Here is a 144,179-nt window from a genome sequence, read left to right on the forward strand (position 1 = left end):
TCGGCGCGGCGCCAGCGCGAGGAGAAAAAGGAAGCCTAATCACAGATCAATTTGCATGGAGGGGCGAGGAAATCAGGCTCAATAAAGACACACAGCTCTGAGAAATGAGTTTTTAATCTCGGGGAGGAGATGAGATTTTGACCTGTGCGTTTTCATTTCTGTTTTCTTTTCCTTTTTTCTTCTAAAATATTACCACCACCACCTCCCTCCCCCCCAACACACACACACACACACACACACACACACACACACACACACACACACACACACACACACACACAAACACACACAAACACACACACACACACACGCACACACACGCACACACACGCACACACACGCACGCACACCTCCCCCCCCCCGGTCCTGGTGTGGTGTGGACAGGAGTTTAAATTTGTCGGGCAGAGTAGTCATCGCTATCCCCAAGGACTGTCATCATACATTCATTAATTTCCCAATAACTGACATGGCAGGAGAGAGAGAGAGTGTGAGAAAAACACTCTCTCAAAGAAGAAATAAAAAAAATAGGTACTTGTCTCTACAAATAAGCCTCCATGAAACGCAATCAAAGGAGTGACAGATATTTCAGCGGGAGGGAATTAATCTGACGGGCATGTCTTTGGAGAGAACTGGGCACTTACTCTTCGCCCGCCGACCTTGCCTGAACTGTGTAATGAAGAACTGTGCAATTGGAAATGTTTAAGATGTGTAGTGGTCATGTAGGAGAGATAGGGCCTCACTGCACACTGGCCAATAGCCACGGTGAGCACACGCACACACGAGCACACACGCACACACACACACATGCACACGCCCCCCCCCCCCCCCACACACACACACACACACACACACACACACTGCTGTTTGGATAACCTGCTCCTCATCACATCACAGTGGAGTGTTGAGATCTTCGAATGCCTGTCTGCCTGGGCTAAGTGATGACTCCTGCAGACAGCGGCTTTGTCTTCTGTTGCGCCTCCTTTGTAGAGATCTGCCAATCCGGTCTCGAGCGCAACGCATTCTGCAGCTGATTAAAGGTGATTAAAGGTGCAACTGATTAAAGGTGATATTTCTGTTTGTTGTGTCTCAGACAAAATGACAGACATGAGCCACACACTCCGCTCGGCAAGGTCAGACAAAATGTTCTTTTGTTTCCTTCAAAGTACTTCTTTTGGGTTGAGCAAAAGGATATGACTCACAGGAATACAAACACAGTGTGGCCTTTGTGTCCTTTAGCACCTTAAAGGACCTCAATGTAGCAGTTGCTAGGTGACTGTTCTCTAAGGACCCGTCTGTGATGAGCAATCGCTTCAAGCCATAAGAGAGCTCTTTTTTTTTAAATCAAGTTTTCCTTTACCAACATTACAGCCAGTAAGTAAACCATTAAACCACAGCAATGAAGACCGTACTGTTGAACTTCACTATATGGATTATTTCTTGCTATAGTTTTTCAGTTTTCAGGTGGCATCAAAGAAGTAGAAAAAGTGAAACAAGGCTTCTCTGTCCATTCCTTAACCAAGTTTCTCACCTCCAGCAAGCATAAGAAAGATACATAGAACCGTTAACGCGCCACAGTTCACAGTCATACCAATGCACACACACACACACACACACACACACACACACACACACACACACACAGACACAGACACACACACACACACACACACACAGACACAGACACACACACACAAACACACAGACACACACACACGCATAGACATAGAGCTCATTAACATTCACTCTCACACATCAAAGCACGTGGCGGGGGGGGGGGTTGAGGTGCAGGTGGAGCGAGGCGAGGATGTCAAACTTCATCACCTTCAGACCTTCTGCATCGCTGTCTCGCCACATCTGCAGACTTCATCTTCTCATTACACCTCTGCTTTCCGCCCTACCTCTGGAAAAAGAAGAAAGAAAATAAACCACTGACAGGCCACTTTCCCCGCACACCTGAGAAAAACATGCACAGGACGCCGCAACGGCATGCTTAAACATGTTTGACGGCAATAACATTTGACGTGGCACGGTTCTTCATGTATTCACCTTAAGCGCAGGGGTGGGAGGAGAGAGAGAGATGTTACCGAATCCCCAGGTTACGCCGGTAAGGGGGAAAGAAAGTCACCTTCAGAGCCTAGCCGGCATTATTTTTAGGGAAGGGGTTAGGACACCTGCATCTGCTAAGCGATGCACCCTAAAGAGGAGATTAAAGATGATTAATATGGGGAAGAACAGAAATGAGCCCCATGGCCACACTTCTGCTGAACACAGTGCAGTATTTACCTGTAAACGCTTGAAAATATCATACCGTACCTCAGGCAAACACAAACAAGGAGACTTGGTGCACAGGAACAGGAAAGGATTCAGGCCGGCTGTTCAACTGCGAATTTAAAGAGAATGTGCTCTTAAAGCAGCATTTATAACAGATAAATTGCTAATCGCTACAGGATGCTAGCGGAGAAAACTAGCGAAACCTCTTGAAATGTGCTCACTCTGACACTATGACAAACTAGTTAGTCAACAACTTTCCTAACACAGTCAAACATCAAGCAAGTGCAACACAAGACAAAGCAAGACGGCAAATAAGCTACTTACTAGTTCGGCATACAGTAGAAACCGGGCGGCTTCAGGCAAACCTACAGACGGCAGTAATATGCCTACGGTCACTGGTATGGCAATGCCACGGAGGCGATTCTTCATATTAAAAGTCATTGTAGTGGCCCAATTTTTTTAAGCGGTTATTTTGAGGTAAAACTGCTTATCCTAACCCTAATCCTGAAGTACAATTACTTCAAAATGCCACTTTAACTTGTGTACTTTGCAGAGTGTGTCATATTTACTTAGGGCCCTCTGTCCCAGTCTCTCTCTCTCTCTCTCTCTCTCTTTGGCAATGCAGGAGTCACGCAAGTGCAGGCGCCGATGCCGGTGTGTCTGTGCATGTCACCGGCACACCTGCTGAGAACTCCACCAGGAAGTGGCAACATCTAATTATCAGGCAATTTTAAACAAAATTATGTTGCTTTTGCTTCTGTTTTAATTAGGGAGGCTTTCAGAGGTCACACAAAATGAGCTTTTAATTAGTGTCAGCCATCAGTTTATTCCCTCTTTATTGAAGCTATCTCTCTGGGTACCTCTTTGTAGTTAATTGGATCAGAGAGTGCTCACAAACACTGACACACACACGCACAAGCACACAGTCAAAAGTTTGCCGATGGAGAAAAAAAAAAAAGTTTATCAAACAAAAGGAACTCACAAATATTTGAAAAGGCTGCATGCTTGACTGGCGAAGTGTATTGAGCTTGTGGCTTTGTTTCCTCCCCTGTTGAATTAATAAAGGGGCCATTAAGCACTCGATGACAACGGACGTGAACGCAAACACACAGCTGGCTCTGAAAGGCTACAGCACTGGCAGAAAATGAGGAGTGCCTCTGCCAAGAGAGCATGCGAGCAGACGAGGAGGCGACCCATCACAGTCATCGCTCACCAATGTCACATTCAGCCCCCCAAAATCTGCCGCCGTTTAGGAAAAAGAAATGCGCACGTGGAATTCAACTGCGCTATTCCGATGCTAGATGCTTTTAAAAGCAATGCAATTTGGTGGTTGAGCGGCTGGTTGCCCTTCCCCCTGTGGAGCACACATGGAAAAGCTCAACAGGGTCTTAAAAGATGGTTCTACACCTGAAGCTCAGGATAAGTGGATTACTCAGCCAAATAATAACTTGATGAGGGCATTTAGAGAAGAAGAGAAGCTCAAATCCCACACCAGGGTGAAGTTTAGACCATCTCCCCGCAGTTTTCCATGAAGAGAGACTGCCTGTCAAATGAGGAAGTGGGGAAAAAATTAAAAAATAATTTTAACTTAACTTGGTACCACGACACAGGGTTTCTGGTTAAGAAGGCTCTGAAGGTAATTGGTATTGATTTTTAAGCCCCTCAATTACAACCATACTGCATCCTTTTCTGCTTATCCGCCATTGTCATTAAGTCATGCTAACACCCCCCATAACTCCTGACATAAAACCTGTCTGAGCTGTGTCCCCCATTTTAGCCTTGGTGCTGCAATGAAACATGTCAGTTCTTGAGAGCTCTGTTCCTATATGAAAAGAGACCTAAAATGGTGGCCAAGCAATCCCAGCCGCAATGTCCACTGACACTGAAGGACAATGTGGGGGTCGGAGCGGAGATGAGCTGCTTCTCTTTCAGAGAGCTCAATAAACCCCCCGGACTGCAATGGAGCAACAAAACCAGCAAGCCGAGGCGTGTAAATGTGGGGACGACCTGTGTCCATGAAAGACATTGAACAATCGCTGGATGCAATTTATAAGAGTATTGCTTTTTTATGAACTAATATATTAGCAGTTGTTACCTCTAAATTGCACAATAAATAACCAATATTTCCTGAAAGCCCAGGCTTGACCTTATTGTCTCAGTGATGTGCAAAACAAATAGTTTCTGCACAGCGTTGGCACCCGGGTTTCAGGATAAACATGAAAAGGCAGATTCATAAAATGGCAATTACCAGTTTTGACATCAATTCTGAAGGTTAAAACAAACCTCAACAAACCTTTCAGATTCCTGAATGGACAATTACAGGAATAAATAAAAACCACCTACAAAAGGTCTGAAAAGCCTCTCCTGGCATAGCAATTCTTTTTAATTAGTTGCCGGCAACGGCATTAGCCGCGCTGGTGAGGCTAGTCTATCACTTGCATATTCTCACGAGGTTTGAGCCAACTTAAAAGGCCGGGGTAAATGATTTAATCTACGGCGTCACCTCCCGAGCTGCAACCTCATCTGTATTTGTGCCACGCCGCTGCACTAATTTCAGCTAGTATATCTGCATGCACTTTTTCGATGACCTGCGCCGGGTGTGGAATTAAACAATGTCAGCGCAAGAGCACATTCTAACAACCCTTAAATTCCACAGTTAAATCGATCAGGGGACAGGTTTCTGACAGTGCAAGAGGACCATGAAATAAGCAATTATTGAACCATCTACTCCATTCTTAGAGAGCCACTGTGAAATGGGCAGGTTGTCCCTTCCTATAATAACATCTCACACTGTGGAAACTTTGCGATTGGCATGTTATGAGCCAGAGGTAGGTCGAAAAATAAAAAAGGGGTAAAATAAGGCAAGACGACACACCGCAAAGGCCCCAAATATGTTGATTACAGCGCTTGACAGCGAGTGCCTTCAGATCAATCCACTTGATTTTCTCTCAGGGACAGCAGACAATAAGAGTAGGGGGGAGAGAGGAGAGGGAGAGGGAGTGAGTGAGAGAGGAAGAGGAGAGTGAGTGAGTGCGTGAATGAATGTGAGTGGAGATTTGGCCTGGCCTTGCCGTGCTGGGCATCTGATCCGGCCTGGGTGTCCTCTCAGATCCCATGACAGATAATCCATCAAAAGCTCAGGCTGTCAGACAGGGATGGATTTCGGACCTGGGGTCTGGATATCTCACTTTGAGCCATGAAGGGCACACACACACACACACACACAGAGAGACTTACTCACTTTCTTACACAACCTCACACATACTAACACTCTTCCATAATCAGAAATACAGCAGTTGGTCACTCGAGGAAAGGTTTAAAAGTGGAAGCGGATTTTTTTTCATGGCACACAGCATTTGGATATCAAAACCCCAGTGTAGATTTGTTAAATATGTGCACCATGACAGAGCGAAGCTTCGAGGAAGTGATGACTCAGCATTTTCCCTCTGAGCTCATGCCAGTGAGCACACTTTATCAGGCAGCCAAAGCTGAAGGCTCACATGACTCAGTAACATTCATCTGATCCCAGCCCAACACACTCACACTCATCAAAAACACTCATGCAGACGAGGAAAGAGAAACCATAGGCCTGTCCTTCTTCTCCTTATATTCCTCTTTATTTGGACGTTTTAAGACAATTCATTTGTAGAGTATACATATATATATATTGCTTCTTAAAATACATTCATGATTTCAAAAAAAGATTACAATTATATATTGTTATTCAGATAAACAAGAATGGCCTTTAACAGGAATGTTCTTGAACTTGATTCACAAATTAGTGCACTTCCGTGTCAAAAAGTAACACTTGAAATTACATAAGGTATTACAAAAATATCTGCTTCTGCAACCACCAGAAATATTCTTCTAAAAATCGGAAGAATAAGCAGTTGACAAAATTAGCCTGTTGATGTTTTTCTCTTCAACTGATTGCTGGTTTGGCTTAAGCTTCTGTTGACTAGTTATCAAAGGCTTACACACAGCTGTGGGGCCCAATCAGAATCAGGCTCAGGGTTGTTACACATTGCATCCAGCTTCTTAACATTACCACCAGGAATTCAAAATATGGTTCTGAACCAAAGGCATATCTCAGGATTGGCAAAAAAAAGAGAAAAAAAGAACACAATGGAGTAGGCAGTCTTCACATGTCTCAGGTGTTTGTGCTTTGAACTTTATAGAAGAGCAGATAACAAAAACCTCTCTGTTAAATCTCCCATTACGGCTTAAATAAAAAAAACACATGTAAGAAACAAGGCAATGAGTTATTATTAAAGTCACTTGAGGAACAGCTTTCTTTTCAGATGGCGCGTTTCAAGTCTCAGCCACTCACAGAGGCCATGTCTGGGCCTACAGAGAGAATGAATCACAGTGATGATTAAAGGGTAACACAAAGCTGGCATCTGTGACCCCGATCCCGATAACAATCGCAGCAGATATTTATCACCTCCCAACACTCACAACAGCTTTCCAAGTCCTCCCATGCGAACAAGGGCACCCAATTACTTAAAACTGCATACCAATTTTCTCCCTTCATTTGTGTAATTTGGGGAGTTGCAGGGAAGAGGACCTTAATGCAACACTGCCCAAGACACCGTGAACAGCAAGAGTGAATGAGAATATTAAACAAAGTGTATTAAAGATAAAAAAAAAGACACAAGGTGAAGTGGTGTAGACCAACCTGAGCTAACATGATGAATCTGCAATACTAAAAAAGGTATGTTGTATGTGTGTGTGTGTGTGTGTGTGTGTGTGTTTGTGTGTGTGTGTGTGTGTGAGATGGTCCTGGATGCTGATGGTCAAGCCTCTACTTCTTGATGGCGGCCACGGCCTTTTTAGCGGCGTCGTCCAGGTCCACAGCAGATGTGATGGGCAACCCACTCTTTGAGAGGATACTCTTGGCTTCCTGAACGTTGGTCCCTGTGCACACACACAGAGAGAGAGAAAGAGAGAGAGAAGACATGATGACTTGGGTCACAGACATAGCCTCCTCAGCAGCTCTTTCTTTAAGCACACACACATATACTGTGGAGTACATCTGGAGAGACATATGCATGCCCATCCACTCACTGTTCCACTCCACACACATGCCAGTGCCTTCACCAGCGGAAACCGCCAGGGGCCAAATCTCCACCCAACCCAGGCCCCAGCTCTAGTGAAGGACCGGAAGGCGCCGGAGCGCTCCGCTTGCCGTGGCTGATCTGAGGCAGCTGCTGTGGGTCCCCGCTGGGCCGCTGCCCTGGGGCCCGGATGAACGCACAGTGGGTTTCTGTCAGGCCCTATCCCCCACTCCCACCCACCCATCCCCCGCAGCCAACAAATCTGCTCTGTTGCCTCCCACCCAACCCACTGCAAGGCCCCCCCCCCCCCCAAACTCCCTGACTCCCAGCCCTTCCTTCTCTGCATCACAGCACCCACCAAACAGCCAGGGCATCCAGCCAGACACACTGAACTAAAACAATCACGGAGGAATAGATAAGATAAAAACAAGGGAGGAAGAGAGAGATAGAGAGAAGGTGGGAGAATAATAGAGTGGGATGGTGTGTCTTCTCTACTTAATGGGAGAGTGAGTGAGTGATTGTGTGGGAGTGTGGGAGGGAGAAGAAAAGAAAGACTAAGAAGAGTGAACGTGCAATGGGCAAGGGAAGGAAGGTAGGGAGAGAGAGAGAGAGAGAGAGAAAGAGAGAGAAAGAAAGAGAGAGAAAGAAGACAACAGAGGGCCAGCTGTTGATGCTGTCACTGAGTGATTTCACAGGTGAGGGTACAGCTGCAGGGAGGGCCCTCATAAAGCACCTGTGCTCCAGAACTCTGGGGGCCCTAATTGGATAGATGAGCACCTTGGGCTCTTACGTGCAATAAAGAAATGCATCATCAAAAGCTATTTTGATTACTAGGGCGCATTCATTAGGTAATCACATAACACGTGCACAGACCTACGCGCCTCTGAGGGAGGACCGACGCCTCATTTGGGCGTCGCGGATCAAAATGGGGGGCATTGCATGGAAATTGTTTTGAGGAAGGCGTTCTGCCGTTTCCTTGATTGAAATGTCGCCTGCCATCTCTTGAAGGCACATATAATCTAATCTCTACAGTATGACAGCATAAGATTGACCACTGAGTTGTTTAATTGACCAGTCATTTAACTCAACACCTCCTCTCTGACCTGCTTGCTGGTCACCTGGTTTGCATTGAACTTGGAAGCGCAAAAAGGGAATTCATCAAGGTAGATGCCAAAAATCATCTGATAGTTTCCCATGTTTCCTAATATTATTTGAGTCTTCGCTTAGTTTATTCGCCATTTCTCCATACATATAAAGAGCAATTATTCGACGCGTCTCTTTTATGTTGCGCCGTTTGCGGCTTATTATTACGTCACACGTGTAGCTCACAGCTCATTGCTCTATTGAAATAACGGCACACACCTTCTCTTTCTGTCACTCTATCACAAACTCTCACACGGTCACACACTATTCGTGTCTTACTCACACTCTCATTCATTTTATATGCATTAGGACACTGAATCAGAAGGCCTTTCTAACCTTTCAGATTTCTCTTTCTTCCCTTAGACAGACACATTCTCTCACTTAAACACACTTCCTCTCCTCCCCTCTCTCCATCTCTTTCTCTCTCACACACACACACACACACACAAACTCTGCCTCTCTTCAAACGCATAAGTCTACTAAGTAGGGATGCCTTTCTCCGTTTCTCCCACTATTTCTGTGCTTTCACTTGCCGACTCCTGAGTAATACAGTAATAAATCTCTGTTCTGAGTGACTGTTTGTGTGTTTGCCTGTGTGTGTGTGTGTGTGTGTGTGTGTGACCCTGACTCTAGGGCACTGGTGTTGCACATCAGCCTGCTGGCCTGGAGTGTAATTACGGTGATATCTATCTCAGGAGAGTGGATGTTCTGATCAATAGCAGTTTCACAAGGAATTCAATTACCAGCCCCACTTAACTCCTAATATTTCAGCGCTTTTCCTTCGCTCACATAATCACTAATTTCTAACACGTCGCATACGCCTGGCAGAAAACAATCCATTGATTTAGAGAGGGCCAGCCAACGGGGGCATTATACAATACGGCACACGAGGTATCAATCATTATTGAACACGGAATATCACACCTTGATGTGGAGCTGTTGATCGAAACCCACATCTTCCTAGCTCATCCATAACTACGCTAAAAACTAATTTGCCTCAACGACTGTACACACAGGAAGAAATATTAGTAGAGCTGGGGAATTAATGGTGCGAGAGTGAAAGATTCGGCATCGATGCACACAAATATATATATTTTTCTATTTAAACAACGTAATTGAATAATATGCATGCCAGCATAATTAATTTACACAACTTATTAAAACCCATTTTAATGCATTATGCAGTTGTAATGATAAATTAAAAGTGAATTTACAGATAACACTGGCAAAAGCACAGCCACAATCCTTAGGGTCTAGTGAGTTTTTCCACCAGGACCCCAATAGATGTCAGTGAATGAAAGGTGACCTTACAGATACTGGAAATACACACTCCATGTCTGCTGATGCTAGCCAGGTACATAGATTATCCTGTCTTATTTATATTAATGTGAAACCAATTACATTTTTAGAAATTGTATTTACAAAGCAGTGGTCTACAAAATATTTAGTATTTAGACAGACCTACTGCTGGGGAATCTTTGAAAAAGGAGACAGTTTTTTCTGTAACGTGAATCCCTCATTTCTTTAAACAGCTGTTCAATAAAAAGCTTAAAGGGAAAACAGAGTTCAAATCTTGCTTGTTTTTATTAAGAAAATAACAAGGCCAAGATGCGACGTGATGCATCGCCAATCGTTTTATAATCAAATCGTTACCCCTGCATTTGAATTGTGAGGCCAGTCAAGATTCACACCTCTAAATGTTTCAGTGAAAACGTCTGGCTACTCTATGGCATTAAGTATAAAATCGTACATATTCTAGCGTGCTTGTGTGTGTGAGTATATGTGAGCATGTGTATTTGAGTGTGTGTGTGTGTGTGTGTGTGTGTGTGTGTGTGTGTGTGTGTGTGTGGAGAGAAATGGCTGAGTGATAGCAGGGTAAAGCTTAAAAGAGGGCTCCATCCTCTCTCTCTTCCTCTCCTCTGTACTCAGACTTGCTGGGGAAGTGCTCACCTGCCACCACTAGGTGCTGCCAAATACCTTCTCACCGCCCGGCCACAGAGCTCCACAAAGCAAGGGCACTGGCCCCTTTAAGCCAGGAGGAGAGGGAAGGGAAGAGAGGAGATAGGGAGGAGTGTTTGCACAAAAAGACCCTTTAAAGGGTAGAAAAAGAGGTGAGAAACAGAGAGAAGGGAGAGAGAGAGAGAGAGCAGAAATGACTGGAGAAGAGATGATGCCTGTGAAAGAACGCATGCTTAACTCAGCCCAGATCTGGGAGACCTGCAGACATTTAGCTTAAGGCAGGGGACCCAATGGCTACATTAAGCTCCATGTTCTGCTCCGAATCAGCACAAGTTCACCAGCAGGCTTCCCATTCCCAGCTTAATGTCAATGGCAGGCATTTAGAGGATGGATGGAGCTGTGGTCTTTCAATGGGACTGAGAGCTACAGGATAGTGTGTGTGTGTGTGTGTGTGTGTGTGTGTGTGTGTGTGTGTGTGTGTGTGTGTGTGTGTGTGTGTGTGTGTGTGTGTGTGTGTGTGTGTGTGTGCTGCTCCAATGGCACAAAGAGTGGAGTTGAGCAGGACTAGCAGAACCATCAGTCTGTTTTTGATGAGACACTTTCATGTGAGAAGAGGTCTGTGTGTGTTCACATTCAACTCTTCATGAGGTATGTTAAAAGATGGACAGCCTTTCTTATGTTAACACAGTCACAGGGAGTTTGTGAGCGTGTGTGAGTGAGCGATAGAGAGTCACTGTGTGTGTGTGTGTGTGTGTGTGTGTGTGTGTGTGTGTGTGTGCCTATGCGAAAGGTCAGAAGCAGAAAACAAAAATAATTCATTCCTTACTCAAGTGGATGGATTCTGAGCATGCATACTGTGTTTGTGTGTATGTGTGCATGTGTGTGTGTGTGTGTGTGTGTGTCAGTGCGTGAGTGTGTCAGTGTGTTTGTGCTGGCAGATCCCCCTAATACAGCTGTAATGACACTGTCAGGACTCGGGGAAGCAGTCATAGGCACCGCTGTGGGATCCACAGTCTCTTTTAATTGCATTCGGAGGGGTGGCCACATGGTCCATATTTCCCCCCTTAAACACTAAATTGCCTCCACTTTCATAGAGACAGCAGCCGGAGCGGGCCCTCTAAATCAATAGGAGTATCAGGGCTTAAAGGAATATAATCGCTTTCCGAGTAGGCCGAGGCAATCCCTGTGGGGTGTTTAGGGAAGGTTCTCAGAGAGGGGGCAGCAGTCAGTCACTGCACAGCACTTTCTCTGACACAACACACACATGCACACACACACACACACTCTTGATTTCCCTTCTATCCTCACTCTCACTCACACACACACACACAACTCTTTCTCTCTCTCGCTGTCTCTCACACACACACACACACACACACACACACGCACACACGCACACACGCACACACGCAGACACACAGACACACAGACACCAGGTTCACATGCAGACACAGTCACACATTCGCTCAAAAACACACACACCTTCTCATTGACATTCATAGTGACACCGCTAAATCTAAACTGTCAGGATTCCTGTTGTAACTTGGCACTAATCTCGGAGACAATGTTAAGAACTCTGCACTTGGTTTTCAAAATGCGTCTATAATGATGCAGTTACCACTGCAGGTGCTGATACAGTTTCCCTATGCTAGTCGAGTAGACCACGTCGCCACTTAAAAAAAAAAAAAACGACTTCAGAGAGAATGCAAGACATTTGGTAGATTTTATTCAGGAAGTGTATCACTCCAGCCCATTCCGCTGGAGCTCGCGCTGAAGCATGCAAATTGGAATATTAAACATTTGCAATTTTCTCTCTTCTATGGAGATGGAAATCCCCCTCACAGCAAACCCCCCCCCCCCCCCCAAGACGATGGGGCCCGCTGGATGCCGATAAATGTTCAGTGCATATTAACTCGCTCCAGGCCATTTCTGCGGTCAAATGAAAATGGCACCCTTCCTGGCGTCCCCAGTAATAGAGGCAAATCAGCCTTTTAGCACCATTTAAACATCATTAAATACATGTGGATGAGCACACCGCGGTGAATCAAAACAAACATAATTGGACGGGAGAGGCACTCGCGACTGGGAAACACGCGTGTGCTTCAGCCCAGCGTCGCACGCGATCTGCCCTCGTCAGCTTTCTGCTGGGTGATGGACGGACAGACAGTCAGACTGTTTCGCTGGGGGGGATTCGCCCCAAAGAGAAAATCAGCAAGAGAGAGTTACAGAGACAGATATAAGAGAGGGAGAGATGGATAGATAGAGAGAAAGAGAGAGAGAGGGAAGATTCCCAATTAATAGTGGCACACTTAATCCCTGCCTAATCCTCCTGAAGAACAGCTTGCCATTATTAGAATCAATGGAAAGGGGAGAGGAGCCATGGGGACTTGGCAGAAAAATAACCCCTTAAGATTGATTTGCAGTGATGCCTTATATTCTGATGTCACTCTCAGGGTGGATGACGTTTAACTTCAATGGACCGAGGCTGAGGCCTAAGACTGGTCAATGGCTATGACCTTCGGTGCACCACAAAGTATGTCAAACATCTTCATTTCCATAGACTTGGAAGATAAATAAAGATCTTGCTGTCTTTTGTCCTTTCAGAGATGGGATGCTGGTTTGCACTCACAGCCTTGCTTTGGCAGTACTTCAACCTCTATCCCTAACATAGTCTAACATAAGCACACAAATCCAAGCCTCACTTTGTAAGGGGAAAGACGTACAGTGCCGTTTTCTTGCTCCCTGGCAGGTCGTGACTGGATCGATGCTCAACTTAGCATGCTCTAACAGCGACCAAGGGGAACAATCTCACGGACGTGCTGTCAGTAATGATGAGCAGCAGACGAGAGAACAGAACTCTGTATTGATCTCTGACAGCGCATTACTGTACAACTCCGTTTCATTTGTCTCCAACTCCACGCACATGACCACCACGTGATCCGAGCAGCCTCCGCAACCAGAATGCCACCCTCGCAAGGGACTCGATTGACCCTCCCCACGTGCTCGCATCTGCAGTTGCTCGCTCGTCAAGTTGAATTTTGAGACTTCAGCGGGGACAGTGGCTGATGTCTCTGCTCCTTTGATTGGTCACTTTGAATACGGACCATGACATTCGATTGTTTGGTTTGATCACTTTCATGCATAATCTCTTGTTCCAGTCCAGTTACGTCACGTGGTTTTCATGTGCACGGATTTTGAGACTAATTAAATGCTATACTGTTCATTTTAATTTCGAGCACTTCCAAACAGTTTGCGGAGGCAAACTCCTGTGCATCCTGTCTGGTCGCAGCAACTGAATGGAGGTACCCAGGTGTTTGGTGTTTCTCTCACATCTGCATCCTTTTTGTAGTCCCTCCCTGAGATGTTCAAAAACTCCACATGCGTAGGGCATGAGTGTGTGTGTGTGTGTGTGTGTGAGGCTGCTCGGAGGGGACAAATGGAGCACGGTGAGCTAATGGAGTGGAGGATTCGTCACTTTTCGCAGGACACAGGAGTCAGCTGTTTTCAGCCAATTATCCTAATGACCAGATGGGCTGGGGCCGCGTGGCCTCCCGTCGCTCCGCCACCTCGCTATTAGCATACGCAGGTGAGAGGTCCACAATCAGCGCTGTCTGCTGCACTCCACTCCACTCCACTAACAGCCCACGCACCGCACAAGGTGATGGAAGTGTGTGTGTGTGTGTGTGTATGTGTGTGTGTGTGTGTGTATATGTGTGTATGTGTGGAGGTGTTTGTGTGTGTGTGTGTGTGTGTGTGTGTGTGTGTGAGGAAGGGGCAATGTGTGTGTGTGTGTGTGTGTGTGTGTGTGTGTGTGTGTGTGTTTGTGTGTGTGTGTGTGTGTGTGTGTGTGTGTGTGTGTGTGTGTGTGTGTGTGGAGGGGTGTCGGGGGGTGGTTGTAGAGAGAGGGAAGAAAAAAGAATGTCTGTATCAACACCTGATAGGGTATGGTGCCAGATGACCTGACTCATGCTGAAGGGCCAGAGACACCAAACAAATGAATATGGTCTCCAAAGTGAATCTCTCTACAAGAACTGCTCACCCCTTTCCCCCTGTCCAAACATGCCTCTGCAGACTAGTAGTGCTCACAGGTTGCTAAGAGCAGCACCATGTTTGATTTGTCTGTATAACACCCATCAAGAGAATCAGCTGGGAGACCACCAGGAGGACGTGGCATTACCATGGTGGTAATCTCCATATCCAATGGGTTTATTTCAAACAACCAAAACAAGTCAACATGTCAACATGCCTGCCCAAGTGAGTGTGTTGCAGGCTGCTAGGCAACACAAGGCATGGGTTAAATCAGACCAGACAACAAGACACAGAACTGTTTGTAAGCACCTGAATCTCAACAAACAAATCTGTGGCCAAAACGCTGCCAATGCTGAAGGAACAGAGCCATGGTGCTAACTGTGACACTGACACACAAGCTAAAAGCGGATGCTACTCCGCTGAAGAGAACTGGAATGTTGTCACACATGCGCGCTGCTGGGGATGGGGGTGTGTGTGTGTGTGTGTGTGTGTGTGTGTGTGTGTGTGTGTGTGTGTGTGTGGGGGGAGGGGACTTGGCTGTTACTGTTAGCAGATGCTGCAAACGTGGCATTTGTCAAGAGTTTCCTAATTAAGCACGTTTAGTCCTCTAGCTGCCTAGCTGTTTCTCACTCACAGAAAAATGATGAGAGCTCTTAGGCTCCTGTATTCATCAGGCTGGGTTTTTGATCCAATGTCAGCTAAACTTTGTACCAACTTTCCCCTTCAGCCTGGGAGTAGGTAAAGAGAACTGTAAGAATGCTGATGTGAAGATTCAAAGCAGACACATACCTTCCAGACGCACAACCAGGGGAACCTTCAGTTCCAGCTCCCTGCATGCCTTGGTGATGCCATTGGCGATGATGGCACAGTTCACGATGCCCCCAAAGATGTTCACCAATATGGCCTCCACCTGAAGAAAAGGCACATTGTGAAGGTGTGATATAAGGAGTGATACAATTTTCCATCTGGTCAAGTAGCCAATCTCAGCACAAACAGATCAACTCAAGGCTAATACTGTGTCTAAATGCAACCAGTCATAACATAACATGTGACCATCGTCTGAGGGTGTGTTGATAAAGCCGTTGAAGTCATAGTGAGATTTATATGTCAACAACCAATCACCGCACTATGAATTGCTGACCGCTGTGTAACTTCACTGGCTATTGGTCCACTTTGTAGGCAGTTAGCTTGTGGACATGCTAACATTAGATAGTTAGCTGGCAGATGCCTCGCAAATCACCTCAGAAGCATTTTTTGGTTTCAACAACGGGGCTATCACTTGTGCAGCGCCTATTTCATGTTAACAAAGAAAATCTTAGCAAAAGAAAGTCAAATATCTGACTGGTGATTCTCCATTAAAAACCTGTTATATGCCTGTGAAAATAACACTGTCTACGTGTTTTGTGTTTGTGAGAGACGGCGAAAGAGAGAGAAAGTATGAGTAAGTGAGTGAGACTGTGAGAGAGAGTGAGAGAGAGAGAGAGAGAGAGAGACAGAGAGAGAGTGTAGTGGCCTGAGATATGGAGACAGAAACTAGCACTGGACGAGAAGAGTTGTAACATGCTACTGTATCATCTTAACCTAAAAAGGAGGCACCTGCCACAAGCAAATCACTATTCAACATCAGTCAAGGGGTTGCAGTTGGGGACAAACCACAAAAAAAAAAAAGATAGGATAAACAGATAATAATAGAATAACACACACACACCCACACCCACACACACACACACACACACAGCCCCAGATGCTCCCAGTAAGGTTACTGGGGCTCCTCCTGATACCCAGGCAAGCTCCTGTGGCAATTCCAGTCATTTTGGGCACTGACTCAGAACTGTGGAAAGGCTTCTGACAGGCTTTTACAGCATGGAGACGGGGCCTTTCTCAGCAGCAGGCAGACTAAGGGATAAGTGTGTGTGCGTGTCTGTGTGTGTGTGTGCGAGTGTATGTGTGTGTGTGTATGTATGTGTGTGTGTGTGTATCTATGTGTGTGTGTGTGTGTGTGTGTGTGTGTGTGTGGTGTGTGTGTGTGTGTGTGCGGTATGTGTGTGTGCGTGTGTGGATTTGATCCCTCTGATCTTGGGGCCTCTCTGCATGCTCTAAATGAAGCGGAGGGATTTGGCCGCTCCTCGACTTGAGCCTTTTCTCGCCTGAAGACAGACTGCCGGCAGGGTGAAGATGTAAAGGCCTGACATCTCACTCTCAATTAGTCTGGAGCAGTCTGGAGCTAGAGGAAAGAGCCTCACAGAACAAAGGCCAGTTCCACACCTGAACATTATGTGAGAATGTAACAAATCCAACAACTCTCAAATGTGTATCTATCTATCTATCTATCTATCTATTCTATCTATCTTTGTGTTTGTGTGTGTGTGTGTGTGTATGCATGTATGTATCTATATCTGTGTGTGTGTGTGTGTGTTTAGGTGTGTAGAGTACATGAAATATGGGCCACTTGTGAATACCTTTGAGAGTCTACGTACATAATGAGTAGAAAGACAGGCCATTCTTCACGAGGTGACAGTTGTCATTGTTTGCCCTTAGAGCGCCAAACACGGCGCGTGTATGCATGTGGTGTGTGGTGTGTGGTGTGAGCAGGGCCCATATTAATCCATGCCAGCTGTCAGCAGCCAAAGAGAACACAGGGAACAGTCAACCAGCAGGGTCACCTGTTCATCACTGTCAGTGGCACAGCACAATTAACAGCAGAGGTGCTGGACAATGCCCTCTTGTTTCTGTGACAGCATCCCACAAAGCCATATGCACACATGCTCTCTCTCTCTCACACACACACACGCACACACACACACACACACACACACACACCTCTCCCACTCTTTTTAGCACAAATACATGTGTGTGCATAAGACAGAAAAAGCCAATACTCCACAGACAGGATCTGGCTACATTACACAGGCCTATCAAGCACCAGGTGAGTAGGCCAAGGTTATTGTAATATGGAGAAAGCCAAGGACTCCACACAGCAGTTGGGCATGCTCTTTCCCTGGATGTGCCAAGTTCAGGTGATATGACGGCGAGAGAGTTCGATGCAGTGGACAGCTCAAATCTGGTCGTGCCAGATGAGGTTTCTCTGAAACGTGTCAATACTGCAGCACCACTCAAGCCCAGGCCTGTCACTGATCTCCTTCAGTACCCCTCATATGTCCCATGTGTTTGTATGTGTTTGTGTGTGTGTGTGTGTGTGTTTGTGTGTGTGTATTTCGTCAATCAATACAACATCACACACACCACACACACACACAAGTGACAACTATAATCTCAGTCGATGCATGGTTTTTTGAGCTTGGTAATCACTCATTGAGTGAATTATTGCCTGACGCATGTAAAATATGATTCGTTCTACCTTACATTCTACATCTACAGTATCAAAATATTCTAATGTGAGGTTAGATGTAATCTGGGTCATTTAATACAGAAAAATAAACCATCATTCCAGAATATACACTGTCCACCATTAGCATCCAACCTTCTCTCCCCTCTGTAGGGTTCTGACAACATTCTAGGTCGGACGGACCAGGCACCCAATGGGATGTCCTTCATGGCAGCTACCTCATGAGGGGCTTGTAAAGGGTTTCTGCTAGTGTGTCCGACCACCACTAGAGGGCACTGTAGATCAAGGTGCAGTGGCTCAGGCACCGGGCACAGAAAGGACTTGGTTCTGTCACCGTCAGAAGCCCATTTTTCAATTCCGGCTTTATTGAGCACCATCATATTTCTTCCACTCATGCGTCTCCTATTGACATCTATGTATATTAATGATACATGGGACATGATTTATGCGTTGCCGTACACAAGTAAATGCAGTTGTGAAGCACCCAGTAGGCTGAATGTGACAGAAAGGTTTTATTAACACCTTTATGCTTAAATGCAAGACCACAGGAACTAGAAAGTCAGCCTGATAACCAGACAAAGTGCTGATTCACATCAACAGGATAGGCAATCTGTGTTTTGAATCAGTGCAGATTCCTACACAAGAACATGTTACGGCTTTACAGTTTTAGGTTTGGCATTAATAGTTAATTACTTATCAATATTACTTAACTGTTTTTGCTATGGCTTGCTGCACCCTTTAACCAACTGGAGAGAGAATTATTAAATGCAGGTCCTTCAAAAGCAGCGAGCCACGTGTTTGCATTCAGGCTGAGTTGAATGCTGTTTTGGATCTTTCTTCCCCAAATAACCAAGTGTGACTGAGTGCCCATCTCCAGGCCCCCGTATCCCTGACACGCTGGTGAACTCTGTGAGCGTGCCGCAGAGAACGGACAGACGCCTTCAGAGGCACACAGCTCAGAAACCAATGGCTTCCAGTGATTTCATGCCAAAGCATTAGGAATGCCCAAGTCTCAGTGCTCTAGTTTTTCCTCTGTGCGATGGTGGAGTACGTTTTGTGTTTCACATCGGTTCAAGGCAGGGGGAGAGAGGAAACGCGAAGCTTCAGTCGATCTCCTTTGGGTTGGAAGCCAAGCCTGATGAACAGTCCATCATAGATGTAATCGGCCAAGCTTCTGATCGAGTCCTGCCTGGAATGTAACATGTTTGATCCCGCCACCCACCAATGGTTATGGGAACTTGCCTTGAGTCTATACACGGGGAGAAAAAAACAAACAAAAACAAACAAATACCCTGCAAGTCACTATCCAACTATGTGGTGCAGAGAAGAAAGAAAAAAAAAACGATGTCAAGGCTCGACAAAGATGTGAACAAGACTCATCTGTGCTGATCACCAGATCATACACCGGACTAGCAGGCACCGCGTCGTCCTGACAGAGTCTAGGTGAGCCTGGGAGGGCCCTAGTTACGAGGGCCCACCTGAGAGTTGTGACCCATTCAGACTCCACATAATGGCATCACGCCACCCGGCAGCTCGGCGCGTTGTCAAGGCTCTGTGCCTTCAAACGTCGCAGCGGCTGAAACAGTCTTTTGAGGAGCATTAAGCATGCCGTAAACCATACTCAACTACAAAGGAAATCTATTTGCAATGCTGCCGCCGGTACAGAGACATCCAGGAACGTGGAGGAGTCAAAAACGGGTCGTTTTGTGCTGCACAGAAGGAAGCTTGAATGGAAGCTTGAATGCTCATCTCTCCTGGTGTGAGACCTCTTTAAAGATGGGAAACAGAATGGGAGCAACATGTCCAGGTACAGGGTGATCTTTTATGCTCGTTTGCGTAATTAGGTTTATTCCGAAGATTACAAGCCATACTGCTCTCTGAGACAGCACACACACACACACACACACACACACACACACACACACGCACGCAAACACACACACACACACACGCACGCACACACACACACACACACATGATTAGAGGGATCAAATACACACACACACACACACACACACACACACACACAAATACACAAATACACACACACAGACACACAAATCCTGTTGTGTTTAATGACTGCAATTTGATAATTGTGAGAAACAATAACATTTATATAAAGGCCTGTCTCTTCTTTCAAAACAAAACCTAAAAGGGGGAGCCTTACACATTCAGCACAGCATTAGTGCAATGGGCCTGGCAGAGCGTGGTGATGCTGTATGGGACTGAATTATCACCGCGGCCACATTCACATCTGTGCCCCACGCTAACAGCACTGTGCCCCCGCTGACCAGGGCTAATCTGGCCAGAGAAAGGCTTCCATCCTTTGTCGGAGGAGAGGCCATTGTACTGACCAAGCGCAAATACTAGCCTCTCGGTGGCCTATTAGCCGTATTGTTCTGCGTTATCGGTCCTACGCAGGCCGTTTCTGGATTCCAGTCTGGTCTCTGACATGTTTTTCTTTTTTTTGGTCACTCTGTCTTTGCCAGGGAGCGAGTCTGAGCTTTCACCATTGGGGGTCAAAGGCTAAAGAAAAAAAACTTGAATTAGGCAATGAGGAAGGAGTCAGGAGCAACAAGTCAGCCATCTCTTGGAAGGGAGTTTGTTGTTTTTTGTTTGTTGTCAGCTCTTACAGGGATTACGCAAGGGTGCTTATGTCTGGTAACTCAGTAATAGCCAGATGGATATCCTGAGCGTTGCTTTTCTGGCATTAAATATTTACATTGAAAGCATTGGTACAGGGTTCTTGCCTCATGTTAATGACACTACGGGATGACAACAGCTACATATCACTATTGGCAAACGCCCCCACCAGGAGACCAACACTTGCAACCATCATTATCTCCATTAGCGTTTGCCCAACCTTGAGCGCTAAGAGAAACAACAGCCTTCGGAGAAGTTGAAGAAGCCGAGGACACACGCCAAACTGCACGTTTCTCCAGCAACTCTCTCTCTCTCTCTCTCCCCCCCCCCCCCTTCCTTTGGCGTTATCTTACTGGATCTAGGGGCTGTTTACCTCTCCAAAAATCCATTCCTCTGGCACTTACACCTGGGAGAGAGAGAGAGAGAGAGAGAGAGAGAGAGAGAGAGAGAGAGAGAGAGAGAGAGAGAGAGAGAGGAGCCGGGCCTGCCTTGGCTTCTATTAAATGTTGGGATTGGGCCTGGCGAGGGGGATAAGAGGGAAATAATTATCCAGCCTGTTGAAGCATGACAGCTCCTCCTTGCCCAGAGTGAAAGAGATGAAGCATTATGTCAAAAATCAGCTCCCAAACACAGACACATCTTGACACCGCCATTAGAAGTTTCACTTCCTGTTAGGAATCACTTGAAAAGTGGCAGCTGACTCCTTGATCAATAGACTGTGTAAGATTCTTTTCCTCTCCCCCCTTTCCTCTCTCGCACTCGCTCTTTCTCTCCCAGGCAAAGAAATGGGCTAACTCTATGTTTACAAATGCAAAGAGTAAGAGTTAGTAAATAAACAAGAAACACAATTTATGAATTGTGAGTAATAATACAAAACCAAACCTGCAAAATGCTGAACAACCACCCCAAGATACCTCTTCTTAAGAAACGCCATTCTTGTGTTTTCCTTCTTTACAACACTGCATCATACATCACAGCAGTCCCACAAAACAGTTTGATCAAGTGAGAGCTGGTTGAATGCTGGTATGAACATACATTACATGTTCATAGGAGTTCTGTCATTTGTCAACTGCATATTCTGTGCTAATGAACCATGAAGAGCTCTTGCAGCTTTCATGGTGCCAACTCTATTCGCCAACATCCCTCAGACAACAACAACGAGGCTATAAACAAGGTAGGTTACCATGCACACAGAGAGAGAGAGAGAGAGAGAAAGAGGGAAAAGAGAGAGAGAGAAAGAGAGAATGAAAGAGAGAAAGAGAGAGAAGGAAAAAGAGAGAGAGAAAAAGAGAGAATGAAAGAGAGAGAAAGAGAGAAGGAAAAAGAGAGAGAAAAAGAGAGAATGAAAGAGAGAGAAAGAGAGAAGGAAAAAGAGAGAGAGAAAAAGAGAGAATGAAAGAGAGAGAAAGAGAGGGAAATAAAGAAGGAGAGAAAGAGAGAGAGAAAGAGAGAGATCCATCCATATGAGCTCCCCTAGGTCTCATCTGAGCGTCGGCTCAGCTCTCTCTTTTCTTCCAAAGAAAGGAAACCAATCAAAGGAGAAATGGGTTTGCAGCCATTCAGTGCAGAGGCGGTCTGGGGAGGTGGAGGTGGAGGAGGAGGAGGAGGACGAGAAGGGAGTGAACGAGTCAACGCAACAACCCTGTGAATTGATACTCGAGCCGACCATACACCCCTCAAGGTCTTCCGTGCTTTGTGAGGCCGCCTGTGAGGTTGCGAACAGTGACAGCTGCCTATCGATGGCCCCCGCGGCAGATGAGCAAGACTGTCTTTTCAGACAGTCCGTCATTCAATTTCCAGAGCACACTGGCCTGAACTGCTGGCGCAGGACACAAAAAAGAAAAAAAGAGAAAGAGACAGACAGAGATAGAGACTGAGATTGCATCTTACGTGACTGGGGACACACACATGCACACAGTGAAAGAGTATAGTCTTTTTCTCTTCATATTGACCCTACGACTCCAGAAAAACGAATGTTACGCTAATTGCCAATTAGGCAGCGGGTCCCAGATATCCACAGGCCTTAACCTTGAGTAACTCAAGCAAACAAACAAGCATACAAACAATGACTTGAGAAACATTTTTTCACAAAAAACACTACATAAGCTTTCAACAGGAATAGTCATTACTTAATCATGAAAGCACTATTCACGCTCTTCCAACACATTAAAGACCTACCTCATTTATTTTGCAAACCTCCACCACCATCCATCTTATACAACGGATGAACACTCAACACCGATGTTAATGGAGTAATCATTATGACAGTTGCAGAAACACTCTCATATTGGTGGGCTTAAATTCAGTTTTATTTTTGTTTTTTCATAATGGTGGTGGTGGTCCATAAAATAATTCAACTGATGACACTAGTGATCCACAAGAAGGTGCCGCAGATGACTTACTACTGCGAGACAGAGAATAGGAAACGAGATGAACATCAATACACACTGGCCAAACAATGTGAGCCATGGCAAAGGCCACAGACGAGTTAAAAGGGCAAGAGTAAGTTTAGCATTCATTAAGGCATAATCTGGATTCATCTGGATTCTCTGGATCAGCTTTCCCTGATGCAGTCTCATGCATATTCCAACAACAGCTCTGGGAGTAGACTGGGAAAAACTGCATGCCATGCTCCCGTATGACAAAAATAAATTTAAGGAAAAAAAAGGAACTAGGCATTCTAAGCATATCTGAGTATATATATGACAGACATGCATGTGCATACTTCAGCACAAGCTCTCCACAGCTAGCGGAGCGTAGGGCCCTGAGCTTGAGAGGGTGTGCTCCGTGTGTGGGGCCATCAGGTGTGCTGGTGATGACTTGGCAGAGCTCTTTTCCTCCAGCCTGACTTCACTGCTCCGGCATAATGGCTCATCAGGCAGGCGGCTACGGCACCTGGAACTCTGGAGCTCACCCCAGGCCTCAGGTGAAGGACCGGGGCCCAGGCACAGGCGCACGCTCAACAGCTCCCTGGTCCCAAGTCACACAGCTCAGCAATGAGAGCACTCCTGACTCCGGTCTTTATTATGGAGATGACGGCGGGCGGCTCCTCTGGGGCTTTTGTTGTCATGGCTTTAGAAGAGGCCATTAAAAAAAAAAGCGAAAGCTGGTGGCGGAGGTGACGCTGGTAGCACATTCGGAGCGTCCGGGAGTGGTGCACTGGAGACCCAGTGTGTTCACTTCCCATGTTTTTTAATCAGATGGGAGGAAATGGGAACTCCATAAGAGGAGGTGGGAGCAGAGTCAGCGGTCTGAATGGGCCGAATGCAAAGCAACGATCAGTGGGTCTCTTGAGAAGGGATCTCCAGCTCTAAATGGGGCATTGAAATGGAGAAATGCAGCAGCTGACTGAGAGGGAGAGAGAGAGAAAGCAAGAGAGAGAGAAAGAGAAAGGAAGAGAGAGAGAGAGAGAGAGAGAGAGAGAGAGAAAGAGAAAGCAAGAGAGGGAGCTGGAGAAGCTTTATATGGCTGTGAGGTGGCAAGAACGTCGGTATTGTCAGTCAAGGATTTGGAATACACTTTTTTTAAGTGTGCCTAAGCACCCATACACACTGCTTGTACTGCGAGTACTGATGAGTACATGCTCCTTCAAAGAGCTTCATGACGCTCTGTTTCACATGACAAAAGGCACATCCTGCGTGGGCAGTGTGTTTCTCATCTCCGGCTGATCACCCACCATCATCGATGACAGCCAGATGTAAATACTCCTCTTCCTTATCAAACAGGGTTAATGTCAGCTGACAGAGAAAGAGCTGGCGCACAGAGGCCTGGTTCAGATACAGCTCTGTGCATATGGAGTATACACATGCTCTTCCTGTCATGCTACTGTCAAGAGGAGTCCTGTGGGATACCCATGCAGAGGTGTGCAGGACCTGATGGTGGCTAGATGGTGGCTAGATACCACACAGCCTCTTAGTGTTGATTTACAACATTTAACAGACCATTAGGTTCAGTGTTCCAACTAATTGCTGATTAGCTAGTCATACCTGAGCATGACACTGCAGCCCTGTTGAAGTATGACTCAAGGGCTGGGTGATTTATCAAAGAGGTGTCCGTTCTTATCGGAAAAAATATGTTTTGTGCACAGCTGAGGTGACAAACGCCTCAGAATCCTACAGAAAAAAAAACGAGATGCTCTGTAAAATTTCAAAGGCTCAGCAGTGGCCTCGTGAGATTATAGCTGCAAATGCATTTCGGAGGACTCCACCCTCGCCTACCTTTCTTCTTTCAATCAGCACACAACTCTGCCACTGCACTTCTCTGAGCTCTGAGCCCCAATTGCTTTATTAAATTGAAAGAATGCATAATCACTGCGAATGGCATACATAATCACCTCAGAGAGCAGCCACAACAAACCACAGCTGAATATAAAGGACCAACACTCCCACTTTGTTCCTTTTGCTGCATGGTCAATCAAAATTAATTTATTCAAATATATTCTCACAGAAGGTCAATTATCCAAATGATTCTGATTCCAATTGCACCTGATCTTGGGAGCCAATGAGCCTTTTAAAGGGCAGCTGTGCATTTTTGCAAGGCAAATCATCTTAGTTTAGTCACGGTTTAGAGACAACCCCTCTGCTTTTTTGGGGGGAGTACAACCTCCTTTAAAAGGATATACTCAACTGTTTGTTTGTGAGGAATATCAGAAATGTAGCAAGGTATTGTCAGAGACAGGACTGACAATGGAGCCAGAACCTCAGAAAAAAAGAGGGATAAGAGACCAGAGATTCTGAGCAACGAACTTTGACCACTAGTCTTTTGTTAGTGTGCACTTGACGTAAGATGATTTTTTTTATGTTTTATTGTGCAGCCATGGTATTGAATCATGCCGCTCCGGACTCCCTTGGTCGGAGGAGAAAGATTGGGGTTGGATGATTTAGAGGTCATGCAAGGAGGAGATGCATGAAGGTCAGGCAGTGCCACCAGTGAGCATTCAGTTCAGTGCAGATGGGATGGGATGGGATTTGGGGGGTGGGGTGGGCTGGGCTGGGCTGGGGAGTATTTACAATGGGCAGCTGATGGACTCTTAATGCTCCGCTGCCTTTCAGGACACTACAGGTACAAAAAGCAGAGCACAGCTCCAATCGTAAATTGCAACAAAAAAAGCAAACAGGTCTAACAATGTCCGAAGAACTCAATGAGGTTGCAACCAACATTCATGATATAAAAAAAAGCAAACTGATAATGCATACCTACATTATTCATTTTTTGTATTTCGATGATTCATACTTAAAATAGAGTATGAACACATAAAGTGTCATGCTATGTTCCATGTAAAGTGATGTATTTTTGTCCTAAGGATACCGATTTCACCCAACCATTTGTCAAAGAGGAGAGATATATGGTATAAATTCACACAGTCTGTTATTAATGACTGAGGCTTCTCAGAAAAGATCCCGTAAAAGCCAAGGGGGAAACATATTTGTGCTCTATATTTAAAGGCAGCTAGGAAAAGCTGAAGCAAAACCGTTGAGAGGAACCCAATAATTCACTTTTCTGGTACTGTTTAGCTAGAGAGGCAATTTAGCCAGGATGAAATAACCCCTGAAAGCTTTAATCCTGATGGATGGAACGCTATTTTGATATTGCATTTCCCCCCTCTCTGGACCCCCCTCTAAAAATAGTTCCTTTTAAGACCACTAATTTGTTATTCATCTGTGCGAATCAGTGAATCACAGCACTTATTGAAATGCTATGACCGGGTTCTGGTGCGACGCGGCTTGAACCAAATGAGTAATTTAAAAATTGATAGAATACACATATTGCAGACTCCCGCAACCCTCCCCTTCACCGAGGCAGCACAGGGCCCAGTGAAGCTCGGCAACCACTGCCAGAATATCACAAATCAGGGCAAACAGATGGATGCAATCAAGATTTAATTTCCAAAAAGCTCGACATGGATACATACACTGATTGGATGTGTTGGGGAGCTTTTTCCTGGTCTGTGTAGGGAGTCCCTGTGTGATGTGTTCAGAGGCAGAGATCATCAGCCAAGGATGTTGATGGAGTCGGCCTCTTGCAGAGATGGGAGACCTCAGCAGACACGACTCGTCTTTGGAACGCCTTAACACTCTTTGACGCATGCCTCAGACCTTGCAGGGCTGCAGCACTAATCTGCATAACTCGGAGGCATATCAATTAGCCATTAAAGGTTTGCTCGGGAATTAGAAGGATCAGGGCAGAGCGGTCGAGCCTGGGAGACGCGGCGATTTAGAGCCTGAAAGTCGATGAAAGGCCTCACGCTGAGTATGCTTCCTCGCCCGCCCCTGAACCAAAGCCCCCACCCCCCGTGGCAGGACATGTCGCTCCACAGGTACTGGCGCCGCCCGTCCGCTGAGCTCCGTGGTGGTCAGGCTAATGAACCCCGCTTCCAGCAGGAAAAGGTGGGGCCACTGCTTCCACTCTCATCCTTCCCACCGTTCCAGCCCCTTTCCCAACTCCAACTCCACCTCCACACCCCTTCACCTCACTCCTAACACATGCCGCTTCAGCGGAGTAAACGACGTCTGGCTGAACCACCACCTCATACCCCCTGCACCACTCAACCCCTCCAAGCCTCCCCCTGCTGTGAGGGCGGCTGAGGCACCGGGAGCCCTTTCCCCCGGAAAAGATGAGCTCCAGTGATTACAGACAGAGACAGTTTTCTAATTATTCTGTCAAACATCAATCTGGCGGCTGATGTGGGTCCTAGGGGCTGTTGATGGACAGTGTAATCACTCCCGTGCTTTAAAATGGAGGAGCCGCCGCGCGCTGGCAGACAGCCCCTGACCGGGGGTTGAAAAATGGGAAATGTGAAAGGCTCCATCAATTGATGCTGCAGCGCTGACCTGCCCAAAAACCAAATCCCTTCAAATAAAGTCCCATTCACAGCCAGGGGAGGGGAAGAGTGGGCCTTTCAAGAGGAGACTAAGAAAGAAAAAAGCCCCTCCTGACATCAGGTAATCCCCCACATACATGCATCTCCATTGGAGGAATGAGTCACCCCCCAATATGAGGCTTACATGTGCACCACTGCCAGCAGACATTACCTGCTGTTTTTTTTTTTTTTTACTGGGCTCTCTGGGGTACAACAGCTTGCTCAGGGGTGCCTGTTGTTCTTGCCGGGGTGAGTAATAGGGAGAAAACGCAGCCATCTCCTGTCCATCTCAGCTGCTGTTTGACAGAAGCAGATGCCTCTTCAGACACGGGGGGATATGAGGGCATGTCGAGCATTTCCTCTTTACGATGGCTGATAGCGAAGCCAAGGGGATAAACACACAGAACAACACTTGTTTGAGAGCCAGAGAGACAGAGATATCTGTGATTTGGTAGCAGTATCAACACCAAATGAATGGCAGCTAATGGAAGCTTGCAGCTGGTAGTTTCACATAGGGTCATGCATGCTGAAATGTGGCCATTTCAGTTGATTTATTTATTATATCGCAGCCTGCTTGTCATTTACATGGAGTGCTTCACCCTTCAGTGCCGAAGGTTGGCTCGAGTCTGATGACTTCACTGCCGTCTAATGAAAGAAACATTTTGGGCAAGTCTCATCATCTTCCCATTTCCGAGGCAAAGAGGTGTACAGATCAGACAAGTGCCTCATATGAAATCGAGCAGGGAAAAGCCAATTACAGCGACAATAATCTCTCTGAACTGCAGTCAGTGTGGCTCCGCATACACAGCAAACATCAGGAGAGGAAGAGCAAACAGCAGGTCTGAAATGTCTGTGTAATACACAGAGCTGGCTCATGTGTCACAGCCATCTCCTCCACTAAACGACTGTTGCCACATCTCATTGATCCTGCTTATTTTAGGACAATGCTAATTCTATTTTTTAATACAACGATCACACGGACAGACATTTCAATTACTTGAAAGGTTTTTACATTTTTAATTTTATATTTTTAGGACAGTTTTTTTAAAACCATGCATTTTTATTTGTATTCCCTGTACTTGAGCAGAGAACAGAAGCCAATATGATGTAGGGGAAGCCTGTGGGGAAATAGTCGCAGACCCGTCTGGTCTCATCAAACATGCTATAAGTCATCAGATTAATTATGGCCAGGACCCAGGGCCTGGGAGGAATGACAGGGGAGAAGGCTGGGGCCTCTTTTATGAGCCCCTTTCCAGATCCGGGAGGGGGGAGGAGGGGGAGACGGATATGCAGCACAAGCCTGGTTCTGATCCTAGATTATGACAGCTAAGGGACTACGGGCCCTTTACTGTGTGACTGTTATACTATCTCCCGCAAACGGCCCCAATGTCCACCACTGAGGCTTTTCCCAAGTTGTGATGAGGAGACGATCTAGCTGCAGAAATGCCTGCTCTTTCAGCACAGTAAATAAGCATCTAATCTCCACAAGCACTTGGTTATTAAAACAACGTTTGCGTGGTTTTCCTCGGGTGTGTGTCATTGGCAATGGCCCAAAAGAGATAGTGCTACACTGGGTTCTGAGACGCTTTCACCTTGACATAAACATGGCTTTTAATCCAAGCCTCAAAGAGATACGAATTATGATGTGATTATAAGTCTTGCTCAGACTCCTTGGGTGCCTCTGATAGTTCAATACTACTCAAGAGCACTTAAGTCGCTGGTTGTCATTACAGACTTTTTCATTGAACAATCAAACACATAAGGCATTTACATCTACAGACAGGCAGACATGCATAGATGTCAGAGCAAAATAACAGCCAAACTCATATGAGCCATGAAGCATATCAGGCTCAGAGTTAATAGTGACGTGATAACTACACAACACACACACACACCAGATTAGCAGTATGCATTAGTGGACAGGAGGCAAGGAGTAGAAATGCGTGCATGGTGTTCGTGTCCCAGATGACATGAGATGGGTGGACGATGGATGGAAGGTCACAATTAAATGCTGAAACAGCATCTGTGGTACTGATGTTTCCGTGACGGAAAGAGAGAGTGGGCATCTGACCAGAAGTTAATCGCAGCGGCTGAGCTTTCTGGAAATGAATGGAACCAGAAACGCGCATGCATGAAACGGGCACTGAGACGGTAGCCAAGGCACACCATGGTTTTAATGAGTCCAAGGACTGCTGACAAGTCTCTGGGACATTTTCCTTTTACATTTACAAGCTTGAGAGGGTGTGGGTGAGCATCATGAGAGGAAAAGAGCTTAATGGTTGGACACAGAAGGAGCAAAACCTCAACACGAGATTATGCATAACAGTAGCACAGTTTCAATTTGTCAATAGCAGTGGAAAAGAATCCATATGAATGTCATCCTATATTTTCTTTTAATAGAGCTGGGTAAGATCAAGTGAATAACGGCAAATTGAGAAGAACAGAACAACCCATAAACCTTTTCTATGCATGCATGCCTGCGTACAAGTACAGCCGTCAAGGAAACGTCCTATAAGTGTTCATAGTTTATTAACTGTGAAACAGGACTGAACGACTCCCTGACCTTTAACGGTTATTTGAGAGGTGTAAGGATGTTATGCATCGGAATAATTGCTAACATGACCATTCCTATCAATTGCAAAATGATTGAATCACACAAAATGATGCAATGAACACCCTTTGAAATTGGAGATGAAATAAATGAGTCATTGAATTACTCAAACTATTTATTGAATCACCAAAATCATGTATTTCAGATCAGATCAGTAACCAGACCAAGATTTCTCATGGATGTGCTTTGTTCCCTTGATGTGACATATTGCAACAGGATAAATCCTCCAGGGACCTTTAACAGCACATATCATCAAAATAGAATTCTTTGCTAGTGCCTTTAAATGTCAATCAGGTAATCCCCTTTGTCACTTCTAAGCTTTAAAAGGGGTATTATCATGACATGGATCTTTGCTAAGAATTCAAGATTCGTCTGGACATAAATCATTCACAACCTCCACCTCAGCAACATTATGTCTCTAAGATTAATCCTGGGCTGCTCAGGGTGATACCTGAAACCTTAGCAGAAGCTTTACTGTTTGAGTGTGTAGAGACCAGTGAAAATGAACCACCGTGGTCTACACCATGATGTATGGGTGATATCAGGTTATTTGGCTTCCAGGCACGGGCTAGAGCGTGAGTGGTCATCTGGCTTCATCTCTGGCACCCTGATCTCAAAACTTCCTGGAGCATGCCCAAAAACTTCTAGCACACTTTCACCTACTCACATTCACATTTTCTTTTTTAGGGCTCTCTGGCCTTGGTGGTGAGTGTGTTTATATTAAGCCTGAAGTACAGGTGGGAGGGAAAATAAAGTGAGAAAAGGAAAGAGAATGAGTAAGATTTAGACCACCTTTCCTCATACTCCTCCCCCCTGGAGGTGGAGGAGGAGGAGGAGGAGGAGGAGGAAAGGCTCTCTATTGTTGAGGAGTACAGCACAACCTGGGCCTTTACAAATAACATGGAAAAATACAAATAATGGTTTTCCCAGAGAAAAAAAAGTTATTAGTATAAGTAGTTATTTAGGATTAACAATTTATTTATCTGGCCAACTTGACACTGCAATCAAAGACTTCTTACATATAACATACATTTCACATGATTAGGAAATCAATATTTCCATTTAATCCCTCAATAAAGTTTGGCTAAATATTTTTGATTCATGAATAAAACCTATATTGCTATAGGGAAGTGAAATTTGGGGCACCAAATACAAGGAGAATTTTGAATCCTGGGACAAAAGCCAAACTGAAATCCATTTGAACTGCAAACATTTGCAATTCTGTAAGAACATTTTAGGAGTGATCGGAAATAGCCCTTTTCTGGGTTGGAGGGCAGAGCTTGGGAGAAACCCTCTCCTAGTTGGCATACAAAGGAAAGACTAAAGTGTGGTACCCTCTTCAGAACAGTACACCAGAGCAGTACCACCTCCAGAACAGTATACCAGAACAGTACCCTCTCCAGAACAGTATACCAGAGCAGTACCACCTCCAGAACAGTACACGAGAACAGTACCCTCTCCAGAACAGTATACCAGAGCAGTACCACCTCCAGAACAGTATACCAGAGTAGTACCCTCTTCAGCACAGTACCCTCTCCAGAACAGTACCCTCTCCAGAACAGTATACCAGAACAGTACCCTCTCCAGAACAGTATACCAGAGCAGTACCCTCTCCAGAACAGTACACGAGAACAGTACCCTCTCCAGAACAGTATACCAGAGCAGTACCACCTCCAGAACAGTACACGAGAACAGTACCCTCTCCAGAACAGTATACCAGAGCAGTACCACCTCCAGAACAGTATACCAGAGCAGTACCCTCTCCAGAACAGTACCCTCTCCAGAACAGTACCCTCTCCAGAACAGTATACCAGAGCAGTACCCTCTCCAGAGCAGTACCCTCTTCAGCACAGTATACAAGAACAGTTCCACTTCCACATCACTTTTTGATTGTCGGTCGCAATTCTTAGGTAATTTACGACTCTGACAAGAGCAATCTTGGTGCTATGTTTTACCCTAAACCCAGATTGAAAGGCATCAAATATGGAATTTTGAGACAGAAAGGTGCAAAGTTGAAAGAAAGGCAAGTTAGAGATCGGCCTATAACTCTCATAAACCAAGGGGTCGAGCGTAGTTTTTTTTAGTAGTGGGGTAACAATGGCATGTTTGAGGCAACCAGTGAATGTTCCAGATAGCAGGGAGGTATTGACAATATGAAGTATGTCAGCCGCGAAGCAGCTGAAGACTTGTTTGAACAGTTTAGTAGGTACAGGGTCGAGAGAGCAAGTAGCTGAACCTAGTTTTTGTACGACTTCTTCCAACTCACTCAGATGGATCGGAGTAAAATTGTGGAAAGTAACCATATTATCGGGCAGAGTTTAGGGTAAGAGATTGAGGATTGAAGCCATTAGTGAAAGATGATGTGATACTGCTCCTGAAAAATGTAGCAAACTGATTGAACTTCTCTTCAGTGTGGAGCTCATAGGGTATCAAACGCGGAGGATTGATAAGTCTGTCAATGGTATTAAACAGGACTTTAGAATTATTTGAACTATCTGATATAATCTGAGAGACGTACTGTCGTCGAGCTTTTTTCATTGCACAGTTGTACATAAGCAAATGACTCTTATAGTTCATGAGGTCAACCTGTGATTTAGTCTTGCGCCATTTACGTTCATATTTACGGCAGGTTCTTTTAAACGTTTTTTATGCTCTTAGAATTCCTCCAAGGAGGCTTTTGTTTTCTTGAGACAGACTTCAGTTGCATTGGTGTAATGCTATCCATAATTTGTGTAACAGAAGCATTAAAATAGTTCATCGCAGTCTGAGGATAGGCCTAAACTATCAAAAATAAAATCAGTAGAGACATTCATATTTGTGTTTGCAACAGAGACCTGACTCAGGTCATAATGTGACCCAGCAGCATTACTATAAGCCCTAATAAAAGCCTCCGGAGTGTCTTCCCCAATGTTGCGCCTTAAAAATGTCTTTTGGCCAGATGTATGTGTAGTTGGCCAGGCAACATTGAAGAGGATACAGAGATGATCAGAGATCCCAACATCTAAGGTACTTGTTATGGAAATATCTAGGCCTTTAGAAATAACAAGGTCTAAAGTGTGACCATAATTGTGAGTGGGTACAGAAATGTGTTGTGTAAGCTCAAACATTGACAACAGATCAGTAAATTGCATAGCATAACAGTCTGCTGGGTTATCAATGTGAATATTAAAATCACCACTAATGAGAATACAACTGTAGTTTGTATACCAGAGCAGTACCCTCTCCAGAGCAGTACCCTCTCCAGAACAGTATACCAGAACAGTACCCTCTCCAGAGCAGTACCCTCTCCAGAGCAGTACCCTCTCCAGAACAGTATACCAGAACAGTACCCTCTCCAGAGCAGTACCCTCTCCAGAGCAGTACCCTCTCCAGAACAGTATACCAGAACAGTACCCTCTCCAGAGCAGTACCCTCTCCAGAACAGTATACCAGAACAGTACCCTCTCCAGAGCAGTACCCTCTCCAGAGCAGTACCCTCTCCAGAACAGTATACCAGAACAGTACCCTCTCCAGAGCAGTACCCTCTCCAGAACAGTATACCAGAACAGTACCCTCTCCAGAGCAGTACCCTCTCCAGAACAGTATACCAGAGCAGTACCCTCTCCAGAACAGTATACCAGAGCAGTACCCTCTCCAGAACAGTACCCTCTCCAGAACATTACCCTCTCCAGAACTGTATACTAGAGCAGTGTACCACACACTGCTGTGTAGCTGAGACGTGGACACTCAGATTGCTAGCCTCTAGATTATTAAGTACAAAAACATAAAGGAAACACAAAAGGCATGAGTAATGAATCAACATTAAATCAATGAGAGAAAATAAAAAGAATACATTGACAATTAGACAGACTAAATTAAACATTTAAATAAGCTTAACCCCTAAAGAGAAATTATAAAAATGACATTGACATAAAAACTAATTAGGAAAATGACTACACATTGAAACCATGATTGTAACAAATTAGGAATCACCAATAAAGAAAGTTGTTGACAAGGTACAGACTCAGTGAATATAGCCTTGCCTTTGAAAAGGGTAGACACGTCTACAAGTCTACCTCGAGAAGACTCACTCACTGTAGTGATGGGGTAGTGGAGGATGTGTTACATTTCCTGACAGGATGTAATAAATACGAAAACATCAGGGAAAACCACTTCTCAAGAATAGAAGACATTTGCCCTGGATTTACAAAAATAAATAGAGAGGGAAAATGATCATTCCTCCTGGGTGAAATACTGAATGCACACAACAAGCCTCCCAGTATCTGCACCCTTGCCACTTATTGACAGAGAGTACCATATGACTTTCAATGATAAATAATACATTTACACTTTATATAGACGTATGGTTTTTTTTTAACTGAACTTATTTAAAGGCACAATATGCAACAATTATGCTTTAGGATTAGGGTTAGGATAAGCAGTTTAACCTTAAAATAACAGCTTAAAAAAAATTGGGGCGCTACAATGACTTTTAATATGGAGAATTGCGTCCGTACCAATGTCATAGCAGGGTCGATAGGCATATAACTGCCTTCTGTAGTTTTGCCTGCCGATGCCCGCCGACCTGACTTTGATTACCTTCTGCCGATCTAGTAAGTAGCTTATTTGCCGTCTTGCTTAGTCTTGTGTTGCACATGATTGATGTTTGACTGTGTAAGGACAGTCGTTGAGTAATTAGTTTGTCATAATGTCAAAGTCAGCACATTTCAAGAGATTTCGTTAGTTTTAGCTGCTAGCATACCTTTAGCGAATACCTATTAATCCTTAATGCACCTTTAATTATTTTGTTTCCCTTTATCGGTACTATTAAACGCTAGATTTTATGCTTTGGCAATATTTTACAGACAGCCATGCCAATAAAGCTGACTGAGAAAGAGAGAGAGAGAGAGAGAGAGAGAGAGAGAGAGAGAGAGAGAGAGAGAGAGAGAGAGAGAGAGAGAGAGAGAGGGGAGGGAGAGCGAGAGAGAGAATGGGAGCAAATGGCCCAACTTCCCTTCCAAGTGGAGCCATGCTATGAGCCACATTCATTTACTGATGTATTGCATTCCCCTTTTGATGATCCCAGGGAGTCTGAGGCTGCCCTAGTGCTCTATCGGGGGTGGCCATTGACATGACGGAGGGCTTCATGCCACAATAACAGTAAGAGAATGGCTCAATTAGTCCAGGCGCAATCTCGGGGTCTGCTATTGATTTTGGTCCTCGGATGAAGAATAGCGGACAAGGGGCTTTTCAATCAAGCGTTTACTTCCGAGGAACTCAGGAGGGAGTGCAGCAATAGAGAGCGAAATTATATTGATAAAAAACAATAAAAAAAATCACAAAATGTGAATGCACTGTAGATGATGGGAGTATTCAGTTTTCTGGATCCATTAAACCACCCCTGCAACGCGGTTTCTTTCTCTGAGTTTTGTGTCCAACACCATTGAACAGCTCTAATCAAATGTGAGAATTCAGCTTGTGGAACTATCGATCAGACCAACACAAACCTTCCCCAGAATTAACCTTCAGTGAAAGATGAAAAACCCAGAGCTCTATTTCTGTTATGCTACCGCTGCGAATATCGGATGAAATCTTCATAAAAACCTCCAGCCAAGATGAGAATGAAAAAAAGGCAACATGTGATTGCTCTAAAGAACACAGCAGTTTTTGTTTGCTTAAAGACTTCAGGCAGTCTCTGCGGGGGAAGTCATTGATCGCTTCATGTACAAACACAAAAGGTAAAATGCAAATATTTCATGTGCCGTCATGCTAATAAGGATGGTATTCCCAAGGACAGTAAACTCACACAGGACATCAGTCCTTTGAAACAGGATTAATTGTTCATTTGCACAGCAGTATACCTATTAATTCAATCCTCATCCATGAACATGGCAACAATGCAGTCAGGGCTCAAAGAGGATAGATGCTGTGTACATAAGCCTTACTAGTTCACTGGTCAAAGCAAACCATGTCTGCTCTATATACTCAGTGTACATGCATGAATCAAAGCTAAGGGTGAGTATGTGTGTGTGTCGGTCATTGCTGTGTGTGTGTGTGTGTGTGTGTGTGTGTGTGTGTGTGTGTCTGTGTGTGTATGAGCTGGACGCATTCCAGGCCAGAGCCTCATCTGCCACATCAGTGCCACATCAGTGCTCTTGGCAGCAGGACAGACATGCAGCAGCCCAAACAACAACAACATCCCAGGGCCCCAGCCAACAGCGGGGGACCAGCAACCCCGACACAGAACCACACACCCACACCCACACACACACACACACACACACACACACCTACCCACCCACCCAGACCACCTTGAAGTCTCCAGCTCTTCCCTCCCACCTGCTGCGTAAGGGCCTTCATTAGCAGACAGGTTCAGATTTAACAACAGCTAGAGTAGAAGCTGAAAGTGATTGAAGTGGCAGTTTTAGTTACAAGACTTAATCCACAATTGTACAATTTACGTATGTCCTACTTCTTTTTTACACACTTCATGGTCACAAACGGTGAGTTTTAGTCTACGAATGAATAATTAAACAAAAGTAGTGTTGAGACTGAACAACAATTGAACAATTTAAAGTTAAATGTAACACACCCTGCACTGTTGGTCATTAACAGGCTTTGGATCACCCCACTCCACTGTCTTAAAAAGATCATATAATGGCACTGGTCAGGGGGAGTGAATACAGAGCAACAACAACCAAAAACGAAATACAGTCAGTGTCAGTGTGGCGATGACACAGCGAAGAGGAAGTTCATCCGAGATGAGCAGGAGCTGCACTTGATGAGGAGCCCAGTGCTGTTGACGCCTATCAGATATGTGCTCCTGAGATGAGGAGCCCAGTGCTGCTGACGCCTATCAGATATGTGCTCATGAGATGGGCTGCAACACGACAGGTGCCCAGGCCCACGGAGAGGGAGCTGGCGCTGGCACACAGAACGCTTCATCATCTCACCGAGCGGCCACCTCCAGCAGACACACAAACAAGCGTGCACTCACTCACACACACACACACACACACACACACACACACACACACACACACACACACACACACACACACACATCCTCCTGGCTTGATGAGAAGGACTTGTAGCTTGGGCTCTCTCTTAATGCCAGGCACATAAAGTACTGGCTGGTGTGCCACGGCCACCAATGAAAAGCAGTACTGAACAAAAGGAAGAGGGGGGCGGGGGGGTGGGGGAAATGAAGGCAGTGAGGAGACAAAGCTAATTAATGACAGGCGCTCCTCTCCGCTGCCCGTCGATGGAGCCTTTTTAAATAGCAGGACGGATGAGCAAGAGTCTCCATGCCCAGAGGGGGCCGCATGAAGAGGAGAATAAACGAACTACGCCTGTCCTCCTGGATGGTGCGACGGGAGGCACTTCAGAGAGTGACAACGCAGACTGATTGCATGCCACATTTGGACAGGAAAGCAGAACAGAAAAGTTATTATACTTCAACCATTGGACTTTCCTTTTCCATATGCTGATGTAATATACAGTGCCACTTGAAAGTATGTGAACCCCTTGAGCAGTTAAGAGTTTTCTGTTATTTTACCATGATTTTTCATTATTTTCATCACCAATTTTCCATAGATGAAATGTCAGGTTTATGTTTATCATTTGCATGTACTTGTTTAGAGGGAATTGTTTGAGTAGCCAAAAAACTACATGAAACATGGAATTAGTCCATTTCAAAAGTAAGTGAACCCCCAGCTGAATTGGTAAAGTCAAGCAGGTAACAGATTCGGTGAAACATATTTGGGTGCTTAATTAGTCAATTCAGCAAACCAATCAACTGAGACATCCTTAGGAAAAGGGTTGGGCAACACAGATTAAAAGAGAGAGGAAACCAACCAAACTACTGTAGTGCCAAGGTGTACCCACACAGATCCATCATGCCGAGAGGAAACGAGATATCCGAGAACATCAGGAAGAAGGTACTGACAGCCCATCAGTATTGGGAAAGCTATAAGACCATCTCCAAAAGATTCCAGCTCAATCCATCCATCCAAGACAAATAATTTAGAAATGGAGGGCATTCAACATGACCGCATCTCTGCCTAGAAGTGGACGCCCATCAACACCATCACCAAGAAGCACCAGAAGAAGAATAAATCAGGTAAAAGTCAACCCACACATCACCTCTAAAGAGTTTCGGACCTCTCTGGCAGCATCTGGGGTAAATGTACATGGGTCTACAATCAGACGGAAATTGAATAGACATGACATTCATGATTGGGTTGCTAGAAGGAAGCCTCTGCTCTCAAGAAAGAACAAAACTGCCCGTTTCAACTTTGCCAGAGGGCACTTGGATAAACCAAAGGCCTTCCGGAATGCCCTTCTTTGGACAGATGAGTCCGATATAGAATTATTTGGTCATGATCAAAACCAACAATTTTCGTCTGATTGTAGACCCATGTACATTTACCCCAGATGCTGCCAGAGAGGTCCGAAACTCTTTATAGGTGATGTGTGGGTTGACTTTTACCTGATTTATTATTCTTCTGGTGCTTCTTGGTGATGGTCTTGATCGGCGTCCACCTCAAGGCAGAGATGCGGTCATTCTGAATGCCCTCCATTTCTAAATTATTTGTCTTGGATGGATGGATGGAGCTGGAATCTTTTGGAGATGGTCTTATAGCTTTCCCAAGACTGATGGGCTGTCAGTACCTTCTTCCTGATGTTCCCGGATATCTCGTTTCCTCTCGGCATTGTTGATCTGTGTGGGTACACCTTGGCACTACAGCAGTTTGGTTGGTTTCCTCTCTCTTTTAATCTGTGTTGCCCAAACCTTTCCCTAAGGATGTCTCAGTTGATCGGTTTGCTTAATTGACTAATTAATCACCCAAATAAGTTTCACCGAGTCTGTTACCTGCTTGACTTTACCAATTCAGCTGGGGGTTCACTTACTTTTGAAATGGACTAATTCCATGTTTCATGTAGTTTTTTGGCTACTCAAACAATTCCCTCCAAACAAGTAAATGCAAATGATAAACATAAAGCTGACATTTCATCTATGGAAAATTGGTGATGAAAATAATGAAAAATCATGGTAAAACAACAGAAAACTCTTAACTGCTCAAGGGGTTCACATACTTTCAAGTGGCACTATATATATATATATATATATATATATATATACAGCCGCGGAAAAAATTAAGAGACCACTTCAAAATTATCAGTTTCTCTGGTTTTACTATTTATTGGTATGTGTTAAAGTAAAATGTACATTTTTGTTTTATTCTATAACCTACTGGCAACATTCCTACCAAATTTCAAATAAAAATATTGTCATTTAGATAATTTATTTGCAGAAAAATGACAATTGGTCAAAATAGCAAAAAAGATGCAGTGTCTTCAGATCTCGAATAATGCAAAGAAAACAAGCTCGTATTCATTTTTAAACTGCACAATACTAATGCTTTAACTTAGGAAGAGTTCAGAAATCAATATTTGGTGGAATAACCTTGATTTAAAATCACAACTTTCATGTGTCTTGGCATGCTCTCCACCAGTCTTTCACATTGCCATTGGGTGACTTTATGCTACTCCTGGCGCAAGAATTCAAGCAGCTCGGCTTCTTTTCATGGCTTGTGACCATCCATCTTCCTCTTGATCACATTTCAGAGTTTTTTTTATGGGATTCAGGTCTCGAAATTGGGCTGGCCATGACAGGGTCCTGATCTGGTGATACTCCATCCACACCTTTACTGGCCTGGCTGTGTGGCATGGAGCATTGCCCTGCTGGAAAAAACACTTCTCAGAGTTGGGGAACATTGTCAGAGCAAAAGGAAGCAAGTTTTTCATGGGACAACGTTGTACTTTGCCTGGCTGAGATTTGTAAAAGACCATAAGGATTGAACCAAAGCCGACTGGAGGGTCTCCTAGTTCGTCTTCTCTGATGAGTCCAATTTCACAGTAGGTGCAAGACTCTGTGGCTTGTAGGCCTCTCCAGGTCTCCGTCTAACCATCAGACGACCATGTGTTGGGCAAAGCTGAAAATTGGACTCATCAGAGAAGACGAACTAGGAGACCCTCCAGTCCGCTTTGGTTCAATCCTTATGGTCTTTTACAAACCTCAGCCAGGCAAAGTACAACGTTGTCCCGGAAGAAAAACTTGCTTCCTTTTGCTCTGACAATGTTCCCCAACTCTGAGAAGTGTTTTTTCCAGCAGGGCAATGCTCCATGCCACACAGCCAGGCCAGTAAAGGTGTGGATGGAGTATCACCAGATCAGGACCCTGTCATGGCCAGCCCAATTTCGAGACCTGAATCCCATAAAAAAAACTCTGAAATGTGATCAAGAGGAAGATGGATGGTCACAAGCCATGAAAAGAAGCCGAGCTGCTTGAATTCTTGCGCCAGGAGTAGCATAAAGTCACCCAACGGCAATGTGAAAGACTGGTGGAGAGCATGCCAAGACACATGAAAGTTGTGATTTTAAATCAAGGTTATTCCACCAAATATTGATTTCTGAACTCTTCCTAAGTTAAAGCATTAGTATTGTGCAGTTTAAAAATGAATACGAGCTTGTTTTCTTTGCATTATTCGAGATCTGAAGACACTGCATCTTTTTTGCTATTTTGACCAATTGTCATTTTTCTGCAAATAAATTATCTAAATGACAATATTTGTATTTGAAATTTGGTAGGAATGTTGCCAGTAGGTTATAGAATAAAACAAAAATGTACATTTTACTTTAACACATACCAATAAATAGTAAAACCAGAGAAACTGATAATTTTGAAGTGGTCTCTTAATTTTTTCCGCGGCTGTATATATATATATATATATATACACACACACACATATACATACATGCACATACACACACACACACAGCGACAGACATAGCTCTCCTGTTTCCACTTCAAAAATATCTGTAAACTGATTTTCTTACAATTTTTTTTGTTCTTTCTTTTTGCAGTTGTTGGAGTCAGCTGGAGATAAGCACCTCTGCAAAGCGAGTAAATGCCTGCAAAGAGGTGGGAGTGTGAACACGCTGTGACAGTAAAGTCGTGACTCGCAGGCGAATCACAGCTTGGGTATTTTTTGAGAGTAAAGCCATGCAGATATTGAAAAGACATATGTGTGAATATTAACAAGAACTTTTTTTAGTTTTTTTGACACCATCAGTATGAACTTACTTTCAGCTCTGAACTGTGTGACAGGCTCCTTCAAGCTGTGCTTCAACATGATAGTGCACAAGTTTGTGTGTTTTACTTGAAAAGCTAGGCAAACACATACAGACACACACACCCAGAGACACACACACACTGTGCACGCACGCACGCACATGGCCAAATTGTGTACGACTCAATGAATCAAGCAGCTGCTGCTGACACTGATGATCAAACAGCAGACACAACCCCGACAGCTACAAAACTTAAAGTATGGCTGTGCTGACTTCTCTTTTCATTAACATGTTAACTTTCTCTTTTCTCCCCAACACACACACACACACACATACACCCATACTACGGCCAAGCCATATTGCCGATATTACAACTAGAAATCTTAGCTCCTCAATGCAGAGCGTGCCCTAACCATGTCAAAGTGATGTGAATGATGTCAAGGGCAGCGAAAACACAGGTGCATTACTGTAAATAATAGTTTTTTCACCGTCTCCACAACAGGTCCTGCTTGTATGACCTGATTAAACAGGATGTGCTAGAAGGTAGGCAAATTGATAAATGCATTGCGGTGCTGGCCTTGGTGTTGACCCGCTGTTCCGCTTGCAAGTCCTCCTGATCTACGCATGGTGTTTGCCATCACAGTCACCAGCTGGGGTTAATGACACCACACAGACTGCAAGTGCAAGGTTTTTCGCCACCCTTTTACATCACATCACCACTGCTTCTTTACACAAATTGCACATTTAAGATTAGGATGAGGACATATAGATGAGAAAAAACCTACACACACGCGCACGCACGCACACACGCACGCACGCACGCACGCATGCACGCACGCACGCACGCACGCACGCACGCACGGTACAGAGCAAATGTGCGCTTACAGAAAGCGTGAAGTTTTCTTGAACACTGGTGATTGTTGGCGTAGGTGGAAATGACAATATCATTCAGCGCACCTCATACGATCTAACAGCAGATGGGTCTCAAGCTCACAGTCTTGTGCAACAGCAGAAGAGTGACAAAGTGGAAGAATAAAAGAGAGGTGCCCAGAAGCAACTCAAGACGTGGATGGGATTAATGCCACAACTTCAGTGTGATGTTTTAAAAATAGAGCTTGAGCTTGTCCCGTCCTAGACACTTGTCACAATGTGAATGTGTGTGTGTGTGTGTGTGTGTGTGTGTGTGTGTGTGTGTGTGTGTGTGTGTGTGAGAGTGTGTGTGTGTGTGTGTGTAATCCTGGGTACGACTAAACTCAGCCCAGCGTGGCCCGTGCCTCCATCATTGGCCAAGCCTTGAGCTTGATGCTGTGCCACTGGCCCTCTCCTGGGAGGGATTAAGTGCAGTGAGGCACAGGGGACAGTCCAACAGGATTTCCAGATCAAAGCCGCGGGCAATCTTTCACCACGGCTCTTTTACAGCGGCCTCTGCACACAATAAAAGGGCTCTTTGAATGTATGCAGGGGAGTTATTGGGAGGCATTTGTGTGAAAACGTGACAGGCTCCCCTCATCCCCACCCCCTATCAGTGACGAGTTCAGTCAATTAGACGCACCACCCCCTACACACACACACACACACACACACACACACACACACACACACACACACACACACACACCCTGGGAACAGGCACCTCTGGCTGCTCTGCACCTTTGCACGGAGGGGGAGGGGAGAGCAGAGAGGGAGCACATGCGGGCGTGGAACTTTGAGCAAAAGTGAATACCTTCATCTGAGGTCAGCCGTGTGTTAATAAATTACATGTGCAGCTCTGTGTTTCGCGCTCTGTTGCACACACATACACACACACACACACACACACACACACACATACACACACACACTCAAGGTGGAGGTCAACCAAATGCTCTGACGCTAACGTGTTGGTTCACATTGCATTCACTTCCCCTTACTATTTTCCTCCCGATCTCTTCAACCTTACGGCTGAGACCTGCCTCGTTCACGCCTGGCTCCTTGTCAACCTTAAATAACACATCAATAATGGCCGCTTCTTCTTCGCCCAAACTCTTCCACATTGCGGCTGAGGTGAGCCAGGCCTTTCCTGTCTGCTTCGTTTACACCTCGTTCCTTGTTAACCTTAAATAACACATCACCTGCGGAGTGCCTTGCCGGCCCTACTGAGCAGGTTGAAAAGCTCACAGGTGACAATTACCCAGACAAGCACCTTCATCAAACGGCTGGCTAAGAGCAATGCTTCCCCAGTGTTCGTCCTCTCTCACATCCTTTCTCACACACAAATAGTTAGAATAAAATACAGTCTTCAGCACAAAATGCCCACAAGCAAAAGCATATATTCACTGGGCACATACCTCAGCTGACAGGTAGAGGTAATAGTGAGATATTTGTGTGTGGCCTGTAGGTGTTATGATTTTTATCAAAAAATGTTTGTGTGTGTGCTCTGGTGTTGAGCGCCTGGTCAAAATAAGTCAAAAAGAGGGAAAAATAAAACCTTGGGGGAACCTGTTAGCCCTTTTTACCATCGGTGTGTGTGCCTGACCCTGACCGAATGTAAAGAGGACGTGATATCGATTTCGCCTCCACTGAGGACACAACAGCCAGTGCAAATGGTGCGTACCCGAACTCATGGAACTAAGTTCCTGTAAAGTATGGCAGCTGTTGCCAAAAGACAGCTGCTGTCCCAACGCCTGCCCTGTGCAACGGAGCTGTCGCCAGCCAACCTCTCTGAAGAGGCACAACCAATCAACAACAGCGAGTAAAAAGACTGTTAAAGACAATACAATGAGAAAGACATGTCAGAAACAGAAGTGGCTGAAAAAATTGTGTCACTAGCTGCTATTCGCTTAGTCTGCTCAGTAGATGTGTCACATCAGTTGATCATCTTAATGTTGTTTGAAAACAAAATCCAAGGGGGAAAAGTAGATGAGGTTTACAATACTAAGGCCATACTTTGAAAGGCTGTGTGCTCTGCGTTGTGGCGCCGTGGCGTTGTGGCGTTATGATATTGCTCAAACAGGTTAACGTCAGAGGCTGTGGCTGAGCAGAATTGCTATTTTGCATGTATGCACACCTAGGAGAGCTACAGCCAAGAGCCAAGCCTTTATGGGACAGGTCAAAAGAGTCTTTGTGTGTTGCTGAATTTGTGTCTTCTGAGCCATTATAACAAGGGGAATTCTGATTTGTGCGGTGATGTTTGATTCATGTCCAACAAATCAGTTCATATTATTAAAATATTTGAACTGTTAAATTGTCTTTGTGGATTAATTAAATCTGTCATGTTAATGTTGATAACAGCCCAGCAACTGTAGCCACTTCTGTGGTCTTTACATTATGTTACATATACAGGCATGATAAACACGCTTGAACACAAGCTACATAAGGTATTTGGACATCTTTTCTGTAGAACATACTGGAAAGGTAAGTGAAGAGGTTAGTAGTAATGCATATCCTAATTACTTTAACTCCTCCTCTGTGGAGAAGATAATGTATGCTATGTGCACACTTCAACAAGCCAAAAAGATTCAGGTTTTCTTCAAAGTATTTTCTTGCAAGACTACTGAAATACCCACCAATTAATGGCCAACAGTCCCAGCTAAACTCAAACAGAAAAACGAGAGAAAAGCATTGATCCCACAATGACAATAGTCCATATTCAGAACAAAGAGAAATACACCCAAAGGGCTAATAAGCCAAGTAGAGATTTAAAAGCATTAGGACACTTTGGCAGCTATATCAGATCAGTTGTTTCAGATGGTACCTTGACACATTCCCTTTTTGCGCTCCCAAATTCAAGTTGTGACGGTGAACAGTGAATGATGGATGGAGATGAATCCCCTACCTCGGTTCAGCTTTCTAAATATGTATGTGGCATTATAAATTTGACATGCCGTTTTATACAGAACATAAAACCAGATCCATTTGAGGGTGAGACTAATTAAAGGAAGTACAGAGTGAGCATCTGGCTTCCTGCATCATGTAGACATAAAATATATTATTACTATAAGCTACCTATATGATGAAAGCGATTGTCGCATGATACTATAACTACAACAATGACACTATTTCAATGACAAAGAAACAGCTTCATGTGATTGGTGCTACTCTAATTCAAGCAACATTATGGAACTCGTATACTTGTGAAATGTCAACTAATATGCTAGTGTCAGTAGCCTGTGTTAGCAACAACCTATATCTAATGAACAGCAAAAACTAAGCAAATATTTTACAGCAATGATCTTATCTGCAGACAGAGAAACTGTGCTCCTTCTGCCTTTAGGCCCATCTTCATTGCCTCTATATAGTGACGCTAGGCTGTTTTAGAACCGGAGATGGGACAAAGGCACGTTGATTCGTGGTCTAAACTGAATGTGTATGCAGTGAAATAGAGACAAAAATATAACTTTGGATCTCACTTATTGTTGCACATTACCGAAGGCCCAGATGAAAGATGCAGAATAATTATATTCACTTTGTGTGCCACTTGGAGCGTAGTCGTGCCTAATTGCATCATCAATGTAGCCATTTGGTAATATATTCTGTTGAGTCAAATGATCGGTCAATTTAGTCGGCTGAGTGGTCAATATTATGCCGTCAAACTGTGTCGAGATTAGATTGAAAGTGCCTGTCAGATGTTGAAAACCAGGAAATGGGAATGTCCTTTTTTCAAAACTATTTCCATGAAACTCCCACCTTTTTGAATGGACACACCCAAATGAGGCCTTGGCTGCTCTAGAAGGTGCTCAACTCTTAGCGCATTAGGAATGTACCTTAGTAATCAAAAATGCTTTACGCGATTGCCCTTTTTTTGTTTCATGTTAAGAACTCATGGTGCACACCTATTAAATGATCACACATCAGTGGCTATATTTGCCTAGAAAACACCAGCTGGCATGCTCTTAAAACATCAGACTTTGCACCACTCTTAACGCCTTCTGAAATGGCCACATAGGTTGCAAAGGTGTCTTTTCGTGGTGGCACTTTTGTCAGATGGTAAGGCTCTGCTGATTCAGGAACTGGGATAGTCCATCATTTATAGTCATTCTGTTGCAAGTTAAATAGCACTGATAGCCTTAGTGTTGATAAAGGCACCATTCCTTTCAAGGAACACTGAGAGACTAAATGTGGAACAAAAGGTGTCTTACAGTAACAGAAAACAGGTGTAGTGCCTATGATCTCTATAAGTAACTTTATTTTTGAACTTTAGGGATTCCACATAACCATGCTTACTTTTGCTGTTAAAAGTGTCATCTAATAAGGATGCTAATTAACATGAAACTAAAAATATTGCTTATTTATTCAAGCATTTTCGTAGTTTAAAGGGAACAATTCGAGAGGTTTTCTTTACTACTGTTGAATTTCATTTGATTGTTGGCAATATATTTTGGCCTACACATAATTACTTTAGTGTATTGGGCCCCTGAAGTCAATTGCTGCCTTCAAGATCACACTATTACATTCCATTGCATCTTATAAGCCTTATAATCAATGTCAAATTCAGTTCTGTGTCGAGATTGGTAAAATATCAAAAATGTTTTCGGCATCGGTTGTGTCATTGTTTTGCTTGGTTTGGGCCCTTTGAAGCACACTGTGGCTTCCAAAAATTATGGAGTATGGTTGTGAAAAATAAAGAGTAAGAAAGAGGAAAAGGGAGGGGAGAGAGAGAGAGAGAGAGAGAGAGAGAGAGAGAGAGAAAGAGAGAGACAACATGTAAACGTAATTACCCACAGTTAAGAGATATGGCATGGACACAATGCTAATGAGAATTTCATCATGCCAGAAAAAAAGAGAACATCCCCTCCTCAGATCTGAGGTGGCCCACTATCCTACTCTGGAATTCAAATAGAGCTATGCACAGGTTTAACCCCGTCTGCTTCTGCCAGATGGAAAGAGCCTCTGCTTCCCTCATCACTTTCAGGGCGCCAAAAACACAGATTTTTGGAGAAGTCTGACTGTAGTCCAGAAAGTTGAAAAACACACTGAGCTCCAGAGTAACAGGATGCATAATTCATTTTTTCTTAAAATGCCCCAGCACCATTCATCACCATTATAGCTCCTGTTTGACACAGTAATGAATGAGTCCGTCCATGTAGTCAGATAAGGGCATGAGACACGCCTCTCTCAGGTTCTGTTTGTTGTTTTCCAGGACACTGTGATGGATCCATGCTTGGGCAAAAAAAATTAAATACACTGATATTTGTCCAAAACTATGCATCATAAGCTTAAGTGTAAGACTTGCCCCTCTCTGTTTCTGTTCTATTTTTTTTTTTTTTGGGTGAGTATATACCTACTCCAAAGACTGAAACAGTGTGCACTTCTTAAAGAAAAACATTATTTCCCAATGGTGCTTTAAAAGCACACATTTCTTCCTATATGCTCATACAGTCAGTCTGGATAGACGTAAAGGAGTCATGCAGGGAAGCTCACAAAATGTCTCAAAATGCAGAGACAATTACAAAATGTCACAAAATGCAGAGACGCTTACAAAATGTCACAAAATATATTTCCATGTATTTCTTTAAATAAATGCCACCTCGAGTCAACAACTGTGCTTAGCTCCTGTCAGTGGAAATAGTGTAATAGGGTCACGGGAGAAGGAAAAAAGTGCTCCACTGGCAAAGATAATGCCAGTGGATACTTCAAAATATGTCTGGGTGATAATTAGTGACTTGAGGTTGTCAAGAGGGTGACGTGAGGTCCAAATTCAGTTTGATGGCGGTGTGCATAAAACCAGCAATGGAGGCTGACACATCAGAAAGCAACACGCATTGAAATGTTTTCCATGTACGCAAAATCTCATGCCGGTAGAGTAACTGAAATAAACAAAGACAGCTGTTGTGTGAGAGTTAGATTTCAACAGAAATTCCATGTCAAGAAGAGCTGGGAGATGTGTACTTGTAGAGCAGTGCTGAAATAATGACTTGAAAAACAAAACATGGTGGTGGTTGGTGTTTTAGTATTTCTGCAGCCATTAATGAGTACTCTTCCCACTCGTAAAACTGAACAGACAGTGGGCCCTTGGAAATGAATCATATACTGTATAGTGCCATGAATGTGAGAAAACAGTCAGCCAAGTAAGTATGCACTTAAATCTCTACCCTCTTCTTTAAAAAGCGTGATGAGTTGTGAAGGCTGCTATGCTGCGCACCACAGCAGTAATTAAGACAGCTTTTAAGTGAAACTCAATAGGCTTGTTGCCTTCTGAATAGGAGAGTGCAGGCGTGGGCTGGCCTGTCTTGGACGTACCTTTGGATCAGCAGTGAGGAGCTTGAATGCCTGGTAGACTTGATTCTCCTTCACGCCGCCCCCCAAATCCAGGAAGTTGGCAGGTTTGCCTCCATGGAGGTCAATGATGTCACAGGTTGCCATGGCAAGGCCAGCACCATTCACTAAGAAAGAGAGCCACAATTGATTTGAGAGAGGATGTGTGACCCACACCTCAGCTAGCATGTCAAAAGAGAAGAATGAGTCGAAACACCCTACTACTGGGGTTTTTACCACAAAACAAAAAAACAACCTTTGCCAAGTGTGAAGAGTAACACAACATACATTCACAATTAGTATTTTAAGTATTTGCAGCAGACAAAATCACTGGATTTAGACCTAAAAAAAAAACTAAAACGATGGGTTTTAAAGACTGAATGACTAAGACTATTTTATGCTTGGCGAGGGAGGGAGTGAGCATTTAATGGCTTCAAAAAGGAATGTTTAGTGTCGCATTGCATTACTAGATGAACAATGTAAATGGATAAAAGAAAAAATTAAGGTAACTCAGCTCTTCATTTCAGAACGAGTTACCTCGCTTTGAAAGGCTCTTCAGAGATGTTTTAGTCTGCCTACCAAACATTTTCACGGCTGCCAAGCTGTACGAGAGCCAAGCGAATCGTCCGCATCCGGCTAAACCCAACAAGCCTTGCTACAAACATCTCACCTCATTTGGTTTATTGGAACCGAACGGGCTTCTTGGCAAGCACCCCTGAAAGAAAGTCCCTATAAAGGGAAATTCACTTTAAAAGCTGTCACTTTGCTGGCTTACGAAGCCTTTCAAGGAACTCATCTGGCCCGAGCTGTGTGTCTGTGTGTGTGTCTGTGTGTGTGTGTGTGTGTGTGTGTGTGTGTGTGTGTGTGTGTGTGTGTGCGTGTTTTTTTTTCTTCAACAGATCCTCTGGAGCCAAAGGAGTCGCTAACCTGTGCTCCTTCTCCAGGGCTGTGCTATATTCTCTGTCTGTTGGTATGCAGGGGAGATGTGTTGCATCACCCAAAGTGGCACTGCGCGGTACAAGAAGAAAAAAAAAGGCGCTTTGATTTACAGTGCGGGACCGCTTTAATGAGAGCGCTAACAATCCTGCTCACTTGAGAATTTTGGCGGGTTCATGCTAATTAGAAGCCATTGGATACGGCAGGTTCCTTCTGGAGTTGTTAAAAAGCCGGTTATGAATGTGACTGGATTCAAGCCCACTGAGAGCTGTCTCCACTTAAGTTTGATTTGCATGACGCCCTTTGTGGAAGTGAAAGGGGAAGAAAGTTTCAAAACCAGAGGTGTGTGTTTGTGTGTGAATGTGAGGGAAGGAGAGGGAGCCAAAAAGTGAGTGTGTGTGCATGGGTGTGTATGAGAGTGATGTGAGGAAGAGAGGGAGAGAGAGAAGAGCAGTAGACAAAAAAAAAAAAAACTCACCAAAGCAAGCAATGTTTCCATCTAATCCGATGTACTTGAGATCCCACTTTGCGGCCTCTGTTTCAGTGGGGTCGCTTTCTGACATGTCGTCCATGGCAAAGACAGCCTTCTGTCTGAACTCAGCATTGTCATCGAAGTTTATCTTGGCATCAAAGCAGACCACTATGGAATAAAATAGAAAGAAACAAGGAAGCATATTTTATTCACAAAATACAAAAATTACTCATTGCAACAGTCCAACAGAAAACACATAAGTTACATATAAATAATGCCAACATTAGTCTGATTTGTCTTTAGTCATTACTCTTTTGTGATATTTAATTCACTAGCAGAGATAATTATACATTGCTAAATGGAGCCTTCTGTAAGAATACCACTCACTGCTTAACTCCTACAAGCCTAGGCTATTTTTAGCATTAGGTTAGTTTTAGACTTAACGTCTAAACGAGCCATACATGCTATATTTAACTTTTTTCAAGACATTATTCTATATGATATTACTTGCATACATCTCAAAGAATTTCTCAAAATGTATAAGAGGCAAGATATCCTTTCATATATATATATATATATATATAAATTTGTAATGGTAGATGTATATTAACAGTGAGAAACAGAATATCAAAAAAAATAATCCAGAAAAATGCATTTTATAACATTTATGACTTTATTTGCATTTGATGCAAAAAATAAGTATTTGAACCCCTAGCAAAACTGACTGACAAAAATGACTTAGTACTTGGTGGAATAACCCTTGTTGGCAAGCACAGACGTCAGACGTTTCTTGTAGACGGTCACTAGGTTTACACACATCTCAGAAGGGATTTTGGTCCACTCCTCTTTGCAGATCCTCTCCAAATCTTTAATGTTGCGTTTTCAATGGGAGGGCATGAGGGAATGAGGTTCAAGCCCAATATTCCACGTTACATGGCACCATCAATAGTCCCCTTGATGCGGTGGAGTCGTCCTGTACCCTTGGCAGAGGAAACAGCCCCAAAGCATAATGTTTCCCCCTCCATGCTTGATGGTGGGTATGACGTACATTGGGGTCATATTCAGCATTCCCCCCCCTGTCAAACACGGCAAGTCGAGTTGATGCCAAAGAGCTTGATTTTGGTATCATTTGACCACATTCTGTCTCCCAATCCTGCTTAGAATCATTCAAGTGTGCAATGGCAAACTTCAGATGGCCCTGTACATGCGCTTCCTTGAGCAGGGGGACCTTGAGAGTGCTGCAGTACTTCAAAAAAATTACGGCGTGGTGTGTTGCCAATGGTTTTCTTGGTGACTTTGATTTTTATTTGTTTATTTGATGAAGAGGGACAGTGTGAATTAATAAACATTAGAATGTAAATGCACCCAATTGTAGCCAAAAAGCTAGTTTTCATTGGCAGTCCCCCTGCCAGAGTGAAACTGGCTAAAGATAGGGAAGAAGAGAAGGAGAGAAAGACAACACCCAGACTATGCTCCTAGAGGAGTAGCCTACAGTGTGGGAACAGTAAAAAAAAAACACCTCAGCACATAAGCACATACAACTCACAAACAAAACATACATGAATAGAAAACACCAGCGCTACATGAAAAAGCTGCCACTTGCGTTGGCCCTAGGGATAGCCAGGAGTCTCATGACAAGACATGCACCAGGACATGACAAACACACCTCAGCACATAAGCATACAACTCACAAACAATACATGAATACAAAGCCAGGAGTCTCATGACATGTACCAGGACATGACAAACACGAAGCAGGCGAAGGCGTGGGATGTGACGGAAGGGGTCAGGTGGAACGTGAACAGCGACTGCAGAGAATGGTCTGCACTTGACCATTAGATGTTCGAGGTCAGGTGAGCAGCCGGACGATGTTGTTTTCGCATCCACACACCACTGGTTGTTGATCAGGATACACACACCACCTCCTCTATTCTTGCCCGAATCAACTGTTGAGTCCTGCCGATGAATGGAGAGGCCATCGGGTAGGATGACAGAGTCTGAAATTGAGGGGTCCAGCCACGTCTCCGTACAAATGCAATGCAGTCCGTTGAAATGCCAACCTGGCTCTTAATTCATCCAGCTTGTTGTCAAGTGACTGGACGTTAGCAAGTAGGATACTAGGAAGCGGAGGACGGTTCTGTCGTTTCCTTAATTTCACCAGGGTCCCGGCTCGTTTCCCCCTTTTCCTCCGGCGGCGTCTTTTCACGGGTATCCAGGGTAAACAGCCAGGTAAACAACTCTGGTAACCAACGGAGTGAAAGTCCCAAGATGCGTTTGTAATTTGAAGATTCAGCCTGATATTAAGTAAAGCCTCTCTGTCGTACGTGATTCGTGCTTGACACGTTGTTAAAACATGTGAAAAGTTGAGGAGGAGCAAGGGCAACGGCAGCCATATCTCAGGCGCCGACATCACCAGTCCGTGGTCCCAGCTGCCTTGAGATCATTCACAAGCTCCCCCCGTGTAGTTCTGGGGTTATTCTGCACCTTTCGAATGATCACTGATACCGCACGAGGGGATATCTTGCATGGAGCCCCAGACCTAGAGCGATCAACATTTGTTTGGTGTTGCTTCCATTTTCCGAATAATCGCACCAATAGTTGTCTGCTTCTCACCAAGCTGCTTGCCAATGGTTTTGTAGCCCATTCCAGCCTTGTGCAGGTCTACAATTTTATCTCTGACGTCCTTGGACAACTCTTTGGTCTTGCCCATGGTGGTGAGGTTGAAGGTGTGAAGTATGATTCTTTGGACAGGTTTCTTTTATAAACGTCACCAGTTGAGATGAGGAGTACCTTGTTAGACCTAATGAGGACTAATCTGTGTGCTTCTTGGGCACATAACTGGTCATTGTAAGCCAGAATTCTTGCTGCTTGCTTGGGGGTTCAAATACTTCTTTTTTGCATCAAATGCAAATAAAGTCATAAATGTTAAAAAATGCAGTTTTCTGATTTTTTTTTGTTGATATTTTGTTTCTCACTGTTAAAATACACCTACCAATACAATTCTAGATCACACATTTCTTTGCAAGTGGCCAAACTTGCGAAATTGGTAGGGGTTCAAATACTTATTTTCCCCACTGTATACAAAAGTCTGAATATATATACAAAAGTCTGAATATATACAGCCGCGGAAAAAATTAAGAGACCACTTCAAAATTATCAGTTTCTCTGGTTTAACTATTTATTGGTATGTGTTAAAGTAAAATGTACATTTTTGTTTTATTCTATAACCTACTGGCAACATTCCTACCAAATTTCAAATAAAAATATTGCCATTTAGATCATTTATTTGCAGAAAAATGACAATTGGTCAAAATAGCAAAAAAGATGCAGTGTCTTCAGATCTCGAATAATGCCAAGAAAACAACTTCATATTCATTTTTAAACTACACAATACTAATGCTTACACTTAGGAAGAGTTCAGAAATCAATATTTGGTGGAATAACCTTGATTTAAAATCACAACTTTCATGTGTCTTGGCATGCTCTCCACCAGTCTTTCACATTGCCGTTGGGTGATTTTATGCTACTCCTGGCGCAAGAATTCAAGCAGCTCGGCTTCTTTTCATGGCTTGTGACCATCCATCTTCCTCTTGATCACATTTCAGAGGTTTTTTATGGGATTCAGGTCTCGAAATTGGGCTGGCCATGACAGGGTCCTGATCTGGTGGTACTCCATCCACACCTTTACTGGCCTGGCTGTGTGGCATGGAGCATTGCCCTGCTGGAAAAAACATTTCTCAGAGTTGGGGAACATTGTCAGAGCTAAAGGAAGCAAGTTTTTCTTCCGGGACAACGTTGTACTTTGCCTGGCTGAGGTTTGTAAAAGACCATAAGGATTGAAAAAAGCGGACTGGAGGGTCTTCTAGTTCGTCTTCTCTGATGAGTCCAATTTTCAGCTTTGCCCAACACATGGTCGTCTGATGGTTAGACGGAGACCTGGAGAGGCCTACAAGCCAGAGAGTCTTGCACCTTTTCAAGTCAAGTCAAGTGTACTTTATTGTCAAAAATCTATGTAACAGGGTTAGCACAGAAGTTTGAAATTGCGTTTGACCAGTCTCCAATGTGCAGTTTAAAACATTTAAATAAGACATTGACAAAATCTCTCTCACACACACACACACACACACAAACATTTAAATAAGACATTGACAATAATCTCTCTCTCACACAGACTCTCACTCACACACATACACACACACACACATAGCAGCAGAAGTACAATCAGTGGTCATAAGGTGCAACAGTAAAGTAAAGTGCCAGTGGCATGGTGAAGTGACTATGGAATGTTCATGTGGTTTTCTTCAGTGTGTTGATGAGTCTGATGGCTTGTGGAAAGAAGCTGTTACTCAGTCTGCTTGTGCGGGCCCGCAGGTTGCGGTACCGCTTCCCTGATGGTAGAAGGGAGAACAGACTGTGTGCTGGATGAGTTGTGTCTTTGATGATGTTCATTGCCCGCTTGGAACAGTGTGAAGTGTACAGTTCCTGAATGGGTGGTAGGGATGACCTGATGATCTTTTCTGCTGTCCTCACCACCCTCTGCAGTGCCTTCTTGTCTGCAGCTAGACAGCTGCCGTGCCAGACAGAGACGTTGCTGGTCAGGATGCTCTCAATAGCACCTCTGAAGAAGATGGTGAGGGCAGAAGTGGGAAGATCAGCTCTTCTCATCCTTCTCAGGAAGTGGAGTCGTGTCTGCGCCTTCTTGACCAGTGCGGTGGTGTTGGTAGTCCATGAGAGGTCATTCGTGATGTGCACTCCCAGGAACTTTGTGCTTTTCACAGACTCTACTGCACTGCCGTTGATGATGAGTGGGATGTGTGTTGGTTGTTTCTTTCTGAAGTCCACAGTAATTTCTTTAGTTTTGTTGACGTTGAGAAGCAGATTGTTCTTCTCACACCAGTTGATGAGTAGCTGTACCTCCTCTCTGTATGCTGAGTCATTGTTGTCTTTGATGAGGCCCACCACTGTTGTGTCATCTGCAAATTTGATGAAGTGATTCACCTACTGTGAAATCGGACTCATCAGAGAAGACGAACTTAGAAGAACCTCCAGTCCGCTTTTTCAATCCTTATGGTCTTTTACAAACCTCAGCCAGGCAAAGTACAACGTTGTCCTGGAAGAAAAACTTGCTTCCTTTTGCTCTGACAATGTTCCCCAACTCTGAGAAGTGTTTTCTCCAGCAGGGCAATGCTCCATGCCACACAGCCAGGCCAGTAAAGGTGTGGATGGAGTACCACCAGATCAGGACCCTGTCATGGCCAGCCCAATTTCGAGACCTGAATCCCATAAAAAACCTCTGAAATGTGATCAAGAGGAAGATGGATGGTCACAAGCCATGAAAAGAAGCCGAGCTGCTTGAATTCTTGTGCCAGGAGTAGCATAAAGTCACCCAACGGCAATGTGAAAGACTGGTGGAGAGCATGCCAAGACACATGAAAGTTGTGATTTTAAATCAAGGTTATTCCACCAAATATTGATTTCTGAACTCTTCCTAAGTGTAAGCATTAGTATTGTGTAGTTTAAAAATGAATATGAGCTTGTTTTCTTTGCATTATTTGAGATCTGAAGGCACTGCATCATTTTTGCTATTTTGACCAATTGTCATTTTTCTGCAAATAAATGATCTAAATGACAATATTTTTATTTGAAATTTGGTAGGAATGTTGCCAGTAGGTTATAGAATAAAACTAAAATGTACATTTTACTTTAACACATACCAATAAATAGTAAAACCAGAGAAACTGATCATTTTGAAGTGGTCTCTTAATTTTTTCCGCGGCTGTATATACAAAAGTCTAAATATATATACAAAAGTCTGAATATATATATAAAAGTCTGAATATATACAGTACCTTGCGTAAGTATTCACCCCCTTGGATGTTTTACCCTTTTATGGCTTTTATAAATCAGTCATGGTCAATATAAGTTGGCTTTTTGGACAAAAAAATTCACAAAATAGCTCTCTTTAATGTCAAAGTGAAAATATATTTCTACACAGTTATGTAAATTAAATACAAATATGTAATGAAAATAAGTGCTTGCATAAGTATTCACCCCCTTAATCACCCCCTTTGTATAGACTGACCTAATTCAACAGAAGTCCAGCCAATTGGTGCTAGAAGTCTCACAATTAGTGATATGGGGATCAGTGTGCAGTAAATGTGTCTCAAGTGATTGTAGTATAACGACACCTGTGTCTGGAAGGTCCATTCACTGCTCAGTATTCAGTAATCAGTATTACTGGCTATTGTTAAACCATTAAGACCCAAGATCACTCTAAGCAACTCAGAAAAAAGGTTGTTGAAAAGTATAAGTCAGGGGAAGGATACAAAAAAATGTCCAAGGCACTAAACATCCCCTGGAATTCTGTTAAATCCATCATCAAGAAATGGATGGATTGTGGCACATGTGTAAATCTGCCTAGATCAGGCCGTCCTCACAAACTGAGGGGCCGTTCAAGAAGGAGACTAGTAAGATAGGCCACCAATAGACCTATGACTACTCTGAAGAAGTTTCAAGCTTCAGCAGTTGAGATTGGAGAAACTCTGCATACCACCACTGTTGCCTTGGTTCTTCACCAATCTAAGCTTTATGGAAGAGAGCCACTGTTGAAAAAAAGGATCGACTACAGTTCGCCAAAAGGCACGTGGAAGTCTCCATGGTCAAGTGGAAGAAGGTTCTGTGGTTTGATGAGACCAAAGTGGAGCATTTTTTCAACAGTGGCTCTCTTCAATGAAGCTTTGATTGGTGAAGAACCAAGGCAACAGTGGTGGTATGCAGAGTCTCTCCCATACCAGCTGCTGAAGCTTGAAACTTCTTCAGAGTAGTCATAGGTGTCTTGGTGGCCTCTCTTACTAGTTTCCTTCTTGCATGGTCACTTAGTTTGTAAGGACGGCCTGATCTAGGCAGATTTACACATGTGCCATATTCCTTCCATTTCTTGATGATGGATTGAACAGAATTTCAGGGGATGTTAAGTGCCTTGGACATTTTTTTGTATCCTTCCCCTGACCTGTACTTTTCAATAACCTTTTCTCTGAGTTTCTTAGGGTGATCTGTGGTCTTCATGTTGTAACAGTAGCCAGGAATACTGATTACTGAATACTGACCAGTGAATAGACCTTCCAGACACAGGTGTCGTTATACTACAATCACTTGAGACACATTTACTGCACACTGATCCCCATATCACTAATTGTGAGACTTCTAGCACCAATTGGCTGGACTTCTGTTGAATTAGGTCAGTCTATATAAAGGGGGTGATAAAGGGGGTGAATACTTATGCAATCACTTATTTTCATTACATATTTGTATTTAATTTACATGACTGTGTAGAAATATATTTTCACTTTGACATTAAAGAGAGCTATTTTGTGATTTTTTTTGTCCAAAAAGCCAACTTATATTGACCATGACTGATTTATAAAAGCCATAAAAGGGTAAAACATCCAAGGGGGTGAATACTTACGCAAGGTACTGTATACAAAAGTCTGAATATATATACAAAAGTCTGAATATATATACAAAACGAAGTCTGAATATATATACAAAACAAAGTCTGAATATATATACAAAACAAAGTCTGAATATATATACAAAACTCTGAGCGCTTCCTATTAAATCAATGGTACCAAAATGTTTGTAATTACGTATTTTCTGCTTCATGAAATACTGCTTTCCTTTAATATTGTAAAATTTAAACATTGATTTCTCACTAGAAATGCAATAATAACACGTTTATATTCAGACTTTTGTATATACAGTATATATTCAGACTTTTGTATATATATTCAGACTTTTGTATATATACAGTGCCACTTGAAAGTATGTGAACCCCTTGAGCACTAAGGGCCTGATTTACTAATATGCGAGCGCTGCTTAATCTGCGTTTGCAAATTAACGCACAGTGTTTTTGCGCATTTTACTTGGTATTTATCAAACCAGAACGCGCTGGGCAATCTGTGTTTACTTCGCCCTATATAGGGCCTGATTTACTAACACTGCGACCGCTGCTTAAACTGCTGTCGCACATTAACGCACGGTGTTTTTGCGCATTTTCCGTGGTATTTCTTTAGGAAGAGAAAATGAAGGTTCAGCGAGGTGGAGATATATATTGGTTCACGTTCGCTCAATCACTGAACCTGATTCAATGTGTGCGCTGCTATATTGTTGTTCTGCCCGCCATCACCTACAGCGAGATGTTTAAAAGAACACGATTATAAAGAATATGCTATTGGTGGCATTAATGCATAAACTGTCTATTATAACAATATAGATGTGTACATGGTGAGATTAATAATTTCTACAAGGGACATGGGTTCACTACAATATATATGGACGTGGGTGCAATCAATGGTTCCGAAAGTTTGCGATTTCAAAGTCCACAATTGCGTTCAGAGCCGAACTCGCGGCATTGTATGGGTAGCTATAGTCATGGCTCTGTGTGTGTGTGTGTGTGTGCGCAAGTTCAATGTCTATGTGTCTCTCTCTCTCTCTCTCTCTCTCTCTCTCTCTCTCTCTCCCTCTCTCCCTCTCTCCCTCTCTCCCTCTCTCCCTCTCTCCCTCTCTCTCCCTCTCTCCCTCTCTCCCTCTCTCCCTCTCTCCCTCTCTCTCTCTCTCTCTCTCTCTCTCTCTCCCTCCCTCTCCCTCTCCCTCTCCCTCTCCCTCTCCCTCTCCCTCTCCCTCTCCCTCTCCCTCCCGGGCAACGAGAGTGAAGTGTCTTTCTCCCGTGTCTGCGGGGCAACGTGAGTTATAAGTCAATGTTAATGTTGACGGTGGAAAGGGGAATTCACTTTTCCACAAACTGGTTGAAATTATCCGGAGGCCAATATTTGCAAATTAGTTTTAACAACTGATGGAATGGAATGTGATCGCAGGGTGGAGGGTTTGATGTCTCTCTGATCTGGTCCAGTAATTGAAGTATTGCGTGGCTGGTTAACCTGTACCGTCTAATGATTTGTGGTTCGCTTTACTGAAAATGTGTTATACGAGTTGAAAAAATTATTTCTGTTCGCTGTCTCTGTCTTCTCCTTGCTCTTGACTCAATGAAAATGCGCTTCCTGTTAAGACGTGCTTTTATGAGGCGGAGAATTTAGCCCGCAAACAGGGACGTGCGCTCGTCAGGCAGTTTAGTAAATTCCACGCAATACATCATTAGGCGCACTCCTCCCATTAAATAGCGCTTTACGCCCACGTTACCACCCAAATTTCGTGCCATCCCACTTGTTGGCAGGTACACACCCCCAAAGCGTTAATATGCGATTCTGCCCCCTTAGTAAATACCGTTTTATGTTTACGACCGCTATTTTACGCCAGAAATGGGCGCAATCCTGTTAGTAAATCAGGCCCTTAGAGTTTTCTGTTGTTTTACCGTGATTTTTCATTTTTTTTCATCACCAATTTTCCATAGATGAAATGTCAGGTTTATGTTTATCATTTGCATGTTCTTGTTTGGAGGGAATTGTTTGAGTGGCCAAAAAAACTACATGAAACATGGAATTAGTCCATTTCAAAAGTAAGTGAACCCCCAGCTGAATTGGTAAAGTCAAGCAGGTAACAGATTCGGTGAAACTTATTTGGGTGCTTAATTAGTCAATTAAGCAAACCCATCAACTGAGACATCCTAAGGGAAAGGTTTGAGCAACACAGATTAAAAGAGAGAGGAAACCAACCAAACTACTGTAGTGCCAAGGTGTACCCACACAGATCAACAATGCCGAGAGGAAACGAGATATCCGAGAACATCAGGAAGAAGGTATTGACAGCCCATCAGTCTTGGGAAAGCTATAAGACCATCTCCAAAAGATTCCAGCTCCATCCATCCATCCAAGACAAATAATTTAGAAATGGAGGGCATTCAAAATGACCGCATCTCTGCCTTGAGGTGGACGCCGATCAAGACCATCACCAAGAAGCACCAGAAGAAGAATAAATCAGGTAAAAGTCAACCCACACATCACCTCTAAAGAGTTTCGGACCTCTCTGGCAGCATCTGGGGTAAATGTCTGCAATTTGTGGATATCAGAATCATGATGGTGGGACACTATATGACTTAGCAATATAAAAATATATGTCTATGTATATGTAAAATAGTATACATCATGGACTTTAATGTTGTTTCAAAATTGGATTACTCCACTATACTTTGTTGCACAGAGTAGCAACTAGCATCATATCTGAGAGCGTGAGGCTATACACATCTTACCACCAACCTATTCAGCTATTCACGCAAAAGTTGTGAAATGGGTGAGGAAGTGACCAATGATTGCTACATTTGTTGAATTTGATGAGTTTTTGAAACATGATGACTCCTACTTCCTTTGTCCCACAAACAAGCTACTAGCGCCACTGTGAAGCATGAAGGTTGCTCTATCATTTGATGTTTCATGTCTACCCAATAACGACTTTGTGAGTGATTGAAAGAAGAATACTGTAGAGTGTGTAGAGATAAACGCGGAAATGGAAGCAGTTGAACAGCTGAAATTTCATATTGTTTGAAAACTGGAATATTTCACAATAGTTTGTTGCAGAGACCAGCAAGTAACAGGAAAGGGCTAGTCCTGCCATTTATTCTGACATGCGATTCACTGCGAGGCAATGAATGTAAGTTGCAAGTGCTCCCTTCTTACAAGATGAAACAATATTTGTACAATGGTCATTTGATTATTATTTAAGAACACTTGAGGCAAAAATGAATACTAACCACATTGTACATGAGGTTATGGATAAACACATACAAAGTGAATTAATCTTTTAAATCCTTTTCCATTCCTCCTTTATGGATAGACGAATAGATAGCCGCGGGTGAAGTTGTGAAGATTCTCTTTTCTCTTAAAAGTCACGAGGCACCTCCTCCTTGGGATTTGTACTCAAAGAAGCCTCCTCTCCTCCGTAACACCATCATTTACACACCGGTGACTGGAGTCTACCATCTATCAATACTGCATAACGGCCCAGAGGAAAAATGAGAGGAGATCCCGCTGGAGCTAACAGCACATTCCTGCTGTAATGGCTCATCCTTGGGATATACAGCCGGAGCTGATGGTCCCAGACATAATAAAGGCTCTGATGTACACGCTCTCTCCCCCGATAAGGGAAGAAAAATAGCCAGGGAGTGGACGTGGACGTGTCTGCTCCGTCGCTGTAGTTCACACTCTTTTCATGCTCTTTTGTCATGGGCATTCTCCAGACTTTACCACAGACGCCTGGAAGCGATCCTTAGGTACACGCTATTCTTCTTACGTGCGGAAGGGTTATGAGCAGTCTGCATTTGACTTGTTTGGTAAGCTTCATCGTCTGGACATTAAGACAGAGTATCCATATTAGCTAACCTTTACTATTTTGCTGGAGCAAAGTATCTGTGGAATAGAGCCATGTTGTTTCTTGGCCATAAAACTGCATATATTTCAAAAGAGCACCTGTAGCACTCTCCAAACACTATGTGATTGCCTTACATAAGTAACCAGGTCCAGTTCATTTCCTGTGAATCTGGTGCAGTTTTGTTTGAAGGTGAATTTTTTAGTTATTCCAACAGGGTTACAGCATATAGAGGTGCTGCACAAAGGACAGGGCGGTGATGCAAACCTAGTGCAATACAAGCGGCTGTTATAGGAACACTAGAAGCTCCGACCGACCTCCGACGAACATTGCGACTGCAGGAGTGCACCTATCCTTCTAATGTGCTACGCATGGGCAAAACAGGTTGCAGGTGGGGATGACAATCATCCTTAGAAGTTTGGGACTGGCCTCACCTACAAGCAAATAATAATAATAATAATAATACCTTAGACTTACATAGTGCTTTTCTAAGTACCCAAAGATGTTTGCAAATAAAACATTTAACTTAAATTGGCAGTAGTAACAGGCTGCCTTTTTCCCGCTTAAAGCACATATTCAAGTAATAACCGTTACAATTTCAAGACAGCTAGCTGAAGTATTCCTTAAAAACTGTCAACTGTCTTCATACTGTCTGTCATTAGGCAACCATGACTAGGTGACCTGAAATCAACCATAACTAAACATACTTTAAAAAGCCTCATGGTGCCATCATTCCATGGTTAAACAGGCCTTCAAATAAGCAAGGTCTTTGTTTTGATTTAAGAGGTCATTTCAGATGTCTGCTATAAGCCTGCGGCACATCAACAGCTACTGCAGTGTAGTTTGGGCTTGATGGGATTATATTTCAAGGGGATTATGTGTCTGATTGAAAGGTAGGCAAGAAGACCATTCTTAGACTTCCACTATGCCAACAGATATTTAGGATGGAACCACTATATCTATGGATATCGAGACAATCAAAAACCTGCATGCTATGAAAATGAGACACATGACAAAAACTCAAAAGTAAGGTGATACCTAAACTGTTTCCATCAGGGGCTACAGGGTGACCTAATATACATAGCTGTCCAATTCTACAGTGCAGTATGTAACTACGTTACTATGGAAACTATGTTAATCAGGACTGATGGCCAGTGTCCACCCTTGAAGAATCCTCTTGCCAAACTTTTTTCCCCCCGTAAAAACAGCAATGGCACAAAAGCAACACATTACCTGTAGTCAACAACATATAAAAACACACACACATAAAGCAGTTGAAGATGATTTGAGCTTTATTTTATTAGTGCTGTTATCTCCTGCTGTTCTGATGGACACTCTCAGCAGTATTAATCATGGGGTTGAAAACCACTGGGGCCTAAGGTATGCTAACTAAAGCCAGTAGAACAGAGCTTTTAACAGTACAAAATCCTAAAGAGCCAAGAATCCCCATAATGACCAACAGGAGATACACAGGCTTTAGAGGTAGATTTATCTTCCCGAAGACGCTCCTTTTTTTGGCCTCTAAAAGATGGAGCGATGGAAGAGAGCGAGTCAGTCTTAGAGCACAGTGCCCTGGAGGACCAGCTCATTATGCCACGAGAACTGTTGTAGCTCAGGAACAAGTGAATGGTGTCTGGACTTCCCCAGTGCTGTTACCCGCTGGGCTTTTTGCGTATGATCTATGAGCTACATACAGAGAAGGCTGCAGGCCTCGAGAGGACCCCTTGTACGAAATTGTGCTTTTGTACCAATATCATACTATGTTTCCATCAGTTTAATTCACTACCAATACTTCTTTAATCTTTCATTTTAATGTTGATCAAGCTCAGACATTTGTAAGGTTAATCGGAGACAGGGAATCTATTTTGTGAGCAGCCCCCTCTTTGCCACAGCCTAGCTCGGGCACACTCTGACAGAGAAAAAGGAAGACAGACAGACAGACAGACAGCCAGACAAGAACCTTCTGCAGTGGCAAAGGATGAGCTGAGAACTGTGAAAGAGAAACAGACAGAAAAAGTGTAAAAAAATGAGGTGTTACCTTGTCCTTCGGGAGTCTCGCCCAGAGGATTGACTTCGACTTGAGTGGCGTCGACTTTCAGGAACAGATCATAGAGTCTCTTAATCTGATCCGCCGCCTGCCAGACCCACAGAGAGACAGTAATTACCCAACTATACATTGCAGAGCAGGAGGCCTTGCTGCGTCTCCACGGCTGCGAGCGTGCATAACATAAATCGAGTTGAATCATCTTCAATTTTCGGGCCAGATAAGAATGAGGATCAGAAAGGCCCGTATGATCTTTGACACTGAATGTGAGGGCTTGTGTTTCCAATTAGCCTTTAAATGTCATGCTTAACGTGAGACACTTCCTATACAGTTCCATACACTTCATAATTCTAAGACAATGAAACAAAGAGAAACACTGATTTACTATTGCTAGTGCTCATGGAGAGCTATGCATCTGCTTCTCTTTATCACAGGGTGGAAGTGCGCTATCCGATCAGTGCTACACTGCATTAGTGCTGACTTTGAAAGTGAATGACATTGCAACAAAGCGCCCGAATTTCAAAGATTCAATGGTTAAAATGACATGTTTCTGTGTCCCTTCCAACCGGTGGCTCATTCGATTTGAAAAGCCACCTGACAGTGAACATTGTAGTGCGTCTCACCTTCACAAAAGCAAGGTGGTTCTGTCACCTCAAAGCACTTCAAAAGCAGTAAAGGTATTTAAACGACATTTTTCCCCCCTCGACCAAAAGGCACTGTAATTAGCACAGACTGGAGCAGACACTCAACGCTGATGTTGCTATGACAAAGAGCCAGCGTGCGTTGAAGCGAGCTGACACGACAGGCACGTGGCAAATTATTTCCATTTCCACCGGCGGCTCCAAATCAAGCCCGATTGTGACACAAGCACATTCAAGTGGCACGGAGAATAATGTCTCTGACTGTTTTTTTCATTGCTTTGAAACACATTCATTAAACTGATTTATATGTTTTGTGCATTTAACAATCTGAACTAATTCGATGTTTATGGTGCTTTGGGTACAGTTATGGGATTACTGGCATGGCTTAGTGCTCCTAGACAACTGGCTCAGATTTTCCCCTTCTCTCTCAGGAGGGACGCAGGTACCTATTAAACAATGGTGACGATTACGATCTCTTACCTATAAGTAAAACATTGCCCAATTCCTATTCAAATCCCTAGATGTCAGCTAGACTTTAGGCTCATGTAGACTTCACCACATAATTAAAAAGAGATGCATGAATATACGTATACATTCTTATACATTTATAATAATTATTTCATGTTCACAACTGCGTTTTTTGCTGGTGCCTCCAATGATGCTTAATGCTATGGAAACTAGTCTTCACACAAATAACTGCACTCATGTCTGTGGTGTAGTAACCACATTCGTGAAATAACTAAAAAAGTGAATCGACTTCCTCTACTGTGTTTGACATAAAACATAGCTCAGACGTCGTTGGCACTGTCCAATCGACTTTCCTAATTCTCTGGTCTTAGCTCTAAGCACTGCAAACAGGGCTGTGGTGTTGGGGACCACAGGCTTTCCTACTCCACATATATAGTGGGGTCCTCAGAGAGCAAAGTGGCTGTATATCAAGGCTCGGGTGATTACCTGTCGCTCCAGAGGTCCTTTGAAGCCCAAATTAGCTGCCATGCGCAGCGCCTGGTCATCGCGTACCCCTTCAAAAATATCTATGACTTCCTGTGACAGGGGAGAGAGGGGGGGGGGGGCACAAGGCCAACATCAGCTGTAATTTGACACAAAGTGGATGTTTATATTAAATCAGGAAAGCAGCAATTAAGTGGTGGTGCTCCACACAGAGAATAGAGAACTCAGAGCCCCTGCCATGGCTTTATAATTACCCTCCAATCTCACAGAGATCAGTCATAGAGCAAAAAAGTGAAAGTGGGCTTTACTGTCTTCCGAACACAGGCAGAGAACAAACAGCGTTCAGTCACAAAGAGACGGAGAGAGAGAGGGGGAAAGAGAAAGAGAAAGAGAAGGAAAGAAAAAAAAAAAGGTGGGAAAGGAAAGAGACTGGGGACTGGCCACATTCCCGCCCAGGGCTTTGTGGCCATTGTGTGTGTGTGCTGGTGCACGGTTGAGTTGTATCCATGACGACTGCAACAACAACCCCTTACCTTGAAAATCAGCTCTGGAGTGCTGGCCGCCACCTCCTCAATGTCCATCCCGCCCTGCGGGCTGCCCACCATCACCGGGCCGTTGCATGCGCGGTCCATGAGGATGGCGAAGTACGTCTCCCTGGTGATGTCAAGAGCCTCGGCCACCATCACCTAGCACACCGCACAGGGATGACTCAGGGGGGTAAAGAACAGGCTAAAGGTGGTGTGTAGGACTTTCTATGGCTATACACAGAAGCCTATACAGTACCAGGAAATGCCAAAGAAATACGGGAGAGCAGTGGGGCTGAATGAAAAGCCTATAAACTATGAGGGGATAAGAGATCAGGACAGGGGAGAGTGGGAGCACAAGAGAGAGAGAAGCTAGAGACACGAGGGGGAATTTATCAGTGAGTACAGCATTGGTTTATTGCAAATGCTCTTGTTCTAACTCCTTACAAATGAGAGTTAAATGAGACTGAACAAACAGCTTAAGGATGAGCCTCTCTCTCTTCCTTTCCCCATCTCCCTCTCTTTTCCTTTCCCTCTCTCTCTCTCTCTCTTGCTCTCTTTCTCTTTCTCTCTCTCTCTCCCTCTCTCTCTCTCTCTCTCCCTCTCTCTCTCTCTCTCTTGTGCTGTCCTGGCATGGGGAAGCGGTATGTGGAGTCTGGAGAGGATTGCGGCGGCATTGTAGAGTGAATAAAGCCACATTATACAGATCGGCTACAATGGCAGACAGACAGCTTGGCTGTGTTTTTTTCCCCACTCAGGGAAACAGAGCCTGACATCGCAATTACAGCCTCTTAAAGAGGGCAGATATTCAATCCCGCGTGCCATGTTGGAGTGGACGCTTTCTCTAGCCATATTTATTACCCCCGATCTGCACCCCGATCGGAAGGAGGAGGCATGGGAGCAGGAGAGAGCTGATACCTGCCAGAGAACACAATCAATTTCATAAACTGGCACCCCAGTGACGGGTGTGTGGGTGTGAGTGTGAGGGGGGGGGGGGGTTAGGGTTGGGGGGGGGGGGGGGGGGGGCATGTGATTGGTTCGAACACAGACATGCCTTCAGACTGGAGAGAAGAGTACAAAAAAAAAAAATGGGGGCATGAGCTAGTATTTATCATTTTTCACCTCAACTGTTCTTAAATCTCAATGTGACATCTTTCTGATAGCTGGCTGCAAATCTCTGTCTTTGTCAACCTTCACTTTTTTTTCTTTTCTTTGAGTAACAAATGTCACACTCATTTGATCCCTTCCGTACACTTTGCAGCCAGGCAGGGGAGCTGCCAGCTGTCCAAGTAGCTACTGGCAAGCCAAAGCATACCTTAATGGGGAGCTCTAGGCAATATTTCACAGCAGGCGGAAAGCAAAAAAAACACACACACAAACACACAAGCTGAGAGCAAGAAGGCTTCATTACCTGAAAATGTGTTTTGTCTGCTTTTTTTGGTTTATTTGTTTTGGGAGGGAAGGCTGCAGTATGTGTGAGGAAAATGATATTCCTACTTGTTAGTGGCACATGGAAATGGCTGTTTACTCACCTCTTCTTCGTTAAAGACGACCTGACTCTAATGCATTATTTATGGCAATGAACCGTCACACAAAACAGCATGAATACGAAAACAAATGACATATACTCCTCAAAAACATAAAGAAAAAAATTGACAAAGGACAAAAAGACTAATACACCACTGTCCCATGATATGGGTGACTGCTTACAAAAAATTCACCAGTGCAGTTTAGGACCAAGTGATGAGAAATTAGCCTGGACTGAGTGCACATACCAGCACACTGACCTTTACTGATGCTTTGTTTTGTCGGCCAGACTTACCGTTTTCACTTTGACTCCTTCCTTCGGGGTCTGTTTGGTGGTGAGGCTGTAGCCAAGCATCTTCTTAGCCAGTTCCCCCACCACTGCAGGGCTGACAGAGAAACAGAGGGCCAGAATGCATGGTTGTTATTCAAACACTACAGCCTGCTGTGTGGAAAAAGTCTCCCCAACTTCTGCTACATAAAATGGCTCTTTGCCTTTCAAAAGTTTGTTGCTTTCTCAGAGTTTTTCTTTTCTTTTATTTATTGTTGTTCAGCAGCGTCTGTTATAATGAAAAGGTACCTGGAAAGAAGGCATCGCTTTTTGAGATTCTTCAATACGTCCACACGTCTCTTTAAATAAGTCTCTGCCAATCTGAGCACTGTTGGACTCATTCCATGGTCTCTCAGTTTCCCATTTTGCTGGGATTATAAATGAAGCCTCTGGTTTTGTTCGCGTCTGATATAGATCACTGTGCTGGCAAACACAACTTTAGATGTATCTGTCCTTTTTTTTTTCTTCCTTTTTCAGTCTAGTTAGCCTGAATATGGAAGTAGGGTGACCGTGATGTATGACGTGGCTGTTTATCATAAATCAGGCCTTTTGCCTGACCTCTCACAGGCACCTGAACAGTACTTTGGAACACTGGACCCAAAAAAACACTGTCTCCATTTTGGGGCTCAAACATGCTCATTAAGTAGTCCATGCTTTGTCTGGGGTGTCACAGATTTCACGTAAAAAACTATGACTTAACACTCGAATATGACAGGTCTATGTCCTGGTCCTGGTACCTTTGACATATTACCCATGCAGTTGCAGCACATCTTTGAGTATAGCTATGTCTAAGAGCAGGCTTAAATAACAGGGCATTTATCCTCCGAGGGGAATACAGTCTGCCATAACTTATTACAAGTTAACACTGCACACTCCATTCCCAAATCCAACCTGCTTAGAGAAAAAGCCTATCTCAATGACTGCCTGATGAGAGACCGATGTGAATTAGATAGTGATGCAGAGATGCCTGAGGAAGAGGAACCTCTCCTGCCTTCCAATACACTCTCCTACCAAAACGGCAAACTCGACCACCTATTAGCCGTGTGAGCTGTATTAAATCTGAGCTGACAAATCGAAATCTCTTTACATCACTGCGGAGGGCAGTGCTGTTTGAGTTAGGAGTGCTTATGGAACACCTCCACTGAGAGGTCCAGAGCAGCCACTGGTGCACTACCTCACAGGAGCTGCTAATGAGCTGGGTGCTCTCCTTAGAAAAACAAAGTTCAAAAGAGCCTCTACTGACAACTCACCCCTTTCTTCTAAACAACGATGTGAAAAGATTACAATCTTTCTCCACACCAAAAGGTGGCTAATTACTAATCAAATGCCTTTAGGACTAATATCTGGATGGAAAAACTTTGGAAAATTGGACAAGTCTCATAGATTAGGGGTGCAACTAAACCTTCCAGGATAGCAATACACCAGGAGTAGGGCTAGGCATGTCTACCATCAATCTCTCTCCAAAAAATGTGGCAGTAGGCATACTTACTCTTTGGTTAGGTGCACTCCTCCCTTAAGGCCACTATCAAACAGGCCCTTCCCGCGTCCGCCTGCCAGTATCTGAGCCTTCAGAACGATCTCCTTAGCATCTGAAAGAGAGCAGAGGGACAATGCAGGAGAACGTGATCAGATGGCCTTAGATACGGGTGCAGGGAGAACAGAGAGACCTCTGCAATCAGCAAATCAAGAGGCGATATTACACCCCTTTCCACATTGTAAAATGTCATTCCACCATTGCCCTTAGGCTGATTTATGGCAGGTGTGTGTGTAGATGTGTGTATGGGTGTGAGTGTGTGTTAGTATCTCAGACTGCACCATATCTCTGTGTGTGCGCGATCATGTGTATGCAGGCCTACAAGATAGCTTGAGTGTGTGCAAGCGTGCACGTGTAATGCGTCTAGGTTTTTGAGAGCATGAGGGATCGTACTGAAGCATGTTTCTGTCAGAGGTGGTGTGTGAGCACAGCATGATTGGGGTGGATGAGGGGGGGGGGGGGGGGGGTTGGGGTTTGGGGGGGAGGGAGATGCGACACGGTGTGGCGAGACGCTGTGGGGGAGGCACAGTGAGCCCCATGGAGATCGGCTGAACCTCTCTCTCCCACGGTCCCAGTCCTCACATCACCTTCCCTCTACAGGGCCACTAATGACACGGGCTGCTCTCTCTCTGAAGGCACAGCTACATCATCTACAGGGAGCCAGAGAGAAGCCAATCTCCCACAAAATAATGACGCATAATCACTGGACCCAAACGTAATCACCTTCTTTCAGCATTCATAAAAATGCTGTGGGTAGTCAAGTTTTCCGCCTCAATCCTTCACTTGTTTCATTTGTTTTTGAAATACAAATACTACTGGCCAACTCTCAGTGAGAATCTGAGTCCGGCAAAAGACTAAATCCTAAGCTCTAGCTTTCACTACTGGAGTTGCTCCAGAGGCAAAGGCACCCTTTACAAATGCTGCTCAATTAAGTCAGTGAGTCAGTTAGCAAGGAGTTGTTGCAAGTGTCAACCACTCCCCTACCCACCACACTGCTGTCTTTCACACCACCCGTTCATTGCTTGCATGGCCCCTTAAGCGTTAAATCTTTCTTTATTCAGATGATGTATCATAATGGCGGCCGACGAGATTCTGATCCTGAACTGTCATTATCCAGATGAAGGACTTACCTGATTTGACACAAAGCCACGCTGGCCTTGCAGCAGGAGTGAGCTGCACATACTCAGTCTTGTGTGAGCAAAAAGAGAGCAGGAAAAAGGGAGAGGGGGGAGAGAGACCGAGACATAGAGAGAGAGAGAGAGAGAGAGAGAGAGAGTGTGTAAGAACGGATATCTGTAGCGAACAAGGTGGCAAGGATTAAACCAACATCGCACTGAGGGAGAGCTTTCATTCCTCTTTCCTCCTAAGGCGAGGGAGCCGAGGAAAAAAAAATCTAAAAATCTAAATAAAGGGCAGCTCACGCACGACAGTGGAGAAGTTGAGCATCATAAATGAGTGAATATGATAATAAAACACTGCTGCAGCACAAAATTAAAAAGGAGTTCAAAGCAAGATGAAATAGCATGTCCCGCGGCCATGAGCTACAACAGAGGGAATGGAAAGGAGAAAATGACTTTTTGTTTAAAGAGACGGGGAGGGAAAAAAATAAATAAAAAATGGGGGAATGGAGGTGAAACAAGACAGTGAAAAACAGGTTGCTGCGAACAAACAGAGCGATCTACGAAAGGGGCCAGCGATGTGTGTGCAGATGGCATGATGAAAGAAAGGAAGCAAGAGCGCTGGAGAGAAATGGGAGCTGGGAAACAGGTGCTGTTGCTCACGCCGGCAGGTAAAGTGAGATTTAGCAGCATTCCATTTAAATCCATTTAAAACGCTTTATATGAGAGGAAAATGGCCACCATTGAGTGATGTCCTCCAGAGACCTCAATGCTTGTTAAGCCTTGTCCACCACCTATGTCCATTTATATAGACCAGGTAGGCTTGGAAACACATTACTGTGGAGGTGATGAAAAGGCTAAATAAAAGCATGACGGCCTGTTTTAAATCTCAAAACGGAGAGTGGATAATGCTCTCTTATCTGAGCAAGGAAGAGGATAAGCACTCTCTAACCGGTGGACTTATCTCACCAGAATCAATGAACTGCAAAATTGGCCTTGATCACGCGCACACACACAATAATCGACGTAAACCTTTGGCTTCAAGATTAGACCATCCAAAAAAAAGAACTGGATCATCTCTTTCCTCCAATGTCAATCTGCTTGGGTATTCCGACAGACTGCATCCTCCGCAGATTAAACAGTAGTCCCCCCTCCCCCGTCCACACACACACACACACACACATAAACACATCAGAAATCACAGCATCTGAAAAGACTAAAATAAGCTGCCTTCACTTCAGCCAGGACTGGCCGTGGATGAAAAGAAGTGTTTGTATGGCCTTGTCATGTCGAAGGATGCCCTGACCTTAGGGCTTAAGTGTGTGTGTGTGTGTGTGTGTGCGCGTCTGGATCACTCGATCTTAAGCTAATTGTCCTCAGGGTTGGTTATTGACTCATACCCTGCATTAACGTGCCATTAACGTGGTAGAATGTTACTGCAGGGTCGTTTGAGCTATTTGTGGGACGGAAGAGGCCGATTAGCACTCCACAATTGATCTGCCAGAAAACAGGGTTTGTATGGGAACAGGTTTAAATGGCATATCCTCTTCATGCATTGCACAAAGAGCGTACAGCTTTGTGAGAACACCTACATGCTTCAAAGCCAATCTTATGCATTATTTAAATATAACAAGAGGTGAGTCATGCCTAGTCTAGGAGATATCAGATAGGCTACTCTGTGAGGATCCTGCGATCAGTCAGAAACTGGTGTACAGGCCTGTGTGCTTTAGAGACCCAGAGACCTAGACCCAGTAGTTTACGTGTTCATCGAGAAACAATGCTCACATCAGCCACTGGCCTGTAGCCTAGAGCAAAAGAAAAAACAGGACTAGAGTAGGCTAAAGCTTTTTTTTTTTTTTTAAGGCAAGAAAATATGCTGATGGAATTAAAGAGCACCACACAAACTGATTGCATTGCAAGTACCTATACTTGAATAATAACCGCTATTCATCACAGGTTTACTGGGACATAATTGCATTCTTACCAACAAATGGAGGGGTAAAGCTGCAATAGGCTTAAAAGCTGGTCATCCTGTAAATCCAAACACTTGATGATAACATGGCCATACCATTTACCTTATGCAAAGAGCAATGGATATCCTATATCTAAGGCCTATCTGCATTAACCTGCTGACATAAGGCAATAAAGGAAGTCATAAAAACAACATTGTCTCATTCAGCAGGAGGCCATTCGCTGGTATGTTAGCATTTTACTTTGTCAAAACATATTGATTATCTCCTGTAATAACCATCTAAAGAGCTTGGCCATATTGCTGATACAAGACTTTTAGAGTTGTTGTGTTATGAATGACTAAAGGTAAAACGGAAAGTCATATTTTTTAATTGCAAAACACAAACTCTCATAAGGCCAACATTACAAGCTATAAAAACGGTCCCTTTTTTGACATGGCACAAGAATAATTAATCCCCACCACAATATGTATTTTATCTCTAAGTAAAAAAAAAAATTATAATAATAGAGAAGACTGCAGTGTTACTACATCACATCAAATATAATTGGAGCTACATGGAAATCTCCAGGCAGCCAATTCCCAATTAATGAACGCAAATTAACTTGAATCTTATTTACTAACGACAGAAGTCAGCATTAGGTTGTTATTTCTGCTCAAGCGTTTACTGCCTGTTTCTTTTCCTTTTTTCATCTTTTGTTTTTCCAGACACTTGGTCCGTTCACAGCAGTTCAGGGAGACATGGCCATGAGGCTTTGAGCAAAGACAGAGTTGTCTGGGACTTAAAAAGGTAATAAAACCATTCCAGACAGTGAGGGACAGAGAGAGAAATAAAGAGAGAGACAAAGAGAGCGAGAGAGAGAGAAAAAAAAGAGAGAGAGTGTCGACCCACAGAGACTCAGTCTTAACTTAAGAGGGAGGAAAGCTCTCTGGTGTCGTTCCCATGTGAACAATTTCACGCAAGCAGAAACAGAAGAATGAAGAGAAAGAAGAAAGACAGAAAACAGTGAACACATGCCACTATTCGGATCTATATGTAAGTTCCATTAGATAGGACGTCTGCGTTTTAATCCCATTTCACATGTAGCACACAACTCTGCACATGGCAGAACAGATGGTCTTCCAGACGATCCCTGGACCTCTAGGTGTTTGACTCTCCATCCAGACTCTAGCCATCTACTCCAGATGTCTTTTGTAAGCTTGCTATGTAGCATCGCTGCTTCTTAGTGGCTAGAAACATGTGCGCGCTTGCCTGAAGCACATTGGTACCTTTTAACGCTCTTCATGGTGGCACATGAACTGGTATGTGGTAGCCTAAAATGACTCCCATCAACTTTATCTTTATCGGTCTCTCAGCTTTTAAATGCCTCTTCCTTTCTGAAAAGACCCGCTCCTCGTTCAGCCAGGTACCTCACATATTAAGACTCGATCTCAACCACTGCCATTACGGTTCAATTCTAAAACGCTTCGCCATGCACAAAAAGTCATAGTTTTGCCTTTTAAATGTGTTTGATGGTGAGCGAGTGCCACGTGTTTCTTTGTTGGCTTCTGCACACACTGCAAATTTGCCGGACCAAATGCGGGGAGGAAATACACACACCGCTGGGCCTCATCTAATGACGGCGTCACCCTCCGAGGTCCAACAGAGGTTGATCAGTGACCCAGACCTGTGGTGGCACATCAAACGCCTACGGCAGTGTGGAGCTGACAGGTGACTCCTTGTTAGACTTGTCCACCTGGTTTCCATGCCCAGTCCCAGATAATGATTCTGAGAAGTCGACGGGAAGTGCACATGTGCGTGAGGTAAAAAAAGAAGGTGGGGAAGGTCTCAAGAGGGAGTGAAGTATTCTGCCCCTCTTAGCTGAGGTCAACTAGGAACTTTTTCCAATGGTTCTTTCTCAGTTTTCAAACTATAAAATGTCTACTTTGCAACAGAGAATTGATTGAATTATTATAATTTTTTTTTAAACAAAATAAAAAACATTTGTCCATGTCAGTGATCTGATTTACGTTTAAACTGGAAACTTGTGAATATCTTAAAATAGGACCTATGCTTAGTAAAATATAATTTCATTGTATTTCAGATTTATTAATGTTAAGAGGCTGTGGTCCATTTGAACTCTTTTCGTCTCTCTACTGATATCACCTCAAGATTTCAAATCCATTTGATTTCATTACAGCCTGCCATGGTCTAACATTATTACTGGTACACTGGCCCTAGAGTAACCATTGGTTAGTCCTTCAACATTTTTACTAATGTATCATCATTTTAACACCCTTGAAGTTCACAAAGCCAAGGCAATGACAAACAGTGAGCTCATGTGCAAGTGCAAGCAAGACTGTGAGAACAAGGGAGAGCGAGAGCGAGCCGAAGACTCAAGACTCACAGACTAAAGAGACTGAGAGAGAGAAGAGAAGGAGGATAGAGACCTGAGAAGAAAGAAAAGGTCGTTTGTGCATGTCTCTGTTAATAACCTTGGGGAGAAAAAAAGAGGCCGTTGCTTTGCCATGTCTCCTGCGTATGATCTTCCCAGGAGTTCATCTTTTTGGCAGGTAATGATGCCAAGAAAATTCCACACACCATCCGTCTTTTCGCATGACAGGCGAGCGCACTGATTTTCTCAGGGGGCTAAAGCTCTTCTGTCCATCACCCTGAGGCATGCTGGGATAGGAGCAATATAAGGGGAGGTACCTGCAGGTCTGCAGAAAAACTTGCCACTCTCATTTTACCCCTCACTACCTAATCAGACTGTACTGCAAGATGACTTTCTTTTTCCTATTGTAGAATGCAAGGCTACTGTCACATAGATCTTCAGACAGAGCAGGAGACTGAGCCGGAAGAGAGCACAAGAGAGAGAAAGAGAAAGAAAAGGGGCAAGTGTGTACAACCCCCAATCCAAATGCTTTGGTGATATTGTAGAATTGTATGGTCATGAAAAGAAAAAGAAGAAAGAGAGAGAGAGATGGGCGGGGGGGAACAAAAGGAAGGAAGGAAGGGAGGAAGGAGGGTAATCTGGAACTGCTGGCCTGGTCATAACCAACCAACAAATGTAATGTGTCCAATGTATCCATTATACCTCAGAATCTCTTTCCAGAGAAACCTATTCTTAAAGGCTAGTATTAGGCCCAGTTTTTTAAACGCATTTGAGTGCAAGAAGGAAAGAAACAGACAGGGCTACGGCGAGTGAGCACCAATGAAATCTCAGATTTCATCGGCCACTCTCGGGCACCCATAGAGGGAGCAGAAAACGCCACACATCCAACATGGCCGGGAGACCCAGCTGCAGCCTCAAAGAGGTGGGCGCCAAATAAAAACCCCACGCCTACTGCCTTTCCATTTCTTTCTCATTCTTTCTGTTTCTCTCATTCTCTTTCTCTTTCATTCTCTTTCTCTCTCTCTCTCTCTCTCCCCCTATGGTACACTTCACTGGCTGTCAACATTCATGTCCATGTCAATCAGCCTCCCTGCTGCGCTCCTGCTATCCTGCTCCGCCTTCGTTCCCCCTCAAAAGAGCAGCGCGTCTCTCATCTCTAAACTACTTCAGACATAAGGGGAGGATAGGTGCTGGCAGGAGACTCGGCTCACGAGAGGTATAGAGGCACTCACACACACTTCAGACCAGGGTTATTGTCAAAAGCTAAAACTAAGATGAAAAGTAATGATTTTGAGACTTAAATACAATCATTTACCCAAAAGAAAATGTGAAATTAAAGACAAAAAAGAATTGTCGTTATCATTTCAAGACAGCGGAAGTCGTATCCAAACAAGGCAATGGGTGTCACACTCCCAAAATTCAGTGTACAGTGTGTAGCTATAACCAACAACTTTAAGATGGCGATTATAGCATGTCAGGGCCTACACTAGTTAACTAATGGTAGAAGCTGTAGTTATTATCAAATGTAGACATCAGTTATGTTAGGGAGGAAAGGTGTCCTGTGCGGGGACCATTTCAAATGTAATAGTGATAAATATAAATAATCCTAGCCAATCAGCATTGTGCTTGTGGCGTGTGGAAGTGAGGGGTATAATTTGATTGGCTGTTGAGCACAAATATCAACAACCTTTTGCTAAACTGATTCAAAGGCTGCATCTTTCAGCCTGAAACTAATATGTTATATATGTTAGTTAAGTCTTGGAATGCTGATGAAATTGAAACTTTTTATACTGAATGCTTCAACAATAAACACGCACTAATCCTTGACTATTTATATCGTTAACTAAAACAGAAACTATAATACGTCCAAACACTAAAATTAGTCCATAAAATAACAGCTAAAATGCAATAATGAAATCACTGGTGAAACTAAACCTAAACGGATATTCAGATTGAATACAAACATATTTTCAAAATATAAACTAATTTGAAAGTGGAAACCTATAATTACTTTGCTTCAGATGTGGTGCCACTGCCAGACACCATGACACAGACATACAAACACACACAGAAGCGCACACATAAACACACACAGAAGCACACACACATACAGAAGCAGACACATTCACACACAGAAGCACACACACACACACACACCTGTACACACATGTCCATCTGAAGGTCAAGACATGTAAAGCAGTCTCATCACTCTATAGCAACTGTGATTTCAAGGGAATGATACGTTTGGGCGCATCTATCTTTAACCTGTCCTGTCTGAAGAGAGAGAGAGGGAAGCAGAGTGAGTGAGTGAGAGAGAGAGAGAGAGAGAGAGAGAGAGAGAGAGAGAGAGAGAGAGAGAGAGAGAGAGAGAAAGAGTGAGAGCGAGAGAGAGAGAGAGAGAGAGAGAGAGAGAGAGAGAGAGAGACATTGTGAGAGGGAGAGAGAGAGTGTGTGAGAGAGAGAGGGGGAGAGGGAGAGGGAGAGAGGGAGAGACAGATAGAGAGAGAGGAGTCCAGGATTGACCAGAGGACATGTTGAGGCCACACCAATCTGAGCCGCTCCCACATAATCACAGGTGGGAGGAGATCTGAGCGGAGCTGCTCCTCCCCTACCTGATGCCATGCAGAGTGAGGCGCCTGTTTGACATAAAACCCCTGAAAGCCTCTTATTGTTAGTGCGAGTGTCAGTGTTCCTCAAAAGACACAGCCTGGGTTTCAAAGGGAGACATAAAAGCAGACTTTACAGAGCCGGGGGAGCCGGAGGAGCTTGAGGAGGCAGCGACGCTGCTCTGGAGGACGGGAGTTTAGATGCTGTTGATGTCCGCAAAGAAAAAATATGACCAACTCATCCCAAAGCACAGAGGGAAGGTCACACTATCTTGATCTCTACTGTTGACCATATCATACGACACACATACACGCACACTAACACACACACACATACACGCACACTAACACACCCGGCCGCACACTAACACACACACACACACACACACACACACACACACACACACACACACACACACACACACACACACACACACACACACACACACACACGCACACACATACAGTCCTTCTTTCCCCTCAGGCTTTCTCCACCACATAAAATAAGGCTCTTATACAGAACAAAGACAAAAGACATCTAGATGAACATAGCCATTAAGTGAACGTTGAAATTCTGAAAACTGGTCTGGTTTTCAGTGCTTTTGTGCTACTGCTGTGAACCCTGTTACACTCCAAAATCATTTCCCATAATGGATGGCTGGGCTTTCTTTGGGAGGCAAACATAATCTCGCGCAGACCTGACATTATGCAGGACTGTGCCGAAGAAAACAATGAGCCCAACGGCAAATCTGCGAGAAATTCGCAGAGGGACCGGCAAAAAAAAAAAAATACCACTGTGTTCCTTCTTGCAAATTTACTGCTCAATGGACCATACAACAGCACTAATAAAACATTAAGTTTAGTGCCAACATCGCCAAAATAATGGCATCATACCCTGGGCCTGAACAACTCCAAGGCTTCAACAGCGAGGTAGCTGGGTCTGCGACGTGAATAACCGTAATATGCCACGCATAATATCAATCCCACACACAGCCGTCAGGAAGCCAAAATTGCATTTTGATTTGTGAGGTCCCCCGAAACAGAGCTCGTGCCTCTCCGAATGCATTTACAGGATCATTTGAGAGCCATTTCAATTGGTTTACCACTGCAACACAAATCAGAGACACAATTACACTTTATGATCCATAAACTCGCTGATTTTTGTATTGTGGGCTTTTTTTTGTGTGTGGCGGGGTTGTTTTCCCTCTGTGTTGTTAGAGATTCTATTAGTGATCCGAGGGCTCAGCATGTTCCTTTATTACAGCAGTCCTTTTTCCGTGTAGAACACAAGGCAAGCACACACAGGAAAACATGTCTACACGCAAACATGGCTAACTTGGAAGTGTGAAAAAGAAGGCTTAAAAAAAAACACCCCATACCCCATTATGACTAACTCTCTCTTACATACTAACACTAAAACACACGCACACACATAGACAGCCACACATAAACATAAACAAATGCACACACACCAGTTTGGCAGTCAGGCTGATACAGTTGGATGGGAAAACTCCATGACACCAATGGACACATTTGCATAAACGCTGAAGAATCCTTCAATAGTCTTTTATCCCACATCATAGGAAGAGCCTCAGATCCAGCTGTCAAACACCAGCTATGTGCCAGGGAGGAACACTCAAAGCCTCAGTGTTCCTTAGCCATGCAGATAGGCGAGGGACAGCACAACACAACAAACCCTATATACACATACAGGAGGGGGGGGAAACAACAGCAGAGCAGCACTGGTGAATAAATAAATATGAAAGAGAAACATGTTCATCGTTTGCACAGAGATGTTAAACACAAACAGGCACGGGGGCAGGGGTACACAAACGCCACGCATGACTGAGGAAGCCTTCCAGAGAGAAGAGGGAAGACGAGCCAGATGGTGGGGGCTCGCTGGAGTGGCGTTTCCAGAGAGAAAACATATGGTATGCTACAGATGATCTTCAGCGACAGAGAGAGAGAGAGAGAGAGAGGGAGAGAGAGAGAGGGAGAGAAAGGAAGAGGGAGAGAGTGAGGGAGAGAGGAAGAGAGAGAGAGGAAAACAGAGAGAGGTGAAAGGAAGAGAGAGAGAGAGAGGGAGAGAGAGAGGAAGAGAGAGAGTGATACTTTGAGGAGAAGAGGTGCAAGTACTGGTGGCCCATACAAACACAGTATCATCCGCACCTGCCTCGCATTACTTTACCATCACTACAAAATAGGCAACTCGTTAATGCTCTGATCCATTTCAGTGTATCTTGGCCATGTTAACAGTGGCCATATACAATCTATTCAAGATGTATAATTACATTCTCAATGCAGTAAATCAGAAACCAGCAAGGAAGCCGGCGCGCTCAACTCCAATTAAATTGTCTTTTGGGTGCAAGTTAAGAACGACTTTGATAAGGAAGACAAGAACCGCACTGTCAAGCATACACTTAATTCTTACCAATTGATTGGGTGCATATCGAAAGGCGGACGCGTTTTGGTACCAAGCCATCTTCATTGTCTCACAAAGAATGAGAAAGGCTGTGTTTTTAAAAAGCCGCAGGTGGGTCAGGTGACGTCAGCTAATGAATTAGCTGGGTCGGAGGGTGCATCAGGTCAAGAATAAAAGAACACGGTGGAGAAAATCAAGCCTCTCATTCTTTGTAAGACTCTGGAGATGGCTTAGTGCCAACACACATCCACCTTTTTCTGCCAATCCATTAGTGAGAGAGTGCATACTTGAGAGGTTGGTTCTTTCTTCATTAGTACATCAGAGGCCTCCATAGGTTTATCTTTTCTGAAAGTCTCTCACTGAAGAATAAAGGGATATCCTTCAGAATAGAGAGCTTGAGCGCTTCATGAAAAACATACCTAGAACTGAACTGAATGCGGTTTGTTTCTTAATGACCTTGCCTGGCACATTACCCTATGCTGTTATTGAGATTTGTGTAATGTATGATTTGGTTGAAGGTTTCTTTTCGGTCAACAAGTATGGGGGATTCAGCCTTAGGCTCTCTAAATCACCTTGAGACAAAGCATACTGTTATCTGAAGGGTATAAATAAATAAATAAAAATGAGTAAATCATTCAAACTGAATTTAATTTGTGTGCTAATTTTCTGGTACACAGAGGAGCCAATCCAGGCCTTCCAATTTAATTTCAATTAGACTAAATGATTTCAACATTTATTTCCTCACACAATCTTCATTTCACATTTCGTTTTTTTCCTAAGTGTGCATCCACAACACTGTGAATTGCTTAACCGTAAGTAAATTCTATAATTGAAAGATGTTAGCCAAAATCGTGAGTAAACAGGCAAGAGACCTCTGTTGTGTTATTGGCTCTTTTTAAGATTCTAAACATATAAATCAACTGTACTTTGGAATTCATGCCTTGAAGGGGGTTCAGCACATTATATATATTACAATAAATAAATTATATTACATTTACCACATTCAAAATAATCTTAAAGTTTAGCAAACCAAAATTGATTTTGTGACACGTCATCAGCAATTAACAGACTAAAAAAAAAAACGTTTGGAAATCTAAGTACAAGTCAGTATCTGCCATGTGATAAGTGAGGTCTCCACACCTGCCACCACCTATGATTGCTGAGGCCACAAGTGTTTAAAGATCATGCTGTGTTTTGACGTACCAAACTACCAGTTCCCCCTAATAAGCACACAGGAGACTTGACTGTCATGCATTAAACAGGACTGTTTGCTTTGAATATTCATTTCGCAGTGGAATGAATTAACATGATCACTCTCTCTAGCTAATTGTGGAGCCTGTCTTTCTGTTTACAGAGGGGGGGGGGAGGAAGCTCCTGAATAACCATTAACATTTGTGAGGAGGTGGAGAGCGGGGGAGTAATGAGATTGTGAGCAGGGGAAAGTGAATGCAGAAACTAGAAAGGACAAACAGCAAAGCTTACCGTCCAAACTTCAGAAAACTGGAAGCAAAACAGAGCCCAAGACTTTCTGCCATTTCTCAATAATCTTAATTCATCCTAACACACCATAACATAATGCGTTAATGTTTGTGAATGCTATTGAATATTAACTATGGAAAGTAAATATTGCAACATCTGATGCAGTGTGGTAAACACATCCATCACTGGGAAGGACAAAGCGTCCATTAGGGCCTAGATGATATGGACACCATATGATGAGACCCTATGATTTCAATTAGAGTAGCTCAGAGCATGTGTACAGCCTGTGTGGTGCATACATCCATCAAGAGCACTAAAGGTGGAAAAGATAACAGTCCCCAAGAATGTTTTACGATCTACGGCTCTTCAATCCCCGCACGGAGAAAAACACCCTGGCAGATGAAGACTGACTTGGGTGCTTGGAAACTTGGAATATTGTGAATGAAATCCATCAAGATTAGGTCATCAGATACGTCTGTCAGTAGGGATATGCTATACAAAGCAGACAAGACAATTACAGCCATATAGTAGATGGGAGAACATTTAGGCAAGCACATGTCTGTCTGTCTGTCGTGTGTGTGTGTGTGTGTGTGTGTGTGTGTGTGTGTGTGTGTGTGTGTGTCTTTGGAACAGGATGAGGCAGAGACCATGATCATTTATATTCATTCCATGTCCTGCTTTCATCTCTAAAGATGTCAAGCTACCATAAGGGTTTACATTCAAAGTCAGCATACAAATATAGTGTTTGAGATCACACCTTGGCTTGGGGAAGGGCGCCTCTTGAAAGAAAAAACATTTCTGAATTTCTGATAAGGTGTTTTTTCACCCAAGCACTTTCTTCGCTCCTCAGCACCTTTGTCAAAAAGACTGAAACCACTTTTCTGCAAGTCATTTCATCTTGATGGGTTTCCCTGCCCTTTTTTCTCTTTTTTTTTCTCCTCCTGCTTTCCCTTCGTTCATTTGCAAAGTGTATGTTTACGGCGCGGTGCGGTGCGGAGAGCTTTGAGATGTAGAATGGCTGCCACGCGCTGATTTATGATGCCCTGTGGCACACACGGCGAGGAAGTTTCGCACTCCATCTTCCAATCAGCACGCGGACACGGTATATGTGAGCCCCTCGTATTGTTCTCCCGTGCTAGCGGCAGCAGTAGCACGCACAGGCACCGGCTGTATAATCTCTCACACACTCACACAATATACATACACTTTCTCTTTCTTTTTCGTGCACTCTCTATGTGCGAGGTGACTGATGAGGCCAGCATCAGGCTAGCCTCACTGAGCGCAGGGGAGGTTTTTTTTGGGAGTGTTAAAATGAGCAACACCCCCTCAACGTCACTGTCTGGCACTGAGGCACATGGATGCCAGCCTGGACAGGTGCTGGATGTAGCGAGAGAAGTGTGAGAAGTGTGAGAGAGAGAGAGAGAGAGAGAGAGAGAGAGAGAGAAAAGGATGCAGTCTTTTTCATTAATTTGTCCAATCTGACTGTAGGCAGGGCGTCATGCTTACATCTGTGTCATGAATATGATCCGTTACAGCAATTTGACCTCAGCTACGTATGTAAGGTGTGGGAAACCAAATCCTAAAACTGTATGTGATGCCTTAAGATACAACACACTGTTTTGGGAGAATCCATACCTGCCACTATCAATCAATGTCACCACAGGGATATCTCACCACTGCAGCATCCAGTGTTTTGTTGTGCCTTTATGTATGTATGTGTGTGTGTGTGTGTGTGTGTGTGTGTGTGTGTGTGTGTGTGAGAGTGAGAGTGTGAGTGTGTGTATGGGGTGAGATACTACGGCACACCAATTGAGCTGTCACATTCACTGCTTCATGGCTAGGTAAGCCCAATGGAGAGAATGCTGTTCCGGAGAGGCAAGGCTCACAGCCGTATCAGCGTCGCACAGAAATCCATTTGGGTCATGCTTGGTCACCTCAAATCCCCCATCAGGCCCAGGCTACCCAGGGCTCTCGCTATGCCTGTCTCTCCAGAGAGGATGTCAGAGACTGGCTTTGCCCGTAAGCCTCGGCGCAGACACAGGCAGGCCTGGTTCCCCACAGAACCAAGGGCTATCGCAGCACAAATAAATGGTGGGGGAAATCAGAGCCATGCCACCGCACGGCTTCAAATGGCCCTAGTCTCGCACACGAGTCTGGGCAAATATGCCCAATTGTGCAAGAATGGAAATAGCTGTGCAGGCAAACAGACACACACACACACACACTCACTCACTAACACTTACCTACCCCTCAATGCTCACATGCACACACCTCCATGCACTCGAATCTAAGAACAAATGAACCATCAATGGCAGCTTTGAGTCTGTGAAGCTGTTTAAGCGAGAGACAGACATGCACACACACTCACAGTTTCACACACACACAGAAACACACTCACAGTTACACACACACACAGAAACACACTCACAGTTTCACACACACACAGAAACACACTCACAGTTACACACACACACACACACACAGACAGACACAAGGCCCACAGCGAATTACAGCATTCAGCGGGAGCACAAGAGGCCAGTGGTGTGGGCCCATTGTGTAGTGAGAGATAAGCTTGAGATTACAGCAGCCAAGGATGGGCACAGGGAAGCCCCAGCATCTGGACCAGCTCCAGGCTACACCACACACACACACACCACACCACACCACTTACACACACACACCTCCCGCCCTCCCTCTCCTCCACCAGCACCCCATGCTCAGCCCCTCTTCTCTGAGTGAAGGGGAGTGCAAGTGGGGGTGCCATGGTGTGATTATCTTGGCACTGCATCGGGCGACGGCCGCCGCTGTTAACACTGGAGATAGACCAAGACACATCGCAGGCAAGGCTCGCACCAGGTTCCTTGAGAAAGGTGGCACATTTCTCAGAAAGCAAAAGGTTAGCATGGAGAGAGAGAGAGAGAGAGAGAGAGAGAGAGAAAGAGAGAGAGAGAGAGAAAGAGAGAGAGAGTGAGAGACACTGGAGTGAATTGTATGAATTAAACATTCAGAGGGGTGTGAAAGTTTGTGTGGATGTGTCATTGAGGGGGTATTACTGTGGGAGACCAAAACAGCGAGATGGCAACAAAGAAAGAGAGATTTTGAGAGAGAGAGAGAGAGAGAGAGAGAGAGAGAGAGAGAGAGAAAGAAAAAAGGAAATGAGTAAGATGATTGATGCCATAAATGACCAACATCAAAAATCTCTGACTACCTCTGAACATGGGCACCCTTCAGCACACACAGAAACCCCAACAAAGAGGCCCACGTGCTGACTGTTAGAACACATCAGCTGTTGTTGTTGGCCGCAACACCGACTCAATGGCACACACAGGGCCCTCACCAGTCAAACCCAGGGCTGCTAACACGCAGGCGCTACTCACTTAGCCTCTTGGCGGCCTCCAGGGCTGCAGGGGCAGTGTCCGCCACGAAGAAGCGCTGCACCGTTACCCCGCTCTCCTGCATCAGCTTCTTGCTCTGGTATTCCTGCAAATTCAGCCATCGCCTGGAGCTCACTCGCGCCAACTGCAGAGGGAGAACAAGAATGAGAATTAGCCTAAAGAGAGGGACAAAGAGAAAGACAGAGAAGAGAGCCACAGGAACAAAGACACAAAGACAGCGAGGGATACATATGCTATAACCATCAAACAGGACTGTTTGAGCATTTAATTGAGACAGGAGATCGGGAATTAATGGCAACGAACGAAAGTGACTTTCATTAAACACACTAAAAGTGATGTGTCCCATCACAGCTGCACGGCACTTCAAACACTGACCTTCTTTTTTATTCTTAATTTCTTTGCCCTTCACGTTAATGGTTCACAGAGGTGCTCAGAGCCAGCGTCTGTACATTAAACCTGCCAGACATTAAACTGTAGCCAGCATGAGGTCAATGGAACTGCTGTAAAATGGCAGACTGGAACTAAACTTCTGTGATTATTGATTAGACGATGGCTGCAGGGGGAATTTCATTGATTCATCTTTCCTGTGTGAAGCTCTGAACCTGGATGAGACAGGGAGACAGGAGCTCAGAACAACACCGGTTGGCTCTGCCGCGTTTCGTACCTCAGTAATAGCCTACACGATTCCCTGCACCTCAAAAACAAGCTGTAAATTGCTTCCATTAATGAGCAGCCTTTTATAATCAAGTGCCGGCATTGCTGTTGGTGAACTGGTTACTTGTGAATGGCAAAAGACGTAGCACAGCAGAACGTAAACTAAAATTAGTTTAAATTAAGTGAAACAACTGTGTTCTGGTTACTGAAAAGTGCTGTGAAGTGTGTCAACTGCATGGAAAATGGAAGTTTAACAGCAACAACAACAACAAGAAGTTCATGGCTGCAACTACAGGACTGCAAGTTCACAGCTCATTTACACTGATCACAGTGTTACGGATTTATTAATAAACCACAGAATGCAATTCAATACTTTTTATATTCACTGGCATGGCAATAAGTTGTCCCCTCTGGTGAGGACATCACATAAACTTGCTACATCTACTAAATTTGCCACACTGCAAACAGTGCTCTTTAGTGCTTGATATAAACTGAGGGTGGGCTTCAAACACAGGACATGGTGGTGTATGAAGTGAAGCAGGCTTTATAAAGTTGAACTTCTGAACCACCCATCTTGGCACACAGTGCCCCCCCCCCCCCCCCCCCCCCCGCCCCCCCAAGCCTCTCTCATCTTTGTCTTTCAATACCCTCTGAGAATACAGACAGGGGCAGACAGGTGTCATCGAGGCCCAATCTGTTTGCTCAGCAAACCAGCCTAGCGCTGACTCCAGCTGCTGTTGTGATTAAAAAGACATCGGCCCCAATATGAAATGCACGGCACTAAGGTTCATTTTTCCTTTTGTTCCGTCAGGGGGGCCCCCATTATCCCAATGGTGTGGAACAACAAAGCCAACTTCATGAGGGAGAACAAAGCCATTTTACTAAAAGTGAGAAAAGGACGTGGAATTAAAAATAAGCCTCAGGCTGTCCTTCAGACCCCCCTAATTTAATCATTCTTGGCTCTGTGGTAAGAAGCTAACATGCAAATACAGAGGCTTTCTCCCCCGGATTCCTGACGTTAGCATTGGCCCAAGCAACAAAAGCCCTTACATTGGAGTTTTCAGCGTTGCAAAGGTTCAGGACGTTTTTTAGAGGAAGAAACCCCTCCATAGCCATGGTTTCTTAATGATCTGTGACAATACATTCCCTTGGCAAAACCATGCAGCTGTTGTAGAAACACTTAGTGTCAAGTTGACAGTGAACCGTATTCCTGCATCAGAGGAGTTACATAACAAACTCACGGGCTCGGAAAGAACAGCAGATGAAATCATGCATCAAAAGGACTTCAGGTTATTTGAGTAATATAAAATAATTTCTTCCCTGCTCTAGTGTCTGTGTTTCTAATGGCTCCTGTGAGCATCATCCCCCACCACAAAAAATCCAACTACAAGCACAGCTGATAAATAATTCAATGTTCTTCAATTACAACAAAGTCTACGGAGCAGATCAAGCAAGGAACCTTTCTTTGGGAGTCTTTTAAAAAATGGATTTTGACAGGAGGAGGAATGACTAAGGGGCACTTTAAAAAATGCCATTTGACATGGTGGTTGTAGAGGGCCTGACAAGGCCATGGCGTGACATTTAAATGAAGCTTCCTGCATCTCCATCATTCATGAGTGGGGAAGACGTGGCGAACGCCGTCTCTCCTCGCATGAGCAAGAGAGCACTGGTGTAGCACACAACCCGCACCCACCCACCCACCCATTTCATTCAACAATACAGACACACTCTTACAGACCCTCCGCAAACCTCACAACTATTCAACAAGTCAACAAAAGTAGATCCAGAGCGTTTGACTCCGCTGGAAGAGAAAAGTTGTGGTGGGGCCCAAATTAGACTAAGCCCTTCACGTTTTTGACAACCTATCTTTCAAAAAAGGGGAAGCTACATGGTCTGATAAATCTGCATAGAATATGCTTAAAGAACATTTGAATGTTACATTTAAAAAAAAAAAAAAGAATGGTTTGTCAAGAGTCAGTACACTGTAGTCCATGAAGTGTCAATGTCCACTGTAGTCTATCAATTAAAAGTCAGTTACTGTGTTAGCCAGTAGCCTACACTGACGCCTATGGGACATAATATGAGCATATGGGCAAGGTTTAGGTTTGCAGCTCTCTGCAAAAAAACATTGAGATCCTGGTTAAGTCCTTGTCGTGTGTTTTAGTCATTTCTGCAACAACTGGACACCTGTATGGGGGATTACATGACAATATGGCTGACAATGCCATTATTCCGATTCAGTTTTCACATTACAGCCAAATTGTGAATTACCGTAAATCCTCAAATTGTGGCCGGGGCTTTTATTTACTTAGGCTGCTCAGCGCACCGTCCTTTATTTGAGGCAGGCTTGTATTAGGGGCAGGCCTTTATTTCTTACTTTTCTTCTGTTATATAATTGTATTACTTAAATCAAGTAATGGGCATAATTACAGTAGGCTAATATCATTCATTGCATACGCGTTCAACACTTCCTGCACATCGCGTAGCGCTTTATGTGCAGTGTCAACGTAACAATAAACATCGAAGTTATGGTCTCCACTGTCAGTCACGGAGGAAAAGATTTCCAAAGCTCTGTTTTTAATATTTTTTCTAGACACTCTATTATGCTTATCGCGGACTGAGAAAATCCATTCGGCGAGGCTGGTTTCCAAGTAACCAAGCCAACTTAAACGTTACAGATAAACAACAGTAGGCTACGATACGTGGTGCATTTAGGCTAAACAATAACAAATTGCCAGACGTGCCTTCATGCACATGTATTTATGAAATGCATTCAATTAAATTTTGATGTCTACTTTGTGCAGATGGACTGATGCTGGTAGGCTACAGTAAAATAGGCTACCGGTACCTTATTTTACCCCCGGCTTGTATTCGGGGCCCGGCCTTTATTTGTCCGTATCGAACACGCCCCCGGAAGATTTATTTTTTGCATGGGTGACATAGCTTCAGTACAGTGAGAACGTAAAACCTAAAAGTAAATTGATCAAGTTCAGTTGTCCCCAGTAAAGCCCCATTCCCAATAAAGCTTGTGAATGCCTTTGTTTTCTTGGTAAGTTCATTATTTTTAGACAAGATCTCATCTCCCCTGCTTCTGTTACCTGAAGGAGACAATACTGGGGCTTATCAGAGAAGCGTCGACAGAGCCAGAGTTGCCTCATTTTATTTCCTTCCAGGCCTACGAGGCACAGCAAGCTCGTTGTCCGCATCTGCCAGCTCGCTCTCATTATCAGGCTCACAGCTTTGTAAAGGGTTCAGTGGCGGGACACAAGGTATTAAAAACAGCCACACAAAGGCATATAAAATGAACTGCTCCACTCACCTAGCCTTATTGAAAATGTCCAGCCGTCCCACTTAATACGTCGGCAGTCTAAACGCAGCATTTATCTTCGTATTAAGTGCCAGACTATACCAGTCATTGAGATGCCTCCACAACGCTCTCCCTTTTTAGCGCTGGCCTCGTTGAGTACAGAAGGACAGGGTTTTTTTAGATACAAAAGCCTTGAGCCTGATTGTAATGAATTCACTGCCACTTTCGTGGCAAGGCTCGAAAAGAATAGAATGCACACACTTTCAAAGCCTGGTCTAAGAGGCTGTACGTCGATTTGACTCACAGTGTGAATGTCCATGTCAAGTTTCACCCCCAGGGCCTTGACTGTATGCGAAAAAAAACAAGTTTACTGAAGAGGATAACATGATGAGCATCACTGCATACCAATTAAAATGGTATGTCGATAAATACAACAAAAAAAGGACTTTCATTAAAAGATAATGAACACAACAAAACAACCCAGCAGTCTGGGAACAGACTGATAAAGACGAACAACAGGCACTGGGTCCAAAATACTTTGAAAGATGTCCACTATGCACACAAAAAAAGCCTAAGCAAGTCTGAGTGGATAATTAACAGCGTGAGGCCTTCAAAATGGGGAGAAAGATGTTAATGTGACCCGACAAGTACAGAAACATACTGCTCCGCAGATTCGCTCCTTTCTGTCAAGTGGAAACTCACCCTTAATAACACCCTAACTAAGTCCTCCCAATACCTGCAGAGTGGTTGGAGAGGGAGCTGACGACACATTTTAAACCAATCAGAGGAGACCCTACTGTCGCCAGAAGAAAAAGGAAGGTAGAGAGAAACAAAGAGAGAAAGGAAGAAGGACAGAGGGAGAGAGCGAGAGAGAAATCCCCTAAAATAGCAGATGCTGAGTGAGAAATGGGTCTGCTGGCGTCCCTTCTGGCACTGTCAGTTACCTTGGGGCACAGCAAAACAGAGGCAACATATGAAAAGCACTTTATTTTTGTCCGCCGACACCTACGGGGTACCAGAAGGTAAGTGTAGCTGGGACTGAAACCAGTGCAATTCTCCTCCATCATAAAGACATCAGCCATTTTTCTGCCCCTGGTGGCTTTTCTGTTATCAATTTTACAAGGGAAATTCATAAGTTTCACTCCATCGGACTTGCTACCAGTGTCCACATCTTATTCAGTGTTGCCATTTTTTATATAGCTGTAAAAGCTGCTTAATCTCAGTAGCAATCCATAAACACCAGTGTCATCTGTTTATGGTGGTATCCATTTTAGTCAGAGGAAAACGTGCCAATATACACAACTATTTGAAACATTACTCAACACCTCAGGGGGGGGGGGGGGGGGGGGAGTCTTTAAGGAGGTCAACCTCGTAATTCCTCAATGCTCCAGAGTAGTTTGCATTTGTAGGTTACTGGTTTATGGGAAGGGAATGCTTGGCCAGGGAGCACCTGGAGAAGAGGGATGGGGCAGGTCCCCGAAGACTGGAGGACACCACGTGTGGCAGATAGTAGCTGTCCCTCGGGACACTCATTCCACAGTAATTATCTTCATCAGTGCTCAGGAGAAAGTCTAAATAGTACAAGCTATGAATATACACACACACACACACACACACACACACACACACACACACACACACACACACACACACACAAACACACACACACACACACCTAGCGGGCTACTCAAAAAAGTACAGTCAGCTGAGCGAGAGAGAGAGAGAGAGAGAGAGAGAGAGAGAGAGAAACCCTCTGGCTGCTCTGGCTGCCCAGTTTATCACAGCCTGCCCTGCCATGACCTGAGAGACAGTGAGTGGTATCACCATTTACGGTTTGATCTGGCTCATTTGGTCTGTAGAATTTGAATCCACACGTATGTGTTTATGCGTTTGGCAGCACTGTACATAAGCAGCCATGCTTATAAAGCTACTTGAAATTGAATTAGAGAGAAAGAGAAAAATATAAGCTGAGGGAGAAAAGCCTGTCAAGGACAAAAAGCTTCCAGACATTCTGGCAATAGGAGAGAGCGACAGACAGTGAATGTTCTTTCGCAGTGAAATCATAAAACATAAAAAGCAATAACTCAGCCCCTGCTTGGAAGGAAATTAGAAATGGAGGAGTTGGCCTCCACAGGTATGCATGAGTGCGCACAAGACTCACTTGCTCTCTCTCTTTCTCTCGCGAACACTGTGCCAGTCTCGCATAGGACACAACAGGGAAACCTTCAACACTGATTACCGTACCATCGCTAAGGGCCAATCCCGCAAACAGCGCTCATTTCCAGGGCAGCCTTGTATCCGGGCAAACTGACCCGGGGGCAAAATGATGCATTCAGATTAGCGACAGGACAGACTGTGCGGGGGTATATGAAACGCCCTGTCTTGAACACACCATATTGAGTATCTGCTCTTGCATATGCAAAATGAAGTTCATCCTTAAAATATACAGCTGAATAATAAAAAAAAAAGATTCTGGTACGCTTAGGAGGCCATGGATGGCTCAAAACCAAAATGTTTTGCGCAAGACTCCTCTGCTCCTTGCAGACATGACATTTAGCTGTGGCAGGGAAATGACAGCAAAAAGAACGTCTTGGCATTTCATGTATCCATCTCTGAATTCATTAATTTTTTGACTACACACAATGCTTCGGCTACACCCAGCGTCACTGATTACTCAGCATTGTCAATGCTGTCACACTTCAAAAACTGAATCCTCATATTGTCCATTATCACTTGACACTTAAGAGTCAATTATCTGACTGAACTCGCACAACAAAGAAAAACCAGTTAACAAAGCCAAATGATCTTGAGCTACATGAAACTGAAGATGATTACAAGAAACGTGTGGGGGGAAGTAAGACATAAGCCATAATAATTACTGCTAGCATAAAAACATTTATCAGCTTTGCCTGTGGGGCATGACTCCAAATTGCATGAGGAGGAGTGCTTCTCTGCACATGAGGATCGTGCCAAGTCCCATCACACATGTACTGTGGTACAGTAGCTTTATCATACTGCACCATACTGCCTATTAATGTGGGTGAATAGTTTTTTAACCCATTGGCGCCGGATGCTGCGTAGCGCAGCATAGGCTTTCCTGCCGGTTGCTGCGTAGCGCAGCATAGGCTTTCCTGCCGGTTGCTGCGTAGCGCAGCATTTTGTACACGTGTTGTTTTCATGACGAATGCAGCGTATAACTCACTCTGGTTGGTTAAAATTACACATGGGATGGGTCTTAAGGCTTTGCTAAAGATCAGATGACCACCAAAATGAACTTTGGTTGGCTGAAAATCACGTCAATCAATCAGATAGCCACGCGATATTCTGTGCTTGTTTTCAGTGATACCATGCTGGCTAGCGAGAAGTAGCAGTGAAGAAGTAGCAGTGAACATGGAGTATTTTGATAGCGATGTCAGTGATTTCGACATAGATTTTGAAGGATTTGAGTCTGAGAGGGAGAAGGATAATAACTTTGTGTCAGAGGATCCATTAGATACGGCACAGGAGTGGGATTTTGTGGGCACGGAAGGAGAGGAGGAGGGATTCCAGGTGGACTGGACAACCGGCAATGATCTGGAGGTAATTATTTATGTTTTGTTTTCTTGTGCGATCTTCCGAGTTCTCTTCTCTTAGAAAACGGAATGGGCAGTAATGATAGTGGTGCTATAGCGATTACTAATGGTGATGATGGTTGATAATATATACATGCAATAATGTTAGTTATAGATACAATAATGGCATAATGAATAAATAGCATTTACATTTAGCAGACGTTTTTGTCCAAAGATTTTAGATAAGAAAAATAACGTGGAGAACTGTATAGCATAATACATCATAATGAATAGTAATACAATTATGAATAAATATAAATACTATAAATAACATTGATGGAACTGGAAATATACTATTCTGTTAGTGTAGCTTTATTGTGTATCCAACTTGAATGTGTACTCCCTGTCTGTGCCTCAAAGAGACCTGAACAATTGGCATATGAACACCTATTACCCTATAGACAGTCTAGTAGGCCATTGTCTTAGCACCAGCTGAGAGGGTGGGTCTCATAATAATACAATGATTGAATGCTTTGCCATACGTTTTTACAGATATCTCCATCTCCAGGATAACGTTGACCCCGCCATGGCTTCATGCTCCATGTGAACTGCGAGGCCAGCTCCACCCCAGGATGTCTCCATCACTCTCCTCTCCTCCCTCCCCATTTCTCTTTCCCCCTCCCTCCCCCTCTTCCCCTCCCTCATAATGTTTGCATACTTGAAAATTGTATTTATTGTATTTTATATCATTGATTTATATTGTTTTTGTGTGTTTGAGAGTTTTTTACAAATGTTATTGTTGTTTGTGTGCTCAGGGAGCAGGTTTTAATAAAACCTGCAGTTCTTACCTTCACAATGCTTCTTATTTCATGTTTCTAAGTGCTACAGAGGCTTAGATATTAAGGTTTTTGTAGACGTTGACAATTCTTACTGTTTTCTCAGAAAACCCTCAGGAAATGAGGTACTTTCTCATAGAATAGCATAGGATTTAACAGGCGTTTTTAGCAGGCGTTTTAGGCAGAAATGGGTTAATAAATAGTTTATTAGTGAAGTACCCTACAACATACACAGATTGCAAACAGATTCACATCAACACATCAACCTGGAGAAAGAAACAAGATGATATCCACCCATCTCAACTCAGGAATAAAACCATGAATAGTAATTTCATAAAACGTGTCATGGCCCAACGCTCACAGTGGGATGTGACTTTTTGCTTGCCAAGACAAGGGCAGTGGAAAGTTGAGGAAGCACTCGCATCCCATTCTGCACTGAGGGAGCAGATGGCAGAGGTGCTTCACCCATGGCCCAGACAAAGTTATAACACCACCCTCTCAATGCAGCAAAGTCAATCTACAGCGCCCTCACTTACATACGCCAGTCAGCAAATGACAGGCCTACGCTATGGCTTTAATTCCTTTCAGAATGCATTAACACCATGGAGAGATGCATAGTCTATAGGTATAAACCAGGAGGGTTGTTTGTAAGTGTTGTGTAAGGCTCAAGGTTGAGTGTTAAGCTTAAGAGAGGTGCTCTTGATTGTAGCGAGCACAGTGCTTAGCTCTCTTCTTTTGCAGTAAGTGGACCACAATGTCATAAGCTCCTTCCCACACACTGATGGAGAGGCGTCTACTAATTCTTAGGGATTTATTGGGGTAATAAGTGCTCCATTTGAAGAGAAGGTCAAAGCCTGGCTCCCCACACTCAGCCAACCAATAAACAGTCTCGACAAGACTGCTCGACTGAGCCAGAGTGTGGCTAACGAAGTGTGTGTCATTGCCAATGCTGTTATTAATCTAATCTGTCACTCACAAAGTAGATCTAAAAAAATCGAAGCAGAGTGACTACCGCAAGAAAAAAAATGTGTCATGCGGTTTAATGACTCCCTTAACTTGTTAGAAAGGCATGCCTTCACATGTTATTGGAATTATGGAAAATACTAGTTAGAGGTCTGTGAGGGATGGATTTTTCAGCTCTCCTGTATAGATCCTGTCCCGCTCCCACCAATCTATGTAATATTTTGTCCCGCTCAGGCCTGTAAAATCTCGCAGGTGGACATTTACACATGATGGATTTTTCAGATTTTTCAGCTCATGCTCACTCTCATAAATTTGTGCTGTGCATAAAAAAACACCAATCCTGTTAATGTAAAGCATGGGTTATTTTTTGCTGCTCTCCTGCAAATATTAATAACATTTCTACAATTCTGTAGTTTAAGAACAAAAAATATACTTTTTATGTAATTTTATACACTTTTGCGGGACTCCTGTGAGTCATGTCTTTCTCCCGCTCATGCACACTTCAGTTTCTTCCCACCCCCATCCGCACCCGCACTCCGCATTCCAAATTAGTCCCACGCTGGACATACGGTACTCCTGCAGAAGTGCAGGCCTCTGAAAGAGTTTCCCATTTGGAAGTTGCACATGAACGTCCCCTCAAGTAGTCATTTTGAGTGTGAACATACAAACTTGGGCTGTATCACAGTATTACGGTCTACCGGGGTATTTAGAAGTATTTTTACCGTCCTCAACAGTTTGATCCAACGTCTATGGCACTATGGGTTACAAGCGTGACTTTTCTATCCTTAGGAACTGTTGCCACTTGTAAACAAACTAACATTACCCATCTTAGCAAGTACTTAGCTAGCAAGCAACATCCATAACTAATCCATTTATGTCGGGGCTCTAATCCATCCTCAAAGTGTCCAGTGTAGCTAGGCTATGGCTTCTGTGGGATTTTATCTTCTTTTCCCCATACACCCAGCCACGCCCCTTGTTCAAAGATGCGTTAACCAATGGATCTATGCAAAACACGGATTTCTAGCCCATCCCATCAAACTCCTCCCCTTCCACACCAAAACAGAGACAGTTAATTAACACTGAAAAATACTGACATAGAAAAAGAGACCTGCAGCGTATGAAAAAATGCTGCAGTGTAAAAGGCTGACCTGAAGAACCAAAGAAAAGTCAAACTCTAAACTCTGCTTTAGCTTCATACTGTAGTGCCACCAGTTGTTTTTGTGCCTTTGCATTTGCAACTCCTACTAGCGTCAACATCTGCACCTCGTACAAACGGAAAATCAACATCTGCTACACAAATGACATGGTTGCTGTGTATTTGTAGGATTTGTGAGTAAGGAAAAAAGTATGGAAATGGCCTCCCTAATGTATAGTACTTCATGCTAATATGAGGTGGCTATAATCATTAGCCTGTCTCAGAGGTTGAAATAAAGCATCTCCATTAAAACGGCAGCGAGAGGAAAACTCAATATGTCAATAGAGCATCGACTCCTAAGAGTCCTTGTGAGGTAGAGGATAAAAAAGCTTATGCCTCTCCACCCTAGGGAAAAACCTTTTTCATATTCAAGAGAGGTTATTTACAAATCTGTATTGACCTGCTAAAGTCTTTCTTTGGGAATCGGAAGTGGGGGCTTACGGATGTTCAATAGGGAGCTTTTCCAAGGAAGAGGTTTGAAGTGATGAAACCTCTCAAGGACTTCCCAGAGGTTTGAAGAAAGCACATTAGCAGTATGGAGACTCTAGTATTATGTCACTAGACCGCCAACTTGGGTCTTAGACCTACTCACGGAACTCTTCAGCTGTGATTTTCCTCAAAGTTCTTTTTTGAGTTCAGTTTTCTTGTCCTTCCAAAGGTTACCATAAGTACACAAGAGGGCTCTTGGCTGTTGCACTGCTTGGTTATAGTATCTATGGTTATAGTATCTGTAGTCTCTGGAACAGCAGTTCAATTAATTTGTTGTCCACTTTTGTGTCACTTTTGTCAAATCCCACCTCAAAGTCTTTTTTGCATTTTATTGCCATTTATCTTACTTTTATTACTACCTTACTTTGACTTACCTTTTTGTCCACCTCCACATTCTACCATTTTTATTTATTATCTTGCTCTGGTCTCCTTTTTACATTCAAATTTACCATTTGCATTTTAACATTATTATTTGACATTCCAATCATTGAGAAACCATTCTTAAAAAGTCGCTCACGAGCAAGCACTAAAGAAGTTAAGCATTAGGGCAAAAATGAAGTCTGCATACTTTTGTTTAACTTTTTTAAGACTTTCACTAATTCTAATGATCAGCTGCATCAGCACACATGCGTGCGCACACAAACACACAATCTTTGAAAAAACGATATAATCAGCGAAACTTTTCATTCTGCATAGCTGTGGTCCACAGAACGTGGCTCCTACTATTTTGTATTTGACAAGTTATTACGGATTAGAATGGCTCTTAAAGAAAATCTGTCAAGTGGCCTGGATCAATTCTATACAGTAGCAGTTTAATGCATCTCTGGGGATAGAATCCTCATTACCAGCATCTCAGCTAAGCCCTGAACCTTTGAAACAGCTCTCATTAATTAGCAACTCTGAATGGCCTCCAAGTTAATTAACAGGAATGATCCTTACCAGACATTTTTCTTCGAAAATTAAAGAAATTAATGTATTTTCATGTGGGTGATTGTGCATAATTGATTGGTTCAGTCCTCATGTGTGTGTAATCTGAAAAGGTGCAATTCCTATTTCACAACTTTGTTTTACTGCGAGTGCCAGTTAATCATCTATCTGTTTATAATGATTTACAGATTTAATAACATCAAAACATACAAATGCAGGATTCCATAATTTTATAGCAAATATTTATCTGTTACCCTGGAGTCTTTCTTCTTGAAATATGACTAAAATGGTCTCATTGAGACAGAGCCAGAGAGGCAACACTATTAAAGGCGTAACTGTTTGAAATGCTTAAAACATCTTTCAACCAAAACATGCAGAAAGTTTGAATTTGGTACATGGAATCTCTACAACTAGCAACTAGCAGGATGACATCACTAGGGAGCGAAAAAATCATGATGTCCCTGCCAATTAGCTCCTACATTTCCCTCTTCATTGCAAAGCACAGTAGAGCTCTTCCCACATCGTCTGCTACAATTTACTCTCCTTCAACACTCTGATAAATGTTTGTCCTTGGTTCACAAGTAACAAGGTCATATAATATTAATGCAACATCTCTACTGGTACAACAGGCAGGCAAAAGATGTGCAGGTACTGCAGGATTTAGATCACTGCGATCTGCCTCATTGAGAAGTCAGAGCTTGGCCTAATCTAACAGCGCCAGGGAGGGTCTCAAAGCAAAGCAGCTCTCCTCGGATTACTATTTGAGCAATTAGCATACTTAACGAGGAACATCATTAGGAGACGATTTTGTGGGATTCAAATGGGATTGATGAGTGACAAGGAGGTGCTAAGGCCCAGAAATAAACCAAACCCTGCTCAAGGAAGCACATGGGGAAGAGAATCCAATCCTTACAGATGTTGTATAATATCTGGCCATGTAAAGGCTCTTGTAGGCTCAAGCACCGATACACAGATGACGAGCTGTGACCTGACTGCTATTGCTGTTTTCCCATCCGTTGTGACTCGAAACGGAGGCGGCACACAAGCAATTACACTTCACAGAATGTAAAGGCATACTGTTTCTGTCAAGTGACAAAAATAGACTTGGAGTGTGAAAACTATGCTTTGTACACGCATGGCTAATGCTGCACAGCTGTCCGAGCAGGCCTGCTGGAAAAAAACAACTGCACTATACTGAGTAACATAGGAGCTGGAAAGCTGTAGAGCAGCTGTTGCTTCCATGGATCACCCAGTGGAAGATGTGCCTAATCGAGTTTACTTACCACATTCCTTTTCTCACTGTTTAATTGTGCTGAGATGACCTTGACAGAGCATCTTCAGAGTGTGCCTAAACATCGCTCTCATCACCCTGGAAAACATACTTTCTAATGCCAGAGTCCCTGTAGGGTTAGTTGCACTGCACTGGAGCCTGCCAAAATATTCGGAATGATCGCGGGCCTTCTAAATTATTGAAAAATTCTAAACACCTCTTATGAGCAACAGAAATGGCTATTAACCTTGGCGAAATGATATTCAAATCCAGTTACAGCAAACTTGGTCTACTGTATCCCTTGCGGGTAGGAAATGTAAATGTGTTCATGCAGTAGACAGATGGGGAAGCCGACCGCCGTTTGAAGTTCCAGGCACCAGAGGAGTCACCCCCCTCTCCCCCCACGTCCGCCCCAGCCCCCCGCACAAGCCCCCACTAAAATATTCAAGACGGAGATTCATTCGGTCGACTCCACTGTTTCAACCAACCACCAACTGCTGCAGCAATATGAGGTGAAGGCTGCTTTGACACTTTCAAACTTTGCAAGTGATTTCCAAATGCAGCGCAGTGCAGCACTCCTATTAGCAGAGAGTAGGAAGGGGATAAAAGAAGCGCATAACCTGAGGATTATCTGACACTCCAGACTTGCAGTCCAGAGGGTTTGATTTATCAGCTTCCCTTCCTCCGAACCATCTTTCCTCAAAAAAAAAAAAAAAAAATGTTGTAATCTCTTTTGCATTGTTATTGACAACCCGTCTCAAATTGAATTCCTTGTGGAATGGGCTGTCATAGCCCAATGGGCTGGATCATAGTGATAGCTAGCTGTCAGTCATGCAGCATGAACTGCTGGCCAAGGGACTGAATGTTGTTAGATCATTACTCTTATCTTGTCAGCAAGACCAGAGGAAAAAAACTTGTACTCCAGCCAAAAAACAGATGGGACCTGGCTAAAGTGGACATGCCGGGACTAACAGCACAGACGTGGCTGAGAGCGATCTTCATGATCATTGTTTTGGGGAGAAATGTCCAAGCCTCACTGAAGTGATGCTCAACATCCGCTTCTTAGCCAGGCTAAAATTGCTAATTTCATACCTTTGGTATTTCCCCTTAACGGTTAAAACGGACAAGTCTTTTCAGAATACACACTTAATCACAACTCATCTGAGGTAAGGTAGCATATGAATTTAAGCAAGTGTTGGCAAACACTTTTCAATAAAGACGTGCACTCTAATATGACTTGGCACTGTGTACTTTCTCATTATCTAAAGCCTTCTTCCAGACAGATGAGGTTGGTCCCCTGTTACCACAGCCATGTCTCATTATACCAACAAGATGAAAATATATGCTGACTAAGCAGTACAGAATACAAAACTAGACTGGATCTTCCTGTTGTTTAAGTCTGTGTATTTGGCCTGAGAGGAGGGAGGGAGAAACATGAGGTGGTCTTGGCAGAAGATTTCTAAAGCACTGCAAGTAAGAGGAAAAGAGCAAGACTCGACATACATATCAGGCAGCTTCTGAATGTTTCATTTCAACTTAACCATCCTGTATGACCTGCTAAGAAGAGCCAAAGAAGAAACACACTTGTACTCTGAGTCTATACAACTCATGAATAGCCGCAACAACTAGCCTCATCGCCCCTCCATACACAAATACACCAGAACCAGGATGGCAAGAACTTCACACTCTTTATTAAACATTGACACTTGCAGATTCATTTATAAATGATCTGTGAAGTCAGAACCAGAACCAAAAGCTCTGGGAAAAGAAGCATCAACTGCAGCTGGATCTCAACTGCAATGCTGCACTGAGTTCCCCTTCAGAGAGCAGTGAACGCATCATGGAAGGATGGACATCAAGCAAAGACTATTCCGGTCCTCAGAAGATCCCCTGTACAGTGTTTACAGTAGACAGCTCACTGTCACTGTCTTCTCTGCCAAAATGACAGCTTAAACCTAATTATGCAGACATAAACAGGGGTTTAACAGGGGTGACCTTACTCTTTCACATAAATGCCTCCTTGGCATGACACAGCCTCAGGATTCAAACAAATACCTTCAGTTTTACATAGCCTTGAAGAATTTGTAAGATGTGTACCATATCAAGAGTTTGAATTCCCTTAGTTTGAAATACATTGTAAGGCCACCTTTATCATCAATGATGGCTTGCAGGGGGAAGCTGTGGCGCAAGCAGTAGCCCTGTACCATGGATGGGCCTGAACGCCCACGGGGACCAGGGTTCGAGTCTGACTCATGGTCATTTCCAGATCCCACTCCCAATCTCTCTCCAGCTCGCCTCCTGTCTCTCTTCACTGTCCTATCCAATTAAAGGCAAAAAGCCCAAAGATAAATCTTTAAAAAGTATGGCTTGCAGACTTTTGTGATAGTGGTGAATGAGGCCCTTTATTCTGTCAAGTGGTAAAGCTGCCCCTTCTTCTTGGCAAAAAGCCTCCATGTCCCTGAGTTCTTGGGATGTATTACATGAACTGCATGTTTGAGATCTCTCCAAAGTGGCTCAATGACACAGAGACTGTGGTGGCCATTCCAGAACCGTGACCTTTTTTTGTGCTTTAGCCACTGAAGGGTTGACCTAGCTTTGTGTTTTGGATCATTGTCATGTTAAAAAAGTCCAAGTGCATCCCATGCACAGCTTCCAGGCTGATGAATGCAAATTGCCCTTAAACAATTTGCCCTTAAACAATTTGCATTACCATCAATTTTGACTAAATGACCTGTGGCGCTGTAGTTTACAGATCCACGAAACATCAGAATTCCACCTCCATAAGCCTTGTTGACTCCTCTCCAAACACAGCATTTATTTATTATGACCATAAAGTTCAATTTTAATATCATCACTCCAAATTACTTTGTTCCAGATGTTTTGAAGCTCGTTTAGGTGCTGTTTGGCATACCGTAAGTGGGCTGTTGTGGTGTTGGCACAGTAACGGCTTTTTTTGTGGCAACTCAACTATGTAGCCCATTATTGTGTATCTTGTAACTGAACACAGCACTTGTTTTTAGAGAAGCCTGTATTTCAGAAGTTGCTTGTGGGTTTCTTTTTGCATCCAATTTTTTCCCCCTGGCAGTTAGGGCTTAAATCTGTTGGCCTACCTGACTAGCTTGGTATCAACAGAACACTTCATTTTACACTTCTTTATCAGAGTTTGAACACTGCTGATTGGCATTTTCATCTTTTTCTATATCTGCTTACTCTTTCTGATTTATAAAGTTCAACTGCCTTTTCTCGCAGTTCCGTTGACAGTTATTTGCTTTCCCCATGACTCAGTATCCAGCAAAGTCAGTGAAGCCCTGGATGAAATGTTTAGGGGTCTCACCTAAGGAACTCAATGACTATCTATATAAAGGCACTAATTACAATCAATAGTGTAATTTAAAAAAAAATGCTTCACCTGACCACTATCCCCAAATACAAGAAAAGTTTTCTACAATAAACATTACCAATATTTTACAAATTGAATGAGCACAACTGAGTAAGTTTACTGTAGCCAGTAGATGGACAATTAGCTACCAATCTAGTCTACCAATAATCATCAATTCAACAAAATCAAATATTTTACATGCACTGGTTTTTGATACATAAAATGACTTTGAGTGTCTGTGCCAAGATACATTGTTAATGATATGGTCAATTTATTTGACTTACAACATTAGCATCAGTCAAAGGTCTTGACACAGAATGCTGTGAGGTACTTTGTTGTTTAATGAACTCAATCAGAACCTACCCAGCAACTCACTAAATACTGCACACAGATACATCCAGTCATCATTTTCATATTTGTAGGCTACTGTCACTACAAAGTGTAGTGTATTTAAAAAAGCCATGTCCCTTCATGAAAAAACTGAAACAATTATTACTTTAACATGAAGAATTATGTTTTTACTCTCCAGTGTGCCTTCAAGAATTATGGCTTTAACATCTTACAAATCAAAAAAATAGAATGGACAAATGGCAGAACAGGACACACACAACTTGTTCTATGTTCTAGAAACATCTGCAACACTGCGCTTTGACTAAATAGTGGTTCTTGCATGTCAATTTGAGTTTAAGTTTAGAATAGTTAACTAGATAACTAAATATCTGATTAGTCTGATGCAACCTCCTACCATTCTTTACCCATATACAGATCCTTAATCTCAGACTGTCAGACTAATAACCTAACCATAAATTGGTATCAAAGGGCAGACGTCTACTGGCAGTATGATGGCCATTGAAATTACCATTTATCACAAATCCACAGCACAATAAATACCATCTAACCTGTAGAATGCATTGGTGAGGAAGATGGAAAAAATTATTCTTAAAAATTATTCTCATCATCAACGATTTATAGAAGACTCTTAAATAAACACAGTAACATACTTGTTCTGAGCAACAAACCACACCAAAACTGATAATGTCACAATGTCTCTTATCAAGAGTACATTTCAAAGTCTGATAACACAGTTACCCTTTACACTGTTGCCAAAGGTTGACAGCCCAGTCACCAACTACAAGTCAACATAAATGTGTGTCAGCTCAGAGCAAAGGTTGTCCAGTCCAAAGATCTATGCAAAGTTAGGCAAAGCAAGCTAAAATCTAAGAACATCGGACATACAAAGAGGGTGGTCATTTAAAAATGATGCATCTGACACGTTTTACTGTCAATTTCACTCACGACTAAACCAATCAATGACAATGAACCTATCCATAAATCAATCAATCCCACGTTGTTCCTCACAGCAATTGTCATTCTTCATAGGAGTCTCTAACAACATTGCAGTAAAATACGATATTATCAGTGATGTTTTAATAATATCTTATCTGCCTCCACTTAATAGTTTAGAAAAGCTGCTGTGCAAGATTCGATGGACTCGTAGATCCACTTACTAAAAAAGATGAACCTGAGTACACCAGATTGAATAGTCATACTACACTATGTTCAGGAAATCGTGTCTTTGCGTTGATGTGAGCAGTTACAAGCTCCACATCTTGAATTGCATTATAAAACGCTCCAAACCACTCAAACTTTAGTTTGGCTAGTTAACTGTCACACTGTTGCTAGAAGAAGAGAGGGCAAGGACAGGTAAATCATGATGGAGTTTTGTGCTATAGCTTCAGTGTTGCCAGAAGTGTCGCTTGATTCTCTCAAGGTCATTTCCTTTCTCCTCATCGTCATTGGTCCTGCAGTTTATGGTTTATTATTTGACGCTGCTGATGTGACATTGACTGGTAACCTCGAGTTAAGGTTGCCTGTGTAACTTAGCAAACGCTGCCCAAGTTAGTTAGCTAAATAATAGCTCGGTTGCTAACGAACTACCCTGCAAGTATACGCACTGCAAAACATTCTTGCATTAGCTTTTTTATTTTCTTCCTATCGTGGAGGACGCTGATTTAGGTGATAGTATAACATAACTTCAATTTTCCAATGGGTCAAACTTTTAACATGAACCGATGAAGCAGCTGATAGCACAGCTTGCAATGGCATTCATTGAAGTGACACTCTGGGAAGACTAGGCAGACTTTCGAGTAGGAACCGCAGTTATAATGAGAATAGAAAGGAATTATGCATTACCTTGTTTTTGTTAAGAAACAAGCAACTGGCACTTGCTCCACGTAGACCTTTTGCAACAGCCTGACAAGCCATGGATGCCGCCATGATGAGCCGGAAGTGTGTACAGAAAAGGCACACGTGCGTACAATCCTGGAAAAATGTTAAACGCTGATAGGGGGGCTCACTGAAGAGGGCGTAACCTATGACGTCCATGTAGTGCTGGTTGGCTAAACTTTTTTTTATCAAGTAGACATACAGGCTGACATAGCTTTACAGTTCAAATTCTGATTCAAATACAGAACCTCAGGTTTCGATAACACAATGACGACAGAGCTAGGTATTATAATTGCAGTTGCAATTCGTGGTGACATTAGTGCGTATGTGTGTTTTCTTGTTACATCCTGCTTTGCAACACCGTATAACGGTCATGCCAATAAAGCTATTTCAATTTCAGGGGGAGAGAATCTAGGAGAGGAAACTAACCCCTCGTTGCTACTACGCAGGCAAGTAGCCTTCATAGCAACCGTGGACTATTTGTAAAAAAAAAAAAAAAAAAAAAACTCCTCAGGGCGGTCATACAGTGGTTGCCAAAGTTTTTTTTTTTTTACTTTTCTTCACAGATTTTTGGTCTACGAGATCATATACTTACACTGCACTAATCCACATGCAATTTGGCATGATTGTTGGCCCACATGGCTGATACAGAATGAAAGGTTTGTGTCTCTAGGTGGGGGTGTCCATTCGTGCTAGCACCCTTTGAAGAGGGTAAGGTGCAAAGCACTTTTTGGGCAATAGCTCGATAATTAAAACAGTAGAATATTCACAATGAATGTGTCAGTTTTTACCAAGTAATTCAACGTAATATTAATATGCTGTCTTTTAATAATATTTTTCAATTTCTTTTTTATTTTGTATTTTCGCTTCATTATCTCATGCAGCGATCATGTTTGGCACCCAATGTCTAGTTATGGCCGCTGCTTCACATAGGCACTCATATAGCTTGTAATAGTTTTTTTTGTTCTTCCTTTTTTTTAACCAACTTTTGGTTGACAATATAGTTTACTTAGACTTCACCAATCCACATGAAATTTTGTATTCTCGAAAATCGAAAGCCATTTTGCCAGAAATGTTTAAATTACTTATGGCAAGCTGGCCTCTGGGTGCTGCATTAGCCTTAGCTCATTACGACTTATTCGTTGAGTGACGTCACCTTGTGAATAATGTTCCATGCAAAACCGCCTCACTAGCCAATGTGATCTTGTGATGTATAGGTTTAAACACATTGCATCACTACCACATTCTTTGGAGGCACACCAAGTTTCAAAGATTCAATATTGGCTCGCTAAAGTTCCATTTGACTTCACAAAATGGCCACCGACAGCCAATCAAAAATCAAAACATTTTGTAGGCTCAATTACAATAAAATATAGGAGCTACTCAATTTCAAATAATTCAGCCATGTCACTACATGTTTTCCTCTGTTCCCCTGACATGGGTTGGTCTATCTTTTAAATGTATTTTGTCATTAATCCACACGTAACCATTTGAAAATTCAGTCAAATCATTCAACCTTTTGCTACTTAGAGCAGTTTGCACAGCTGCTTGAACCCTTATGATCGCTATGGCTACATTTCAACGTATTATTATGATAGTGTATGTCGCTGTCCTGTTATAAATGTTGATACTACATTAAGAATTGTTTTAAAACAGTCACCACATACAAACCATATTAACTTAAATTTTAACTCAGTAAAAGTTATACAACTAAATGTTTAGGCTATGGTTGCGATAAACCAGAAATCATTCAAGACAACATACTTAGAAAATATTTTCTCATTTCACTTAATCCTTGCTCCTTCTCTCATCGGTCTGGTTTGACAGAGATACGCACTAGTTGAGCTTTGATTTTCATCTGTCATGGAATGTGAAAGAAAAATAATTAGTAGCTGACTGTTGACATTAACTTAATTATGGGGGAAAAACTTTATTGGCTTACAGTTGTGGGACAATCCCAGTAAATTAAAGCATGTCTACAATACTGAGACAAAAGACTTGATAGCCTACCAATTAAAAAAAAATGAACAAAGTCCAATAGAGCTCCATGTACATGATGACAAACAGAAGCACTTCAAGGGGTACAGCTTATATGACTTTATGACTTTGAAGTGTAGTAAGTCTCTGTTAAGCAAGACTAGTCTTCAAAAATATATTGTAAAATGTTTTAGTCCAATCTCCATCTACTACACTTGGTACTACATTTCAAATACTACAAAAATGCAACATTTTAAGAGGGCTTGAATACATTCCTGTCCATAGTATTAACTATTATTCTATGGCAACGTCAGTACAAGCTCATGATTGGCTAATGCGTAGTCATGCCACCCGCGTATTGCCCTCCTCACCGGTCAATACGGATCTGTATTGCCCTCAGACGAAAATTTCCAAATGAGCGCAAGCGATCAGTCTGAGTTTTACTATCCAGACGAAAATGAAAACATAAACTGCCAGGAGGAAATTCAGAAGAAGCGAAGATTCGTTATTGAAAGTGATGATGAAGACCAGAAACTATAGTTTGAATCACTTTGAATTAAAGCCATTTTAGCTGAGCCGTGTTGTGTTCTATAACTTGTAACTTGATGTTCTATCGATCAATGTAACTATTAATTATGTAATTTTTATATATTTTTTTATTTTTTTAATTTACATATCTTTATGTCATGCCCTGCCAAAGGACAACGGATGAAAACTAGCTAACCTAGCTAATTCCGGTGCATTTACATGAAAATGTTTATCAATGTACATTGTCCCTTTTTAAATAAACGCATAAATAAATAAGTAATTGGTTGCTACACAACACCTGAAACTAGGGATGCTCCGATCTGATCGGCGCCGATCATAATCGGCAGATATCCCCCTTATCGTTATCGATCGGAGTTCTCAAAACGGCCGATCAAACCGATCCGATCAGATTACTTAAAATCTGCGAGAGAACTACTATCAGAGACGTTTCAATAAAACGTTAGAGACAGGCATTTCAGGCCGCTACTGGTAGAAAATGATTCTTTAAAAAAAAGAAGCTTGTGATTGGCTGTGTCTCCATGTTATGAAATTTCATTGGCCCCCGTTGTCGGTGGCGGGTAGGTCAAAGTCAAAATCGAAAGTCGAGACAAAATGGCTTCGCCGTGGTGTCGGAGAAAGATAATACGTTTGCAATTTGCAACGCCTGCTCCAAAGCAGTTCCCCGTGGAGGCAGATTAAATGGCATCACGGAGTAAGTTAAAGAGAAACTGTCATTTGGAGAGTTTAAAATTATACTAAACGAAGGGAAATCTACTGTATGGAGATATTTCTGCTAAGTAGACAATGCAGATTCTTATTAGGCTGTTGGATATGTCAAATGTAGGAAGTGTTAAGTTTTAAAGGAATATGATTGATGCAACTCTCGTTCTCCACAACTACATGGATTAAACCCCGATGGTTGGATATAGATAGTTTTAGAACGAACGTCGGCGTGCTAAAAGATCTTCAATGGTAAGACTTGTCTGTTGTGCCTCCGTTGATGTAGCATAAAACGTGAGTTTTATTAAAGCATGCCGTGTGTAATGTGTAGCTATTTCATTCCGTTTGTTAACCTTTCCTGCTGCCTGTATCTGAACGTAGTTGGAGATTGCAGGGGAGTAAAATGCTCCACGGCCGAAGTAGATTATATGTTTTTAACTTCGGGGTTAAATCCCTTTCCTTTACGTCTGCTGCTGGTTAGATACAGACAGCAGGAAAGGTTAACAAACGGGATGAAATAGCTACACACGCTATGCTTTAGTAAAACTCACGTTACTCACATACTGGTTAACACTGTTACAGGGTCAAAGACAAAACTAGGTTTTCAAGCCTCAAAAATATAAAAGTATTCAACAACTAAAAACTTTTTACAGCACATTAATGTTTGTCGCTACATCCAAATTATGCGTCACCGTTGTCCTTCCTTTTAAAGGAGCCGCACCATTTTACTAAACGTTCTCGCAATGTGGATCATTTAATTGAAATAGGCCTATGCTTATTTGGCCTTATTGTGTACGCTTGTGCGTTTAACTGCGCTTGTTTGTGAGAGAGAGCATTTAACTGTTGATGCCCCAGTTTAATAATGCCAGGATATTCTTTAAAAAAACGTACGTCAATGCGGCATTAGTACTATGAACAGTTGAGAAATTGATTACGTCGGGCTCGGTTCGGATTCGAACATTTTTTAATGGCAGGTTGACTAAAATGCTGAGATGCTTATATTTATCAAGGCAAATCTGCCAGTGATGCTGCTTAATCAGAAGTAAGGTTTGAATACTCTACTCTATTCCCGGGAAAGCTATTTATAAGTACATTGTGTCGTGAGAAGACTTGAGAGCTCAACAAAACAACATGTATTCTATTTACAATTACTATTTATTTTCAGTTACAAAATGAAAGGAGAAAAATGCCATATAATAAACAACTTACTAACCTTGGCCGTTCATTTATTTGTTCATTCCGGGTTTGGCGTATCAACCCCCGCTGTCGCTCGGCCGATACATTAAATCCTCAGTTGGATACTTCCCGGCATGACCTCAATCTCAGTTAGTAAGTAGTTATTATTAAAGCTTTATAATGTGTTCTTACAACCAACACTGGTATAGGCTACACAGGTAGGCCTAATATTCAGTTGTTGGGTCATATTGTTGCAAAGGCCTCCCAACTCAATTTCAACAAGTGCCCTAAGTGAACAAGGACCACTAATGCTTTTGAATGTGATAGAATGCTTCAATGAGTGTCAGTATGACTAAATGGAAAAACCTTGAAATTATTGTTTGAGGCAAGTGGCAGTTCACAATACCAATTCAGCAGTGTGGATGTTAGTGAGGAAATCCAAAATATTTTTTTTGAAGGAAAAGCCTATCTTTTTTCTGACAGAAGGTTGCTCAAAATATTTGCAGAACCTCTGCTTCTCTTCTGCAGACCAAACAAAAGTTAAAAAGATGTAAAATACAATGAAAAGATGAATTTCCTTCATCAAATAGAGTGGCCTGACCTAACTAGAAGCTTTCCCATATGACATGTTGGGAAGAGACTGTTGAAGAGACTGTGGAGGCTTGAAAAGCTAACAATACATGACCGATTGAATAAGCTCTTTCGGCCAAAAATACATTTCCTATTATTTTAGGTTAGGTGAGCAAGTGGACAACACATAGCTAGATACAGAATGTTGTGTTATCCTTGAAGCCTACAATTGATGAGCTAGTAGAGCACTTCTGCTTTGTGGTGTACTGTGTATTGTTGGAGCTGGAGCAAAAAGAACATATATTTGCAAGTTAAAGCTTTTGATATTAGCTAATACATATGGCTCGGTATCATCATTGCTCACCTATGACCTTGCACACATGCGGGCATGCCTCAGTCCTCTGTGTAGGGGGCACGACAGAGCTCCACTGAATAAGTAAATAACCCACTCAACCAATCCTCTAAAGCTCTCATTACCCTGACATCTTCAAAGGGCAGAGAGGGCAAATTGATCATAAAAGAGGAGATTATGACAGAAAGAGGAAGAGAGAGAGAGTGTGTGTGTGTGTGTGTGTGTGTGTGTGTGTGTGTGTGTGTGTGTGTGTGTGTGTGTGAGTGAAATGGAGAGGGAGAGAGAGAGAGAGATTTGCTTCAAAAATATCAGTGTCAGCAAAAGGCAGCTGGAACTAAGACAGAGGAGGAAGTGTTATGGATCACTGACATTAGACAGTTAATGTAGTTCTCCTTTACTCCTCTGATCTTCCTGTCTAACATATGCTCAGTTGTGTTTCTCTTAAATTGTCTTGTGGTTTAAGAGTAAATACATTTGTCCTTTTGACATTAACTGTTCATAGCAAAACAGAGACATACAGAGACAATAGCAGTCATATTTGTTGTGGTCTTTTTACAATATCTTATACATGCACTGGATCATAAATGTATACATTGAAAAATGTTAATAGCATATTAAATGCAGTAATCTCTGGATTACTGCTGGAGCAAAGTGGAGGGTGGAACTGCAGTGAAGTGACAGCCTGATGAATGTCAATCCGTCAACCTTCTGTTTTACCTTTTGAAATTGGGCATTGGATCACACATTTGCAGTAATATAATAGCAACATTCACCAGTACGCTTAGTTAAGTCAGTCTCTATAAACATCTGTACGCTTAGTTAAGTCAGTCTCTATAAATAGAAGAAAAATATTGCAGCCATTGAAGATGTTTCAGGAGAGTGATGTTTTAATAATAACAGAATGCCAGAGGTCACACCTGTTTTTCTTATGGTTGTCATGGAAAACTCACAAAGTTGCATTTTGTTATAAATTGGTCTTTTACTTGAAATTTGAGCTGACTGAGTCCTGGTTAATGACAGAAAGGTATAAATTATTAATAAATAAAACCTGCGGACAGAACTCATTAGACAGAACTATTAATCTCCTGGCTCATCAAACTTTCTCTCACCAAGACTGTGTAAGAGCAACAGCTATTATTCTACAAGCTCATTAAATAGCCTTCAGAAACGAACTACCTGGCGGCCTTTTATCTTTGATGTGGGGACACTGTAAGTACTTTCTTTTTCAGCACTGGTTCTCGAATACCCTCACTGGGAAACAAAACAGTTTTTTGCTTATTGTTGTAACTCCACATACCATCCTCTAGTACCAACGTTTTGTTAAAGGCAGAGTGATTTTTTTTTTCTTATTTTCTTTTTTATAGCCTGCAGTCAATTTCTCCTCAGCAGGCAATGTGCAACAAGAGCACTGGAGTGACAGATCTTTCATGATGGTGTGGTGGTCTTGCTCTCAGCCCAGTAGGAAGCTAGACTATCGACCGTGAAGGTTTACCACATGGGCGTGGGTTTGCCAGGAGGAGTCTGGACCTCGACACGTCCTCTGATCAACTTGTTTAACCTCGCTTCTCCGGCACCAGCGTGAGCCCATAGCCCGGACCCTGTAGCCTCAGACCCCCTTCCTCAGAAGTCAATGAAACATTGACAGCAAGGAGGTACCCGTCTCATTAGCTAGCATCCCTAGCAAAGCATGGTGCAGAGGAAGACAGGGCCGTAATCCTATTGCCTTTTCCTGTAGACTGACTCACAAAACAAGCCCTCAGCCCAGGGGTATCCCTGGCAAAGCCTGTCTATCCTTCAACAAGCTCAGTATTGGCGGCCCTTCCTATCTCTCGTGTTAAAGATCTCCCAGTGCTTCAGCTTAATGCGAGTAGATTTGTTTCAGTGTTCTTGGGTCTGCACTCACTCACTTCACAATAAGTGACGAAAAAATTTAAATAAAACATTTTATGGACAGTTTTCAAGTCATTGTTTCATGGATGTCGGACAGCCTGTGATCATCACATTGTACATCGCGCAAGGGGAGCCATGTGGGCCTTGTTACAAAGACCATTATCCACATCAAAGCAATGGATTCAAGTTCAATCTTATTATATGTTTGCTGGCAGATTTGTGTGGTATTAGGCAGTCACTAGAAGGTGTTGCTGTCTATCCAGAGGAATATGAAATAACTCAGCAGATGGGAAATTAATACACTTAACTGCTGAGTCAACAACCTGGGAATCCCAGAGCTTAGTTGCACAGAGAGCAAACTTGCTGCCTAGAGGGAAAATTTAAATGGAAGAAAGGATACTATTAAGACCCCCTGATAGAGGTATCACAAACTTTGCATATGCCATCATACTGCATACACAACGATGGAGATTTGAGTCTTATTGGCCTTCAACACAGCTGAATCATTTCGGTTGTGTTTACAGGGAATTTAATGGAATTTGGAAAACACTGTACAATAAAATGTTGGGGAAATGAGAGTGCTACCACACACACACACACACACACAAATGTTGAAGGCAAAAGTTTAAGAGAGAAGCTGCAGCTAATTTCATTGGAGATTAAATTGTGGGTGAACTCGCTGCTTGAACAACCCTCAAATCAACACCCTGCATCTTTCAGATGTCTTTCAGTGGATGAGAGAACAAGGTATGGTCTCTTGTACTTGTGCAACTTCTCGGAGTGAATTTCTTGACTGCAGGACTCCTTTTAGTTTCCTTTTAGATTCCCTCTGCTTTGCCACACCATGCCTGTGTGATGTACGCTTCTGCACCCTCCATGGACAAGTACACAGAGGGGAAATGTGTGGTGGGCTGCTTAAATGTGCATGTGAGGCTGCACCTCATGCAGCAAAAGCCACTTCTCATGCCCCTACATGGCTTGCCAGGCCACCACCCAGGGGGCAGAGAGGGTCACACTTTTAACATTATTTATCTCCCAGTGCTTGTTTGGTTGGGTTGGGTGGTCATGATAAACCTGTTCACAGTACCCTCCGTGACCGTAGCTGGAATCCTGTCGTCTTTCAGTGTGCCAGGGGGAAAATCACCTCTAACATGGAGCTGAAAGATTAAGTGGAGAAGACCCCCCCCCCCCCCCCCACCCCCGCTCTGCTCAAAGCGTTAGCATTTAAGGTAATGGCACCATGTAAAACCGTTGAGCAAATGCTCTAGGAGGAATCTTTATTATTATGATTACTATATGCGAGCTGTGTTGTCCCAGGGCAGAAATGAAAAATGCATGGGCCGCACAAGTCCATAGGATCTGGGGAGGTGTCAATAAAGGTATCAGAGCAAATAGAAAGGTGGTTAGGGGGATATTGGTGTGATAAATCATGAAATTTTGAACGCCACTGGTTTCTGGATGGGAGGCGGGATGCATGCTGGGAGGCACAGAGTCACATGACATCCACTGCTGTGACCATGAGTGCACTGGAACGGCAGAAAATGGGCCTGGTATGGAATGTGATTTTCAGAGTGAATTTTACTGCTGAGAAATACATTAGAGTGTAAATGTTTGTTTTTCTTTAAGGAGCAAAGGCAAGTGAAGCCTCTGTGGTGCTCTTGAAGAAAGAACATTCTATTTTTCAAGCCAGCACAGACACAATGAAAATACAAAAGGATAGTTTTTTTGTATTTTCTGCAATTTCATGAGGATCAGTGCCTTCTCTGGTATGGTCTTAGTTACTTCAACAATGTTTTTTTTATCCCCAGTGGTTCAAATAAAAGAATAGTCATTTGCTATCTGCATCCACAATGCTTGGTGCAACCCATTTCTTGTGTGATGGCACCTCCTTGACTATCTTATACGAACATCAGTTAAGGAACCTCAGGAGATCTGAAAATAATTAACCCCCTGTTGCTGGCGAATGGGAGAGAATATTAAGGAACTGTTTGGAGGGCCAATAGCTGGAAGATTAAGACATCTAACTTCCAAGTGGCTTTTTGACACAAAACCGATACTTGTCCGAACTCTCACTATTGCCTTTCTGTCTCTCTTGAATCCTGAGTGACAGTCTCGTTGTTTTTGTCGAAACGACATACATCGTAAAGCTATTTTTGAGCTAAATCATTACAGTGTTGCATGTTGCATTTGTTTTATGTGAGTGTGATGGTGATTTGGTGCGGTCTTCATCATATCCTCATCTTGAATGACATTTATTCCATTCCTTATAAGCACATTAATAAATACATAAAGTACAGGTCACCACATGCGTTAGCATTCGGTGCAGACTGCTTGTCCACAGTGTGCTCTCCGTGTTGATACAAATTAATAGCTGTCTGTGTGAAAGACTACCATGGTGCACACTCATGGGCAGCCTCTTTTCAATTTTTTTAATCAGGAACAACCATCTAAGTGAATTCTCTGCTGGAATGAAAGCACCATTTATGTGTCACTGTGCTTCCTGCCCTTTCTCTCTCCATCTTGACATATCTGCAGAATGCACCCAGCTTATACTTTCAAAATAGCCTATTCAAGTCCCCTTCATGAATTTTCTCCATTTTTTCCTCAGGAACCTCTTGCAGAAAGGGATGGGTTTTAAATGTCCATCTTTGATGTTTGAAAAGAATCATAACCCTGAACATGAACATAACAGAAGTTTACCTGAGAGAGGTTAAATTCAGAAGTGGCAGCTGTTGCACCTTCTTATTACATGTTAATTGCTTTACTTTGATGTGGGTTAAATGTATTGAATATGATCCGTAAAAGATGGATTGGTGACATTGCATCAGGGAGCAGGGTGACAGCATTGAGCGCGCTCAAAGACCTTCTGGGCCTCATGCATAATGCTCTTTGTGCCTCCACTAAGGAGATGGGCTAGCTGACAAGAGCAGCACACTGCTGCAGAATCACAAAAGGGTTGCTTGCATCTTGGGGGGTGGAGCCATGAGGTGAGATGTTGGGGGGGAGGGCGGGGGGGGGGGGGGATTTAATTACTCTACCTCTGGCGGCATCAGATGCGAAGGTGTTTTTGCCCCCTGGACTCGCACAGTTTCACATTTACCCTGATGTCTCCTTTAATTTTCTCGCAAGATATTGTGAAGTTGTTTCATCCATAACGTTAATCAAATAAAATATCTCCAGTCAGGCAGAGGCAGGTAGGAGTCGGCTGTATCTGACTATCTGTGTCTGTTAACACTGAACACAACATCCCATCTTTGAATGAAACGCAAGGTTCACTGGCTATTCAAAAGCACCCTTCTGCCTGTCTGGAGAGCTGGACTGCTTTAAGTCAGCGTTAAGCACTCCGTTTTTAAAGAGGTCCAAAGCAAGATCATTTTCGCTCCCCAGAAGAGGGTGTAAAGTCTTTGCCAAGCCGTGTGTAGAAATAAGTCTGTATCTCATTAGTGAGGCTTGGCTTCTATAATGGGCAATAAAATATGCTTAAATATCATTACACTCCATTTTATTACATAATGCCACATAGCCTATTAGCCCGTGTGCCCACATTTACAACCACATGAATTATGAATCATTTCCCTTTCATCACAGCAGGAGACTTCTCCCTGATGTGCAAATTACATGAGAGAAAACAAGAGAGTCCACCAAAACAGCGGCCCATGCAGTCAAGTCCACACAGCCCACTGAGAACCATCTACACAGAGGAGACTGCCAGGAAGGGAAGGGCAAGGGTGCTCCAGGGTGCTCCCAAAGGTGGGTCCTATCTACCCCCCAACCCCTGCAGCACAGTGATGCCAGGGGGGAGAGGGCACTAAACAGGCCAAGGTCTTCGCACGCCCAACCCTAACCCCCCCCCACCCCCCGTTTCGGAGAGAACGGATCCCTGTTGTGTCGTGCAAGGGTTACATACCGATAGGGCTCTTACCTACCGTGCCAAGGTATGAGCACTTGATGAGCATCCTTCGTGAAGATTAGCGAAACATAAATTACAGGAATATGAAAGTCAGCAGCCCCTGGTGTAAATCACAGGCCATTATGAATTCAGGAGCGCTGGCAGAGAAATGGAAAAAAAGGCGAAGTGGGAAATGTGACTTATTGCCTGAGTGGATGTTAGGAGAGAATGCGTGGTGGGGAAGCACAAGTGTCCTCATATCTCAGATGGTTGTTTGGGCCTGATTTCAAAGCAGTCATTTTAGGTTCCTGCCTTATCACAATGGCAAATGTAGACAATTATAAATACTTTTTTTTTAAAGTACAAAATTAAGATTGTAAGGCTAGAACAAATCAAAGGTAGTTAAATAAGGGTCTTGTGTCCTTTCTGTCTGTAACCTGTCCACATGGAAAGTCTTCAGTGTCATCACACAGAGGCTCACTGGTCTCATTTTGATTTCTGCTTTCTGCACGAGGGTAAACATGATTCAATTCCCACCAGCAGCCTGAGTCTTTCCAAATGGCCTCATTATTCTCACTCAGTTTGGGTTCCAGTTCAAGGGCATCATTTTGAGGTCTTTGTTTACATGTGATGCAACCTTTCACAATTTCTTAACCCAACACCATTCCCATGTAATTAAATGTCAAACTTTTAACGTTACTTATTTGTATGATATAATCACACTTTATTTTGAAATTTTAATTTACATTTTAATCTGTGGTAGATCTACAGACAAAGCAGCTAAAAAGCTAAATTGTTGAATATCAACTCAAAAACTGTTGTAATGTTACAAATACACGCTCTGCAGGTAGACTTTCCAAATAAAGTGTTATCAAAATCAATTAATGCTGAACATTCTGTCAAGGCACAGCACAGCGTCTGTGGTCTCACCTTCTGAGAGAAAGCACATGGTGACTGTGAAGAAAAAAATAGAATTATAAAGAGAAGGGGAAAAATTAAAAAATGAAAAACAGGAAGCAGGAATACAAATTACATTAGAGTATCACCAGATGACTCCTACATTAGAGTATCACCAGATGACTCCTACATTATATTTGCTACATATGTATGTATGTAATTATGCATATAAAATACATACTTATTCACATTCATTTTCTAAGTGTGGTTGTAAATGAAGTTTATAATCCATGTGACTAAACAGATTACAGGTTACAAACTGTTACGTTTTATTTTCAAGCTTGCTGATTGGACCAAAACTCACAGAACTCTGATTTAATAAGCAGCACCCAAGACTCCTTCCCCACAGTCCCCCTCATCTCCTCACCTGACTCTCCCCTACACCTGATGGAAGGGCTCTATTCCCCCACGGTCCCCCTCACCTGACTCTCCCCTACACCTGATGGAAGGGCTCTATTCCCCCACGGTCCCCCTCACCTGACTCTCCCCTACACCTGATGGAAGGGCTCTATTCCCCCACGGTCCCCCTCACCTGACTCTCCCCTACACCTGATGGAAGGGCTCTATTCCCCCACGGTCCCCCTCACCTGACTCTCCCCTACACCTGATGGAAGGGCTCTATTCCCCCATGGTCCCCCTCACCTGACTCTCCCCTACACCTGATGGAAGGGCTCTATTCCCCCACGGTCCCCCTCACCTGACTCTCCCCTACACCTGATGGAAGGGCTCTATTCCCCCACGGTCCCCCTCACCTGACTCTCCCCTACACATAATGGAAGTGCTCTATTGCCTGAGGGGAGAACAATCACTTAAAAGTTCATCACATTTTATCTTTCTAGCACTAACACTAGCACTGTACATGCAGTGCATACATGCGACATGCCGCGCACACAGCACACAGCACACAGCACACAGCACACAGCACACAGCACACAGCACACAGCACACAGCACACACAGCACACACAGCACACACAGCACACACAGCACACACAGCACACAGCACACAGCACACAGCACACAGCACACAGCACACAGCACACAGCACACAGCACACAGCACACAGCACACAACAGTTCACTCCATACTTCCATGCACTGCACCACAGAACCTCAGTCTCACTGGAGACTTTCCCCATGCTCGCTCTCCCTTTTGCGACCTTTGCTTTGAGAAAATTTCGATGGAGCTCATCCCGCAAGCCTTTCGAGGACCATGCATGTGGGAGTCGTGGTGTGTCCAAACCTGGATGCACCATCATGGTGTGGGCTTTTACCCTAATGTGATCACATAAGTGTGGCCCATTCATTTTTCAGCGCTCATGAATATATTCCATCAGAGGCTGCGGCATGCCGAAAGAAACTCTGATTGCATTTGTTAATGGAAGCGGTGAGCAGCACAATAAAACAGTGAGTCATTTCTGGACGAGAACCTTCCTCCCCCAGGGTAGAAGCCTTGAGAGTTGAGACCCACTGCACTGGGCTTTATCACTTCATTCTAAAACAATGTAATGAGAAAACAGTCGGTTCACCACCCTGAATCACATGCATGCACACATCTGTGCATATTGCATTGGTATTGCATCAGCAGCTGATGCTGATGTTGTGTTTGTTTTCTCTTGCAGAGGCCAAAGAGATTTCCAGCACCAGATGCAACAGAACAAATACAGGAGAAAGACAAATCCCCCAAATGTCTGTGGGAGGTGTGTTGAAATGCCGCTGTGTAAATGCACCTGCGACACAATCATTCTTCATCCCCCTCAGTGTGTGTGTATAAAGTCATGTCATAACAATGCTTTTATAAGCACAGAGTCAGAGTGGAAAGGTGTATTGCCCTCATATATGAGGCCCCATTGTTTTCAGGGAAAAGCACCTGGAGCAAGGCACGGTATAACTGATTTACTCCAGAGTCTCAGGGAAACCAGCCGGGCATATTGTCAGCTCCTCACCATCCCCAGCACTGCCCTGTTAGATGTGCGATGGTGCCCATTCCTCCTGACCTTGCACCTCCAGATGAGAAAGACATGTCAGAACAGAAGAACACCAAAGGGACTGCGTATAGTTTAGTGGAGGAAATGGACACAGCATCCATGTTAAAAAAAAACCCAGCTGTACCAAACTGGCCCATACGGTTATGCATGAGTGTTTGGATGTAACATTCTAGAAAAAATTCTATTTAAAAAATCGATATAATGTTTTTTTCATGTATAACCCTTAAGGTATCAATCCATTTACTTTGACCTATATTGCTTTCCATAATCATGTTACAAGTGCATGACATTTGGTGTGCCCCATTGGAAAAGCACACATTTATACCATAATAACTGCCCATTCTGTGCTGTAATGACATAAATTAATGGAGTTAAATGAAATTCTGCAGCGATTGCTTTGAGGCTGCGTATCATTTTTGTGTGGTTTTGAATGCATGCCTTGTCAGTTTCTCTTTTTCTTCGAGGCTTCATTTTTTCCAATTTAGATTCTTCAGGAGTCTCATTGCATTTAATTAGTGTTTACTGATTGGTAGCTGCAAGTTCCTCAGGTGTGTAATTGACATTCTTTTTCTTTCAACACATCAGGTGGAGAGTTTGAAGTTGAAGGTAATACATTACTTGCTTGGCAAAAAAAAATCTGAAATATTTGATAGTCCCTCTGTTTAATTCTTCAAAATCGAAAGTAATTTCTGGTGACAGCAATCCTTTATTTTCCCCACTGAAGCATGTAAGGCCTTTGTTCTGCATAGCTACATCTTTTGGTCTGTATATCCTACCGTCTTTTCAAAGACTTTTGGGTATCTTGTTGTCAAGGAGGCCTTCTTCTACTCCTTCAGTCTGTTTATGGCAGAAATCCTCTGAGGACAGGTACTCATTTAAGTGCCTTGGATTGGGAGGGGGGAGAAGAGTTTCACCTCCAAATGACCTCCATAGGCCAGAGTACTCTCCATTATTGTAACATGACCAGGGTACCTCAAGGAATCCTACACTGAAGCTACTGTACCATACAATTAGTCTTCTTCCTCTTCAGTGGCGGTTCTACACAGAGGCCTGGGGTGGCCCGTGCCCCCGTAGACATGTCCCTGGCCACCCCAGAGGCCACCCCTTGCTGACCAAATAAAAAAAAATATGAATTTATTATGATTTTACACCCGAGCGCCAAAAAGCGATACTAATGCGACGCAACGTTCTACATGGGTAAATTAAAGTGGCGCACCAGATCACTGTAGTTTGTTTGCCATGTGTGGTGCTTGTTGGAGAGAGGAGCTATGATTGAAATGTTTGGCTCGCTCTCTTTCATTAATGGATCGCTGGTTCTTACAGTATTTCTCTGTTCCTAAAACACATTTTTTCAAAGCATGCCTCGGTTTCTCTTAGCTCTAAACACAAATCCCAAAACCTCTCACACAAAATGCAAAACCCTTTATATCTCTTGCAAAATGACACTTTGGTTTCAAAACACTATTATATCACCTCAAAAGGGCATTTTGTTTTCAAACAACAAACACAGACCATTATTTGAGTAGACATTCTAAGCATTGATTGAACACTGATGTGCTCAATGGAAAACACTACTATGAAATGGGGAAACACTAGTATGAAGGCCTTATCAGGAGTATTATGCCTTTTCATCTCCAGTGTTACTGTACGCTTTCTCCTGTTGTAAAATATTGTAACTGTATAATGTTTTAACTCAAAAATGAAAGAAAAATGTAAAATAATAAAAGGACAAAAAAACTAGACTGCATCCTGTTCTTGCTCAAGACAATATCGACAATTGTTGTGTTGTGAAACATCTGAAAATACAGTTTGATTTGAACATTTGATTGGATTACAATACAGTACAGTAATGTTTCTGTGCTGATAGGACGTAATCAGTTGTGGAAACGTATATGACTTACTTGCACATAGTCATATCATACTGTAATTGTTTGACTCTATCAGAGTTTCTGTCAAAAGGCACCCTGTACACCTGCTTCATTCTCGAGATGTTCTGCCTTAGAACATGGTCCACTGTGGCTAGGCTCTTTGTATTGATGTTTAGGAATATGTCTTGGTCATCAATGGTTGCACTTTGTATTTGTTTACGTATACTGTAATTTTACAAATACAGTACAATGTAAAATATTCTACAGTAAAATACAACAATACTATGCTCCTGATACAGTAAGGCATTCAAACTAGTGTTTTACTGTCATAGTAGTGTTTCTTACCCATTCTCTCTTCTGAATGTCCGGAGAATCGGTGCAACTGAGAAGCGGCTTATGTTTGGTTGAACCCTGCATGGTCAAACCCATGTTGACCACATGGTTGAACACATTGGCCTGAATCTCATCAGAGATACAGTAATGGCTCTCCGTCTTGCTCTTCCTCTTCATCATTTTCCTCCTCCTCCTCCTCCTCCTCCTCTTACTCTCACTCCTCTGCCCCTCTGATCACCACTCACTTCAATGTTGCCATAAATTGTTCTCCAAACTAGGATCTAAAGTTTTGATTTCAAATTGCACAACAGCTTTGGAAATGGAAGTTTTGTCATTTGATTAGCAGTGTTTTCTGTTTGAACACAATGAGGTTTTGGCATTGATGAAGCATGCAAAGTAGAGAGGATGGTGTGTAGTGTTTTGAAGAAAATATGGTTCACAATTGAAAACTGTGTCTAAAGCAGAGAATTGTGTGTTGTGGTTTGAAGAAAGTGCGGTTAACAATTGAAATCTGTGTTTAAAGCAGAGAATTGTGCTTAAAGTTTAGCAGAATTGGTTTAGGGAGTTGGCACTTGGGTTTAGTGTTCAGAGAAACCGAGGCATGTTTTGAAAAAATGTGTTTTAGGAACAGAGAAATACTGTAAATGGCAGTCTTCACCATACAAAGACATATGTAGCTACTTAACGGAGTTTTGGTAAACAGTTGTCGTGAATTTGAGACTCCTGCTGTCAAATCAGGACCAATCAGAGAAGAGCCCGTCCTGCTTTGGTTCCCGCGCACACAGTGTCAAAAGTTGAATTGATGCTCTGTATTTGCACCCTGTACTGTATTTTTCATTTTCATTTTTTATGGCCATACCTCTCTTGCACCTGAACTCATTGTTATAATGTTAAGTTAAGTAATAAATGTTTATATGTTTTTAAAGTAATTCAAGTTTATAATCTTTAAATATCATTTGTTGCGGTTTTTTATGTGCCCCCCTGGTTAAACCCTGGCCCCTCCTTGGCCCCCCTAGTAAAAATGGTCTAGAACCGCCACTGTTCCTCTTTCTGTCTTGTTCTTTCACTCTCTTTGTGTGTGTGTGCGTGTGCGTGTGCGTGTGCGTGTGCGTGTGCGTGTGCGTGTGCATGTGCGTGTGTATGTGTGTCTGTCTGTCTGTCTGTCCATCTGAGTGCCTCCTTGTTTACAGGAGCATGGTGTGCATGGGTGATGACATGTCTGTGCGTGTTCGTGTAAATCCATGCCCTCATACATGATGTTAGAGGAAGGTAATGACAGACCTCAGACACACAGACACACTTCTGGATCCACAGGGAAGCTCTTGCAGTAAATATTCTAAATCACAACAATATCTTGTTTTTGCTTACGCCCAGACAAGTCCATGCAGAGTTGAAACAATGAGATGGGTGCTAACACAGAGCGCTCAGTGAAAGGGTGTTGAAGCTAACAGTTACAGATTGCCAAGGCAGAGTGTTCGGTGAGTAACCAAGGTCATCTAAACCTGTTGCCCACAGAGGAAAGAAAAGGTCGTGTCATTTGTAATAGCCTATTCTTGAGGCATAACTCAGGACCTCGATTCTTCTGAGGTTAAAACTCATTCCTCTAAAATCAATGCCTTGTTTGGTTTTAACTGACAGGGTCTCTGATTGAGTTCAAGGCTGGTGGTTTTGTTGCATCAGGAAAGTATTCTTCTCCTGTATGCGTGAAGAGCTGAAACCTTACATTTATGAGCAAGATCCGAAAACCAAATTGTTAGTCCATTCATTCTGACTCTCACACTCACAGTTTTCTCTCCAACGTCATCAACATTGTAAAGTAATGAAATAACTTGATTGTTTATTGCAAATTGAACCATTCATTCATTCAGTCATTCATTTAGCAGAAATCCCACATAATTACACAGGCTGGCAAAAATATGTACTTCCATTTATCAGCCATTTTCAATAAAATTGTCTATTGCTTTCCCCCTTCCTTTATGTCTTCTGCATGGGCAATGGGGGACAATGCGAACGGTATCAACGATAGCCTGATATTTGTGTTACATCAAAGTGGAGATTTCAAAGAAGCCTCCAGAGAAAATCTGACACAGAGGGGCCATGTTGTGACAGATGTATGCCAAACACAGCATGGAGCCCTCCTCTCTTCAAAACCACAACGCGCTGGTTGGGCATGTGAGCGCAGGTGTGTGCTGTACGTATGCAAGATGAGTTAAAAAAGAATATCGAGTGAACTTCATGTATCTTCCTGGAAGCATAAAATGCCAGCAGGCTCTGCTTGTGGTCACTTGAAATGCCATGGGGATTGCTTCTCTTTTCCTGTACCATCAGTAGAACATGTGCTGAGCCTGTGTGCTTATGTACAAGATTAATCTGAGCAGAGCGGGGTTGCCACCGAAACACACACACACTTCTACACACACACACAATATGGCAGTTGTGAGCGAACCCATGTTAAATCTGTAAGTACATTATCTAGTGCCTATGTAAGAAATCTGAGACATTATTCAATTTGAAAGAAGATTATCTTAGTGCTCTTTACCTACCGTATGACATTTATGTTGTGGGCTTTCACACAGAGTGACTCACTATGATTGCAAAGCTGTGTGTGTAGTTTTGAGAAACTGCTCATGGCAAACATCAATATTTTAATTCCACATGTGAAAGAGGGCAGAGTGAATGAGAGATGTGCGTGTCAGGGTAAATTGTCCTCAGGTCTGACTTAATATGCAATGATACAATTAAGCCACCTACATTTATCAGATTGATTGAACTCTTTCCACATGCACACCAGACACCATATTTACTGCCACAGCCTGCTCTTTTCTACCTTCTGTCTGAACTCTAATAGACATCTCGTCACAATATCGGGATGAGGACTAGATGTCACTTCCTCTATGTATCTCTTCATTTCCTGTGTTGAGAGGCCAATACGTAGGCTCGGTTAACATGTACTCAGGGGTCTTCACATAAGAAGGTGAAGTACAGGCAGCCATAGATATGACAGGCACTCCTGGGATCATAAATAGATTTGGAGTAAATGGCAGATGCTTTTCCTTCTTGGCTGAATGTATTAACAGCGAGGTAAACTTTCTCCAGAGAAAAAAATGGACCAAGATGGGGATGTATAGCAGGAATAATCAGACTGATATGGCCAGATAGTCACCCTTGACAACAGCCTCTGTATTGCTAGTTCAAATAGGGACGAGACAGTCGTTGTTGGGCCGACTTAGTGATAAGAGCTGCTGAGTGTCTGCAGTGCATGTAATTTCATGAAGAGGACAGCCATGTCTTTTTATTCAGCTAACCAGATTACCACCATTTCCCAGCTCATACAAGCGCACAATGTAATCTAAAAGTAACACCTGTGTCTCATCGTAGCGCAAATGAATGGAGGTCCATGGCACTGGCGTCCCACCAATAGGATTTTCTGGATGTGGCGTCGGCTCTGTCGTAACCTTGGGGGAATTCTAGGGCCCTAGCTCTCTGTTCACTGTGGCATCATATTGTTCCTGTTTCATGTGACAAACAACGGAACAGGATGAAGAGTGGATGAGAATTGGCTGGTTTGAGGGGTGGATATAACAGGAAGGAGGTGTCAAATGAAGTCACAGTTTTGGAGAGAAGAGAAAAGGTGAGAGAGAGGGTGATAGACAGACAGAGAGAAATTAGAATAAAAAGGAACGGAGGGACAGAATGAGGAAAGAGGTAGCATAAGTGGTAATTCAGTGTCAGAGAAGAGAAGGAAGAGAGAAAGTTTGGGAGATAGAGAGGGAGATAGATAGGGCAAAGAGAGCGGGAGATAGATAGGGAAAAGAGAGAGGGAGAGAAAGAAGTGGGATAAAGAGAGTGGAGAAGAAGTAAACCTGTTCAGAAGGAGCAAGAGAGGAGCAAGGAGAGAGGGAGGGAAAGAGAGAGAGAGAGAGTGGGAAGAGAACAGCAGAGCATTGCAGCCACAGCTAGATTTGGGTGATCAGCAGTCTCAGCCCTCCACAGCGTCTCCTCAGCCTGTTAATGAGGGAGAGGCGCCTGTGTCTCCGGAGAGAGCCCAGGATCAGGTAGCTGCAGGCCAGGTCTGGGCCATCCGATCCTGGCCAGTCAGGCTAATTTCCCCGGCTCTATAGGACATCCATGAAAGAGAGAGAGAGATAACTTTGTGTGTGTGTGTCTCTCTCTCTCTATCTCCTGCTGTCTTTCTCTCTCTCTCTCGTCTGGTTAGAAAGAGAGAGACATTACTATGTGCTATTATGACTTGAAAAAAAGACTCATTGCTTTCCAGCCTCTTCTTAGCCTCACACTTGTACTCCCCAAAGCTGTCTGTGGGTGAAGAGTTACGATCGGTCCTGGGGAGGTGCACTTTGTCAAGCTGATGAAAAGAGAAAAAGAGGCCAGACAGCAATGTGCCATAAACGTGTTTTATCACATGGCGGCCAGGCACTTCAGTGGAGTGCATGCATTTAATTAATGACCCTCTGCGCTTTGAGGCCCACACATAGCCAAGGACCCCCCGGTCTCCCCGAACTGCTCTAGGCATATTATATATTCTCTAACCTACCTCTAGTTTGCTGTAAAATCAGACAAGGGCAAGTTGCCCACTTGTTGGCCTTTGTCCTTTCTTCCAAGTTATGTTCATGTATTCCATCCATGTTTAGACATATTCTCTTGAAATGATTGTATATTGGACGGTCAATGAGTCAGTGAATTTGAACTAGATACAAAACAGTTTTCGAAGTATTAATAAACATCTATTTTTACATTAGTGAAGACAAAGTCTTTCTTGACTATAGTGGAACAAACTGCCCAGTGGTGACCTAAAATCTTCTGAGAAAATCGAGGTTTGGGAGAAATGAAAAATACATAGTATTCAGGTAGGAGATGCCAGGAGACTTCAAAGGCATCACACAAAGACAAGAGGACAGCAGATCATGCAATTTTGATGAGGCACTTTAAAACTAAGATTAAAGAAAGTGGAAGAAAACAAAAATAATCTTTCAGACGGATAACTCCTTTTAGGTAAGCAAAGCTATCGTCTTGCAAGGACAAAAGCTAAAATATACATCACAATTTCATTGCAATCAGAAAGTGCCATTGTTTTAATCCCTCCAAACAAAGTGGCATCTTTTACAATCGCAACTACTAAATTATGAATGGTTGAACACGGCAAGTGTAAAGGCAGTGGTTTTCAGATTAATTTTTGAACATGTGGTCATGGCCCGATGGTCAAAGATCTATTTTCTGACTGGAGGAAACCACAGCTACAAGATTCCCTTTACTGTTGCCTCAGGGTGATGGGTACTTGAGGGATATCTGTGTCTGGATGGTGTCAAAGGCAATGGATTTTCACCTACGTGTGATGCTGCAAAGCTTTCCCAACAATTAAATTGAGGAGACATCGACTGAGACAGAGGATGCTTTGGTCCATGTTAGTTTAAGCTTTACCAGTGCCAAGGGGACATTTCTTGAAGGCCTTAGACATTTTGGTGCCGTAATTTGAACCTTCCTTTAATCAGCACTAAACCCAGAGAGTGAGCCATTTACTGCCAGCTTTCAAGTTAGTCTTCATCTTAATTTAATGTGGGTATATACATTGCTTCATGAAGATAAAATCATAGAATGTAGAATTGCAGCATGCACATAAATGCACATGTTGTTGTGTTTAGAAATTAATTGTGTTATGCATTTATTTGACTAACTTATTGCAATTATTTCTTGTCATTACACGAAACAGACAGTTAATTATGAGCAAAATGAAAAAGAAAAAAGCCAAATCAAAGTTGTATAAGTCGAACAAATCTGTTGGTAAACATCTAACTGTAATTAGTTTGTGGAAGAAGTATTATACCCAATGTGTATGCAAATCTGGTCTTACAAACCGTTTATGATGGCAAGTTTTAATTTTCATTTGATGAGCAGAGTAAAGCTGTGATCTGACATCCCTAAAGCCACGAATCTCATCATGCATATTTAATAAGGAGGTGGTAAGATTAGAAGTCATGGGGATAAATATCTCAGGGATGTTTTGTGCCACCAATGGCATGTACAAATGTTCCAGGTGATGGTGTTAGCAGACCTATTATCATGGAGTGTGCATTTGACTTCTGAACATAAGGACCGCCTATTCTCCGGATGCAAAGAATCTTTTTTACCTATGCATACTGTCCGGCCTACCCAAGGGCTTGTAAGTTGGAAAGATTTATACTAACATGTTTTAAAGTGTGATTCTGACCAATAATGCCTCACCTGCAGCAGAAAATGTTTGTGACAGACTATTTTCTTTTAAATTTATTTTTTTTCACTTTTTGACAACATTGCTCTGTTTTTCTGTGGGGGGGGGGGGAGGGGGGGGGGGCAGAACATAAGCATGCAATTCTTCAGCAGTGTGTCTTTAGAAGAAGTGCTCCCCTCATCTTTTTGAAAACTATCAATCAGTCTTGAAAGGGCCAGTGGACACGGATGAGAGTGCTGGATCAAAGGGCACTTCTCCCTTTTGTACTGTATGGCACTGTGCTGCTCTAATGATGGTTTCATCTGTAGAGCTATCGCTGAAATAATGAAAAGGGTTGGTCAAGTGATTGGTGTGCTATTCTTATGTGCTTTATGTAAACTCGGAAGAATCATTCTCCATACATCTCTCTTTCTCTCTCTTTTATCCTTTACACTGTCATTCATGTAGTAAAACTGGCTGTGTCTTGTGAGGGACGGACGAATGTGTGCTCGTTAGTGTGCCTGCGCATTTGTTTGTGTAAGCAGTTGTGTCCGTTTATGTGTATTTGGGAGTCAATAAACTATAGGCTGGGTGTTTTTAGTGTTGACAAAAGGCAAAGTGTCAGAGCAAACAGCATAAACAGCACAGTCTGCACACGTTATTATTACTGCCAGCATTAATGCAGCAAGACTCCGTTTCAGCTATGTTAAGAATAGGATACTGTTCATAATGTGTCTTGGCCCGTTTGAGTTGATTATTGGCTTGCATTATGGCTCAAAGCTTTATTTGGATCTTGTCAATTCAAATTAAAGCATTCATATGTGTGTGTTTATGGATGTTTATGTGTGTGTGTGTGTGTGCGTATGTGAGTGTGTGTGCGCGCACACCCGTGCGTGTGTGTCTGTGTGTGAGCAGCAAGAATGAATTTCTGGCTCTCTCTATTCATGTGAGGGTTTAGATCAGAGCTTTGAATGTTTGGTACAGCAGACCCTTAAACCATGAAGTGCTCTGCAGCCTGAGCTACAAAAGCACTGTTTCATCCCTGCCAGGATGTGTTTGCTTTGTCTGTTCCAGTGGCTCATTGATGTAAATGACAGTGGATTTGCCCTGTGGGCTATCAGCAATGGCAAATGTTTCATTCATGCCTCTTTTTAACATGGACTTAATCTTCGTGTCCAGATGGGGTTGACAATCCCAGTTCGCTGTTTTCCTGGAACCATATTGGGCAACCATCCAAACTTCAGATGTATGGATTTTCTGAAAAAAAGGATATTGTGTTGTTTTTAGAATATGACAAAACAATATCATAATACATACATGACACAACATCATAATTCATACTGTCACATGCCAACATTCCTTGTGAAGCCTTGTTGTACTAACCATATTGTATAGTTAGCTGTTAATTTGCTGCTAAATTGATCGCAGTTCATTTAAAAGGTGAAACTGAACGTGTGAAATGTCTTGCCAATTATCACAGAACAGTTCATGTCACTTTAATACTGTGGGTGACTGCTAAGTGTGGGAAGTCAAAGTGAATAAACTGCAGTGTGAATTAACAACAAGGGAAAGGTGCATTTGTGCAGTTGTTTCAGTGTCTTGTAGCAGTAACAATAACTGTTCCATTTTTCAAACTCATAAGTGGTGTGGTCTATATTTTATTAATGACAATACAGTTAAATAATACACTTGGGGCCTGATTTATTAACATTGCGACCGCAGCTTAATCTGCGTTCGCACATTAACGCACAGCGTTTTTGCGCATTTTCCGTGGTATTTATCAAACCAGATCTGCGCTGGGCACTCTGTGCTTACTCCGCCCTTTAGGGCCTGATTTACTAACATTGCGACCGCAGCTTAATCTGCGCCTTTGCCAGAAACACATTAACGCATGGTGTTTCCTCGCATTTTCCGTGGTATTTATCAAACCAGATCCGCGCTGGGCAATCATTATTTAGCGCACCGTTAAAAGAAGGGAGAAATCGCCTGCAAGTTACTGCCACCATGGAGATTCGAGGAAGAAAAAACTAAGGTTCAGCGAAGAGGAGATAGATATATTGGTTCACGTTCGCTCAATCACTGAACCTGATTCAATGTGCACGCGTTATATTGTTGTTCTGCCCGCCATCACTTACAGCTGGATGTTTAAAAGAACACGATTATAAAGAATATGCTATTGGTGGCATTAATGCATAAACTGTCTATTATAACAATATAGATGTGTACATGGCGAGATTAATAAATTCTACAAGTGACATGGGTTCACTACAATATATCCGGTCATGGACAGATCCAGGGTATTTGGCTACCACGTTAGTAATGGTCATGTTGGCATCACATATGAACTGGACATTCATTGAATATGTGTGCTTTGTGTTTCGATAAATGTGTTTGTGAATTGAAGGTGGGACTGTTTGCATGTGGGTGCAATCAATGGCTCCAATTACGTTCGGAAAGTTTAATTTCAGCTATCGTAGTGGGGAAATGTACCAGTGCGCCGCAGCAATGCGTCGAGAACCTGGGTGAATATTTGGCTGAGTGAAGGCTGAGATATAACAACTGCAGATGCTATAACTGTTTGAAATTATCCCGAGGCCAATATTTGCAAATGTTGCAAGGAGTTTAACAACTGATGGAATGGAATGTTATCACCGGATGGAGGGTTCGATGTCGTCTCTGATCTGGTCGAATCGTTGAAGTATTGCGTGGCTGGTTTACCTGTACCGTCTAATGATTTGTGGTTCACTTAACTGAAAAAGTGTTATACGAGTTGAAAAAATTCTTTCTGTGCGCTGTCTCTGTCTTCTTTATTCGCCTTGCTCTTATAACTGCTGCCATATCAACGTTTTCAGACTCAATGGAAATGCGCTTCCTGGTTAAGGGTTCAAATACACATACGCATTTTTTTTAAACGGGACGCAAGCAAATGCATTGATTCCTATGGTACGGCGCGCCCCTTCTCCACCACGCGTTGCGTCTTTGTAGCGTTTTTTAGGTGCGCTTAAAAGTTGAACTATTCTCAACTTTCCAGCGCAAGGCAGGGAGGCACGGGTGGTGTTCAGCCGTAGCCACCCAGGTTTCATTAGGCAACAACACACATGGGATTATCCCTTACGGTACCTACCCCACTCCCAAGAGTGCTATATTGCTTTTATAAAACAATTCTACAGTCAAAAAATTAACATTTCAAGTTATTGATTAAAAATGGTTTATTTCGCATTGTTTCTCCGCAACAAAAAATAGTTCCATTGTCAACGTCTTGGTAGAATTTTAAAAGGGCTTTCATCGCGGAGTGATTTATTATTAGCTGTGAAAAGTCTATACACCAGGCTGTTTTGGCCGCTGCACTTTGCCAAGACGTTACTGAAGCGTCTGCGCCTGAAAAAAGACACGTATGTGTATTTGAACCCTAAGACGTGCTTTTATGAGGCGGAGAATTTGCCCGCAAATTAGAGATGCGCGCACGCCAGGCAGTTTTAGTAAATACCACGCAATACATCATTAGGCGCACTTAACTTCTCTCCTCTCATATATTTGCGCTTCACGCCCAGGTTTCCACCCACGTTTCCGTCCCCTCCCCGGTTCACACCCACAAAGCGTTAATATGCGCCTCTACTCAAATGCGCCTCCTTAGTAAATACCGTTTTATGTTTACGACCGCTATTTTACGCCTGAAATGGGCGCAATCCTGTTAGTAAATCAGGCCCTTGGTGAGCAGTTCACTTTTTAAACAAATGTTTGTTAACAGAAATTCTAGTGGTAAAGACGGCACTAATAATTCATCTAATACTAATACATTCTCTGTATAATCTGTCATGTCCATCAAGTCTAGTACTATTAGAGGTACAGTCACACTGGAGGCTTTAAAATGTAAACAGCCCTGCAGTTGTTTTTTTGCAGTCAAAGGATTTGAAGTAAGAAACACACTCCATCATACAAGATCAGTTCTGATGTCATATTTCGCAACGGATGCCTCAGGGTTAATGTACTTGATACTCTTCTATGGAAGGAATACTAGCACGCCAAAGGACGAAGGATGGGTTAGTATTCTAGCACGCCAAAGGATGAAGTATGAGTTAGTATTCTTGCACACCAAAGGACGAAGTATGGGTAAGTATTCTAGCACGCCAAAGGACGAAGGATGGGTTAGTATTCTAGCACGCCAAAGGACGAAGGATGGGTTAGTATTCTAAATGTCAGGTGAAAATCTGGGTCGGGATCATTTACGAATTTCACAAACTAAAACATTGCTTGAATATTCACTTAAATAGCATACGACTAACATAAAACCTTAAATAGCATACGACTGACATAAAAGCAAAGTTTGACTTCCAGAGAATCCCTCCCTGCTGTTTAGTCCAGCCGACAGTTTGTGTTTGATTTCGATAAACTCCGTTTATGAGGATACATGCAATGTATCTGTAACCTGTGAGACTGTGATTAAATAAATGGGTCCTGTGTCCAATAAATGGGTCCTGGCCCTTTTGGGGGTGTTTTACAAGAAAATGTCTCCGATGCTGTCTTTTCATTTACATCAGAATATATACTGTGCACGATGGTCTTCCAACATTTGTCCTACTGTTCTTTCTGGAGAAGTTTAAACCAAGACATTCGGTTAGACTTTCCTCGCTATTTGATCTGTGAATAAAATCAACATTAAAACAGGTAAATGACTCAAATGACTCTGAGTTAACAGACTGAACCTGTAATGTCACACTGTGGCCAGTTGCTTACATGTTCATATGATGTTTCAGAAGTGAGTGAACTGTTTTACTGACATTAGCCATGCTTGCTGGGAAGTCAGATAGAAAACTGTATGCAGATCATTATAAATTTCAATGATTCCTGTGCCTGTTTACTGGGCTTGAAAGCAGCAGATAAACTATGATGATCAAGCAGCACATTTTAAGGGGCAATATAATACGCTACCATAATATGCCTGACACATACCAATGAGTCCAGATGGGGGAGGAAAAATCATTATGATTAACCAATCATTTATGTCATGTTACTGATGCACATTACTGGAAAACATGCCAGAAGACCCATTGATTACATCCTTCCCGGGCCAAAATATCTCTATTATATTTCAGCCACGCCGCTCCTAAATATTACAATATTGACAGAAGATACGAGTATCATGGGACTGCTACTGACCTACCCTCACCGCTTCCCAACATAAATACCAGGTCAGGAGCCTGTGCTCTACAACAGCTGTCTCTGGGTACTTGGTGAAACACGATGCAATGCGACGTGTGTGTGCAGACCTGTGGGTTTCTGCCTGCGTATGAACACATGACAAAACATTAAAGTAACACCATCGGAGATGAGAGAGAGAGAGAGAGAGAGAGAGAGAGAGAGAGAGAGAGAAACAGAGCAGTCGGGAAGAGAGAGAAAGCTTGTGTAGAGTGTGTGTGAGTGTGTGTGTATGTGTGTGTGTGACGGAGAGAGAGAGAGAAAGAGAGAGCGAATAGATGTTTTATTTCAACTCATCCAGATATATCTTTACCAAGCTTTGCCAAATGCGTGAGACCTATTTATGTCAGTGTACATTAGTGCAGCCTACGTACAGCCTGCAAGAGCTGCATGAGTGGCTCAACAAAGCCTGCTATCTGTAGCCCGCACAGAAAGCAACTATTACAGACAAAGATGCTCCGCTTAAACCATCTCCCTCGCTGACAGGATATGCATATTTCAAAATGTGAACAATATTTCAAGTGAGAGCCTTATGGCTTCAAACGACCCTTGCTGGCTACGACACGCATGGATGAATCGATTTAAGACAAATTGTTGTGCACTAATACTGTTAGCAATCCAAACTCATTTCAATGTATGGAGAGTGTGGAGAGATGGTGAGATTGAAAATAAATAAAACAAATTTGAACAGGAAGCTAGTAAAGTAAATGGGAATTCATCACATTCATCATAATTCATCACAAGCACCACATCGAGATGAAATTGCTGTTGAGCGTGGAGAGCGAGAGGCAATCCCTGAGGGAGCCGGAGAACACAGAACCTCCACATACTGTACATCAATGCATCTGTGAGGGGCAGGCCAAAGCAACAAAGGGAAACTCTTTTGGCGGCTAAGGACCTCTGATTCAAATCTGTGCTGTCAATGAGGAGAAGCTGGCTCCTCCTACACCTCCTGCTCTGCAAGCCATTACCCAGAGGAGCTAGCGATTGAAATGTAAATAGAACACAGAGTGCAAGTCTTCGCAGTTGTTCGGAAATTGCCTGTGTGGATCATGGCAGGTCATTTACCATGTATTGCAATTACATGCCATAGTGTTTTGGTCTGAGGCGACGCCATAGAATGACTAATTATATGTGTGGTCCCTGAGAGTCCCCCTGCAAAAGTCCCCCTGCTAAATCCGCTGACGTTCATTTTTCCGTTCACATTGTGTTTTTCACCCTCTCAGCAGTACTTAAGTGTATTGTGCTTCGCAGCTTGTTTCATGAGGTCTTAATAAGTAGATATTTCACCATGAAACCTCAGAACAACATAAGAATTCAGCCATATGAGCCTCGCGTCTACTTTGAAAGTGGCTGTTAGAGCATAATTCAATGCTGATATTTCAATGCCCTTTTATTAAATGTACTAATGTGCAATACGACTGTTGCCTGCAACTGCATGGAGAACAGACCTCACCAGTTGAGTGTGATAGGCTAAGTAATCCTTAGCTACCTTAGTTTATGAAAGAACTAAATATTAGTGAGCTGTAACCTCATCAGTTGAGTATGATATGTTTAGTAATCCTTCCATTAGTTTAGGAAAGAACTAAATACTAATGTTCTGTTACTCGTTAATGCTCAATATGTCTCACTCTAGTTTGATAGTGTACACTGCACTAACTGTGTAAAACAATGCTATGACTGAATTACAATGACAATACATGCACATCTAAAACAGCTTCTGTTTTCATGGATAGATCTGCAGGTTATACGGTACTGTCTGTGCTATCTATATTGATTACCATTGATAAAGTGCTATAGTGTTTTTGGAGGATTTTCACTATTCAGCTTTCATTGTCAGATTTCATTTTTCATATTTGCTCTGTGGGGCAGAAAGGAAGTATAAATCTTCACACGCTGTGAAGGAGTCTGCAGTCAGGGAGAGGCCAAAAGATCGACCATGCTGTAGACGTGGTTCGACATGATTCATTGACTTGCTGCATCAAAAGGTCATTAATCCGGGGTGCCGCTCCTCTTTGTCGAAACACCAATACCCCTTTGCGGGGAGGTGGGATGCAAATCCCTGCTGTGAGACTTTGTCATTTGTGTTTGTGTCGCTTTGCACGCAAGACCAAACAAAAGCCCCTCCTCAGAAAGGTCACTTCTCATGCACGTGTCTGGTTCAACCACGGAGGAGAAGGCAAAAGGAGAGGCAGACTGGTGTGTGGATGAGGGGAGCAGCCGGAGGAGCGTGCTGGTGGCACAGGTGGGCCTGCGACCTTGAGCCTGTCTCCTCCACTCACACTTTATGGAGCCGTCATTAGTGGGCTCATTATGAGTCACTGTGTATCAGAAGCCATAAAACATGATGTGCTTTATGAGGCTCTGAGGGGAGGGATGGTCCCAGATGATCCTTTTCTTCCTCCCCTCTCACAGGACAGGAAAGCAGGCTGCTGGAGATGGCTACTAAGGACTTATCTAGAGGCACGTGTGGGATTAGGAGGACACCTTCCTCCTGGCACACTACAACAGACATTGCCTGAAGTACAAAATTGACAGTTGACAGAATATGAGTGTCTGATGTTTCGTTTGTCTTATTTGTTGTTCTTGACTAAAACCAAAACTGGAACCTTCAGGAATAAATTCATTTTAATGCTCCAGATGAAATGAGTCTAACAAATTATCCATCTCTGTGTATTTTTAGCTCTATGTTGGCATCCCAATGTTCCATTAATACTTACATGCTGGCAGTTTGTTAATTGGAGCGAAAGGTCTTCTGCAGTCACATGTCATAGAGGCCAAGAGAGTGTGGATTGCAGCACCTAATGTAGACAATCATAGAATGCAACACATATAGCAGACCAAACAGGCAAACTACACAGAAAATCGCCACAAAGTCAGACCTGTGTAAGTCCATTCCATTTTTGTGTCTCTGTGCGTTTTCATGAGCAAGGGGCCATGGCCATTGTGTGTTTTTTGTTAATCACACAACTCTAAACTAGCTAATTTAAAGTTTTTCAGAAGTAACTTAAGCATTATTGAACACCAGTTTATAATCTTCAACCCGGTACATCACAAACTTTGCTTCACAAAAAAGGCTTCAGTTCATCGCAGAAGACTGTTGTTCCAGTCTACTGCTGCCAAAATCGAATGCCTCGAAAAGTGGTGGGGTTGCCTCCGTTACCTGATTGTTGTGTTTCACTGCACCACATATAATGTAACATTGGGTCTGTGACACAAAACTTGGACATTTTCAACCACTTTTATCAGCTACCGAGTCTGTAATATGTCCAGCCATGTGTTCTGGTATATTTTTGTGTGCTGTCACACTCCCCAAAATTGTGAAGAACTAGCCATTGATATTTACAGGTGCAAAACAGAAAACTACGAGGAGGTAACAGAGGCAAATGATACAGCATTTGGTGCTCAACTTCCCAGAGTTGTCCCCCATCAGTTGAGCCAGAAATAATTACACTCCCTAGTCACCTCCCTGAACTTAAACCTGATAATTAAAAGCTTCTATAAGAGATAGCTCCCCTTTGTCCTGTCATGGGTTAGGGCCTAGGATCAATCACATTTAAACAGGCAGAGCATCTAGTGAGAAGGAGCTGAGAGTACTGGACCTTATCTAATGGCACCAGCCAACACAGAGTCATCAGTCCAGCTTTGACATGTCACCTTCAGGATTATCAGATGCATCTGACCAAGGCCTGACAGCCACTACACCAGTTTCATCAGTCTTCGTCCAGAGTTCCAAAATATTAGAACCGATTTCATTGCAACATTTTATTATCTGGTGTCATTTTGAGCTGGAAGGTTTTAGTAATGATAGGATGATCGGAATATAATAGGGATAGTTATGTAATATGAATAAAGTTATGGTATGAATTTAATGTAATGATTTTTACATACAGATGATATCAAATGAAATAACTAGACATAAATGAAAGAGAGAGAATAGGCAACAGAGAAGTTGAAACTTTGCTACTGCTAGGCCAGGGCCTCGTTTCCTGAACGCGCACTTAGCCTAAAAAGGACTTGAAATCGGTCGTAAGAGGGATCCTACGTTGCAGAGCGGTTTCCCGACGCGGCACTTAGCTTAAGTTTATCTTTCGTTGAGAAGAATTCTACGTGTGGTCAGGACCAGTAGTAACTTCACACTTAGCGATGCAATCCAGTAGTAACTTCACACTTAGCGATGCAATCCACCAGGGGCGTCGTTTGGCCTATTATAGAAGAAATCCAAACGATGTTTCTGTGTATAGCACATCATGAGAATGTCATTGTTTCACCTGCCTATTCCCATCAAAATAGAAATAAAGAATATTGAGTATTTGAAAATAAAGATTATACAAAATAATATGTTATTGAACTAAGGAGATGGCTTTTCTGACTGTGTAGTTAGGCTGCAATATTAGGAAATTGACATGTCATTGAGCCGGGCTGGAAATCAATCAAGAGGGTGGCACCCGCTAGCCTATATATATTTATTGAGGTATTGTTCTTATGTCGACACTTGTTATATTGGAACTTCATTCATGAGCCTATACATGGGTTTCTTGTATACAAACATTGAAGGCTGCGCGGGCAAATCCGCGGCAGAAAGCCATCTACCCTAATACAAATGAATACAGAAAGCCCAGTTTAAATGTATTGTTTATTACTTATTTAGCCTACCGTTCCCTATTCTGTTGCCATGAATGCTTGCACACACCCTCAACATATTCCCAAACGTAACCTTGTACATTGTTGAGCATTTTTCTATATTTGATTTGATTTGATATTTTATTTTTCCTGGCAAACGGATGCTTCCTCCTAGGTATACTGAACATCTTACCAACTCTGTTAGAGCAGTTCACCACACAACAACTCCCTGTCATGTTGCCTTCCTCCACAGCTTTCTCATCCACTTCAACGTTATCTTGCTTCTTTCTGCCGCGAGATTGCACACACAACCAGTTATGACGTAGCCGAGAAACCCATGTATACACAAGTGAGAAAATCGACTCGTCTGACATCGATGAACAGGCGACCTCCACCCTAAGAGATACTTAAGAACTCGTGCACGTGGCGCTCGTGCACCTGACTTTAAGATGATGTTCGGGAAACGCTCGTAAATAGAAAGTGTTACTGAGTCTACTATGTCGCCAAAATCCACGTAGGCCGTTAAGATACGTCGTTATCGGGAAACGAGGCCCAGGACATTTCATGATAGATTGATTCTTTAGACAACAAGTCTTTGCAACAAGATAAATCACAATAAACAATAGAACACCCCTTCCCTACCTTCATTAGGGACTGCAACCACAGGATGCACCTTCATGAAGGAGGTTTGAAAGATGTTTGTCTCTATTCCAAAAGAGGAGCTAATTAACCACTAGGGAGTGTAGATGGAAGAAAAAAAGAGAAGGTATCATTACAACAACTGTTGTTTTATCTGAAAGACAGGTTAATGTAGCAAATTTGTCTTCGAAGTGTGAAGGCTGACAGCATTAGTAGCTTTGGTGTGTGTCATGAAAGGTCATGTCGATTTTAATTGACAGAGCTAAGTGGAATAAATAAACATGGGTCTATAACTTTACTTAAATGGTCTATTAAAACACTCAAACCAGAGCACAGGTGTCTGATCCTGTGTTGGCATGTGTTGCTCCCACTGCTCCAGTACAACCACCTGATGTCCCCATACAAGGAAGGATTGGTGGTGAGGACACACCTCATGGCTATCATTTCTCAAACATTTCCGAACTGCCAAGCAAAATAAACGAAAGATAAAAGATCAAAGATGTAACAAAGGATAATTTTTTCCACATTCTTAGTATCAGAGTGTGTTGAATCATGAAATGATCCCTTGCCATTGCTTATGTCTATTTTAAACCAGAGACTAGAGGAAGTTGATTGGACTATTCTGCAATTAGGGGACCGTGAGTCTTTCTTAGAACACACCATAGCCTTGTGTACCTATGCTTCTTCTTGACTTATCAGATATGCTAACCTCATAGACAGCACAAGCACAAACTACATACAAAATGCCAACAGCCTGTCAAGCAGGATCCGTTTGCCAGCCGTAAATTCTGTTTGACAGCTCAGGAGAGGTGTGCTACAGACTGTGCTGAGACTGTGCTGTGCCGAGACCTAATTGAGAGCAGGGGGGTCATGTTTTTTTTTTCTTAACTGGCAGGGGGCCAACGTCAACTCAGTTCCATCCGGCTGAGCGTCTCCATGAGTCCGACCCCCTGCTGACCTCAGTCGGTCACAGAGACTGAGTCCTACCTCTGAGGTTGTACCACTGTTCTTTATTTATACCAACAAATGCCTACTGCTCAAGTCTTGTGTCAGACACAAAATATGCTGAGAATCCTGTGTCTGACACTGTTCTCATCAAATAAAATATGTCCTTTTTTAATTCATTCAGATCTGAGCTATCATAAAAAACTACCTCTGAGGTTGTACAACTGTTTTTAATGTATGCCACCTAAAACCCACTCCGAAACTGTTGTATCAGGTGAGAGCTTCCAGTAATGCATTACATCTGAATTTGTGCAGAGAATCCTGTGTGAAATACTATGTCGGAAAGAAAAATGTGTTTTAATGTGTTAACATATGACCAATTACAGAAAAACATATATTATCCATTTTAAGATAATTGCTAATACTTAGTTTGAAACCTGGGAGGGGGTCATCACAGATAGCAAAGCCCTAAAATGATAGACTCTATTATTAGCATGAAGAATTGGTGCTCTCTCTAAATAGGTTGTTAGGCACTGAGATTGTAAACACATTGATCCAAAATGTAACACCTTGTGGTGCCTTTTTTTATTGCCACGCATTGATTGTCTGACCTTCATTTATACAAATGCAGAAGTCTTGCAAATGGAGAGGAAATTGATTATTTCCACTTATATCTGGAAGTTGGAGCTCTCAACCTGTCCCACCCTGTCAATCAATACACAAAACTCCAGCTAAGATTCTTCGATCCACATCAGAAAGAATAAACGATGATTAAGTGCAGAGGTGTCCAAAAGTAGGAGCCAACACACACACAAACACACACACACACACACACACACACAAACACACACACACACACACACACACACACATGGGAGGACCTAATTTCATTGACTGGCATCTGGCAATGAGCATAGCAAGGAGCAAAGTCCACCACGCATGAACTAAAACTAATTTAATCATTTTGATAATTCAATACCATGAGCAAGATCCTAAGCTCAAGGCTGGATAGGTCAGTGCAATGCTGCCACATGCCACACGATAGCTTCAGTTCATGTGTGGCTGACTTTGCTTGTTGCTTTGCTTGTTTCTTGTTTGTGAGAAAGTTTCTATGAGAGTGAGAAAGAGTGAGAGCAAGAGTCCATTATAACTGCAATTAGAAGTAGTGTATGCACTGAACCTTGCATGCTAAATCTCAAAACAAATTATCTCCAATTTTAACTCATTTACTGTGCATGTGTATCAGTGCTTAACAGTCACGTCTGTGGTTTTAAGAGATTTTTTCTTCAACTCTGTGATGGGGAACCAAAGTGCATTAATCAGGACCACTCTCTAATCACAAATAGGATCATCAATACCATACATCAGAACTTTTAATTCTGATATTCACTAGGCATTCACATTCTCAGGTTCTATTTTACAAAACCGAGGGCAATAATAATTGAGCTGTTGAGGTTTAGTCACAAGGCACCACCATTCCCTATTACCATCTCTACAGTATGTTAATGCATCAAGTAATTCTGTTGTGTCCTCACATGTTGTCGTTCTATAATGAAATCGTTTATTTATGAAACTATTATATTTGGGTGCAATCCTACAGAAACAAGAGCCATGGAATGTAATTTAACTAAGTGGTGGCAGCTTAACCATAGCGCGATGAAAAATGAGCCTGACTTGAGGATGACAGCAAGATTTACTGGGTGAGATCCGGAAGAACGCTCCGCTCCATCACTGCCCAGATCAGGCCCAAGAACTGGAAGGAGACAGAAGTTGTTTGTGAACTCGCAAAGCTCCAACTAGGTCAGAACTATTCCTGGTCTCTCGCCATATGCTAAAAGGTACATAGGGGGGGAAAGAAGATGCACTCCGTGCAGTAGCTGCCAGTGGCAGAGTATCAATTCATCTGCAAATGGGCGTTAGCTGCAGCAGCGTGCTAAACCCTTGGTCCAGGTCACATTAACAGAGCCAGGCCCCACACACCAGCAGGCCATAGAGTGGGCTGGTTTCTAAAGCAGTGCTATTAGGAGACATCGAGACTAGTAATTGGCTTTGCTGTCCCTCCTGAGAGGTACCCGGTGTGTTAGTAACCTATAACTGAAATTAAGGGAGGGAAATGAGCAATCCAGTGGTGAAGACTTCAGCAGGAGGTTTATGACTTAGTTTCAGTTTCAGGGGCACTGGGATTTCCCCCCAATCAGTCAGCTCCTCTTTATTGGCGACGGGAGGGGGTACACCCACTGTTCATGCAGTGCTTGATGGGAAATGTAATTCATGTTTGCACGAAAATGAGCAAGAAGAGAGAAAAATGCCTTTAGTAATGATGATCGTTAACACATCTTACATTCCCTCCTAAAACCTTGCCAGCTTTGTTATTTACCCATTGGTGATGATATGTCTGAAGTGGGAATTATGCTTCGGTGTGAGTTCATCGTTCTAAGCTTTGCTGAAAAACTCTTATTTTAATCATGTCAAACTTTGAGACTTTTATCTGAGAATACCAAGTGAATAAGACATTATTGTTACTATTACTATTATCATTATGCTTTAGACTATTAGGAAAATGTAAGCAAAAGTCAACACCTATCTCACCACCAAGTAATAAACCTGCTTGGGATGTATGTGCGTTGTGTGCATCTGATGTGGCAGACGAAATGTAAAATTAGTCCTCTGACATTTCAGCTCAAATGATACCGAAATGATGAGCGACCACAGAAAAAAAAAGTGTCACCATCTTCTTTTAATGCAAATCCATGCAGTACATTTTTGCCATCAAATATCTGCAAGAAATCATACTTCCTGTTTGTCCAAGAACCATACTGCTTGCATACAGAAACAGGGTACACACTGGTAATTTACGCAGGGATCTCCACAATGTACCCATATTCAATAATCTGTAAATGCTAATCAAATACTGTATGCAAACCAAAGATCACACTCTACAAAAAAAACACGTATATAAAAAAACTGTTGAATAAAGCTATGCTAATGTTTGTTCCGTCACCTTGCTCCTGAGGGTTTAATTCCAGTCCTAATCAAACACACCTGATTATAATTCTGCTAATGACATGAAAACCACCAGATTAGCTACTGCAGTCTTCTTCTGGTCCTACCAACCACATCACACGCGACACCAACGCTAACTGCTCTTATGGCTAGAAAGAACTGAAGACATCTCTTTCAACCCCAGTTCCGAGGAGGCTTCCAAATCTTGTCTGTATATATATATGTGTATCAGTATTAGAGCTTCCAGCAGTTCATGTTTGAGCATGAGTTTCATGGGAAATCATATGAAAAATGGATATCTATTTCTTATTTAGTGACACATTTAAGCAGCAGTGTGCATGGCTGGAGGAGTGCATTGTAGAGTGTCCTTACTGGAAAACATGTCTTTGTTGAAGGTCTTTAATGGTAGCCACTCTGAGAGTATAAATGAAGATGTTGCATATGAATGGTGTCTACGTGCAGGAATACTGTATCTGACTGAAAATAGAACAGTGCCCAATGTCAAGTAGCGTAGGAGGGCCCGGCTAAAGTTATTCTTCTGAAGACATATACCTGTGAGGGCTGAAATTCTTTGAATTGAAATAGTGCTGCAGTTTTTATGGCCCTAAGATCTGTCAAGCCATCCTGTATAGTTGGTGATAGAGCAGCACACAGCTGGTAATGAAAAAACTTTAGCTTGTCAGTATTCAAGTCTCACATCTCTTATGTGTATTTACCCATGTAAATTGTGACTGGCTTCTTTTACACGTGTTCCTTCAAAAGCAAGAACAAAATGAATTCAGATAATTTTGTTAGGAAGTAAGCTTTGCAGGCTCTGAATAAGGTTATTATAGGTTGACACATAGTAATGAACAGTTCAATAGACAAGTGAGTCATTAAAGCCGCTAAGAACATAGTTTTAGAGACATTTCTCCCTTGGCTTATGATCATAGCACTTGATATAAATCAGCTACAACAGTCAATCTTGAAAATTATCAGTGAAAAGTAACTGTCATGTGTCATGCTTGGCAGGATGTTGTCATTTATCCGTCAGTCGTCCTCTGTTCCATCATCACTTTCCCTTTGGGAAATATTCAAATTTCTAAAGCTCTTTAAGCTATAGATGTCACATTCAACAACAGTTTCTTCCAATATCACTTTCTCTCGCTATGTTTTGGTCTTTTTGGTGCAGCAAAGCCTTTTATAAACAAAATGCCGTTACATGTGCTGTTTGTATTTTTAATCCATTTTAATTTGACTCTTCAGATCAGGTACTGTACTATGCTAATGAGCCAGTGCTCAGTGGGCATAAATTACTTTGATCACCAAAGGTTCAGTATGTGTAAAACAATACAAACATTTTTTTATTTTCTTTTACGTGTTAATTAGTCATTAATTATTCATGTTAATATCATTATCAGTCCTAATAATCAATGTCTCATTGGTAGCTGTAGGTGTTTTAAGAGTTTAAGTATAAAATGAATGGTATGAGTATGAACTGAAGAGTTCCACCTCATTCTAGGTAAGAATAATTAGTGTCTGAAATGTGTCTGGTTGAAACCTGCACAAAAAAAGGTGAGAGGTTGCCTTACAAAGTGTCAGAGTAATAGGATCTGACAGCATTTGGAGCTTATGTCTGTGGAAGATTTCAACTCAACATTAGGAGTATTACGTTATATAACATATCAATGTGAAATAACAATTTCAATGACCCATTCAGTCTTCAGACTATCACATTGAGAGTAATCCTCCAAATGGAAAGTCAAGGTCTGAGGCTCACAGGCATTCTTTAAAGACGCTCTCACAGAAAATGCCCTTAGTAACACATGGCACTGAACTGAAAAATACTGAACCCTAGGCTCTTTGTGGCTGAGAGAGGTAAGTGGGTTTGTGCACACAGTTGCAGTGCAGCACAGACCACACTCTTCTTACAGTCACACAGAACTTCAGCACCAGGGTCCTCAGCACCATGGACAGCGGCACCACCCACCACATCAGGCTCATTAAATCTCTCCAGCTGAGGGCCAAGACCAGAGGCCTTTAACAACATGAAATCGTCTTCTATCTTTCTCCAGTATGGATGATTGTCACTCTGTTGCAAAAAAACTGAACCATAATAAGGAAGTGCCTATTTTCAACCATCAGTTTTACGTCCTTCCTATCAGCTTGTTCTCGTATTGTTGTGTGTAACAGTTTGAGCTCCCATCAGCACAATTACCACTTTTTATCTTTTGAAAATCCTGAAATAAAAAGCGACATTGTATTTAACATTTGTAAAAACGCTAAAAACAATGGTGGAATGAAAGTTTTGTTTTCATCTTAATTTTAATCTTTTGCTGCTGTGATGAAATTTACTCCTTTTTACTTAAAAACAATCACAAAATGTCAGAATGTAATTCCAGTGGTGCCCAGACATTTGTATACGACTGTACTGAACTTTCCTCTGGATCCCAACAGTTCCTTCTCTCCAGCTGTGTAGCAACATACTGCCCGAGTGCAGCTGACAGGATAAAACACAACAGAACATTTTGTCCCTTATCACACCGGCACGGTGCTTGGAGTAGGATTATCTGGTGTCTATTACTGTTCCCAATATTGGAGTTCAAAGAGGTGAGATATAGCAAGGGAGAGCGATCTATACTGTAAGAAATAGCAAAGCAAAAGCGGAGCGAGAGACAGAAGTCCTTGTGGCTCTTTTGAGGACACAGCTTAGTGGAAATAAAGAAATAGAAATGAACCGTGTGTTGTGTCAAGGGTGCTGAAACATTTGTGCAGACAAAAGCACAACAAAGAAATGCTGTATGACTCAAGTGGGTTAACAATGTCTCAAAACTGTCAAAAGCCTTGAGACAGAAACATGGCCTTGAATGGATTCACTGGTGGATTTGTGCTCTGATACGACACAATACATATTTGAAATGGTTATGGGATAAAAGGGTGTCATATTTCATTATGCCATGATAAGATAAAATAGAGCACTTCAATATGACTGGCTCACACAGTTTATGCAGAATGGGCTGTGTGCATACAGCAGGACAATATCAGCTGACCAAATCTGATGGTGCGGATGTGGTGTGAAATTCAATGCTGTGAAATATGCCTATTAGAATAACTGTATGTCTTCTTCCAAAGGCAGAGCAGTGTAGTGGTTAGGTGTTACAGCAGGTCATCTTGTAAAAGATATTCAGTGAGATACGAGACAGTGCTGTATCATCTGCACACGTATACATAAATACACATACGTATAGCCTGACACAGAAAAACAGTCTCACACTAAGACACAGCCATGCAAACACACACACACACACACACATCCATGCATGCATCCATACTCAAACACAAAAAGAGAGAAAATGACAAAGGCCAGAACCACAGGAGATGTAGCTCACTCAGGAAATTGACCAGGTGTGACCGACAAAGTTAAATGTCTGTTGAAGGGGTGGTCCAAAATCCCACTCTTTTGTGCCCTGTAAGACACTGATGAAAACCCACGCCTTGGCCATCTTCTGAGAGCTGGCTAAAATCTTCTGATGAGAGAGCTTTTCTTGGTATTGTGAGCAACCAGCAGCAGCCTGCTGAACCCTGTTAAAAGGCTTCCGACGCAGTCACAACGGAGGGTTTTCTGGAAGGACAGTGCACACCCCATTAATAAAACATGCAAGCGCTAAGATGATATATTAACATCCCAGCTCGAGGAGAACTTGTAGAGAAATACATACGTGTGCCATACCTCAGAGACACATGGTTTACCTCAGAGACACATGGTTTACCTCAGAGACACATGGTTTACAATGGAGCAATGACATGGTAGATTCTACAATATAGGCTTCTGTTGCAGGAGTAAGCGCATCACCGCGTCACTATGTCCGCGTGGCATTTGTGTATGTGTTGGTTTTTGGTTTATTTGCAGAGCATTGGTGTTGTCCTTGGCCCGATGCTTCATCTCTGACCTCAGATGACACCTCTGTGCATCTCTGAAAACTCAGAGAGAGGGTTTGGTTCTGAGGAGAGCAGACAGCCTTGAGAGGACTGTCAACATGCATCGGCAGAATGAAGTGAAAGCCAGTGACGCGTGGAGAGAGGCAGTGTTTATGGCTGAGGGAATGTAATTAATTAAAGCGCTTGTAATGTCCTTGCCTGGGCTCATAATGGCTAAAGTGATATTCCGAAGGTGGGTAATCTGAGGAGACCATCTCCAGGAAACAACAATGAGAGATAGATAGAGAGAGAGAGAGAGAGATAGAGAGAGAGGGTGAGAGAGAGAGACAGAGGGAGAGACAAAGACACAGAGAGAGACAGAGGGATGGGACCTGGCAATGGCCTTGTTCTGTCCATTTGCTTAGACGTTGCTTAATTGAGTCTTCAGCCATGAAACGGAGAGCACACACTCACTACGTTAGCATCACTCTGACCATTTGCACAGTGTTAAATGAGCAGGAGCTGTGTTTGGATAGAAGGGAACAAAAATGTATACCTTGTCTAAGTGCACCTAAGCTGGACAGAAATGTGCACACAGTGCATTATAAAGATGTACAGTTTATTAAAGCTTCATTCTATCATAATACATCAGTTCACTCTACGGTATTTACACTGTCCTGTGAACACAGGTTGTCTTTACTTTCACTTGATCGTCCATGCAGGCAGGTGAT

General features: G+C 43.0%; 1 protein-coding gene across 1 annotated transcript; it reads right to left on the reverse strand.

Moving 5' to 3' along the window:
* Nucleotides 1-5,892: 5,892 nt before the first annotated feature.
* suclg2 (succinate-CoA ligase GDP-forming subunit beta) lies at nucleotides 5,893-102,748 on the reverse strand (the record flags this gene model as incomplete). The annotated part of the gene is made up of 11 exons (XM_080845440.1): nucleotides 5,893-7,188; nucleotides 15,249-15,369; nucleotides 48,252-48,394; nucleotides 49,681-49,842; nucleotides 63,026-63,122; nucleotides 64,627-64,716; nucleotides 65,157-65,309; nucleotides 66,970-67,060; nucleotides 68,492-68,591; nucleotides 83,883-84,024; nucleotides 102,665-102,748. The coding sequence occupies 11 exons, from the start codon at nucleotides 102,746-102,748 to the stop codon at nucleotides 7,076-7,078; spliced, it is 1,296 nt and encodes a 431-aa protein (XP_080701566.1). The 3' UTR covers nucleotides 5,893-7,075.
* Nucleotides 102,749-144,179: the final 41,431 nt, after the last annotated feature.

The sequence above is a fragment of the Sprattus sprattus genome (genome assembly GCF_963457725.1).
Source record: "Sprattus sprattus genome assembly, chromosome: 10".
NCBI classification, from domain to species: domain Eukaryota; kingdom Metazoa; phylum Chordata; class Actinopteri; order Clupeiformes; family Clupeidae; genus Sprattus; species Sprattus sprattus.